The sequence below is a fragment of the Dromaius novaehollandiae genome, chromosome 4 (genome assembly GCF_036370855.1).
Source record: "Dromaius novaehollandiae isolate bDroNov1 chromosome 4, bDroNov1.hap1, whole genome shotgun sequence".
In the NCBI taxonomy this organism is placed as follows: Eukaryota; Metazoa; Chordata; class Aves; order Casuariiformes; family Dromaiidae; genus Dromaius; species Dromaius novaehollandiae.
Window position 1 is genome coordinate 41,319,183 of NC_088101.1, and position 142,052 is coordinate 41,461,234.

At 38.6% G+C, this 142,052-nt stretch overlaps 3 protein-coding genes and 1 long non-coding RNA gene across 8 annotated transcripts; 3 read left to right on the top strand and 1 right to left on the bottom strand.

The window, feature by feature from the left end:
• The first annotated feature begins 7,280 nt into the window (after nucleotides 1-7,280).
• GUCY1A1 (guanylate cyclase 1 soluble subunit alpha 1) lies at nucleotides 7,281-41,721 on the top strand. The gene is made up of 9 exons (XM_064510879.1): nucleotides 7,281-7,400; nucleotides 25,852-26,261; nucleotides 29,541-29,602; nucleotides 31,065-31,123; nucleotides 32,207-32,916; nucleotides 34,489-34,974; nucleotides 35,483-35,626; nucleotides 37,730-37,884; nucleotides 40,117-41,721. Exons 2-9 carry the CDS (start codon nucleotides 26,013-26,015, stop codon nucleotides 40,316-40,318), a joined length of 2,067 nt encoding a protein of 688 aa, XP_064366949.1. The 5' UTR covers nucleotides 7,281-7,400; nucleotides 25,852-26,012; the 3' UTR covers nucleotides 40,319-41,721.
• Nucleotides 41,722-49,735: 8,014 nt separating this feature from the next.
• On the top strand, nucleotides 49,736-95,284 carry GUCY1B1 (guanylate cyclase 1 soluble subunit beta 1). 5 transcript variants are annotated; one of them, XM_064510880.1, is made up of 14 exons: nucleotides 49,768-49,858; nucleotides 50,111-50,184; nucleotides 67,794-67,894; nucleotides 68,949-69,067; nucleotides 73,875-74,072; nucleotides 82,965-83,195; nucleotides 84,594-84,710; nucleotides 85,548-85,681; nucleotides 86,527-86,724; nucleotides 88,688-88,925; nucleotides 90,016-90,156; nucleotides 91,296-91,450; nucleotides 91,696-91,822; nucleotides 93,926-95,284. In XM_064510880.1, the coding sequence occupies exons 1-14, from the start codon at nucleotides 49,856-49,858 to the stop codon at nucleotides 93,947-93,949; spliced, it is 1,860 nt and encodes a 619-aa protein (XP_064366950.1). In that variant the 5' UTR covers nucleotides 49,768-49,855; the 3' UTR covers nucleotides 93,950-95,284. The 5 variants fall into 5 exon arrangements, with proteins under 5 accessions (XP_064366954.1, XP_064366950.1, XP_064366952.1 ...); XM_064510884.1 differs by lacking the exon at nucleotides 50,111-50,184 and having other exon boundaries at nucleotides 49,736-49,858; XM_064510881.1 differs by lacking the exon at nucleotides 68,949-69,067 and having other exon boundaries at nucleotides 49,794-49,858.
• A 20,571-nt stretch (nucleotides 95,285-115,855) lies between these two features.
• ASIC5 (acid sensing ion channel subunit family member 5) lies at nucleotides 115,856-133,148 on the bottom strand. Its single transcript, XM_026120189.2, has 10 exons — nucleotides 133,109-133,148; nucleotides 128,826-129,132; nucleotides 126,599-126,830; nucleotides 125,320-125,442; nucleotides 124,229-124,378; nucleotides 122,938-123,085; nucleotides 120,672-120,728; nucleotides 118,361-118,529; nucleotides 116,662-116,753; nucleotides 115,856-116,055 (listed from the first exon to the last, which is right to left on the bottom strand). Exons 1-10 carry the CDS (start codon nucleotides 133,146-133,148, stop codon nucleotides 115,856-115,858), a joined length of 1,518 nt encoding a protein of 505 aa, XP_025975974.1.
• Nucleotides 128,032-134,191, top strand: LOC135328387 (uncharacterized). Its single transcript, XR_010389218.1, has 3 exons — nucleotides 128,032-128,110; nucleotides 128,667-129,061; nucleotides 133,495-134,191. It is a non-coding gene; the product is annotated as an uncharacterized LOC135328387 (long non-coding RNA).
• Nucleotides 134,192-142,052: the final 7,861 nt, after the last annotated feature.

The following is a 142,052-nucleotide window of genomic DNA, read 5'->3' on the forward strand; positions in this document are numbered from 1 at the left end:
TCATCTGTAGTCAGTCTTGAACTAATGAGTATGTGTCTGTCTGAGGCATATCATTGTATTTACACTATCAGTGCTCAGCTGACATGATGCACTGAGCTTCAGAAAGAAGATTGGAATAACTTTTTCCTGGAGTCACTCTATAGGAAGTGCTCTGCTGCTGCAGCGGACAAGGCAGTTCCTTTATCAGCTCTCTGTTAGCCACTCTATTTCTATCATCTCCCCATAATAAATGTATTATACCTTACCTACCTCACCAGAAAACAAAAGTGAGAATAAAGAGCTATGAAACAGAAGGAAAGTCGCCTGACAATAGCCTGCACTACTGCTGGGAAGCAAAATGAAAAAGAAAGGGATGAGTAAATCTGTATAAAGGGGGAAAAAAGTGAATGAGAAAAAAAGGGAAAGATCTGACAGGAGGAAAACTAGAGGAAGCTCTTTGAGACTGCAGTTCTCATTTGCTTGAGTGCTCCCACAGAAGAAAATGGGACTGCCTGCATGTGTCTAGTCCACCTAAGAAGTCCTTTGAAAAACAGGTTCCTTCTTTGGGATTTTTCTATTTTTCTCAAAAAGAAAAAAGATGAAAAACCTGAAAAAAGACTGAATTATGATTTTCTTTTTCTCCATATAAATTTTGAGCTAGATCTCCATTATTGGTCTATGAGTTCTCTGACTAGATGTATTGAGGTTCATGAGGTCACTTTAGCTCAGCAAGTATTCACATTTACTAAAATTAAACCATACAATTTAACTTGGAGCTTTGCAGAATTTTTCTGATGAATTAGAAAGTGAAGACCAATCAGTTCTTTGCAGTATGAACACACCAAGACTATTCAAACATTTCCAGCACTGAGTAACAACTGCTGAAAGCTAGATTATGCTGGTGATAATTTGCTCTGCAAGTAGGCCATTCACTTTAACTTCATGTGAACCAAGCCATGAGAAATCAAATTTAAATGATCAGGGAATCTAAGAGCAAATACTGACAATTAGAAACCCTATCTTGTTTACAGTACAGTCAGTCATGGTTGATAACCAGAATAAGGGAGAACCCTTTATCTATACAAACCAGTGTTTGCAGATCTGTGGTCAACCTAATTTTATTGCAACCAATGTTCTTGTTTTCTGAATGAAAATGATTTAGTACTGTCTTCCATTTTCTTTTGCCACAGAAGAGTTTCTGGAATAAAGTGCCTTTATCTACTCATGCTAATTTCCCACAAAATCAAGAGTGGATCCAGATGTTTGCAAAACAGTATCCAAAAGAGAAGCTTCATGACATTGCTCAGGAATGTTTTCATGAGTGATTGTATCTGTGGGAAATTGAGAGATTATGTATCTAGGAAGTTGGATCTTCTTAGCATACATTTGTACTCTCATAGCATCCAAACATAAAAATGACTGGAACCCACCAGACTTGACACAATGCAAACAGACTCTCCTCAACGAAGAGTGAATGAGTAATTTTTGTAATGGTGTAATTATGAGACTATTTAATTTAGATGATCAGAGATTGAAATATTGAATGAGAACTACCGCTGTGCACAAGACTAATACTTGATCTGATTTTCAATAATGCTAAGACAGCAGATAAAATGAGCACCTCATATGTGAGTGCCAATCTGTGCACAAATTTTCCATCATATACTTTACATCAATATACTTAAGATCTGGATTCTTTAGGCTGATATTCAGAGACTGTAGGAAGAGTGGCATTACAGCAGTGGACTACACATTACATACGCTTCTCAAAACCGAGCATGAAGAAATAACTTTCTTTTTCCCTGTATAATAACTGACTTACAATATCGGTGAAAGGCTGTTAAAAGATAGAAAAACCAATCTGGAATAGCTGCATTGTCTCAGCACATTTTTCACCAGTGTCTAATGTTCTTCTTTTCCACCAGTGTTTTTCCTTGGCTATAAGAAATGCATTGAGTAGATGCATTGACTCTTTTATATATCAAGTTTCATCTAAAGAGATAAAAAACCTTTTTCTAGGCTTGAATAATTAACTGTACCTGCAGGGATCAATCTGTGAACCTGAAGACAAGATGTGAAGAAGGCTATAACTTATTGTAGCGTAAATGCACCTATGGTGTTGTTCTCTACAGTCCTAATTCCCTGAGCTCTGTGGTCCCTGTGGGAGCACCGTGCAGCTCCCTGCCTGCCGACGCTTCCTGTGAATGGAAATCCAGGCATGATGGAAGAGAGCGCATTTGCAGAGCTCATCCAAAACGAAATCAGGGTCATCAGGACATGCACCTGGACTTGGGAGCTGGAAATAACTGTGGATTGCACAGCAGAGACATAGCCAATGTTTAGTAGAACGCATGACAAAGATTTCATAACAACTCACTCAGGACAGGAAGGATGCTATAACAATTTAAGTTAGAGGAGGATGCAAGGAGTTTGCAATCACCCAAGCTGGAACTTGTATTTTAAGCAGAGAGCTTCCTAAATATGACTCCAAAAGTGAATGAAACTTGTCCTCTGGCCAACTGTTACTGTTTCCTGGTCTAAAAAGCAGTATTAATAATTGATAGGTATAAGTATTACACCCATTTTCTGAATGAAAACAAGAATGTTGAGAAAGAAAGCAAATCTGACCGGCAGCAAGATGTTTCCATGGGAAGTGAGTAATAGCGACTATCTGTAATTTCCAATGAAGAAAAAGGTTAGGAAACCTATTTATCTGTCACTGCGATTAGAGCCATTGCAATATTTCTGTGATTCTCCATGGTAAGTTATCATAAGAACTGTATTTTTATACAGGATACAGACATATTGTCAAAGGGCAGATGGCAAATCTAGACAATCTTTCAGGAAACAGCAATTCACCGAGGAAACTTGTAACAGCAACAAAAATCCACTATATCCTGGGAAATCTTGTGTCTCAGGACAGTTTGCTTGCTTGTGTACCAAGTCCGTGAAAGAATGGGAAACATGCTCTTTTTCGGTCATTGAAACAAAACCTCTCTTTAAGGCAGCTTTGAAACTTTCTTTGCAAACAAACTTTCTTTGGTGAAAATGTAGACATTACTCCTGAAAAAAATACTCTCATATGACTGACCAAAGCTGAATAACACTAAGACTATTATATGTATTATTTTTGAAAGGAACAAAAGAAGTCAGAGTCTTTCAGTGGAAAAGCGAGAAGGAAACACATTTTAATATTGTTTCCCTTTTGAAATGCAGTGTTTATCTCCAGACAACAAAAATCATGTTCCTGAGAAAGCTATTCATGAGCCTTAAAACTAAGTTATTTCTGACAAAACAAGATATTCTGACTTAACATTGTCCAGAAAGGGACATTTTGAGCTAGAGACCTGCTCTGAATTTGTCAAAAATTTAATAAGAGGTCTGGCTGGCCCCTTTGGGCCTATTGGTAGTAGTATGCTTTCCACAGTGTTTGCAATTCCCTATTGCAAGAACTTGTGAAGAATACTAATGCAGCACAGGGGGAGGGATCCAAAAACCAAGGTTAATCTGAGATCGGATCCATTTTAGATAGTGCAAAATTAAATTAGGTCTTCAGTTGGTAGCACACCTTTTGGCACTCAACATTGATTTTAGAAGGCTTTTCAAAAGATACAATGTATGATACTTTTTTGGTTTTTTTTAGGTATGACACAATATTCTCAACCACCTTCAGAAATAATTGTCATTTCTTCCATTGTAAAGACTAATTTGATTACAAATGCAATGGATCAGGTGACTGTCACCTTTCTGGTGGTGTCAGGTACTCCGCCTCTGCACCAGAATGAAAAGCTAATGTGTTCCTCATGTGAGTCTCCAATATACTTGGTTGAATGGCAATATTGAAAATGTATAATTGTGGGGTGGATAAACTAGAAACATGTGGCAAAAAAAAAAAAAAGAAAAGAAAAAGAAAGTTAGAAAGACAAGCATTATCGTTAATGGAAGAATTAAATTTGCCCACGCCTTGAAAAAAGAAACAGGGTACAACGACATCATGCCTGGGTTCAACTATCCACAAAATAGAGGTGAACTGAGCCAGGGAGTGCATGAAGGCTTTGGCTGACAAGCTCAGATTTAAAAGCTAGATATCCAAATGTGCATAGCATCAAATCCAGATGAATAATCTTTTTGAACTATTAATGGATTATTAACTAAGGTGGAGCACTGCACTGTTGCAACAATGTTATGTCCAGTATCAGTGGTAAATACAAAATAGCTTAAATATAATTTGGGCTGCAATAAATATCATATGGACTGCATTAGGAAGAGCATCACCTGTAGGTCAAGGGAGGTGATCCTTCCCCTCAACTCAGCACTGCTGAGGCACATCTGGAGTGCTGGGTCCAGTGCTGGGCTCTCCAGCACAAGACAGTTACGGATATACTGAAGTGAGTCCAGCAAAGGGACACAAAGGTAATGAAGGGACTGGAGCACTTGTCATATGAGGAAAGCCTGAAGCAGCTGGGACTGTTTAGGCTGGAAAAGATAAGGTTTGAGGGGAATCTTATCAACGTGCACAAATACCTGAGGGAGGGTGTCAAGAAGATGGAGACAGACTCTTCTCAGTGGTGCCCAGTGACAGGATGAGAGGCAATGGGCAGAAACTGAAATATAGACATTCCATTTAAACATAAGAAAGCACTCTTCTACTGTGAGGCTGATCAAACACTGCAGTAGGTTTTACAGAGAGGTTGTGGAGTCTCCATCTTTGGAGATATTCAAAAGCCATATGGACACAGTCCTGGGCAACTTGCTCTAACTGACCCTGCTTGAGCAGGGGGGTTGGACCAGGTGATCTCCAGAGGTCCTTTCCAACCTCAGCAATTCTGCAACCTGCGATCTGCCAGCATTGCTGTCCGGCAGTGCTGGTGCCTGGAGCCGTCAAGGCCTGGAGCAGGTGCTCAGGTCTACAACTCTGGTCTGCAGCTTCCTGTGGCTTCACTCAGTGAGTGTCAGAACTTTCAGCTGCCATAGGGGAGGTGACAAGTTTCAGAGGTGCTTCTTTGAAGACATCTGTTTCTGAGAACTTCATTTGAATACAGGAGATGCTGGTGAATGGCAGCTTGGGATTCCTAATAATGCTCTGAATGATCATGTTCTTATATTTGATGATAAATATATTTTAAAATCATTACACCTAATCTTTGCATCTCTACAAGTCAAAAAAAGACCTTTAATTTAAAGAAGAAACTGAAGAAAATACAGCCATTTTTAAGTGTACCATAAGTGTTTCATGATGGAAACATGGCATTTTTCAGTATTTGTAAGATCCTATGAAAGAAATGCATCCTACCTAATTTTGTTTAGAGAACTAACTTTTCAATAACTACAGTGAAGTAAAATGAATACTGACTTAGATTAATATTTCCAAAAATATAATTTGAAATATTATTTTCTTCTTTCAAATCCTCACTGCAAATATCTTGCCCATAAGGCTCTTCTTTGTCTTTTATTTGGTACAAGTTCACGAGCCATTACTAGTGCATACATAACCATTGATGTGATAGGGACAAACAGTGTCATTTCATGGACCTTTAGATGCTGGTGATCCAGCTACTCACCAAATGTCTGAATTCACCTCTGTATCAGCTGTCTAGCATTAATTTGTTGGACTGGGCACAGTTGGTTTACGTTGCAGTGATCATCATCTCTAAATTCACACAGTGCATGCTGGAATAGGCACTCTCTGAGCAGCAGAAGCTCTCACTCCTTTTTGGTACGGAAAGTTGATACTGGAATTTGTTTGTATCAGTTGCCTGGAGGCATACAGGGGGCAAAGACAGTCCTGCAACTCCTGGAAAAGAGCTGGTTCCCTGCAGTCAGAAAATGGAGACTGAACAGCAAGCATTAGAGTAGTCTGCAGATGAGGACAAATATTAGCAAGACTGCACCTTGTCTTGAGACTAATCTTAGTTTCTGCAAGTGAAGGACTGTATCAATAAATTGTCTATCAACACAGCCATTGTATCAGGTATACTATGCCCCAGACTATATAGCATTCAATTAAGCTTCACATTGCCCATCAAGAATTTCAAGAATGGCAAAAAGTGGGCTTTGGCAGATTACTTTCATCATACTAACTACCTGGTGGTGGAAGGAATTCATAAATTGCTTTATTCTGGTTTATGACTTTATGTCTTGCAGGGAAGGAAGCATGGTGTGAAGCGGATGTACTTATTAAATCGTTTTTCTGCTCTGACAGACAAGGAGGCAACAAATCATTCACACCTTGAGCTTTGATATCCTTTCTTGTGTAAAGCTGCTCCTTTCAAAATCACATGGAAATCTGTTGCTCTTGTTTTGGCCACTCTCACCTCTGTCTTCAGCACCAGAGTGGTGAGCTACAGTGGTGAGCTCCAGGATATGATACCTTTTCTGTTCTTACCATGGAGGTAGGGTCCTCCTCCAAACTCACTATCCAGCTCACCACCCTGCTGTACTTCTTGGTGGAATCTTCCTGGCTTCCATGTGACTTCCAACTAATCTTTCTGCAAGGTCAGTCAGTGTCAGTCATCCCCGTCCAACAAAAGAACTATTTCTGACTCCAGGTATCCCAAAACCTTTTCATTGTGAATATGCTATGGTACTTGTGATGATTTAAAACTGCTGGGGTTCTCCTCATTCGATTTTGTTGGTGGCATTCAAGTTAAGAGCCCTATTTCAGACCTGGGCAGCTCTGTAAGACACATTTTATGAATCTGTGCTCTGAATTGATCTTAACTTGATGCTTTCATCTCCTGAAGTCATTTGAAGTATTCTTGTTTTCCGTGCGTATATGGAAAGGTATTCCCTTGTTTCCCTTCTGTCTGTGCTTAGCTACATAGTCACAGTAATCGCACAGGGAAGCTAGGGTAAACACGTCTGTGTTGTAGGTTGCACAGAATATAGAGCAACAAGTAAATCAAAGCTGTAGTAGGAAAAGTACAAAGACAGCAAATACGGCAGCATCCAGTTCTCACTTCGAAGAGTATTTCGGAAAGATACGCGTGCGACAAAGGTACCATCTTGCCACCCCAGGCGACACTGCCTCCTGCTCGGGCGGCGTCTGCCAGCAGGCGCCCCTGACCCCAGGCAGCAGCCGGCGCTGCCCGAGACCCGGCGCTGCCGCCGCCCCTCCCCGCGGCCGCCAGGGCCCCCCCGAGGCCGGGCAGCGCCGGGCGCGGCCCGCTCACAGCCCGCGGAAGCGCCGCCGCCCGCGGCCGACGGCGCGGGGCGGCCGAGGGGGGCAGCGCGCCTCCCCCGCGCCCGGGGCCGCCCGCCCCGGCCCTGATTGGGCCCGCGGGGAGGCCCCTCCCGCCGGGCCGCCGCCGCCCGGCCCCGCCGCGCCCGCTCCCCAAATACACCTTGGCGGCAGCGGCGGCGGCGGCGCCCGGCGCAGAGCCCCGCGCAGAGCCCCGCGGCGGCGGCGCCCCCGCGCCATGGTGAGTGAGCGGCGGCCGCAGCCCCGGCGCGCAGCGCGGAGCGCGGCGGGGACCCTGGACAGCGCTGGGGCGGCCGCGGGGCGCGGGGCGGCCGCGGGACTCCGCGCGAGGCGGGCGGCGGGGCGCGGCGATCCGCCGGGGCGGCGATCCGCTGCGCTCCGCCGGGGCGCGGGGATCCGCCGCGCTGCGCCGGGGCGCGGGCGGGCGGGCTGCCCGGAGCGGGCTGCGTGCGGGGTGCGCGCCGTTTCGGGGGCCGGCAGCCTCCCGGTGTGGTTTTCAGCAGAGTTCGCGTCGTTGCGCCGCGCGAATTAGACAAAAGCCTGGTATTTACTGGTACGCTGGATGCTCTAGCAGCAACTTCACTTCTGCATTGCCAGTTCAGGCCGTTTTTTCTAGGGAGAATGCATGAATCCCCAAACTGCACTGTAGTCGTGACGACTGGCAGTTTACTTTTTCAGTCGATTTTATTAGCTTCACGATTTTCTCTAATTTCTCAAGACCTATGCTTGTAATTCCTTTTCTGAGTGGACAGAGTTGTTCCTGCTTCTGCGGCTCAAGTTCAGGAAACGTTACTCGTGTAGGCCTAGCAGTCCCTTCTAAAAATCATCTCTCTGTATAAGCATTTGAGACACTTGAAAAGCTTTTCTCCCTGATATAAAGGGGCACTTTTACACATCTTCTGTACCCTACCAAGCGGATCTATTTCTCGTTCTAAAATGGCTGTGTTTTCAGAGGTGGCTGCTTATTCTGTGCATGTAGTGGGATGGCTTTCTAAGCACAAAGGATAAACTAGCAGAAGAAAAAATCTTCAGCAAAGATGCATTATTAACAGAAATGACTATTACAGTGGAATGAGCTGGTCTGTGATGCTGTATTGCCGCCGTAGCCTTTCACTGGGCTGCAGGTTATGCTGTACTGTATCTGGGGTGGTCTAAGGAGAAATAGTAAGACTTTCGATAGTTGAAAAAATCTTTATTTACTCGGACTTTCCATTCTGAAGTCTCAGGGTATAGAGTTACAGAAGCATTTAATGGAGGAATTTTTTGTAAGAATGCATAAATTGTGACAAAACAAGTGTGGGTGTTAATTACCTTTCCATTAATAGAACAGAGTGTTTTAGTTATTTGGAAATGGTCTAATCTTATAGTTTCTCCTAAGGCGAAACTCCCAGTGGAGCCACCCCCTTTTCTTGTAGTTAGGATAGGGCAATTTGTTTCCAAATCACAGAAAGCAGAAGCAAAGCGACATGCACTTTAAATCACATAAATGGGTCTACCGCATTTGTAGGGTTAGGGACAAAAGGTGGTGACAGCCCACGCTAGAAATGGATTCCAGTAAAAAGAATAGTTTAAATAATTAGCCATGAGAGGATTTAAACCATTTGAGCAACCAGAGAATATGTGCAAACAGGCTATAAAGGCAATCATGGGATGCTCTCCTTACAGTAAAGAAGTTTCTCCCTTGGAGTGTGCAGCTCTGGGGCCCTGCAGAAGGCTGTAGATTCTGCATCTCTGATGACTATTCTCTTTGTTTTGACAAAGAGTAAGAACTTTAAATGAAGTAAATGACTGTAAGGAAGCCTGAGGAATAGTGTAATGGCAATATAAAGGATGTTAGGCTCCACATTCTCAGAAGAGAAGAGCAGTTTCTGAAATCTTGCTGAGCCAGGAAAAGTAAGAAAGGAGAAAAGAAGGAAATCACATCTTGAGATCTCTTGTTTGTATTTGTTTTGTGGTATTATGTAGCCTGCAGCTATAATGAGTCATGACAGTGCGAGATCATGAAGCAAACATCACTGGAGGAAGTGAGGAAGTTTGTCATATAGTGCTTTTTATCCTTTCCTGACATTGTCAATAAAATGGCTCACCATCCTTTCTACCACTGGTTTCAGTTGCTGTCTGAGTATTCACTGAAATTATGCAATTAAGTTTCTGATGAAAAAGACCTTTAAAAATGAGAACTCAAGGTTAGTATTTGTATCATGTCCACAGAAAGTAAATATGTAAGGGGAAAAAGTCTTGAATATTTGTCTAATTCTGATTAATGTTTTTTAAATAATCTGTCTTTAACCATTCTATGTCAGCCTGTTTCAAAACAGATCCCACAGTGAAATCAAAACATAAGAAAGAGTTTATAATAAATATAATACTCAAAGCATCAGTAACACAATCCAAACCTCATTATGTCATGCAATAAAAGGTAAAATATCATAGCCATTATGAAGACATATGCCATCTATTCGAAATACAAAAATAATGTGAGGAAGCAAAACAAGCAGTCCAAAAACTCATGATAGGATTGTCTATAGCAAACATGATTATTTTTCCTTTAACTAAAAGTGGTTGTTAAAACCAAAAGATTTTGTAAATTATGTCTTAATTTAAAAGGAAACACATATTAAAAAGTATTTGGCACTATTTTGTATCTACTTTGTAGATATACAGCAATTTGCGTTTTGTATACAAATTTATTTATTTAAGAATACTTCAGTAGAGGTAAAACTAATTAGAAACTATAAGATATAATTTAAGGAATTTTACTGTAATGACACCAAGAAATCATTAAGTGGCACATTATATATTTGATTTTATTAGTAAATGCAAACTGAACAGTTCACAGCTGCCATTAGAGTTTCTTTGCTGGAATTCCTTGAGCATTTTGTACTATCTCCTCTTTTAAGATCTTTACTTTCTACAGGTTTATTAAAATTTACTGCATTCATTCAGAATCTTAGCATTGCAATTAAGATTTTTAGCACTTAAAATTTAAAGTAAGCTAAATCTCAGATACTTTGACATTACTTTGATGATTACTTCCAGCATGTTTTGAGTATTTGAGATGTGGCTGTGTGACATATATTAAGTCTTCAATGACTAGATCTACCAGTTGTAGAGAATCGAATTTATCACTGGATAGGTACAATATCTTTGAGTCAATGTTTGGAGCTTATGCCTTTATCCAAGAAAGCAACAATGCTCAGGACAGAACTTAATCTTAAAATTCCAATAGGTTTTACGTGCATGTGTATGTACTTCTTGGGCTAGGGCCTAGACCTGTAATTTTGTTGTAATAAAACAGCAAATTTGCTAGACAGACAGCAGTTTCTTTATTAGGTTTTTGTTTATTGTTCTTCCAGTGTTTTGGTCTTCCCTTTCAGGTGATGCCACTCTTAGATCACTACTAGTCATGTTTCCTAGTCATTTTGGCTCCACATTTATTTCTGATAGCTTGTATGGGATGCTCATTTACTTTTGGATATGGAGCTTTGAGAAAGCTGACATCTACTCCCTTCGTGGTGTTTTGCTAAGGAGTGCAGATGCCACTGCTGTCAGTTGACCTAAGTCAGAGCAATGATGTTCTCTAGGAATTAATTTTACTTCACTGTAGAGAGACCTCACCAAGTCCTCTTCATTGCTTCAGACTTCAAGTAAATTTGAGCTTTAGCGCTTCCACAGGCTTTCAGCCTTTGGAAGAATCTCATCCTGTCAGAGCAATTTTTTTGTGATATTCACTTGCATTTATTTTTTATTCACATTTCTTATGATGTGGTCATTTTGTTAAGTGGAATCAATGCCCCTGCTAAGAATATTACTGCTTTCACATTTAACTGTAGAGTCTCTTGACTAATGTTCTCCTGCCCCCTTCTACGGTTCAGAGTCTCCATGCTACTTCTAGGCACATAGCTGTAATGTGGTAACCATTATTCTTGACTTGGCTGCTCTCATTCCCTATATTAGCTCCTTCGTGTTACTTAAAGCTAAGTTGTGAACTGATTTTTTTATTGTGTACTCATCCTAGAAGTAAGTAGCTGTTCCAAAGTGAATGGTGGCCTGCTAACAGAAGTATTCAAAGAAGCCAGCCCCCCACGCAAGTCAGCACCAGTAGGCTAATTTCTTGTAGGGCTCACACGGAGCCTTGAGGATATATGTGAGAAGCAAGCTGTGACCTCAGGTACTATTTCTGAGAGAGCACTTCTTTTGTGAGACCCTTGGAGGTACTTCCCATGCACATGTATTTGCCTGCATGTGCTGGGAAAGTGATGCAGTCCCTGCTTGTGCACCGTAGCCACTTTTTCCCTGTCCTAGGGTAAGAGGAGAAATACCTGAGTAAATACCTGAGGAACAGCACCCCAGCAAGGGGCTATGGGGCACGGAGCTGTCTGAACCCTATCTTGGGACTGTCTGCCTATGCCTTGTGCTGTATGCATGGCTATGCCCATTGATTGTTTCAGCTCAGTCCATATAGCAAACAGGTCAGCCATGCAGTGGCTCAGGAAGAGAGCTTTAATTGTGTGGGTTGTAATCTAGAAAGCAGGGTGTGTGCATCATCATGGAGGGGGATGGAGCCAGGTCCAGAGATTTTATCAAGCACTGTGGAATCTAGCCCTTAGACAGCTATTTGTATTACTGAGATACAGGGAATATTGCATGCAAGCTGTCCAGCTGTTTCGGTGTGGGTAAAAATTACTTGCTATAAGACAACATGCTAAAATCCTTCAATTATTTTCCCCTCAAATGGAAATTGAAATAAATGCACACTTACAGTGTGAATCTCTTCATTAATCACATTCTAATGATATTAAGAACAAAAACATCTGACTCTTTCAGGGAAATATATTTTGTGGGAATCCTCCTGGTGGTTCTAGTGCAGTGTAAATCTATAGTGTCATAGATTCCAGGGGGTGCAGTAAAACTTAGGTTTCTGTGATATCACACACAGTGGTTGCTGCTAAACTCCCCAATTATAATAGCATGATTGATTGTTTTTGAGATCTCAGGTACAGGTTTCTCTATGGTATGTTAGACAGCAATGTGTCGTACAGTGACAACTGCCTTTCTAAATGCTGACCAAGGTAAACGTGTGGTTAATTTCATGTTAACCTTGCATTTCACTTGGCACTTGATACAGATGGAAACTGACAAAAGCTGTTCAGGGAGAGCCGATTTCCCTCTTCAGCAAATCCAGAAACCCTTCACACACGAAAGAGCATTAGCAAAAGGCTGACTACAGTCACAGAACACCTCAGCAAGACTTCCAGTTTGCTGCTTGGAAAAACTGGGTTTTTTCATTTGCCCATAGTTACTTTTATGATTGGAAAATACAAGACTAGATTGCCAGTTGCTGCCTTCTTATTCATAGGGAGGGGTGCCTGCTTACACTAATAGCTATGTGGCTCCCTAGTCCTGACTGCAGGCACTCTGGAGCCTAAAATACTCATTGCTGTTCCAGTTTTAAATAGCACCACTAAAAATGGCCAAATTTCCATGTCTTTGGAGAAAGCACATATCAATCTAACTTTTAATTTCCTGTATTTTTTTTCCCTTGCCTAAATTGTCTTCATAGTTGTCTATTCGCACTGGAGAGCTGAAAGTGTAAAACCATTTGCCTCAGGTTGGGAAAAAAAATTGGTGGAATGAAACACTGCTCAAATTTTGCTGAAAACAGCCTAAGTCCATAGAACTCACAAAGCATATTTGGGAGTAGAATTTTAACGTTTCCAAAGAAGAATGGTCTGAAGAGAAGGATAGTTTTGTGGCTTAAGAAACTTAGTAAGGCTTTTGGTTAATGTGAAACCAATTTTCTCCTTGTAGTTTTCAGCAAATCACAACAGGAATAATTACAATTAATTTTTGATTGAGTTAAAGGCTTTAATTGATGCTGTTAAAGACAAAGCTTCTCAAACAGGTTATATGAGATTAATAAAACCAGCCAAGAGGAAATGCTTTCCTCTTACATGAAAATACAGGGCCTTCATGCAATGAAGAGAGAATGAGAGAATTAAGTTAATGCTGGTGTGAGTTAGGCATGAAGCCACAGAGTGAGGATACCTTCCCTGTTCTGTTTTTATGAATAGCACCTACATCTTTTTGTGAATCCTACCTGCAAAATCTATTTGAATTTCACTTGTAGATATGTGCAAGTGATTTGTTCCAATACTTATTTTTAAACTCTGGCTGCAAAGATTAGTAAGATTTGACTGATTTTGTAAATCACTCAGATCTAATAAATTCCTGGCCAAAAAACTTGTGCAGCTCTATTCAAGAGATCTGGATTGACTCTTAGCTCTGCTGTAGTCTTCCTTCTGTGATCTCCAGCGTGCCTCATTTCCCCACTTCTAAAAGAGACCTAGTGACATTTCCCTTCATATCCCATTTTTCTGTCTTAGCTATTCAGATGGTAAATCCTTCAGGTCAAATACTGTACTTTAGTATATATTTGTGTACGGCCCTGACGACAACTTGGGCCTTCTGAGAGGTTAAAACCAACAAATAATACACCTAGCAATGGCGATAGAGAAAAAACACTAACTCCAGCAAAATTCAAGATAATATTAGCACAATTTCTCAGTTTCAGCAACCTGTCCAAGAAGCATACACTACACCAGACAGAAGGTTAAACAGGAATATTTCAGTTTAAGGAAAGGCTCCAAAAGAATTTTCATATGTTGATGGAGTAGCAATCTCACTGATTGAATGGTGGCCTACATGAATGCTAAGAAGTAATTCAGTAGTTCCTTTCCCAGCCAAAAGCATTCAGTTGTGTGGAGGAAATGAAATAACATAGAGCAGATCAATCTTTCACTCATGAGTTAGGCATGGCTTGCAAAATATTTTCATAGGACTCATGAGGCAGAAACTCTATTTGTAGTTCGACACTGAAAAGCTTCAGCTGATCTGAAAATGAGCATCAGTTTAGATCAGCCCTGCACTTACTCTGCATGTCATATGCTCCAGGTCTGTGAGAGATGCAGCATGTTAGCTGTGTATTTGTAGAATAAGTAATTGACCATAACAATGGTAAACTTTAGAAACAAGGGAGACATGGCTCAGTCAAAGTTGGAAATGTGCAAGTGTCTTGTGCTTGAGATAATGGTGGGCATCTTGACAGAGTAAATATTATTCTCTTAGAAGAGCAGACACTGGCACTAGAAAATAGGTACATGCTTTTTACTGTTGATTAATATAGTATATGAAATATGGTTTCATTATTATCTTCCCTCCAGATTCTCTCTGAAAATGATTTGCAGTTCTAAGCAGTACAGAAATAGATTTAAACAATAGATAAGAGAAGAATTATAAAGTAGAAGAATCTTTTAAAATAGGAGTTGAATCAGTAAAGAGCAAGAAGGAGTAGAGGGAGAGATACAGGATTATTATTTCTGTGTAGCAAAAGCTGTAAAAGAGCACCCATCGTTGCTCAAGTTGTGCGCAGATTTTGGTTAGCAATAAATTGGAATAGGGGAAAAAATGAGATAAGAAGTTGAGAGCAGCAGTGACAGAAAAGCACCTAGCGGTGTTGATATCATTTAAAAAAATATACAGCTGGGGTTTTATTACAGTACCTGTAATGTATTATATTGCAAATGGTTAGTCTATCTAATGCTGGCAGAAATATGTGAGAAATAGAGTTCTTATACAGGTATTTATATAACATTCCCTCACTTTTTTTTTCCACAACTGTTACTCTACAACCATGGAAAACACTCATAATTTTAACTCAAATATTAATAATTGCATTCAGATCTTTAATGCTAAACTTTGGTTTGGTAATTTGGCTTCCAGAAAAGGAGCTGCATTACTTAGGAATGCAATCCTCTTGTCAGTCTGATATATTATGGGCAGTGTGCGATTTAGTTGTCTGTTATAAACAGAGCTGAAAACTCAGAACAAAGGTTTACAATATGAATATCCTGTAAAGATACTTCTAATACTGTGAGAACTTCATTTCTCTCTTGTCACAGGTTACTTAGAAAATTAGAGCTTTTGTCTCATTAGAAATTGCCATGTACAAACATTTGAAACAAATGTTTTGAATTTTCAGCATCACCTGAGCTGCAAGCAGAAATGTCAAAGGTTTCTGACCCCATGTAAAGGAAGACTAGACATGGTGTAGCAAACTTCCTTTCCTCCCCGTTTTATAAACCTGCTGACAATGCATACTTCACAAGATTCGTGGTGCGTCCAGATGCCCCAGTATACCAAAAGGCTTAAAAAAGACGTTGTGTTCATCTTGGCATCTGGAATTTAGTTAGGAAGTGTTCATGAAAGAAGTACTGCTTCTCATTATCCTGAAAGTTAGGTCTCTATTTTATCCTCTAGGAACTCAAGCTTAGGCCATGCCTTTAATCCCTTCCCTCCGCCCCAGCTATACACATCAGCTGTCAGCCTTTCCGTTGTGACATTTCATGTCTCTCTCAAAAAAGAGAGAACTTTCTACGTAGCATCTTCTTTCTGCGCACATATACAAACAAAGAGGTGAATCCTAATGACTTGCTGTGGGATTTCTCTTATCAAGAACTCAGATAACAATAAAATTAACTTTCAACTTTCAAACAAAGGAGTGTTTCTTTTCCAGATAATACTCAAATGACATTTGAAACCTATGTGAAGTGTTCTTCTGAGTACATATGGACTTGCTAGTGCCAAAATTTGATTTTGGTTCATTTTTAGAGTTTTCTCCCACAGTTCAGTCTCCCTGCCCTTTAACCTCAGAAACAACTGAACTGTTTTTCCTGCTGGCTTGGAGCTACTATTCAGAACACCAGTATGAGTCAATAAAGCAACACTGCAAGTCTGTGACATCTTAGTACGGGCCACCCTCATGAAAGGTTATTTAAAAATTGTTTCTGCCTTGGACTGGTGCTTACAAGTGACCTGGTATAAGTACCTAGGAAAGTCAGTGACAGCTCCCTGAACCACTTAGGTCTTTAATAACAAAGCTTCAAATAGACCTGGGGTTATTATTTCTTTCTCCAGTGTGGTAAGATTTTTTAAATTAACATGGTTCCTCAGTATAACGAAAAAAACAGGTGTTCAGTGGTGGTATGTCCAGATCTAGATCTGTTAACAGATCTAGAAAACAGCAAATACAGAGTGGGTATTCTTCAACATTTTGGTTGCAGAAAGTCCTTGAAGGGCCTTTGGTGTGGGACAGACAGCTCCTGCACTATAGGTGAGTCTTATGATATCTGGGTAGCACATCAATCACTGCACAAGCTGAAGTTATTTACCAATTACAATTGATACTACTTTTGGTTCACAAAGTAGAAGTTAAAAAAAAAAAAAGTACATAGGAGATGAACCCATTACCTTAGTAAGGGCAGTGCAGCCCAGATCCTCTAGAGTCCTTGCCTGACACTTTAGGGGTCAGATTTCAGCCTGCAGAGCCATGGATCAGCTGTGATTTCCACCTGCCTATGTGCTACTGTTTCTCTTTAGCTAACACTCTTATTTGGAGCCCAAGCCTTTACAGCAAGACTCTCAAGCTTTGTTCCTTGCTTGTTTTGCCTTGGAACTGAAACCCAAAGACTTCCAGCACTAAAGCATAAATTACCACACCTTGACAGAACCAAGTGCTCTTACAGCTTCCTACCTTCTGTGGTGGCAAGGAGGTGATTGCTGATGGTACAGCAGGTTCATGCTGCCTTGCTGGGGTGGAGATCAGAACTTTAAGGAAACCATGTGCTTCCATCCTGGGATCTCAGAGGCATGTGCAGTACTAAATGTTATCTCAGAAAGCCTGATACAGAGAGGAAAGAGGTTTCTTATGGACATATTATAAAAGCAAAGTGAAATACCATTAAAAAATAAAATACAAATCTAAGAAATCTTAAATCAGTAACAATGTATACCTTGCCTTTAGCTTACAAATCAATGCAGTTTAAAACAAAATACTAGAAAATAACATATGAAATGTCCAGCTCCAGAGAATTCTTACTTTTTTTTTTAAACGGGGTTACCTCATTAAGCAATGCGACAAAAAGTACTTTACTCCCTGCCTCCCATTAGATGCTAGTGAGGCAAAACACTGAACCTAGAATTAGGATGTTAGCAGCCAAATCAGGGATATAAACTACTGTCTTCCCATAATCACACAACAGAGAGTAACATGCAGCCAGTAGCATTAGTTTAAACACAAGCTGTAATTACCACAAAAAAAAAACCCCTAAAATCTAAACATTGCCGAAAAGTTCCTTGAAATGATCATTTCAGTGCTTTTTATCAGCTCTACTGACAGGTTATAGAAAAATGATTTGCATATACCCATAGCATGTCTGTGGATCATAGCGGAGAAAAAGCAATATATCAATAAGGAAACTGTCTGTGCTTTTGCAAATTATTTTGTTCTGTTGCCCATGTTTTCCTATATCCTTATGCATTTTTTTAATCTTCATGTCCTCTAGGTTTCATTTTCTACTTTGTTCTGCTTTTCCTTCTTGGTCCTTTATTCTGTCTCTATCTCCTTCCTCTCCTTTTTTCTCTCTCACCATCAGAAACAGCAGATATTGTGCAAAATAATGCAATGATAAATGAGAAAAGCTATGCTATCTGAGAAATGGAGCAGAGCTTTGACCTTTCAGACTTTGGTAAGTTTATAGTGATGTCAACATCATTGCAGTCAAGGCAATTACACATGTGACATCAAGAACTGTGGACAGTTCTAGGTAGTTCTATAAGGAATAGCTCTAGGAAACTTACCCTGTGGTTTATGCCATACACAGAGTTCAGGTTCTATATCACAGAAACACATTGGTTTTGATCACAAACATATCTCTTGCTAAGAGCTAGTCATATGATTCTAGTCTTTTGGAAAATCCAAGTCATCTAGTAATATCACCTTTCTGAGTTATGGAAGAATTATCTGCATTTTACCAATGGGAGAAAAACCTCAGAGCCTTGCCCAGAAAGTCACAAAAGCTTGTGGGAAAAGTAGCAGGAGAATCCTTATGCTTAAATTACATTTCATTTACCTCCATAATTAAACCCTGAACTGGTACCTGAACTTAGAAGCCAGCATTTGGTATATCCCTATCAGAGATTCTCCACTGTATTCTTGTTAACCCCTTCTTGGATTTCCATCCCTCCAAATCTTAATCTGTTTTGTTGCCCTTGGTAGAGCACCCTTTTCTCTGCATTTCTCCAGCTCCAGTTCACGGAAGCATACTTGCTCAGGACAGCACTGAAATGCATGCCACAAAGGAACCTTGGAAAGCTTTTCAAGCTAAGCCAAGCTATGTTTCTTTGCCAGTCTGTACCTGGCAATCTGTCACTAAAATATCCAGAACTGAAGCGGAAACTAGAGTTTCAGAAAGGCTGGGTGATATTACCATTCCAAATTATTTCTGTGGATTAAATATTCAAATTTGATATTGCTACAACAAGCTGCAGTTCAACAAATAACACACTTGAATTGGTATAATACGTGTTTGGAACCTGCTAAATGTTTGTTAATATGTCTGTTTTTATACCTGGGAGGGCAGCACTGATTGGAGCTCCCAGCATTTGATATCTTTTAGATTTAAAATAAGGATGGGTTTTTTGTCTGTTGTTCAGGACGTCTGAAAGTTTGAAAAAGTAGCATATGTCATGTATCTTCATTTGCCTCATTCTTCAGTGATCTTCTGATTTTCACTGAAAATATTTTTAAAACATGAAGCCATTTTTTAGTAATGACTTGAGAAATTTGCTGTAAAGAATCTCATGTTTCTAGGCCTGAATAAGCTAGGTTTCTGTTATAGTCTCGCCCACAGGTTCCTTTTGTTTTTAAATACAAGTGTCAGAGTTGATTTGCCACCTGCATATTTTCAGCATATTTTTTCCTCAGAGCCACATTTTCACCTCAGTCTGTACACCAAACTCCTATCAATGCCAAGGGGAAGCTCCACATGTGGAAGAAGGGGTGAATACAGCAATTAGCACTGGCTTAGTTTTGTGTGCCTTCTGCCTGCTGCTGTCATTTGCATATGCTGACTTTTCCTGTGCAAAAGTCATCTGAGAAATGCACTGTGCCGTTTGATTTCTTTCACATGGTTAAGAGAAAAGCAGAATATATGGAATGGAAAGATTTGAAAGATCAGCAGCTGTGATAACTGCAGCAATTGCACTGGAGACAATAACAAACATCAGAGAAATTCAGCATTCTACAGGATGCCAATATTTGCCTCTTGATTTATTTAATTTTCAGTTTTCACAGAAGTGGTATACATTAACTGAAGGTTAATGTTAGTCGTTAAGTGCATATTTACTGTGACTAATTAACCATACTCATTTCTCTTAATACAACATGTGCAAGACATTAAGCATCCCAGTATTTCATGAAACATCTCAACTCTACTTTGCTTCATTATTATAGTGAAAAAAGAAACCTGTTTTCTTTCAATACAATATAAATTCACAGACATCCATCTTTCTGTGCTTTAATTGCATATTTCCTCCATTTTCCAGAAGAGTATTAGAAAGCAACTACATAATACAGTTCAACAATGAAATTGGTATTGTAATGTATTCTTAGAGGATTCTGTCTCACAAGGTGTGTTCATAGCCTTTAGATCTGTGCTTTACAAATGTAAGATGTGTAGTCAAATCTTTTCTAAAATCAGCAGATTTTGAAAAGGATGGACTCTGAAGCACTATAGCTGCCCAGTGTGTTGTATGAAAAGTGACAGGCCAATCAGTGAAATAAAAAATGAAGGTACCAATTTACAGTGCAAATGACCAAACCAGCAATTTAAATTATTTTAACCATGTCATGTAGCAGAAACCATCTATCACCATTTAATCAAAAGGAAGGATTGCTAATCTGGTGCCTGCTGGTCTGGCACTGAAGATACCACGGAAGACAACAATTGGGAAAGTCTCTCCTTCCTTCTTCAGAGCTGCTTTCTTTTCCTTTGGCTCTGCATAAAGCAGTATCAGTAACTGCATGATGGCTGTGAAGACACATCTTCGACCATCTATTCTGGCTGAATAAACCCCTTCAATCAATTTTTCTTTTTTTTCCTCATCAGAAAAATTACAAGGCTGATGCAGGATAAACCATCTTCTCTAATTAGAAATTCCTCTTATTACTTTCCTGTACAGCCTAGCATATAACTTTTCTAGAATCTCAAATGAGGTCAATTCTTCATTTACCATAGCATCTACACACCTACATGCAAAAACCCAGAATGTTAGAAGTCAAGGTGCATTTCACTTCAAAAATAAGAAAACATGTAAATTACTATTTCTATGACAACAGTGGCAGAACTAGTAGGGTCTAGTCCAATCCCTACTATATCCAGAAAACTACTATTGACTTCAACGGGAGTTGGCATGAGTGCTTAACTATGAATAAATATGAAAGGCAGTTGTCAGTGATTTCCAGTGTGAAAATTATACTGTAGACATTATAAACAGAAGTGGCAGGTGGCAAATATCAAGTCAGAAAATTCTGCAGTTGAAATCTAATGAAACACTCTGGTTTCTGTGAACCAAGTTTTCAAATAATTCTCTGAGATCTGTAGAGTTCAGGGAAACTTTTTAGTTTAGAAACTCCATTATTTCCAAAACTTGCTGTTCATTATAATTTAAAGCTATGAACACAATACTAATGACAAAGGAAATATTTAACCATATGCACTGTCATCAGACACTACAGTCAATGTTTTATATCGCTCTACAATGCTCTGGTATCTTTGGGAAAACAATAACAACAATACTACTTGTGCAAACCTGTGTGTCAGTTGTGTAAACAACTATACACATTCAACTTCAGTTAAACAAATATATGCATGTACAAGTCTCAATAGGATAAGCATCTTTGAAGAAGCTGTAGAATTATTTTTGTAGCTAGCAGATGCTTCACAGTTAACTCAGAATATGTCTAAAGGAAAGGTTACTTTATACTTTAGGAATTTGGAATTTTTAAACAGTTTATTGTTTCATTTATTATAGAAGATGTCATGAATACTAGATTTCAGTGAAAAATACTATGAGAAGTTAGTAGCTTTCAATTTTATTATAGCAGAATAATTGCAATTAATTTTTACTTTCTTTGTTCTTAGAAAAATGTTTTCAATCTAGGACATAATCAAAAATCAGTTTTGCAAACACTCACAATTATAGGTCTACTCCAATGAGTAAAGTTACTTGTGTTGGTCAGTTTGAGAGACCTAGCTGTAAGTAGGTATTTGGAAAGAATCAGTAAGCATAAGTGTTGACAATTACTTTGTATTTTAGAACCACAGCATTTTGCCTTTTGTGGATTCTAATTTACATTTCATTGACTATGGGCAAAACGTTGATCTTTTCATTTAAATCCTGCTAACTGCCATGAACGCTCTGCGTCCCCAGGACAATTTTTAAATCTTGAAAAGCCAGAAACAGTTCTGAACACTTTTATAGTTCTTTCTTTCCTTTCCTCTTACAATGTTCATTAACCTATTGTACTTCTGCAGATTGCAAATACAGGAAAAAGGAAATACTGTATTTAAAATATATTTCTTTAGAAGTGTGAGAATAGTTTCCAGACGTTTTGGATTGCTTTTATTTTTGCTTGTCTTTACTCCAGCACCCGCTCTGTTTTGATTGCTTCCTCATCTGTGTAGCTGGATCACTTGCGGTGTTGCCAGTTATGTCAGTTCGGTATCAGGAGCAGGAATTCTCAAACAAAAAAGCAACTGAAACAATGTGTTGTGCACACACACAAGGGGTTGTCTGTAGTGTTTATGAGGTATCTTTAGCTCTGCCTCAGTAATAGCAAAAATGTCCATGAACAGGCAACTCAAAGAGCTCCCATGGTGTAAAAAGACTGGGGTTTCCAGAGGCCTTTTCCACTATAAGCCGCTTAGCTGTGTGGAGCTAGCCAGGCTCTGCAAGGGTGAGGGGGAGAGGATGTGCCACAGCCAAAGGCTGCTCTTTTCCCCCGAGAGCATGAGGGGGGAAGTGGAGAATCAGGTGCTATGAGACTGCCTGCTGGGCTTGCTATGGACTGTTTTCACAGTTAGGCTTTGACTCACAGGAAGAGACTATTTTTCCCACGCTATCCTCTCAGCATGCCTCCTTGTTATTTGGTCCTAGCACAGGAAAAAATATTTACCCTATGAAAGTACATGTGATACTTAAAATGACAAATATATATTTTATAAGTAAGATTTGAGAATCAGTCCTTCCTTTAGCCACATGCCAAGACATGGGTGCAGCAACTAGAGTTCCCCTGTGCCTTTAATCAAATCCAGAGATGTGGCTGCAATATAACTCACATCTGGAGTCCGGGCCTCTCTCAGCTATATTTGGATCCAGGGCTTTACTTCAGCCAATTGGAGGGAAATGAGTCAGTCACAAAATCAGTATCAGAAATACAGTGATACTTTAAAACTGGGGTTTTTGTCTGTCTCCAGGAATGGTTCTGGAATCAAAGTATAGAGCTTGGTGTTCTTATACAAATGTTAACATAAATATCCAAGCAGCAGAAATGTATGTTTTGAGTATACTTCACTTAAGAAATAGCCCAAACAGTAAGGACACTGGAACTGGGTTTGCAAAGCATACAGTGGCAATTAGTGCTTTGGAGTAAAAAATAGTAATGCTGCTCTAAAAGGGTCTGGGATAGAGACAGATCAGAACTAGGGACAACTTCTCAGAAGGAAGGGTTCAAGTGTCGGGGGGACAAGCAGAAGAGTTGATGCCTGACAAAATATATACTTTTCCGGAGCTAGAGTCGAACCTGAGATTGCTGAATCTATAGCCATTTCTTGGGTATCAGTAAATAGTTGGGAAATCCACTGTCAAACAGCATGTTTCCTCTCACCTAATCTATAGAGAGGATAAAAACTTTGTCTCTATTTTATCTTTATTTTAGATGCCTCCTTAAGATCCTTGGGAATGGACAAAATACTTTCATGTATTTTCAGATCACTGAGGCTTTGATTCTGGTGCTGCACTTGAAGCAGAAAAAGGAAAGTGTAGACACTGCACTTCAGCTTAATGACACAAAATGATATGATTTAGTTATTTTCTCTGAGTTTGTTTGCTGACAGGCACAAGTGCTGAATCTGCAATGAGATAGGATGATGCATATCCTGATGGTTAGAAGGAGTTGGCTGATTGTGTTTTTGCCTGTGCATAAAGTAACAGTTCCTGTCTAGCTCTGTGCAGGGGCCTGTTGGCTTATTGGCAAGGGACAATAGTTTCTGAACGCCACAGAGGCTAGAGCTCAGTGGGAATCTGAAGCCTCCGTCTTGTATAAAGGCAGGACGGAAGTCAGCAGTTACTCCTACTGAAGCAACAGCTCCCAGACCATGCTCAGCTCCTGCAGGCACTGCAATCTCTCTGGTGCTGCGGAAAGGTAGATTTGATCAGTGATATTTTCCCAGTGCTGCAAAACAAACTCAAAAACTTTCTTTTTTAATTGTTGCTCAACATGCAGCAGTTTACCTAACAAAGTGGTATTTGGGTACAGTTCAAAATAAAAAAGCAACAATACAGCATAATATGATACTCTGTCCCATTTTGAGCAAAGGACTCATCTTGTAATAAGAAAAAAAGATTTAATACTGCTTCTAATTTTTGCCCCATTTCTATGAATTAAGATTATAAAACAACTTTAGCTACTGTTAGCAAGCAGTTTTGCTTAGATCTTATAAATGGATGTTTTAATATTATGCAGTTTTACTGTATGATTGATTCACTGTGTTGTATTTCATGCTATTATCAAGGAAATATTTTAGCAGAGAAAAATATTCAGAAGCAACTAATACAAATAAGCATACAGGAAAGCATTTTGGCTGGGAGGCAAGTATAGATGTAAGTATATGGTGAAATGTTTGCACAAAGCATTTTGAGCACTGTTAAGTAATTTACTGTAGTGCCATGACTATACCACATAGGTCATCCATCTTAGTTTTTCTGTGTGGCACAGTGCCATGCTGGATTCAGCCAGACAGTGGTTGCTTGTAGCTTGATTTTAGAGCAGATTATTTAATTGTAATTTTCAATTTGCTTCCAAATATAAATATGACAGCAATTAATATGGCAGAGACAGAGAATTCACATCAAACCTTGCCGCTCTCCTGGCATCAACTCCCTCACAGAACCACAGAAATAGGTGTGATTGGAAAGGACCTCTGGAAATCACCTGGTCCAAACCCCTGCTTCAGCAGGGTCAGCTAGAGCAGGCTGCCCAAAACCTCACTGGGTAGCCTGTTCCAGTGTTTGATCACCCTTCAAGTTACGAAGTGTTTTCTTGTGTTCAGATGGAATTTCCTATGTTTCAGTTGCCATTGTCTCTCATCCTGTCACTGAGCACCACAGAGAAGAGTCTAGCTCTGTCCTCTTGACACCCTTCCATCAGATATTTATAGACAATGATGAGATCCCCCCCTCAGTCTTCTCTCCTCCAGGCTAAACAGTCCCAGTTCTCTTGGCCTCTCTTTATATGACAGATGCTCCACTCCCTTCATTATCTTTGTGGCCTTTTGCTGGACTTACTCCAGTCTGTCCATGTCTGTCTTGTACTGGGGAGCCCAACACTGGACCCAGCACTCCAGATATGTCTCAGCAGTGCTGAGTCAAGGGGAAGGATCACCTCCCTTGACCTGCTGGCAATGCTCTGCCTAATGCAGCCCAGGAGGCTGTTGGCCTTCTTAGCCACAAGTGCATGTTGCTGGCTTATGGTCAACTTGTTGGCCACCAGGACCTCCAGGTCCTTCTCTGCAAAGCTGCTCTCCAGTCAGTTGGTCCCCAGTCTGTACTGGTGCAGGGGGCTATTCTTCCGCAGGTTAAAGCCACAGTGCCTCTGAAAGAAATACTTGTACTGTATCTCCAGAGAGACAAATGTAACATTTCAGCTGTGGACTCTGCAAGGGCTCTCAAGGATTACCTCGTTAGAGTATTATATAAGGATGAGGGGATCTTATTCAATGAGATAGTCAGTAGAAAATAAAATCTTCAAGCAAAGAGCCTTTTCAGATTAAGTCTTACTGAAATAAATGTAACAAACAGGGAGCAATTATTAAAATGCAAAGTTCAACTGTGTTTCCAATGTGCTGTCTGAAAGATATTATCTGTAAAGCATAAAATCCCTTGGTATTTCCAAGCAACTGCACCAGTTATGTGGTCAAATTCCCATGTTATTAGCTGTCACCAGTCAGTGGCTTTTATGAGGGGTGCTAACCCCTGGTCTTGGATGGTCTGCTGTTCCAGAAGTGCAAGTACTAATTAAATCATACATTTCTCTAAAATAGAAAGTATACCTTGGGTATCAAGTAATTGGAGATGTAAGTGTCCATAACAAACCAATTTCATTGTGCCATATCAAGTGGTTTTAATAGGTGCTTATGAAGAATTAAAATGTTTTCTGGCTAGAATTACCAGTCTGCTCTCTACTCTTTCAGAAACCTTATCCATCAATGTGATCAAAGATATAAGCAGATAAAACAACTCCTCTGCCTTAAATTACTAGAGCCCCAATTCAGCCAAGCACTTAACCATGCACACAACTTTAATTACTGAAGTCAATAGGGATTATTACATGCTTAAAATGCTACATGAGCATAAGTGCTTTCCAGAGTAAGGTCCTAGAACAGCCATTATTTTAATGCAAGCATGGTAAAACTGGCACATCACAGGAATTTAAAAGAGTAAACAAATTTTTTTCCCATTCTTTAATTTTTTTCTTTCCTCTTGTTTTGCAGGGGCATGCATTTGTTTCTGTGGTGATTTATAACTACGAATAATCTTGAACAGTGGTTGCCTTATCTACTATTCTGGTTTCTTCTGCTCTTGCTAGTAAACAGAAGAGAAATATTTAACACAAAACCAAGTACTCAATCTCAAAAGAGAGACTTCATACAGTATGTTCTGTACAAAACTGAAAGACTTGAAGATCACAGGGGAATGTCCTTTCTCCTTACTGACTCAAAGTCACATTACTGATGAACATGAGAAAGACTGCACAGAAAACAGCTCCAAAGCAGCTCAGCCCATCTGCAAAGAAGTCCATGAACAAGATGCTCATGGAAACCTTCCACAGAGGAAAACAAGCAGAAGTAGAGTGTATCTGCATACATTAACGGAAAGCATCTGCAAGCTAATCTTTCCTGAGGTAAATACTCATACTGATAATGATGTTTTACTAGCATTTCAGTATAAATATTTAAAATATATTTTATACAAGCCTTTAGATGTCAGCCTTTTCAAAGTTGTTTCACTTTCAAAGTTTGTGTTCTTATACAGCTCTCCACAGATGAAGCCCTCGTTTCATTCTTTTCCATTCTTTCTGGATACAATTTTACCACAATCAATTTTGTCCGCTCTCATACCATCTCAACCATTATGTTTCCCTATATTTTTACACTGTATTTGCAACCTTCCTTGATCATCTTAACTGCTTCTTTAAAAACATGTATTTCTGTAGTATTTTTTTAATGTATAGATACAGTGAGAGAAACACCACCTCGTTACCTAATTACTTAACTTACATTCACCTAACTGAATCCACACTGCTAAGAAAATTAGCCCTTATCACAAAAAAATTAAAATAGCTGTTTTCATCTGCCGTGATACAGATTTCTGATATATTATTTTTAAAACCTTCATTGTCTGTTTAATGCAAGAGAAAATACAAAGCATTTATTCAGGCAAATAGTTCAACTAAAACTAACAGAACTTCCCTCTTGAGTTAGATTTAGTGAAGCTAATAGACTTAAATGAGTAAGGATTACAGAACTTGACACCTAGGTTCCAGTTTCCCCACAGCAGGAGCTATTTCTTACTCTCTATCCTGTACAGACTGAACAGAATAGCTGTGCAAATAGGAAATGCAACAGTATACTGAAACACTGAAAAATTAAATATCTTTTAAGTAAAATGAAAAAGGCCTACAGCAGTTTCACAAAGGGATTCTTGTGTCTCTGTTCAACTCCACTAAAAGCAGGCACAGTGCATGCACAGTGTTTGCCTCTGTCAAAAGAACTTGGGGAAGCAGTATTTAAAAAGCACCTGCATAATATTCAATACTTGAGGCTTGCCTCAGGTTCTGTGGGAAGTGTGAAGGAAGCCTCTGGTACATATTGGGACTGCACAGTGAATGGTCCTCATTGTATAATCACACAATTAGTTGTAATTCTGTTGCTTGTACTAAGGATATTCAGCGTATCTTACTAAAAGTGCTGGAATGTTGTTAAATCCATTTGCAGATCTGTTTTTGCAATTCTTTCACCTCTTGTCCTTTTGCTATAACTCTACATTATCAGTTTCTGATAGACTACATTTTACCTTTTGTCTGCTGCATTTACATAGAAGACATTTATCTCTTTAAACTGATCTTTACTTTAAACTTGTAAATGTAAAGGAAAAGACTCTTGATTCACGAATGAACTGGCAAAGCACCCTTTTCTACAGGGTAATGATTTCCATTTTAAGTAAGATCTTTTCTGTAACCTTCTATTTCATCTAGTTTTATTTTTAATATATAGTTTTTGGTGGAATTTTTTTACTAAGTAATTGATATCTTTTCTTTAAAGAGTAATATAAATGCATGCAACTGCTTATTATAGAAAAACGGTAGGCTAGTTTATCAGCTGAGACAAAAGATGGGTAAAGTCAAAGATATTAGGGTGATGTAAACAAGGAGCTGCTGTAGTTCAAGGCTATTTTCACAGCTATTTGCTTTACTCAAGTATAGCAGTCTGTTCTCCTGCTGTCTGTCTTGGGATCAAGACCTAAGCATCTTGACTGAATCAACCTCCTTCATAGAAGGTTTAATTTGTTCAAAAGCATATTTCTCATTGCCTAGATACTTTGTGGTGCCCTATTTACCAAGAGAAACTAGCATCACCTTCTTTCCAATTGGAAACTCCCGAACGTGGAACCATATCATGACCCCAACTGATTCATGAACTCCTCATGACGTCAATGAGATGTGCATGGAAGTCCAGGGCATAGTGTAACCCAGAATAACTTCTGACTAAATTTAAGATTTTTTTTTTTTTGCTTGTATTTGCTTGTTTTATTTGCTTGTTTTGGGTTTTTCCAGAGGTACAGAGAACAGTGCTTGCAGATAGGTAATGATTTGGATGACATTGCACTTATGCACCTGTTTATACACAGATGTGCTTTACATTGTGTTTACATATGTGGTAGAACAGTTGCTCAATTCAGATTTTGTTTGGAAAAAGACCCCAGAATATATCACCTTTCTTTCATATGATACTTTCTTCTGGTGTAGGAACTCTCCTTCTGGAAACATAACAAGCAGAAGATGTAGTAAAGAAGTAGAGAGTTAATTTCCTCTGGGAATGAGAACCAGAGAAAAGCCAGACCAAAGAAACCCCCACAGACAAATCCTAACATGGCAGTATGACTGTGTCTGTGTGGGAAGTTTGGGTCTCGAATGGTCAGAGAATACATATGTAAGACAGCTACACTGGCCCCAAACTATTTGAAATATGTGTGTTCGGAAAGCGTAACATCTGTATCAATTAGGAATTGCAGAAAGGATATGGAAGCATGGAATTGAGGTAAACTGTACTGTATCTTCATGATACTCTAAAAGGTCTTTTATTACTGAATCCTTTTACAAAGTTTATGTACTATGACTAGGTTTTCATCTGGAGGCTATTTGGGTTTGCAGAGTATACAACCAAAATTCTTCTTTTTATACAAATGTAAAATAAATGGTTCAAACATTGCCTTGAAATGTTATAGTCTTGAAAGTAGGAAAGGAGGTGATCTGAAGCACAGAATGCTGTCTTGATCTTTTATAGCTACTTTGGAAACTCTATTTGTTAACTTTTCCAGTGTCTATCTTGACACTGTCTAAAATTGCCCTGAAAAATATTTTCACTCAGAATATTCCAAGAAAAGTTAGTAGTTAGGAGGGCCACTTTTTATTATGTGTTGCTGTGGGTATAATTCAGAATATGACTAGGCTTTTTAGGTGAATATATTTTAAACTGAAAACATATTCTTTTTACACTGGACATTTGTATTTCTTATGGTAGCTTTTTGTGGAGTAATTTTTTTTTGATTTGTGCTTTGTGATAATATAAAGTTGTGGTGATTATACTTGTTTTTTAGCAGCATTGTCTTTATTGTCATCTGACAACTTGGAGGTAAAGCACATCACTATATTTAAAATGCACAACCAGAATGGCACATCAGCTGAGAGGGGTTAATTATAGTGGTACTGGAGTTGAAGACTTCAGCATAAATCAAACCACAAATGTAGAAACGGTATGCCTTTTTAACACCTATACCATCTTCAAAAAATATGTTAGTCCTGAATAAAGCAAATTAATTCTTCTCTGCATAAAAATGTTACTCCTGTGATTAGATTTTCAGCAATGACATTTTAATCAACATAGCTTTCTTTCTTCCCCAGTTTGAAAGGCTAAATCTTGCACTTCAGAGAACATTAGCAAAACACAGAATAAAAGAAAGCAGGTAAGTATGTGTAATAGGTTTGCAACTAAACCTCACAGCAAAAATGTTTCGCAGAGTTTGTTAAGGACTGGGGTGGTGACTGGGAAGCAGGACTTCTGGAATCTGTTTTAAATTACCTTGTTAATCTGGTGTGTGACATTTCATGTCATGTAAATTAATTATGATTTAGTTCATTTAAAAATATTTACAAATATTTAAATTATTGACAAAGTTGATTTAATGGGCAAATTTAGCCACATTTGTGCAGGGACAAAGGCAAGGACTTTCCTTGTCTAGAATGGGAAGTGTTTTGGAGGGACTAGGAGACTATTCAGACATGGGAGGGAAAGGTGGATATAGTTGTCTTATTTCACAACAGTCTAGTGGCCCTCTAATAGTAAATAAATGAACATATGAGTATAGCCCAGTATTTTAAGATACATGGAAAAGACATTTAAATGCAGATGATTAATATTTATATATATAGTACAAAAGAAAAGTGTTGGCTCTGATACAATGAACAATCATACACTTACAGACACTGAGGTAGTCCTTGTTTTCACTGGGCTCACTTGGCTTCTGTTCTCTGTTTCTGAAGAACTCTGGGCTTGATTTTCAGCAGTCCTCAGTACTAACCCAAAATTAATCATTTCAGCCTCATATGGAGTGAGAAATTCTTAGCATCTCATTATATATTGAGGACTCTCTTTACTTAATGCATCTTAGTTTAAACCTTCTTTCAAAGGAGAACAATAATCAAGTTGGAAACTACACACCACAGTAAGAATAGATAATTACAGTGTAGCATGTACATCATATTTGATATTTTCAAAGTATTTTACATACGTTGACTAAATCAAATATAGCCAGTCAGATAGTATATTACAATTGCTGAAGGGGTTATTGATTGATTGATCCCATTATTGATAGGAATATTTCCTGTATCTTTAATTCTGTATTGCTTCTTGGAGTATTAGTTTGAAAATCAGTATGCTATGAGGTAATAACGCAAATATCTAAATACATGTATTGCTTTTGCATATAAATATATATAAGATATTTTGAGTGAAGACATTCAGAAAACATGTATCAAAGGTTTATCACTTATATGCAGGTTGATCTAAGCTACATCTCCTTCTCATCATTTTGGATCTGACATTCAGGTTGATGTTCATTGACCTCAGAGAATTCAAAGTGCTACAGTCCTGTGTCACAGGAATCTGGATTACTATCAATGAATGGGTAATTCTGAAGTAGAGTTGTTATAGTTTTATTGGTGAAATTTACCACAAATGCCCACAGGGTAATCCAATATCTTATCATGACCCTATTTTGTATTAATAAAAAAATGCCTATTTCGTCAGCAAAACTTGGTCTTGACACAGTAAGGACAGGATAGGTAACTTCTCTTACATACTAGTTTCACTATAATATTTGTCTTAATTTTCAGGGGGTTTTATTTATATTTTTCTGATCTTTACAGAAACACGGGGGACAGAGAAGATTTTGAAAAAATAATCAGTGACCATGCCAATGCAGCAGGTAATGTAAACTTGTTTAGTAATATAAAAAATCCCTAGTCTTGTTTCTAACAAATAATTTCCTTCATGTGATGGCTGCAGTGATGGCTGACATCATGGAGGCTAATCTGTGATCTCTGCGATTAACAGCCCAGAGTGTCAAAATTTGAGCTAAAGAGTCAAGTTTCTCAAGCCTGGGCCATCATAGATTCATACACTTCTAAGAGCCAACAGCTAGAGGGGGTTGTAATATACATTCAGTAATAAGTTACAGATTTATACTGACAAAAAATTGTTTGATCCATTACATCTTCTGAAGGAATGCCAACTTATTCTAATCTGTGGGAAGAGAACTGCTTTAATTTACAATATGGAACCCCTTAACTTCATCTATACTACTAAATTAATATTTGCTGGAACTGAAATATGGTCTTCTGTATTCTTCAACTGTTAAAGTGGTCCTGGCACACATTTGGCCCATGCCAGATAGCACTTTCCCAAATGATTCCTAGGAAGTGTTTGGGGAATTGGGACATTCCCAATAGTCAGACTGCATGCAGCTATCCTGTTTAAAAGAGTTTACTAGCAAAGATGCGAAATTTTTTGTGCCCATTGGCCTCAGTGCCCAGAAAACATTTCTAGGGTCATTTAATTTACTGCATCAGGCTTAGTACTTCTGGCTGCATGTGTGCACAAACGCTGAACTGAATGACTTATTTTACTCCTACTTCTAACCTTATTTTATTATTTTCTATTTTTATTCTTATTTTATTTCTTTATATCAACCTTAGTGTCCTGGGTTAAATGTTATGCCAAAATATGCTTTCAATTTTAGCTGAAATTGGCGGAGTTTACATCTTGACAAAGGACATTGAGTCTTGGATCTTTCCAAACTACAACCTCTAGTCTCCCCGTTTTCCAGGCACCAGGTAGTACACCTTTATTGGTCACAGCCGGCCTCCTAAATAAGAGGGCCCTCAGGGCCCTGGTGCTGGACCAGGGAAGGATATTGCTAATTTGATTTGGTCTGGGATGGAAAAAGTGGGGAAAAGTCTGAGATTCAGCACCATGAGCAGAGTTATGACTGAAATGTGCTTCCATGCAGGTATTCCTGTGGACAGTCTAAGGGAATCTCTTGGTGAAGAGCTATTCAAAATATGCTATGAAGAGGATGAACATATATTAGGAGTTATTGGAGGAACTCTTAAGGACTTCTTGAACAGTTTTACTACTCTGCTGAAGCAGAGTGGCCATAGCCAAGAAGCAGGAAAAAAGGACAGACTTGAAGAAGCCTCTATATTATGCCTGGAGAAAGACCAAGACTACTTAAATGTGTATTATTTCTTTCCTAAGAAAATCACGAGTCTTATCCTCTCTGGCATTATAAAAGCAGCAGCTCATATTTTGTATGAAACTGAAGTAGAAGTGATGCTCATGCCTCCTTGTTTCCATAATGACTGCACTGAGTTTGTTAATCAGCCTTATTTGCTGTACTCTATTCAAGTTAAAGATGCAAAACCTTCCTTATCTCCATGTAAACCAGAGTCCTCCCTTGTGATTCCTGCCTCTGTGTTCTGTAAGACTTTCCCATTTCACTTTATGTTTGACAAGGATATGTCTGTTCTACAAATTGGAAATGGGATAAGAAGACTTTTGACTAGGAGAGAATTTCAAGTGAAGCCTAATTTTGAAGAGTATTTTGAAATTCTTACCCCCAAAATAAGCTGCACTTTTAGTGGGATTATGACAATGCTGAATATGCAATTTACTGTACGAGTGAGAAGATGGGATAATACTGATATGAAATCATCTATGGTAAGCAACTTTTCATAACCATTACTTCTGTGAGTAATTTGTTCTCTTGTTTTGGGGCATGCAAGATACAGTTAAAATAAACAGCCACAAAAATAACATAATAGTGAATTTCGCATTGTCTACCTTTCAACAGCTAATACGATTAAATGATAATGATTTGTTACAAAGACATTCTAAGACTAGGGTCTCTGCTAATCAAAGTTCTTCAATTAAATCTAACAAAATGTAATTCAGATTCTGAAGCTAATATTCAGTCAAAATTATTCTTTGCTCAAATAAAATTTGACCATTAACTTGATTTTATTAAAAAAGAATAGCTTAAATATTGAGATAAAGTCAGCAAACTGAGATAAAGCCAATGATGTGTCATGCTCTTGATAACAAAGATGTCTCCAACACTGAGCCAGTGGCAGGGAAAGCTTTACCAAAGTGCCTTTAACTTATCTAGAAACAACAGCTGTAGGATTTGCGGGAAGGAGTAGATATTTCCTGTGCTCATTCGGCCTTTGATATCTTGATACCTTCACTCACACTATCACCAAAAATCCCACATAGTTTCAGCTGATGGGATTATTCATTATTTGTGTAGACAATGAGTCTGCAGCAAATGACCTGGGACAACATAGGGCATTGAATATTCAACAACTGCTTTTATTCATCACTGACCTCTGCTGAATTCCAAATCAAATATATGTGAGGCACTCCAGGATGAACTACCAGTTCAGACATAACACTGCAAGAGCTTTAATGAAGAAAAGTAATAAAGGTTTCACCAGGTTATTAATGAAAGGGGAAAAAAATGTATCACTGATGAGCTACTTTCTCTAAGATCCACTTCTGTGTTAGGCAACAGCTTAATGGTTACAAGGATAGTAGAGCCTTCTTTGCTTTTGCAAGAGATTGTCTTCAAAAAAATGGTCTTTCACAGCAATGTGAAGCAGTACTCTACAGCACCTTGCACATTACACATGACTGAATATAGAAGAGAGCTAACAGCAGCACATAATACAAGTAGTTTTTGCTTTTTTAGATAATTAAAATGGTATATTTATTTCTGGTATTTATGCCTTTTAATTTTAAATTGCAGTGATTCTTAAAGATTCTCTAATAAAATGGAAGCAGATTTTTTCACTCTATCTTACAAAGAAAGATTGGTACATGAACCAAACACTACAGCTGTTAGTACTAATCAATAGGCTACTAATCAATAAATACAGATAAAATGCACAAAATTCTTCTTTTGAGTTTTCTTTTCTTCCTAAGTTTAAACTCATACTTACTGATACCCAAACATAACTGGATGTTTATCATTAAGCTGTGGTTTAACTTTTGCACAGAAGGCTCAAGTAAAATCTAAAGTGAAACAAATTTAACTTATTTGATAGCTTTAACAGTGCTATGACTTAACACCACGTATTTTCTTTCTAAGTGACTAAATGAAAATGTAGTGACTGAGGACCTGTCTGATTATCCTATGCTTCAACAAAACTTATTTCCACTAAATTTTGTTTCTAAACCATTGCCAGAATTGTGAACGTTGTGCATGAATTCTTGTTTCTTTAACTGTTTCAGGTCATGGATCTTAAAGGCCAAATGATCTATATTTTTGAATCCAGTGCCATCTTGTTCTTGGGATCTCCTTGTGTGGATAGACTAGAAGATTTTACAGGACGTGGATTGTACCTCTCAGATATTCCAATTCACAATGCACTGAGAGATGTTGTTCTGATAGGAGAGCAAGCCAGAGCTCAAGATGGACTGAAGAAGAGATTAGGAAAGCTAAAAGCAACCCTTGAGCAGGCCCATCAAGCACTTGAAGAGGAAAAGAAGAAGACCGTAGATCTTCTGTTCTCTATTTTTCCTGGCGAGGTTGCTCAGCAGCTGTGGCAGGGACAAGTTGTGCAAGCCAAGAAATTTAATAATGTCACAATGCTTTTCTCTGACATTGTTGGATTCACTGCCATCTGTTCCCAGTGTTCACCTATGCAGGTTATCACCATGCTTAATGAGCTTTATACCCGCTTTGATTACCAGTGTGGAGAGCTGGACGTCTACAAGGTACAGAATTTATTGCATTTCTCTGGGGTTCTGGGACTGGAAGAGAAATAGAGACTAAATGGCACAGAGGATAACATAAGCCTCAAAATTATTTTGCCATAGATGTTCATTATAATAAAATTGCTGAAGATCAGTTACGAAACAAAAAAAAATTATCAGCAGAAACAGCTAGCCATGCAGCCAAGTGAGAAAACTATCAAAAGTCAGAGTTCATAGGTCAAAACTCTTGTTTCAATTACAGTGCTGTGATACTGCAGTAAATAGGTGATTAAAGTAGCTACTAGTGCCTGACAGCAGGTGAGCAAGGAAAAGAATTTTAGCGTCATGCCCAGCACTGTGCAATTTTTCTTTTTGAATGATACTGCAGGATTTGCCTAGGACTTGTATAATTTAGTATGACAAGTCTATACCACTCAGTCTATATGAAGATACAATTCCTACTGAAGCCACAGACTATTCTACTATATATCAAACAATGTAACACTAAGGAACAAATATGCCTGTTTAGGTGGAGACTATTGGAGATGCCTACTGTGTGGCAGGAGGTTTGCACAAAGAAAGTGAAACCCATGCTGTTCAAATAGCACTGATGGCCCTGAAGATGATGGAGCTGTCAGATGAGGTGATGTCTCCCCATGGAGAGCCTATCAAGGTTATATATTTTATTGTATTTTTATATGACTTGGTGGTAAAAGTGGGCTTTTTTTTGTTTGTTATCTTTGGGGATTTTTGTTGTCAAGGAAATTTCTCATTAATGCCCTGAAGCAAGTTGGGGAGGCAAGCGTGTATGGCTAGAGAGGCTGACTTTGTTACTTCTATGAATGAGAGTTTTTTGGAGATGTAAAGATGAAACAGAGATCTGAAAATCAATTCAAAAGACTTAAATGCAGTGAAATCAATAGCTGCACACTGACATGCTGCTTCTGTTGTCTCAGTAGCAATAAATTTGCCAGTGGCATGGAATATTCTGTTATTGTGTTCTAATCAGAAGACTAATCCTCTCTCAAAATTAGAACCAATGAAAACATCAAAGTGTTCAGTGGGAAAACAGGTATAAATATGAATCACCAAAGACACGGTCTGATTGCAGTAACGCATAAATCATGAAAGTATTCTGCTGCTGTTCTTGTTTTACAGGCAGATACTTAAACCATTGGCATAAAATGATAGCCTGGCAAGGTTACAGTTAGATTCAGTGGTAGTTATGTTATGACCTGCTTTCAGTGAAGACAGAAGCATATACTGAATTTTACCCATAGGTTTACGTCTCATTGGAAAAAAAAAAAAAAAAAAAAAAAGAGACCTGTGTACATGACAAATGATGTGGGCCTCGTACTAAGTTCAGAGGTCTTGGAATGGGATCCTAGTTACATTTAGTATACAGATGTCTCAGTTCATCATGTCTTTCATTTGCTCGCTTTTAACATTTTCCTGTTTCTTCCTTTAAAAAACTTCAGTCTTCTTTGATTTTAGATTAAAGAATATTCATGTGTCTAATATCAATGACCAAGAAAATGGTTATTTAGAGGATTACATGCACTACATCTATCACAGAGAACAGCACTACTGTATTATAAATAAATGACATTCTGTATTTCACAAAATCTGGAAACATCTTGACCATGTTATAACATGTTTATAATTTCCACACAAATTCTGTTTCTGTAATTTTGAATGAGGAATGCTACTGCATTTAAAAAGTAATTTAAAAATGATGGGAAATAATTTCTATTGTGTAAGCACCTAGTAGAAGCTTCTTAGAAGAAAACTGAATCTTTCTCTATTTTTAATCTCTTCATGAAAGCATTGGCAGTTTTGCAAAATAACAAATGTGTCACACAGCCTACTGTCATTTTATATATGAATTTTCTAAGAAAGATGCCTGTCTGCAAACTGCTTAATTTAAATCAGATTTCTATATCAATGTACATATTTCAGCCATCTGTTGTCTTTGCTGTGTGGGTGGATTTTGCCTTTGTTGCAGGCTTTTCTGCTTTTCTATTCAAAATTAGAAATTATGAATTCTTCATAAAGATATGGAATTCTCTGGATATGTAAAGAATAGCACAGAGAATAGCAAACTTCATGCCATTGTTTTGTTAGAATGCTGTTCTGAAGAAACTGTGTCTATGTATGTATAATACACATACGAAAAGAATACATTTTAAAAAGAAGGAACATAGAAAGCAGCACTAGCTAGGCAAAACTCACACATCTGAGTACTAGTTGCAAAAACAGGTATCAATATGCTGCATAAATTTGATTAATTATCTGAATTCTGTACCCTGGGATTGGGATTTACTCTAGGTGGGACACTGTCAATAGAGTTCAACTGGAACTGCAGCATACGCGTATTTTCTTTGCTGTTCCCTAAGGCTTAATCTTCTGATCTTAAGAATAAAGCAAGTATTACTCATTAACCCTGTCACCAGTCTAACATTGTACTATGTAATTTCTTTCAGAAAAGCATCCAAGTGTTGTAGTGACTCCTGCTGATGTTTCTAGATCAATTTACTGCCACAGAGACCAACTTTATCATAACTATGTCAGATGAAGGATGATTCACTATGAGTACAAAGTAAGGCTAGAGCAGCAATGACCAGAAAACACAGATATTTTAAGGAGATTACTAACTGAATTTATATTAGCACCTCAGGATTTCTTTTTTTAATAGAGGAAAAATTTATAAACCAACTGACTTTAACAGTTTTATTTATTTTACCTAATAATGCTGCCTTCTGTCTTTTATCTAAAGATGCGTATTGGCCTTCATTCTGGATCTGTCTTTGCTGGAGTTGTTGGGGTTAAAATGCCACGTTATTGCCTCTTTGGAAATAATGTAACCCTCGCCAATAAGTTTGAATCTTGCAGTATACCGAGAAAAATAAATGTCAGCCCAACTACTTACAGGTACAGTGCTTTACAATATACATCTGTAAAATATCCACCAGAAATAGTTAATGTAATAGTTCTCCATTATCTTCCTGTTCTTTTTTTATTCCTCCTCTACAGTACTGCTGTTTATTTTCCCTTTTCTCTTTTTATCTGACTGCTCATGATCACACCGTGGTTACTTATAGTCAAAAGCCAGCCAGCAGCAGTAAGAAAAAGGCTGAAGCAGAACAGCTGATATGTATTTTTCAGATGTTACATTTAAAATAAATTGAAGATCCCGGACAATTTTGCTTCTTACCCTGAAGCTGTATACCTTCTCTTGCTTTTTCTTCTTTCTTATGATTGGCTCCTCTTTGTACTATGTGGCTTTCTGTGTGAACTGAGTGCCAGACTTACACAGGTGCCCTTGAAAATAACAACCTAAATGAACAATTATTAAACTTCTCCTTATGCATCTTCATTCTTCCTTGCTTAGGGAAGATGAATGAATGGGTTGCAATATATCAACTGTGCTAGTGTTTAGCTTATACTGATTCCAATTCAGTTTAATCCTGTAACAGGGAACCTAGGTTGTACTGTTTATCCACTCAGATCAGAGATTTTTTGGTGATGGGTATTAGGTGATTATGCAGACAGCTAGCAGGCTCTCCGATGGGGAATATAGCATGGAGAACCATGCTCTCCTTTCCTTCATCCTCCCAACCTAATACTCTCTTTGCATTACCTGTTTAATTGTACTTACAAATTATCTTATAATATGTTCATGGCTAAGTACTAGGGTCTTATGGCTGCCAGTGGAAATAGTAAGAAACTGTTTTGTAACAGTCGTCTGCCTGAGCTCTAGGTCTAGGTCTGAATTTTATGCCACTGAGCTGTTTTAGACTATTGTTTCTTCCAGAGTGGCCAAAGGTTTTACCAGAATGAATGGTAGAGAGTGAATCCACTGGTGGGAAGAGATAATGCTGGCTAGGTAAAATAACTGGAAATAATGACAAAAATTGTTCCTTTTAAGGAAGCTCTGCTACCTGTCACTGTAGCGTGGACAGTCAGCTGCTCCTACTCAGCTTATATCCACACCCATATTGCCTTGTGGCAAGGGCCAGTGTCAGACAGACCATTGGCACAGGATCATCCAACACGACATGCAGCACATGCTATGCGACTTGCGAGGCGCCAAGCCACAGACTCAATAGGTGATTCAGATACATGTAGCACAGGCACTAGACCACATAGTAACCTGCTTTTGGATCAGGCACTCCAAAGAAATACAGACATAGCCTTAGCATCTCCATGGCTTTTGTATGTCAGAATAACAGTGATGGCCAACAGTGATTTTTTTTTTTCCATATCCATATGGCAAAGCATTTTTGAATGATATTGGCTATAGACTTTTCTTAAAACCATGAGACAATTTATCGACACAAGACTTGCTTATATTCTAAGGCATAAGCAGGTCTCTGTATAGCTGTGTATTTCATCTGAAGAGAATTCTTGCTATGAGCACACTGTTCAAAAAAAAGACAGGGAATTAGTTCTTTGAGTATCTAGAAAATATGCAATTTGTTTACAGGGTAAAGTGTTATTTTTGCTGACACTGTAGGTATTTTTCCTGAGTGAATGATGTGTTAACATCCTTTGTGCTTAGTGTTTTTTCTTTTTGATTTACACATTAATTCTAATCACATATAACATTCCTGCACCTTGCACAACTTCTATATACTGCAGTAATTGTTTGCAAGCTTAAGTACCAACTATCAACATTTATCCTTAAAGAGTGGCAATGTATGTTTCAGATGTAGAAGATCACTGTGTTTATTGGACCTATATGTGAAATAGCAAAATGATTAGACTTAGCAAGAGGAACTGAATAGTTTAGTTGATAAGCCTTTCAATATTTCACTAACTGAAACATTAATTCTGGTGCCAAGTTCATGTGCTAATCTGAGCTAGCTTTCAATACTAAATCATATTTGAAAATATTTGCAACCAGCATAGCACCTACATTCAAAGCATTGAGAAAACAAAAAGAGGCAATATTCTTGTCTGCACTGGTGCATGTGTTTATGGGTTACCAAGGTTACCAAATAAATAGCTTTTTTTAACCTTTTCAGTAAATAGTATATAAACATTACATTAGATTCTGTCCTGTTTTATAAAGAATATCAGAAGAATTACTGAAAGTCTGCACTTGTAGTACCAATTAGTGATTGATTCACATTTCATCAAGATGTTTCATTTTTCTTACAGGTTGTTAAAGGACTATCCAGGTTTTGTGTTCACACCTCGCTCAAGAGAAGAACTTCCACCAAATTTTCCCAGCGATATCCCTGGAATTTGTTATTTTCTGGATGCTTATATTCAAGGAACAAACTCACAGACTTGGTTTCAAAAGAGAGATTTTGGAGATGGCAATGCCAATTTCTTGGGCGAGGAAACAGGAATAGACTAAAGTGTACATTCACAGGTGTATAGAGGAATTTTATAAATATTCTAATTTTTTGTATAAATTGAAAATTTTACAAAATGTATGAAACATGAAAGCACTTTAGATTGTTAACACCTGAAAGCCAGTATTAAAATTTCAGGAAGTATGTCACTGACTACTTTTTCTTTTTCATAAGAAATATTGTCACTGAAATAATATTGCAACTTCACTGTTTAAAATGCTACTTAAAAGTATATTACTTTCCCTGTGGTAATGTGTAAGTGTGTGCTGTGTAACAGCTGTCTCAGTTCTAGCTGTGCTGAGAATTCTAGACGTATTGTACATGCACCGTGTCAGGAAATGTAATGTGCAAGTGATGCAGTCACATGCAGTGTTGTGAGCTGGTGCTTACCAATGACTATTAAAATATATTTTCTTAGTGACTCCATAAGAAAAATATCATAGAGATATTGTCATTGCTATCACATACTCCTTCCAGTGCATCATTTGGGTCCCATCCTAGAAGCTGCTGACCATCTCCTAACAGTTACTGGAGTCAATTTGTTGAGTGTGCTCAGCATCTTCTGGATAAGGCTTTTAATTGTAACTAATACACATATACACAGCAGAGTTTGCTGCCTACTGTTTCCTGAACTTTATTTTCTTTGTGCATAAAATGAATATTTATAGATTAAAACACTGTATAATCACAGCTAAAGTCTCTGTAATCACCAAACAATATTTTAGTTCTTGGCATTTTTAAACCATACTTTACAAAAAATAATAATAACAACTTGCTATTATGTATTATAGCAATAAATGTTTTCTTTTTGTTGCCATTTAAAATGGAAATGTTTTAAAAGGAGGGTAATAAAACATGCTTTGGAGTGTTTACCTAGAAAAGAAATTCCAGTCAGACTGTGTAATATGGAACAGAAACACATTGGTTTAAAGCTATCATCCTTATTCCTTATTCAGGAGAGCAATGTGGACATAACACTCACTTTGAAGTCACCAGGGCAACTACAGGTGAAGGGAAATGCTTTAAAATATATGAACACATACATGAAGTATTAGTATTACTACAGTAGAAGCCTTTCCATAGCGGATGGTGAAATATGTATGGAGATCCCTGGGGGGTCTGCCTCTGGTGCGAGCAGAACAGCATTAGCTACTGAGACCTGAGTTTAGGATTTTGCCTCTGTAACAAGCAGATTCACCTGCACTGGTATTTGTCTGCACGGCACAGTTTCGCCCCAACTGCAAGCTGGAAAACTACACTGCTTACACATGTACAAGTATTTCCAGTAGTATCAACTACTATTAGTTATTACTCTAACCTCTTAAACTCTTACTTTTTAGCATACCAAGCCATATAAGTCTTCACACTACTTGCCACTGAATGACATTTCCTCTGTGAATATTTACAGGGAGCAATTATATTAGATTAAGCTGCCATCCTGTAAATTTTCTGACCTCGATTGCTTCGTTTCTGAAGCTATATTGTTTTTATCCTTTAGTTTTGCAGTAGTAACTTTTACAGAATATGTACCATCAGAGCCTGAGAAAAGTCCTTCTTACAAGGGACCTAAAATTAATAACATTTTAAAAGCATATTATAATTCATATTTTCCTGTAAGGATCATATGAAAGAGACTTGAAACCTGCTATTGCTTGAGATGTCCTATATCCATCCAAGATGCTTACAACTGTGTGACACAAAAAGCTGAAAGAGAATATATATACATATGCATACATACAGACACATATATATAGTGTTTTAACAGCAGTGTTGCAAGAAAACAAGAACTTTGCAAATCTTGGTGAGTGATCTTTGCAGTACTATTTTGGTGGGAAGTTTTTGTTCTCCTGGCTTAAAATAATACCCGTAGACTAGTAGTAGTCCCATGTGGGTGCTCCTAGACTTAATAATGTGAGGAAATTATATTACTGACTCTTTAGTAGGCTCATGATATTAAGACATGATCCAGTACCTATTGAAGTCAGTAGGAATCTATCCCTCCCTAAGTCATCTATTGAACATTAAAAAAAAAAATAGGCTTTTAAATAAGGACTAGTTTCCCTATATCTACAGAATGTGAAGGACTCTTAGGAAAGAATTCCATTTTATCCGTGGGTGAGAACTATTTCTGGACTGGAGGATGGCAATGGAGGTTCCTGACCCCTTCGTACGTGTATCCCTGTAAAATATAATGTGCCCTAGGACAAAGTTCTTATTGCAGACCAAATTCATCTTTCTATGTTTCTTTTTATAGCTCTTTATTAATGTACCCTAGGCTACATTATCAGCTAGGATAAATTGCTGTAGAATTCCTTTTTATTTAAGTGACCTTTTTTCTGAAAATGTCAAAACATTCCCATGCCTTCTTCAGTTTTTGTTCAGAGCAGCATCCTGATAAAGGGCTTAAGCATACACATAAATTTATGCAATATGCCTGATTCTCAGTGAAGTAGACAGGATTTAGGCACATATTTAAGACACTGATTCAGGAAATGGTATAAAGCATTCTTTTGTCCAGATCTCTTCCGCAAAACAAAACAAGTCTATGTTTAGCTTTAAGTACAACTTTTAAGAATTTAAGTCTCAGTGAAGTTGTTCTTCTGTTTAAGTTCTTTGCTGAATGCATATGTATTTCATACATGGCAATTATTTTAACTGATCTTTACACTTAGATCTTAACTAAATTTTTCACTTTGTAACTAATCTTTTCACTTGAATTAAAGCCAATGGAAAGAAAGGAATCAGAAAGCCAATAAGCAAATTTTTGAGATTAACAATAGCAAGACAATTTAACTGATACAGTATCAGGAGATTTTGTAAGCAAATAAAACAGCGGTTTTTAAGCTGATGTCTTGTATACTGTTGTGTTGGCTCATCTAATGAAAGTCTTCAGAGATTATGCATTGCCATTGATATAAATGTAAAAATAGCTTAATATTATGCCCAGAAACATTTTTGTTATTATGGGAATTTCTATTTTATTATCTCATGAAGATTCTGTGGGGCTGATTTTTGTTCGCATTTACACTTTGTGATGGAAGATATGCTCTTAGCCTAGTGTAAGTTCTCTGCTGAAAAGGTGTAAATGGCCCTTGGAATGAATCAGAATTGGGTCCTCTGAATCTGACAGTGATATAGCTAAAGTAAATGATATAGCAAAAGAATTCCTTTAACTGTACTTCATTCAGGCAAGACCTAATAGGATTTCAGGGAGATGTTGGAAGAATTTTTCTCATTGCTGGTGCCAGAGGAAGTGCAATTAGTCTGGCATTGGTGTTTTCTTTTTCCCTGAACTACTGTGCAAAAAACAAACAAACAAACAAACAAGAACTCACAGCAACCGACAAAACAACAAAGTGCACAGACAGTCCAGCCCCAGGGCCAGACCTTCTACTTCTTCCTGTGAAATCACATAGAGGAGGAATTCAGACCTCCCTAAACCCAGTTTATTTCTCCCATCACTTTCCTTTGTATTCTCTGCAGAAACAGCAGCAACAGAGCAGAGCAGGCAAAATCAGTATTTACAGCTGAAAGCAGAAAGCCATCTGAATGAAGGGGAATTTCTTTTAAATCTTGGCAAGGGAACCCTTTTCCAAACCCCACCCATCCTATAATCTATTGGGCTATGCTAGCCGCTACCATTTTTTATGCCTGCTCATTGTTCTGTAAAAGCAGTGGAAGTGGAATATTTGTTTCCTGGAATAGCAATAATTCTTGTGGCTATTTGCCATACAGCATACAAGGGACTAAGGTAATTTCAAAGCCCTGCTCCGCTTTACCAGAAGTCAGCTTGCCAGGAACCAAATGAACTTTGAGGTTGTCTGTGATATGAAAACTTTGACTTTGTTTTCTGCCTCTTAAACCTGCAAGATGTGTGCCACCAACAGGCTTTACACATCCCTAAAACCATCTCTGATGGTATGGCTGCTCACAGTTGCATAGGGAGGAGAAAAATTAGATAAAAGCCTTTTTTGTTCAATTCCCCAGTCTTATTTGTATGAATTCACTGGCAGTTCTTTTCTGCAGAGCACAGGGAGAGAGTAAAACTCACGGTCTTACATTACTCAGCAATGCTCAGATACTGAAGCACAAATAAAAGATGGAAGATAATCAACTCTTCTGGAACCTCTGCTACATGCAGACACAACAGTTTAAGATATGTACTCTCCTGAGCACAAACGGTAGGATCTGAATGTTAACTATGCAGTTAGGCTGGAACATGAAGCTGGAGAGCCAGTGAAAGAAATAATAAACTGTGAAAGAATCTAAAACAAAGTAAACAACTTTATGAAGTTGTGAGTCTCATGTGCTTCAGCAGATTTTTGATGCTGACAGTAGTCAAGTGGAGCCAGCAGTTTCCTAATCTAAATGGAAATAAGCACATTGCTTTGTAACCCCCAGTGTAGGGCATCCTTTGAAGATTTATGCTGAAACTGTTTCTCATCTTCTGAATAGTACAAGGGTATAGATTTCTCAAACTGAGATAATGCTGCTCCTACACGAACAAATGCCACATTTACAAGTGTATCCTGCACACACAAGGCATATAATGGGAAATAACCTAGTAGAATACATGCAGTAACATCTCAGGGATGTGAAAAGATTAGCTCATTGATACATTTCCACTCTTCTAGATCTGTTCAGCCCCAACAAAACCTGCGAAGAAATACCAAGGATGATAATGCTCTCAGGAGCACTGGACTACAAGTCTACAAAAATCAACAGAAGTCTTCCTACTGATTGTGTATGGTGTTATGGAAGATTTCGTGATACGATGCAGCTCCAGATTGCTAACTTTACTATTTACCGTTACTAACTATTACCCTTACAGGAGGATTTAAGAGAGCCCATAGTGTTTTCCAAATCTACATGGGTTACTGCATCACAAAACAGCATGAAATGATGACAGCTGTTTCAGTTATAGCTTGTCAATACCAGTTTTCAAAACAGAACTTAACAGCATGTTGCTTCAGTAGAAATGATCACTGAAGTGATCTTAAAAAAAATAAATGCATGTCTGTGCACCTTAGAAATACATTATGACAATCCCAAATGTCAAGTCTCAGACCATTATGATTCAAAATAGATGAACAGAAAACACCTACAATTCAGTTTCATGTTGGTAAAGTAACTCAATCTTCAGTAAGTGAAATCCAACAATACCATATAAGGCTGCATTTTTATTCAGGCTTTTAGTAACAATATAAACTGTAAGACCAAAGTCTAAAGTAAAAAATGCAAGTTATTAAAACACTTATTTTGTTTTACAGTGCTTGCGTATTAATACAAACCACATTGAATCAAATGTAGAGGTTACTGGCCAGCGAGTGGCTTTCTCAGAATTACTGTTTCAGCAAGTGTCCTTTCATACAGCACAAAAGGATCCTATGCTACTTTTTGCTTTCATGGAGCTCAACAGCAATTCTCAAATGGAATTAGCATCTCACATCAGGAAAAAAACATGTACACTGCTACCTAAAAAGTACAGCAGTTGTTTTCCTCCTCCAACCACAGACACCAACCCTCTTGGCATTTTGCTGGCCAAGGCAGGAAACTCCCGCTGACAAGTAAGGGTTCAGGGGACACAATAGAGAGAAGTTGCCTTGTGAGATTTCAATTATGGAAAACACTTTTCACCAGGCTTTCACTCCAGCATCCCATCCCATTCATGTCCCTGTGGTGGCTCAGTATCACGGCCACTTTCCTGCTCCTGAATACCAAAGAACTGCTGGGCAGGAGGTCAAGAGCTGTATCTACTGCATGAAGGGTCCCAAAATGGGAATGAGACCATATGCTATCGCGAATGAGCTACAGACTTAATGGAAGTGTATCAGATACAGCCCAACAGTTGAATGATCTGCACAATGCATGTGACTTGACAGTCCTGATACTGGTAGAGTTGGGCCCTGAAAGCACAGTCCAGTATTAATTGCTTAGAAGTCTCACATGTACTTTATTTTGTTGATTTAGAACCTGCCCTTTAGCTGAAACGAAATCATGCCAAAGACCTACCAGACAATCTTCTAGATTCAGCAGGCACCTGGAATGGAGGCTGGCCCCTCTCAGCAAATTGGTTGGTTGAATTTGTTAATTCAGCATTTTCCAAACTTTTAAAAGGAGAACCCTCTTTTAGAAAATGAAATCAATCACTGTCTGCTTCAACTCTGCCTATGCTGTTAATAGTCTACCAATTTTCAGATTACATTTTACAAATCTCACCCCAGATGCCAGACCTTCCACTTGTATTACAATGGCTTACCATGAAGAATAGGCTGCAAACACAACCTAGCAAGCCCAAACCAAAGCAAAAGAAGAAAGGCAATTTCACAATTGCATGAAGCAATTTTGACCTTTGCAGATATTAGCACTTTGAAAAAAGTGCAACTCAGGTATACCAAACCACCAGGATAATCTACTTCCTGAAAAGTGTATCAGAAAAGAATTTTATGTAATTTCTCTAGTATCATTTTATGAGCATGAGGGTTTACCTCACATACAGAATGAGCAAGTAGGTTCCCTTGACATCTGAGCAGAATAAGGATGTTGTTAACACTGATACTCAATCCAGCCTTGTCCTTTCCTGGCCTGAGATGCGCTGGCAGGACATCCTTGCCATTTCGTATCCACAGAATCATTTTACAGGTATGTGAAGAGGAAGGCTACACAACACCAGAGGGGAAAACTCCTAGGTGTTGTCTTAGATTCTTCCTGTAGTGTAGACTCACTACCACCAGGAAGCACAGGAAGATTATAAAGGGCTGTAACATTAGTACTGCAAGATATGTTTTCCCATTGCAAAGACCAGAGGTACTCAAATCCTAGTTAACAGGTGACAAGCGGATCTTTCCTAAGCTACAGGCAAACATAGCCTTTTGTCTGACTACAACGGCATGATTTATTACTTGACCTCTAATGATCTGTGGAGATTGAAGAGATTCCTGGACATCTGTATCTCTTTCTTTTGTTTGGTTCTCTATAAAGGTCTCAATTTTTCTTCAAAATTTATTTCTTACCTTCAAAATTAGAATATTAATTGTACGGTTTTAACTGCCTCAACTGAAACTTGTGCTCTTGGTCATGCTTCAAAACAAGTCTAAAATTGTCTTTCCCAGTAGATTTGGAATTTGTTAAACTAAGCAGAATTGATTATTATGCCTACTTGGCTTAAAAATAGGGTTTATCTCTGCTGTCCTTTGAATGCCCACTGAGATGAGGTTTGCCAACTTTCTGGTGCTTATCCACCAATAATTTCTCTTCTCACTTATGATTTTAATAGATCTTGTCTTAACACAGATTCAAAAGTTCACTTAGTAGCAGAAAAAGATATTAAATGCTGTCATTTGTTAATTACACTGAAGTTCCAACACATATAGTCTATCTTTATTTTTTCATAAAGTATGTGAATAGTTTAAGTAATCAAACTTCAGACTCATTTTGCAGAAAGCTCTTTCCAGTTTGTTCATAGCAAAAATAAATTCAAATGGTAATATGAGTATTGAAAGGCATATAAATAGGAGAAACAATTTTGAGTTCTTCAATCTTCACATTTTAGCTCATAATGTATATTCAAATATGTGGTATTCCAAAAGAAATTTGCCTTAGGGGTGAGTTAATACATCACTATTAGCTGCACTGTCTCCTGAATTGTTTTTTGAAGAATCTATCCTTCTACAAGCCAAATAAAATGGTTTTTCAGTTTGCGAATTTTAGCAGACATTGGAAAATCTATTTTCAGCATTAGTTAGATATCTTCTTACTTTTGCTGAACTGGAACCAAAAAATTTTGTGTTCTAACCTGATCATTTAAATGTCTATATATTTTTTGAGCATGAACTTCAAAAACAGTAGTCCTTCCTTGATGGTAGAACAAGAAACTATCTAATTTTGTGTTACTTGCTGGTATTTTTCAGTACCATGAATCAGCGATTGGTCCTGTTGTTTATACAATGTATGTGATGATAACAGTATTGAAAGTGCACGTATCTTGTCTCTGGGTGTAAGTGTTGCTATATCTTACTAAGATCTGACCTGTTATAAGTTTTCTTAAACCTAGAAAAAGATAGGAAGTGAAAATCTGGATCCATTAGCATCTACAGCTCTAGTGACTTCTGTGTAACGAAATCTTTGCTCAAGAATCACTACTGTAGTAGGCCAGCAAATATTGGTCCTATAAATCCCTAGATAATTTCATTATCTCTAGAATGTATTTTAATTATTCTTGAGTGAGCAAAAAAAGTACTACATTCCTTATGATTTTAATTTCATACTGAGGCGAGGTCTTTAAGCAGTGCAAAGGGGTTTAAACTAAATGGGTTTTTGGTGTGCCACATTATCTTTTTTATTTCATGTACATTATCACAAATGATGACAGAGTGTTATTTCTGAACTGTCCTTGGCATGTTGTCCCCAGCCCTCTTATTCAAAACTCCTGTTGCAAAGGTTGTGCCTTACTTGGAGAAATCCTTGACAATCCTTTCTCAGTAGGTTACTGCTATGATGCAGTGTTTCTTTTACATTGGCTACTGAAAATGACCTGCCAATGCAAAAAAAAATATATATATATATAGAGATAAAACATTTATTATTATGCCAGCTTTCATTCCATTTCTCTTTTAAAAATCGATGCACAGAGGCAGATACCTCTGTTATCAGTGTGGCCTTCAGATTCTTCACTTTCTAGGGGGACATTTCTCTTCCTAAGAGCTAACTGGTCGCACATGGGTATGCATCAGCATTTCTGTCCCTGCCAAGGCACCAGGGCGCCGACAGCAGCGCGCCGCTGCCCGGGCCGACCTACCTAGCCACGGGCACCCAGCTCGGCCGCGGCGGCGTCGGTGTCGGGCGGATGCCAGTGTCTGCAGCTGGCCCCGCAGCACCGGGGGAAGAAGCCCTGCTGCTGCGCAGGGCACGCCGAGGCGGAGGCGCGGGCGGCTCCCTGCTGACGACGACATCGGGGAAGCGTCAGAGCGAGGCAGGTGCTCCCGAGACCCGCAGTTAACGCCGCTTTCTGTAACACGGGGCCAAGCTCAGCTGGGGGGGGGGGAGGGGGGTTTAGAGCCCCCGCTTCCCCTCCCCCACCCTGGACCGGGCCCAGCCCCGGCCCGTCCCTCTCGCCCTCTCCCACCCCCCCCCCGGCTGCTGCGGCGGCGGCGGCGGCAAGCGTTGCCTCCCGCACCGGCCCCACCGCACACCAGGCAGGGCGCCCAGGTAACCCACCTGGCTGCCAGGGCGGCGGCGCCAACCGCCGGCGGCCCCCGCCGCCAGCCGCCAACCGCCGGGCTGCCCAACGCGCGTGGGCCCGCGGCCGTTACGCGGAGCCTCGCGCACCCCGCCTCGCGCCCAGCCCCCGCCGCGCCGCCGCAGCCCCACCGGCCCCCGCAGTCCCGCCTCCGGCCCTGATTGGCTGCCGGCGCGGCGGCCGCGCCCGCCATTGGCTGCCGGCGGACGCCACTCGCGGCGGCGGCGGTGGGGGGAGGTGGCGCGGCGGCAGCGGCCGCTTTTCTGCTCCGCGGCGGCGGTGGGCGCGGGGCGGCGGCACCATGGTGAGCGCCACGGGCTGCCTCCCGGGCCGCGGCCCGCCGGCGCGCCTCTGTGCGGGGAGGGAGCAGGGAGGCTGGAGCCGCTTGGCGGGGATGGGCCGGGTCCGGAGGGAGGCAGCCGGGAGGGGGGAGCCGGGCCCCGGCCGTTTTTTTCCGGTCGGTGTTGCGGGGCGGCCGGTCGGGCCGGGGTAGGGGGCGGTGGAAGGCGCTGCCGGCCGGGTGCCTGACCGTGCCGCCGCCTCTCCCCGCCCGCAGTACGGCTTCGTCAATCACGCCCTGGAGCTGCTCGTCATCCGCAACTACGGCCCTGCCGTCTGGGAGGACATCAAGTAAGTGTCGTCGTCGTCGCGGCTCCCCCCCCCCACACACTTCCGCCCCCGGGGGCGCCGGGCCGGACAGCTGCGGCCCTGTGGGGCCCGGTTTCCTGCCCGCCCCGGCTTTTTGATAACGGCAGGTCCCTAAACGTGCTTTCTGCCAGCGGCTGGCAGAGGTCTTTCAGCTGCACGTATGGCTCTTTGCCTTTTGGTGCTTGGGGCCCGTCTTAACGTGGCAGCCGGCTTGCCTTGTTCAGTCTTTACTCATCTTTTGGAGTCGCAACAGAGATAAATAGGTCCCTGCCGTTCCCTCGAATATGCAAAGTATATGGCAGAAGTGATGAGCAGGCAGAGCGTCCCAGAAACCACAGAAGTCCTCCTAGAGTCACGCCCCTAGTTGATGGATGCAACAGCTACGTCTCTGTACTTTCCTGAAGGAATGGAAGTATAGTTTTTGCCTAATAAACTCTATGTAAAACTAACATAAGTTTTTTTTTCTATGTATGTATATCTGTACACTTAGCTTGAAATTAAAAAAGGCACTGCATATAGAAATATTTTTTAAAAGGCATAAATGCTTATGGAGTTGTAAGCTTACTTTATAAGGCTTCAAGTAACTATATAGTTAGAAGAAACCTTTGAAAAACAGGTGACTGAATGTGATCTGTAGGTACAGTATGTTTTAAGTGAGAAGTTATCCAATCTGGAGAAAGTAATCTTTCAACTGGACACCTTCCCCCATATTCCTCTCTCTCACTTACTTTGGTCCAATTTTAATAATATATCAATGTAGCTGTGTTGCTGTAGTCCTAACACAATTTTGGAGCCAAAGGACTGCTTTTCACTGTGAGATTTCTGTGACCATGACATATTCTTTCATGAATCCATTCCTTAAAAAGGTGATAATCTTGTACAGTACCGTGAAATCAGAAAATCATAGAAATGCTGGTTGGAAGGGACCTCTGGAGGTCATCTAGTCAATCTTTGCTCCAGCCAGGACTGTTATGAACACTATATCAGGTCTCAGCTTTGGCTTCGTCTAGCTGAGCCTTTAAAACCTCCAAGGATGGAGAGTCCACGGTTCTGGTTCTGTGGATAGTCACTATCCCAGCAATCTGTAACAGTTAGTCTGTGGATTATACTTTGTTAATGCTGTTTTACAGATTCCATAGATGAGTCTTTAGTGAATGTCATACAATTTTGGACTGTAAGTTAAGTGAGAGTTGTATACATTTATTTTTCTTGCATACTTTGCCTAAATGCACCAATCTATTTTAAATTCTTATGACCTGATACTGATTTTATTTGACACGTGTAAGTTAGACTTGGTCAAAAAAAAAATTGGTGAGACATTAATCATTTCTCATGAAAATCATAATAAAACATGTAAATATATTAAAGACTGTTCACCATTCCTTAGCATGTCATCCCTTACCAAAATGCTTTTGATTGTTATGGGCCCTTTTGCCCAAATTACCCACTGAACAGAGCTTGAACCTGAGACAAATCCATCTGAGAAGATACAAGGTCTGCTGCTCTAATACAAGAGCATGCTGAAGACTGTCAGAACCTAGTCGTAATTCCTGATGCATCCTATTTTTAAAATATTACACACATGATAGAATAATGAAGATCTTCTGAAGCATATGAGGAGTTTTACTCATTTAACATTTTGGGGAAATTAATAGAAAGATAGAAAGATATGAATCTGAATGTCAGTTGTGCTTAGAAAATGCAGGAAGCTGCTACATCCAGATTCTGTCTTTCGTCTGAGAAACATTGCTCTCTGTCTTGTAGCAGTCGGACAGTTAGATTGTACTTATCAGCTCAGAGAGAAGATGGCTGACTGGAAGGAAACTATATCATAACACCACCTGAACAGAAGAATGGAACATGATCTGTGAGAAAGCCAATGTATATGCAACAGCAGCCATAGCTCCTTATGCAAAAGGTGTTTGCAACCCAGTATTTATTCAACAGGATTCATCTTAAAAGCTAATATACCCCAGAGTTTAGAAACCAGCAAATGAACACCTATATATCTCATTGGAGCAGATTAGAGTGAATGTGCTGGTTTAGGAGATGTTAGAAGGTCCCCTGGTAGCCACTAACTGCTTCTTGTTTTAGGTTCAGTAAGTTCCTGTGGTATACTTACCGTAAAGAGGTCATGGAAGACGTTAAATGTTTTACTCGATATAAGCAAATACAGACTTCTTGCAAAGTTTTTGTTAAAACTGTTAATCATTTAGGAAACATTAGGAAGATATAGACTAATTTTGAGGCATGCTGGATTGAATCACTGATGACTGAAGACATGGGTAATTATTGGAGTCAACAATCTGTTTTAAAAAAAAAGACATGAAAGGAACTTTGCACAGTTAGTATGACTGAATTTGCAAGAATTTAAGCATTTCTGTGAAGCAGAAAGGCCTCTGGTAGCAGGAATCAGTACAAAATTAGATGTCTTAAGTTTATCTTTGAATCCTTTCTTTTTTCCATGTTGAGCTGATCTGCTATTTTGTTCTTCCCAAAGTCACTGCAGTAGCTATGAATCAGTATTGCAGAGTGGTGGGTTGTACTTGCTGAGTGATTCTTAAATGCCAGTGGGTGAATTTATGCTTAACGTTGGTAGCGGTGATAGGAAAACATGCAACTGGAAAAACTGAAGTTTTGAAGACAGGCCACTCTTTGAAATAGATCGGAAAAGTTAAATACTGGATTGAAAGCATTTGTTCCTTCTGAAGTACAAAAACTTGTCTTCTGTGGCTTCTTCAATCAAAAGTGACATTGAATGAAATTCTTAACTGTGGAGTTTGGAGGCTAAATAGCTGAATTTGATACACTTGGGAGAGTGCTGTTTTCATTGGCATCATTTATTATTAATTTATAGTCAGAATAAAAATTTCAAGTCTCTGTGTCTGGTATTTCATTAACTTTTTAACACTTTTGTGAAACCATCATCAGTCTGAAAAAGATGTGTATTGATTTTGTTTCTAAATGTCACAGACAGAATTCTTGGGAAAGTTAGTCTCCATGTTTTCATCCATTTATAAAACAGTGCATAACTAAACAAAGCACATTTCTTTATAAAGGAGATGATTTTACAGGGAGGCACTAAGCTCATGGAAAAATTACAGTATATGCTGTGAGATTTGAGTGAATATCAATTTTGATGACTCAGTGGAAGTATGGTTTGGTTTTGCTAAAGAACTAGAACTGAAGAGCATAAAAAACAAGAACAGTTTGGAGCCTGAACTCATCCAAAGAGGTTGACTTCAAAATAAGATGAAGACAGCTGGCATATGACTGATGAAAAGTAATCTTGATTTTATCATCAGTTTTTATTCAATTTTCTCAGCATCAAAGCCCTGAAAGTTTTTCTGCTTAGTTTTTCTCTGGTGACCGCTCATAGAATTGAGAACTTGGGCTGATGGACAATTTCTTCATTCTGAAGCCCTACTACTTTATTATAGCATTAGAATGATACAGCTAGGATAGTTGAGGGAGGGAAGTGAGAGCTACCTGGGAGAATCCCTCTGCAATTGCTGAATACTACAGTAGCAGATTTGCCTTAGTGGAAAGTAAGGATGATTGAACATAATAATTTCTTTTGCTTACTGACAGTTGTAAGCTGTATGTTGCACTTCTCAGTTTACTCTCTCAGCCCTGGGAAGGAGAGATGTAGGACCTGGAATACGTGGAGACAGGCTGCTTTGATCAACTCTCTGCTAACCTTGCAAGCAGACATTTTCTTGCTAAATGAACTGTTATTTAGAACTGTTACCACATTTTTGCAGGAGAAGGTGCTTTTGATTTGTTGCTTCGCTTCTTTAAGAAAGAACCTCTCTCAAATCCCTTATTTTGTCATTGTTACATGTAGACGGTTACTCTGGCTTGAAAAGATGGTTCTCAGGATTCCTGTGGTGTTACATATCTTTAATTCTCCTGCAGTCAACATAAACACTAGCTAATATAAACAAAAAATTCTGGGCCCTGACCACTTTCACATACATGCAGTTGTGTGCTCATGTCTGATCAAGATCAAATTTGTACTGCTGGGTGATGCAGTAATGTGTGAACCTGATAGTAAGTGGTGTTCATGAAACTACTGTGTAGGTACCTAGCCAAGACAAAACAGTCACCCACATACCAAACAAAAAAGAAAACCGACAAGGAAGGCTTGTAAAGTTCTGTCTCGTATGTTCAAGAGATGTTCTTGTGGTAAATATATTTAAATAGGTGTGTGGCTACATTTTTAAGAGGTGCCTCTATGACGGTAAAATGTGAGCTGTTCTGCAATGGTTATCACATCTAGCTGAGCTGCACAGCCAGTACATGTGAAATCCTGAGCACTCCATTCAGCAGCTCTAAAGGTATAATTGCTTAATGAGCTGAAGTATTACCAGGAATGTCTTCCTGAAACAGTAAGCACAGCTTCAGGACCATACATGGGAGCTAGGGCAAAGTTACGAGCAGCGGATATGTGCATAATTTATCCTGTGTTTCCCAGCAGTTTGTCTCTGAGTTTGATTATGGTTAAATGAATACAGGGTTTTCCCTTTGGCTCCTAAATCTGAATTTAGACCAGGTTAGATGCTCAAACTTTGTCCCTTTGAAATATGTTGCCAAGAAAAGGACTGAGAACTTGAATGTCTTATTTAAAAAACACATGAAAATGCTTCATCACCAGATTGTGGAATAAATTAGTATTTTCCCCATATAAAGGTGTGTGAAAGATCTGGTTTGGGGAGATGAAATGACACAGTTATTCAGCTGCAATCTCCCTCTTCCTTCTGTTTCTATGACAGAGATCCCCCTCAAAATATATGTGGTCTGATGAGCATAAACCAGGAGCTGAAAACTCTGTGCCTACAAAAAACAAACACCTAAAGAAGTCAAACCATTTCTTAATGGTTGGCAGAAGAAAGAAAATTTCATTCTCCAGGTTATCCCCGAATGGCCTTACCCATGCAGCCCAGAGCCTCAACTTCATCCCCTCTGTCCTTAGGACAAATCTTGGGTCTTGCAGGCAGCTCTGAGTAGACAAATGCATTCACTGAATGAAGGCCACATGAATGAATGGAAAGAAGGGAAGGAAAAAGGGGTTGTGTTATTGAAGTCCCTTAGAGAGTAGGGTGAAGGAAGGCAGGATAAACAGGAAGAAGAGGATGAGAAGAATGAAATTATTTTGCATAACTAATCATAATGCTGGTCTTTCCTGACTGTTGAGCACTCAATCTTTTAATTATAGTATGATTCTGGCATGTAATTTTCTAATTAAAATAATCTTACTACAAAAGGAAGTTTTTAGCCTGTGACAACCATATTAGCACGTTCATTGTTATCGTTAGGATGGGATCCTCCGGATCCATTGGATAGTCCTCTGTCACTTGGATTCAAGGAGTATTTCCTTCATCTACTGAAAGGGTGGATGGTGGCAGTAGTAGGTTGCCACAACCTTGTGTAGGTGAATGTTGACATAAATGATGCCATTTTCCTAGTGCATTTTTCAGGAAATCAAGTAGTTGCTTCCCCAATCCCACTGTCATTCTGCCGTATCCACTGACTCTTGAGCTCTTTGCATAGCAAATCCTACCTTGATGTTCCTTGCAAACTGCTTCCAAGTTACCCCCATGTCCAGGCTGTCCCATTGCTTAACAGGCACAGTTGTCGCTGGTCATCTCCTTACTGAAACTAAACAGCAGGACCAGTAAGCTCTTCTCAGCCCTAGGGTTGTCGTGCCCACTCTGGTCATGTTCTTGTGTGTCAGCATGAGACTTCATTGTGCACAGTCACACTCTTACTGTTCTGGTTTCCACTGGAAAGAAGTGAGAAGAGGATGATGCGCAGATCCTGGATCAAAGATTTCTCCCTTTCGATTCCTGGGCTTTACAGTAGGATGTGCTGGGTAGCATGAGAAAAATATACATGGACCCAGTGATTGGAAGTGTGCACAACAGGAGAGCAAAACTCAACTGCTTGCCCTTTGAAGGAAAATTTTGAAGGAAATTTTAGTTGTCCTCCCTCAGACTTTGCACAGTGTCACCTACCAAGCCTCTAGGTTAGTTCACTCATCAGAGTTTGGCTTCTGTAACTGCCTTGTTATGGTTAGAATGATGAAACACTGAGGGCTGGATAATTATGCTGATACAATGTAAGTGGAATGCTTCTTTCCTCCGCTTAAGATTGGTTTCAGCTGAAGTGGTAGAAAAGCCTGTACGGTTTGGGGAAGTGAACTGTAGGGCTATTATTTCCGTTAGAAAACTATACAGACACACAGCAACTTCTACTTCATATCGGTAAAGATTAGCATAGGTTAGACTTCAGTTACTCAGTGTAGGCTTTTTCAGTAAAATGTAGGTGATTTAAGAATATACATTCTGGGGGATAAGTTTCCAAAGGCATTCCTAGCACTTAGGTACATCAGTGTTGTTGCAGATTAGCTGATTAAGTCAAAGATAATTCATTTATGTTGTTAAAATGTCCTCCATTGACATTCAGTGGAATTTAGATATTTCCAAACTCTCTGGAAGGATGTAACATTCTGATTAATTTCCTGCATTTGCAGTTATATTCCAAAATAGTAAATAATACAGAATTAAATAAAACAGTAGAAACTCTAATCAACTATGCCTTTAAGAATATGTATTAGTTTTTTACAGGGAAAAGAGTCAAGTTTGTTTTGAACTCACATTGTTTCCTGGGAATTTCTACCATAGCAAAAACTGTCTGCTTTTATGCTTCTTAAATAATAAAAAGTCTTTTTTCTGTCTACAAAATACATGCATTAGTCTTGTGTCTGTATACTCAGTTCAGAATGTTACCCTGTCAAAGATAGTTTTCTCCGCTTCTATGGAAAAGCACAATTTGTTATTGTTGACAAATCCTGTGAAAAATCAAAGTTTTGACCTATTACTGCTGCCCAGCAAAATGATTCAAGGTAGTGGTAATTTAAACTGTGCTACAGTTTGCTGTTTTGTAGGAAATTATGCAGAGAAGTTGTATTGAAAGACTTGTTACAGGTTACAGCAGTAAATTCTTAAGGCTTTAGAGATGCTGGAATTAAGGTGGCTTGTAGGTCTGATTGTCTGGTAGCAAGTCAAGTCCATGGGATCTGTGTTTTGAGCATAAAAAGTGCTAAATACCTTGAAAAAATAGGTCCACATGTCTCAAATTGCACCCAAAGTCAATGAAGCCTTTTGGCCCTGTATTGTTACATATGATACATTATATTATCATTACATGCGCACTCAGATTATTTCTTGAGCTTGGCTGTGTTGTCAGTTTAAAATGGAAAAGGTATAGTTAGCCTGACTAGCTAATTAAGAGAGAACTAATTAATGCTTGTCCATGCAAGTATATTATAGGGAGCAGTTCCACAGAAAGGCTTATTAGAGAGGGGTAATTCTGTCTTCAGAGCTGGGTTTGAAAACTACATGAGGCCTGAGGTTATATATTGAGCAATGGGATAAAATAAAATATTGAATAGTTGCACATTAACTGAGTAGACTCTATCCTCAGTACTGAAGGAAGCAGTAACCTTGGGGAAAAGAATTGGGCTCTGTGGGCACATAGATGTGATTGGTAGGTTCATGCAGGCCCAGGGATGGGCAGGGAAATGTGATTTGGAGCAAATTTCACTGCTATGGGTAGTATGCATGTCTGTGTGTGCCGCTTGCACAGGAAAAAAAAGGTTCATCAAACGCTTGTTGCTCTTTATAAGACACTGTTTTTATTTCTTCATACACATTGTGGAAGATTTCACATTCTCTAAGTTAGATTTCCCCTGACTGTAGTTTCCACATATCAGGAAACCTTTTAGAAAGCATGTAAAACAGTTCCATAGTCTGTACCAATCTGTCTACAGTTGTAGCAGTGTCACTTTTGATATGAGAGAAGATGGATAATCATCAGCTTAAAATATAAAGTATTTGGAGGAAATATATCTGCGTGTGTGTGTGTATATATTCATACGCATATGAATATGTATTTGTGTGTATATATTGTGTGTTCGTGTGTGTGTGTGTCTATCACGTCTACTTAACCACAGTGTGGCTTGGGCAATAAAAATATGAAGTAAATAGGTGATAAGAATCAAAGATCTGTGCAAAATCTTAGGCGTGGCATTTCAGTTAGGCATCATGAGTAGCTGAAGCGCTGGAGAGTCCTTCTGGTTATTTGTGGTATTTTTCAACAAGGCCTGATTTGCAAAGAAGCTTGGTGTCAAACTCCTTTTAGACACCTGAGTCTAGGTTTGGATATGCCTAGGACTTTGAATTTCCTTTGAATGTCTTAATGCCTTCAGTATTTCTCCTGTCAGATTGCTGGCTTGCTTATTCCTTCTTATAGGCTTCTCTTCCTATGGTCTGTAGAAAAGGCCCAGGTGCCTGGGTGGGTTATGGATTGTACTACAAAAACAGGTATAATTACATGTTGTTTGATGATCAGTCCCATGTGAATCATCTCTTGTGCTTTACTGAACTGTTGGGAGCTTGCTCTGTATTTCCCTTTCCCAGCCCAGAACTAATTTATTATAAAGAACAAGAATTTATTATAAGAACTTTATTATTAAAGAAAGAATTTATTATAAGAGCTTTACAGTTTATCTAAAGTTACTGGTTCCATCTTGCTCAAAGATGTTACAAGCATGCTGTGTTAATTATCTTAATCATCTTCTCAACATGAACACTGAGGAAAAAATAGACTGTTGACTACAGTTTTAGGTTGAAGGTCATTATTTATTTTGGTTTGTGTGGGACCTGATTAAAAAACAAAATATGTTCAGGCGTAATATAATTGCATTGGTCTGTGAAAAGCCATGAAAACTGGGTGTTTTTTTGTTGTTTTTTTTATTGCTGCCTCTTGAGTACTTTGTGGATTTACTCAGTGCTGAAGATGGAGAATTAATCTGTTCAATCAATCTCATAAGAAAAAAATATGAGTTAAAAGTACATAGATGTCAGAAAGGGATTTTGAAAAAGCCATTAGTGGTGAAAGGACGATAGATATTTTTTAACCCATCATTCCTCTTAACATTAGTAAGTGTTTATTCAGAAAGTGGCTTTTAGTAACATTTATTGTTGTTTATATTTCTAAATGTTTATGTTTCTAAGTCTTTATTTCATATTATCCCAAAGTTTTAAATATTTTTTAAAAAAGCTTTCTTAAAACAAATAGTCAGTGTTGAATAGATAATTTTCCATGGGTCTGGATGTTACTAGTCACAGGATTTGTAGGGTCAGGACACTGTGCTTTCTGCTCAATCAGTTCCTCACAGCGGAAGGACTGGTTTGAAGGAGGTCAGGAGATTAAACTCTGTGGATGTCAAATTCTTTAATCCATCTGGGAAAGACTTGGCTAAAAAGAAAATAGTGGCATGATGTGAAACAGAGGTGTGTATGTGCTCTCTCTCAGGTACTTTGCAGTTTTCCCAGAATTGGGAAGTACTTTGAGATCTTTCAGGATACCAGCTGTTATATCACTTACTCATATAAATGAAATGCTTAAAAGACTATTTTGTAAATAGCATTCTTTTTAGTCCACTTATGTAAAAGGAAGCAAAAGATTACTAGCTTTGTATTTTTTGTAATATTTTTAGTATTTGGAGCAGTAACAAAGAACTTGTACATTTGTTGCAGTTGACTGTATCTCTAAGATTATCTTGTTTTGAAAGCCTACGTTAAACACTCATCTCCAGCCTGTAAAACTGGGAAACAGCTCTGAGCTCTGAAGTCTATATATATACCTATTTACTTTACCCAGAACATCATTTTCCTGGACAGATTCCCATTTGTATTTAATCTTGTAACTCCATGTAATTTATGTTTTTTCCCAGCTGGTTGTTCAAAGTATCTTTAGACAATCTGCAACCTTTTTTCTTTCTTTTTTTTCTTTCTGGGGGGAGTGCAAAGAGTGGATCAGTATTTTTAATAATTTTTAGCAAAGCAGCTTTTTGAAATATGTGAAAAAAGATGAGTAGCATTTTAAATTACATTCCTTTACAGATGGTATGTGGTATGAGCAGTGAATTTGCCATTTTGATGTAAAAGAGATGCAGAGAGACTGATTTTGGTTTCACTGATACCAAGTTTACATCTGACACTGTAGTTCTATTTAACAGTGTTACTCTTGGAACTGAATGAAACTTGACGTGCTCTCGTCAGTGAGATCAGAATCATGATGGATGTCTAAGTGCGGTAGTGTTATTTTGTCATTAATATTGTTTTGACTGGTCTCTTCAATTTAATGAGCACTTTTTCCATCCCTGGCACCAAGTGTAATTAAGCACAATAGTGGCAAGAGTCCCAGCAGAAACAATGCCTGTCATGGAAGAAGTCCTAGAGGTGGTGTTGGAAGTAGCTGTTGTGAGGTTTTCAAGTGACACACCCAAGGCATGTGCTTAGGACTGTAGTTTTGATAGGAAGAAGTCCAGCTGTATTTTTGATGCACTAGATGATCTGTAAAAGTGATCTCAGCAGCTTCTAAATAATAATGCAGCTGTATCACAGAGGAGTCTCTGTATCTTCAGAATACAAAGTAAATTGTTCCATAGAGTTTTGTGTCTTTTTTTTTCCTGCTTGCGTGCATTACATTTTCTCAATATTTACTGCAAGCACAGTTCCTTGATAAGGGTATTTTTCTGGAAGAACTGTTTTTTTTAAATTCTGGCTTTATGGTTGACTACAGAGTTAGACTAGCAAGTGCTCCTACAAAAGAATAAAAGTTCTGACAGCAGCAAACTTTGACTTGATTATGATTTATTCCAACTGCCTTTACATGCTGCACTCTGACAGCAAAACTACATTAAAATCCACTTTGTGTAGGGTGTACTATATAAGCAAAAGAAGAGTATACAGGACCATCTTGACCTGGCGTCTTGTCCAAATAAGTTGCATTTGAGATCTCTCAAGATGGCAAAAAATCCTTACCACATCAACAAATATTTCCTCTGTGTTTTCAGAATCTTAAAGACCCACATAAATAGCAAGTCTCTTTCCACGCATATGAATTAGGAATCTCTGTACTAAGCAAAAATGAGCCATTTCTAGATCACATCTTGTTGAGCTTTACAGTGTAAAGTATGAGAGTGAAACAAAAATGTGCATGGTCTGCAGTTTAAAAATCTGTAGTGCAAGATCTGATCTGATTTTAAGGATGATTTTTGTCTGAGTGTTTGCTAGCACTTAACATTTCTTCACTCTCTGTGAATTATTAACATTGCCTTTGAGCATTAGTAGTGTGTTTTCACATACTAAACTGCCTTTAGAATGGGAACGATTTTCAAAGAGCCCATTGTACACAGGTAGTATCACCTGTAATGCTATTCTGTGCTGCTAGACTAATAGCAATTATAGGGGTGTTAGCAGGACCAATGGCAGCCTCCCTTCCTCCAGATAATGGGAGGAAAGGCTCCTTTAGGACTTGATTCTGCTTTGATCTGCTCAGTAGGACTTTTTCCATTGATTGGAATGATGTCAAGGTCAAACGTGTACGTGAGAAATCTGTCCTCCGTGTAGCTGTGTTATTTTCCGTGGTGCAATAGGTAAGGTTCTTTTTTCCATGGTGAACTTCCTCAGGTTAACCTGGCTAATACATACGTTTTGGAGGCCAACAAATGCATTTTAGAAAAGACTTGGCTGAAATCTTTGTTTCCCTCAATTTGGATAGCTCTGTGTAGTCATTTAAAAGTAGTCTACAATGAATAGACAGACTAGCAGTTAGGACAGGCGTAACTTGGGAGGTACATTCTGAACCATGAAATACCATGGCCCATATGCTGATAACAGTAGTCAGTTTAGGCAAGAGCATCACTCTCCTGGAATTTTTTAAAGTTTTGTACATAAACTTATTGGGAACAAAGCACACCCTTCTTTTGTTTTTAGAAATGTAAATGTGACATGAATTGTAAATCATGCTCTGTTTGACTTGGAAGTGGTTTCAAAAGAAAGGCCATATAAAAGTTAAAAGTTTGCTACTGTAGTGCTGCTACTTCACTAAGGAATTAACCAAGGCTAGACTTGGGAATTTGCCAGAAGTTGTTGCTGTTGGCTCATTTCCAGTCAAGCTGTTAAGAAACTCACCGCATGTTATTGCTGTGTCAGTACCTTTGTGATCAGACACCAGGGTCTGCAAAACACGTTATAGCTATGCTAACATGTTTTATCTGGTCTAAAACTGGGAATAAAGATTTCAGCAAAACATTTCAAGGGAAATTTCTTAGTTTTTCATTAAGCTGTGAAATACGAAGTTTTCTGTAATATGTAGTCAACCAAATGTAAATTCTATGCATCTAGGGGTGTCGTGTTATATCCCAATTCTACTCCCAGCTCATGAACCATCTGTCAGCCAGGAGAGAGGAGCTGTTCAGATGAGAACAGTTGCAGCCTTCTGGTCTTTTAAAGTTCACATCCTCAAATTTATAGCTACACCTTGTTCTACACTGATCTGTTTTCACACATGATACTCAGATGGTGGAGTAAAAACAGCTATATCACACTGGAGGAGTTGCCATCGAAGGCCAGCCAACCACAATAGTTCTCTGCAAAGCTGACAAAGCAGCCTCACTTTTAGTATTAGGTATACTAGTTTTTGAAACACTCTCTCATATTTCTTTTGTAGTTCCTTAGTGTAAATGCAGGTAGGCTGATAGATCAGGGGTCAGGTAATTAGGTGAGACAACTGCAGGCAGGAGGAAACCACCTGGGGATTGTCTGTTCACCTAAATGAATGTTTCAGTGGTTTTGTCGTGTGTTCTAGACTACTGGTGTTCACATCACAGTCAGCCTCTCTGGTACTGATAGCTGTTGTGTTGTTCTCTAGCCACTTCCAGACTGTTGTATTATTCAGACTTTAGCTGCAGTTTATAGGAGGTCTAATGCAATTTGTATTGTATTGAAGCATGCAGGAAGAGGCATTATTGACCTGCAATTCAGTAGACTTGCTGAGGGACAAATGCCTTTGTGGAAAAAAAATGTTTTCACATTACTTTGGCCATTTTGGGTAAGCTTGCAGCAGCATTTCCCCATCGCTTGTAGTCTTCAGGCTAATCAGGTATTTTGGAGAGAAAGATTTTTGTAAGTTCTCACTGCCATCAGGTTAGCAAGGGTGCTGGAAAGGCTTCAGAAGCTGCAGTCTCTACTCACTGAAGACAGGGGAAAGCCTTCTACTGACTTCGCTGAACCTCCTGTCAAGTTCTCAGCCGTCTAGCTGATAGCTGCATGTTCTGCATGCACAGCAGCTTCAGTGACCAGGTGACAAACCTGACTGGGAAATCCATGCAGCAGAAAAATAACTACTTCTCTGAATAATTTTTTCAGCTCAGGATGTGGTCAAATGATTCGGGTGTACCTGCACAAAATGGGTGAGAAGTATAGAGAAGGAATGGTTCAGGGAAGAAAAAAAAGTTTTGGCATCTAATAATTTTCAAGCATTGCCTTATAAAAGCTTTTTAGCTTTTGCTGCAGGTTTAGATCAGACATTGTGGTAAGGATCTGCCATAATTGTAGGATGAACAGAATGTTTTTACCCACGTGGCTTTTGAGTGAAGAGTTTCATCGCTTGCAGGAGCAAATCTTTATTTGGTGAATTTTGCAAAAAGAAATTTCTCAAAATGAGGTTGGTTTCTTTTGGATTACAATTTTTAAAAAATATTATTTTCTGTCTCTTTTAAGTAAAAGTAACTAAAAAATCTCTCTTGCGTGATTAACCTCCAGTACAAATGCTTGGTCCTTTTCCTGTACTGCTAGAACGCACAGCAAGACTGCTGATGCTTAGTGAGAGTGAAGCCTAGGAGTAGGTGAGCTTCACCCCAGAAAATTATATGCAAGGAATGCAGACTTGATTGCTCATTGAACTATTTTTTGTTCAATTTTATTTTGTAAATAAAGTTATTTTAATGGAAAATGCATCATTAAGGCTACAGAGAAGTGTAGATGGCTGCTGAGTGATCAAAGCATAAATAAAGCATCTAGAGAAAACTGGAGAAAAAATAAAATGGCTGAAATAATCTAAATGGAGCAGACATAGAAATAACCAATGGTGATTTTAAAAAGTGGTGGCTTAGAGAAGCTGCAGACATTGAAGGAAAGCTTTGACAAAGTACACTAAAGACAGCTGAAAAAAAGAAAAAAGCTTGGCTTGGCACAGAGAGGGAAAGAAGAAAAGTTTCAGTCAATGTAGTTGGAGGAAATGTAAGAAGTTTTGAAGGCAATACCAAAGTGATCAAACTGGTTCAACTTCTAATAGAGGAAATTCTCACACACAAAAAAATGTCTACTGGACTGTGCAAGTATCCAGTATTTTGAGGATGTTCATTGCATTTCCAGATGTGTGTGTTATCCTTTGTGGTTTGGCTGAGAAGATTGAGAGACTAAGAGAAAGCACAGTGTGTGTCAGCGATGTGGGAAAGTTTGTTCACCCTTTGCAAGCTTTCCTCTAAAATAAATCTGACTTAGTTACATACCATGTTCTAAGAATCAAAGAATCAAGATAGTTTTCTTTTCTCATATTAATTTCAGTCCAGTTCTTAGGAACTGTAAATGCCAGCATCCCTGACTGACCTCATATGCTCCAAGACAACATATTTCACTAACAAATCCAGCTCTTCTCCTACTTAGGAGAAGGAGGAATATGTGACATGGGAGCTGTTTTCAGAAATCAGTGGGGTTTGGTATGCTGCAGGCTGATCTGAAGTTTTCAGAGAACAGCTGAGGAGAGAGGACCAGAAGTACTATTCTTGAATATGAAAAGAAGAGTATGTTAAGGGACTGTGTGTACACGTATCCTTTCCACTTGCTTTTTCATAAATACACTGTTTCTTCAAGTAATCACTAAAATTACTGTAACTGATCATTTACAAAAAAGATGTACCATGGTTACTTTTCTGTCTCTTTGAGAACAGTCATGCAGCCAGTTTGCCCTGCTTACCAGTGTCTGTTCTTTCATCGCTTTTGGGAAGCTCCCTGAGAGTTCAAGAAAAACATGTGATTTTCTTCATGCCATTTAATAGAGAACATTACTTTTATATAGAATTCTGTAGGATGTCTAGTCTCACCTCTTCTGTGGCCTTGTATTGCTTTGGGAAGACTGCTTAATTTGTTTTTAGCTCATTATGTCTATTTGTAGAGTAGGTATATAAATATGCATGTCATGTAGCAGTTAGGAGGCTTCATTAATTAATTTTAAAAATACAATATATAGAAATACAGTGTAGCATATTTGTTGGTAAGTGATAAGAATGTGATGAACAGACATCATCAAGAGGAAGAGGAAGAAGAAAAGAATGGGTTCAAGACTTCCATTGATAAGTGGCCAGATTGACAAAGACTGATTTACTAATTGTAGGGTAAAATGAGGAGCAATTTCATTTAGTCAATAGAATAATACCATATAAGATTGGAGTCAGGCCTGATCAGCAGTGCCATGTGTCATTTAGCAGTTTTAAGATGAACAAAAGTACTTAATTCTCAGAGCTCTCTCCCCTTTGAGTAAAATAAGAAATGTCTGTGTTTGTATGACTGGATAATTCCAGTGTAAAGGTAATTGCCTGAATTGCTACTTGTTGTGTAGGCATTATTAGTTTGTATTATTTCATTTTAAAGCAGGTTATGCGAGTTCTAGAAAATTATAATCCAAATTTCAGTCAATGAGTTTTGTTTTGATTGACGGTTGATCACGTTATGATGTTAGAGACAAATATACTGATGAAAAGGGAATGGAGGATTTCAAATAGTAGTTTTAGAATCTACCTTTTAAAGCTTTATAATTCCTCTGATCATTTTAGAAATTTAGAGCACTTAGAAATACTAACTCTTAAATAGTATGTTTCGACTCTGTCTCATGTAGCACTTCTGTCCTACTCTGGTAAAAGCCCTTCATTACCATGGTACTAGTAAATAATTTTTTTACTTGTGGTTCACTTTCATTTGTACACCAGAAAGATGATGATTCCAGTCCTGAGCTGCTATGTGTCTTAATTCATATGACATAAGTTGAGTTCTTATAAAAATCTACATCGTCATCTGCCTTTCTGATACTTTTTCTAATTCTAAGGCTTTTTTAAAGAACAACTCTCTGTGTTAGGGTTTTTTTTTCTTTTTTTGGTAACATAAGATGGTGTGATTCAGTCATTCCCTTGTAGGCTTTGCAACTTCTTTGTCTTCTGTCTCTCTGAAGTGATCCATAGCACGGAGCTGTGTTTAGATGAGAGGTTATCTTTTCTTCTAATGAGGTAGCTGTGACCCTCACCCGCAGAGATACTATTGATGCCATGATAATGCTAGTTTTATTGAGCTAAAATACATTCTAGGTGCATGAATTGGAGAATGAGTATGTATAAATATTTCCTGTTTCTCACTCGTTCTGCAAAGGACACTGTCTCTATTGAGAGTCATCATAGGCAAGACCACGGAAGGTGAACAGCTACTATAAAAATAAATATACTGAGAAAGGAAATAGGGCTATGCACAGGACGTTAGAAGGGCAAACCCAAGTTGCTGCTGCTGCACGTGGCAGAGGAGATGCTGCTATTTTGCCTGGGGAGACCTATGGAGCCTTCAGCAAACGGCACAACTGCATCAGAGACTGGGCCATCCCCCTGGAGCATCCACATCTTCCCGCTGGAAGAGGATGTGCCCCAGAATGCTGAGTGAATTCAGCATGTGACTGGCCCTTACCGAAGGGCAGAGTGGGGAGTGTGTCACTTGGCACGCTCTGCATGCAGTGGGCCAGCAGTGGGGAGCAGCTAGCACTTGGGGGTCCAGGGGAATGCCCCCCACAAAGGCAGTCATTGTCCTTGTTCAGAGAGCAGGCGCTCTGCCGCTGCTGTGCAGCAGCAGTGGCCTGGCACCTGCATTTACTGCTTGGGCAGAACAGGGAGGAAGACAGTTGTGAAACCTTCCTAGTTATTCACTTGTGTCAAATACAAGGCTTGTACATATGTGGTCTTGTTTTAAACCTGGGGTTGAGAACTGTTTTCTTTAGTGAAAAAATGTGTATTCTTATCACGCTTTAAATAACTGGTAACGCTTTACTTAAGAAAAACTGACATGTGAACAAGGCATTACAAAATCCTTGCAGGTTTTTTTTAATCCACCAGGAGTGTGCAGAATTCTGAAAAAGGGGTATTTGATTAGGCCATTTGATTAGGTACCTACGTCTTGGTTTTAGATTCTCTTTGAAGATATGAGCAAATGGTTGTTGAAAACATCTCATGCCTCTATAAATAAAATGTAATCAAAATTGGAAAGAATGAAAACACTTACTTAAAAAAAAAAAAGCCCATCTTGGGCTGGGTTATCGGATATTTGCATATTGTAAAATACAAATCCTATCTTTATTAGTTCAGCAACTTCTTTGTGAGGCTCTGTACTGAAAAATCGTATTTATTTTCCCCCAATTAATTATTTTTTTCAGAACACAAGTAGTAATAATGGTTTCGTATTGTACCTTGATTGCTATGAGATATGAAACATATCTAGTTCTAATTTTCAATAGTAAGTGACTTCTCGGAGGTGGAACCTACAAACTTATTTTATTTAAAGGACAAATTCCAAATCATATGTAGTTGATTTATAGATTTGGTGCTTCTCCTATAATCAAAAGATTTTTTCATATTTTCTTTTTAGGAAGGAAGCACAGCTGGATGAAGAAGGACAATTTCTTGTCAGAATAATTTATGATGATTCTAAAACCTATGATCTGGTTGCAGCTGCTAGCAAAGTCCTTAGTAAGTAATACAAATATCTTCTAGGAGTTCTTTCTGCTCTTAGTGGCCAGCTCCTGCCCAATTTCTTCAGAGTTTTAAATGCACCGGTTTGCCCTCTCATCACATAAAAGATAATAATCACACATCCATGTAGCACAGTGAAACAGGATTTAGTGCAGTTCTCTGAAACATGAAACATGGTCCTCAGAAGAAAGGATTTTTTTTTCATTTAGCTGAAATAGTTTTATTCTTTTTATTTCTTGAAATGATTTTCATTACTTGTAAAGTATTCCAGATCACCAGGTACACCTTAAATTGCAGTAATATTTCATCCACAGGGTATGGAAGTGTTACCAGCAGTACAAGTAACAATGTAACACCAAAACTACCCTCCTGCTACACCCATGTTCCACCCCCAGCTGCAAGAGCAGTCCATTGCTGCTTAATCCTTGATCTCTCTGCCAAAACTGCAAACAAGCATGTGCCATTACAAAGGTGTTTGTGGCATGGATACATTTCATTTCATATCTGTCATTGATTTGGGTAGCATTGATTTTTTTCAGTCATTGCAGCTTGGACTGGAATTTAAAAAGTAGAATTATGCCTATCAGCATTATTTTATTTACATTCCCCAAATGCAGTACAAATCAGTAATCAGCCAAGAACCCATAAGGCCATGATGGCTGTAGTAGTCACGTTGGATTGGAGCAACTGATGTGGTTTCACACTATTGTAAACCAGAAATAACTCCTCTGAAGTCTGCATTATTAACTATGTAGTTCTTTTATTCATGAGTAGTGTTTTTTTTATCTGTACCAACATTTAAAATGCTATACATTTTCAAAATGTAGCACAATCAGAATGGTAATTGGTAAATCCCCATGAAATTCTTGTATTTAACACTCATTATTTGGTACACTGACCCTGAATCTTGTTTTCCTCATATTCTTGATTTGCTGGATCTGGGTAGAGTTTAGGCACCGTCTTTCTTATTTATGCAAAAGAGACTAAAGTGGTAAGCGAAGTACATGAACTGCAGTATTTGTACTGAATCCCATTTTCCCGTTTTAACTAGATCTAAATGCTGGGGAAATCCTTCAGATGTTTGGGAAGATGTTTTTTGTGTTTTGTCAAGAATCTGGTTATGATACAATTCTACGTGTTTTGGGCTCAAATGTCAGAGAGTTTTTGCAGGTAAGATATTTTTTTTCGCTGAAGTATTCCAGATACAGAGGACAAGACAGAAATATGGTCTAGTCAACAGGTTAGACTGGGAGTAGAAACTGGGAGATAAGAGTTGTACTGTAATCTCAGACTTATTTGTGGAGGGACCATGGAAAAAATTCTTTCTTGCTATTTGCAGTCCAATAACATCTTTGGCTGTTGAATTACATGAAAAAGAAATCAGAAGGCAAGTAAGCTGAGATTGCAGAGGTATTTGTAAGTCTGAAGTTTCTCAAGTTTAACGTTTGATATAACTGCAAAGAAAAGTTTTGAACAGAAGTTTTTGTATGTGACAGAAATGGAGCCCAAAGAGACATTAAACAACCCACCAATTCAAATTATCTGTGGGTGTTAATTAACAGTACTTACCTTATTTATAGTAGCAGAAAATGTGGTGTTCAGATTCGTAGGACATTTCTTATCCTAAGTTCTCTTTGACAATTATAGATACTGGTTATTTCGAATTATAGAGTATGTACAATTTTAGGGCTCACCACAGCTTACCCATGTGACAGGAGACTGTGACAGAGGATGGGATAGAGCAGCAGTAATTTCAGTCAACTTTCATGCTTTCCTAACTTTACAACAGTGTGATATTGTGCTGTCAAATAAAACAAAATTATTTTTTCATTAGCATGGAAGAAATGTAGCAACTTCTCTGAGGACTGATTTCTAAGTGGAAGGGACAAAAAAGAGGGTTTCCTTTTTTGTCACCTGAAAATTGCTCACTGCAGAAGACAGTTTAGATTTAAAATTCATAACATATATCACTATTGGAGAGAAGTGTGTGCTGGAATGAGTTTAAAAACAATGAACTGGTTAAGACTTCAGGGGCGATTGCCCAATAGCTGAGTATCAAATGCCTGTTGATTTTCACTGGGAACTTACCGCTTTTGTCATCTGTTCCTTTGAAAATCTCTCCAATAATAACTGAAAAGAGCGGAGTGCGTAGTTTGCTTATACTCCTTTGTGATGCAAATACTGGATTCTTAGTGTAGCTGTCTCACTATGTGCCACAAAACCTGTATTATTCCAGAATGTTCTAGGTTTAGTCAATCCAGACTTTTACAAAACCCATGGACTGTAACTGCTGGTCAGGCTAACAGGATATGTGTATTCTCCAGGTGCTGCATGCCACCTGTGGTCCATGGTCTGTCTGTGGGATGTGACATCCTTACATTTCATAGCTCCATTCACAAGCTGCCCTTAAAGCAACTCTTTAGGTAAATGCAATTTTTAAAGGAGACTCAGGTAATGAAGTTGCAGTTAGGGGTTGTATAGGAGTAGAGGAAGAAGAAAAAAACATTTAAAAGATAGCTGACCCATTGCTCCATCACTTTTATAAGGTGAGGGGCCAGTTGTTTCCTCTTCTTTTCCCTCTTCCCATTTTCCATACAATGTATTTCTCTTTCTGTTCATTACCAAGAATGATGATGAGAAAATTGGACACATATTGTAGTGTGCACCCAATCTCTGTAAAAGTGTGAACAGTTTACATTTATATTCTTGTAATGATAACATTTTAGGCTGCTTTGTTTGAATTTCAGTGTTAACAGAGGACATTCACTAGTATGTACTCCTGTAAATTCTGACTGGACTAATGTATTAGTAGCTGTGCCAACAGTATACTTTTTAACTTGTTATTATAATGGAAAATCAACATTATCTGTGATTTATTGTTGTTGCAGCTTCCAGCAGTCAGACTAGGTCAGGAAACTAATTTATATGCCTATTAAAAAAATAAACCTTTTTACAGATTGAGTTTATTTTGCTGAGCTTTTTTCAGATTCTTAAAATACATAATAAAGTTCGTTCCAAAAGGTGCAAGGTGCATCTTGAAATCTGTACTGAGCTCAGGATTTATGAAATAATTGAGAGCTTCAGTTTTTTAAAGCCTGTGAAAATAGCCCTGACATTTATGTTCTACTTCCCTTGGTATCTCGAAGAGAATTTAGTTTATCCGTAGATGAAACACAGGTGCTTCAAGAAGGAGGAAAAGACAGCACAACCAAAACTAATATTTATACTCTCTGTGAAAAACACAGGCCCGGAAAAAGTACAAATCATATTGAAAGACACTATGTTAAAGAGATGCGGTGTGAAAAGAGATACCTCCTAAGAAGTCCCAAGTGTACTTTTATGTTATGTTCAGTAGCTCTCTATTGAAAGAAAATCAATCAAACACTGGAGTAGTGGTTAATATGGTCCCATTTAGGGAATCATTTACTTGGCTATGTAATTGATCGTAATTGCAGTGCGAGAAATGTAAGCAAGTTAATCCCTCTTTTTGAAGAGTTTCCAGAAATGCTGTACAGCACAGGCCTGAATGGCATATCTGTGTATGTCAGGTGCCAGTCACAACTTGGTTACTTTCTGACAGGCCAAGAGCTGCCTGTTTTAGTGTCACTGGTCCTTGCTCATTCCTGCTCAGAGATCCCTTTGTGTTTCACCTGGGAGCTGGTAACTGCTCTCAGCAGCTCTAGAAGTAGCATCTCTGGTCCCAGCACAAGCTCTGGCATATATCTGAGCGGTCTAGGAGTCAAGAATTCAGGGAGAGAGCTTAAGATTACCTGTACCTGATCACTTTTCTGGCCCATAAAAGGTGAACAAACCACAAAAAGACACATTTTTCTTCCAGAAGCTGCAATAACAATTTAGAAAGGAGCAAATACAACAAGGAATAAGAATGGGTGTTAGAGGAGACAATGACAATACCTGAATGGCAACACTTGGGAGTGCTTTTAGCTCCTGGATGTGCATGAACATCTCCACTGCTTCTGGACTCTGTGTTGGAGCAAGGACCTGGATACAGTTAAGCTCCTTCCTCACCCTGTGATCTGTATGCATGGGAAGACACACTGGGGACTGGAAGCAGCTGCAGTACATCCTGGCCCAGTCCCTCACTCTGGATGTTTAGGGAGTCAGGACAGAAGGGCATATCACAAGGCTTACCTGTCCCACTGTTAAGACATAACAGCCTTCGGTAATAGGCTAGTAGGGTGGCAAAGTGGTCTTGCACAGTGGGGCTACTGCCTTAGCAACACTCGTACTGGAGTTTCATACTTAGACACCCATTTTACAAAAATTTTGTACTTGACGTTGGCCATCTGCCATAGCAAATTCCTTCTGAAACTCTTCAGGTGTTGATGACTGTGTAGCTGGAAGATTACCTGCCTTTTCTGTGTATCTCTTTAAGAGTTTTTTTTCCCAAAGGCCAACATATCCCAGATGTTTCTGAGGAGTACACACTGATTAAGAAGATTTTGGGGCACTCTCTTGGAGCTAGTCAGCTCTCTTGTTTTTTTTCCTCATCCACAGTCATTCAGAGCAGTCTTTTTCAACTTCGTTGTCTTGAGTCCTGCAAAGATTTCCAGAATTTGGCTGCAAGCATTATACTTTTTTCTCTTGAATGCCCACTAACAGCTGGGATGAATTGAGTCCCAGACTCTTCTTTCTTCAGGTTTTAATTTAGAGGTGTTGATATAGCAACAAAAACATGAATTTGAAACAAACTGAAAAATGAAGGAGGATGTTCCAGGCTGAGTGCATCCTACGGAATTCATTTATAAGAGCCTCATTTCCTCTGGAGGCCTCCCAAGAGAAAAGGCAGCTGTTGAAACACTTCACAACTCACATGAAATCAAGTTCAGCATGGTTCCACAACTTTGATGATCGACAGATGCTCGTGAAAGGTGGAGGATAACCAGCCAGCATATTGAAAATGTTTTCATTTCACTTCTCCTTGGGCTAGCACAAAACAGTACACAAAACCTGATGCTAACAATGACTTTGGGGATGCGAGACAATGTTTAAAATGTGTAGTAAAGTTTTGGACTTAAAGATAAGATATGAAGGAGTTGCATACATTTTACATTTTTATTTGGGCTGCAGCACTATTCAGCAAACCAGATTGTGCTTTCTGTCTTAAAACATTATACAGTAAATAGCAACACAGAGCCGCGATAATTACTTCATAATCAAAGTTGGAGCTAGAGTTATGTGATTTTGATCTCACCATTTTCTTTAATCTCTTCATAAATTCTGCCTGTCAATTTCTCGTTTAGCTTTCCTCTCCAGGTAGTAGTTTGTTTTGTCAAAACTTAAAAAAATGTCTAGGATGTCGGTTGGAAAAATGAAAGACTTTTTTCCCTTTCTTGAGCAACCTTTTCTGAAACATTTTTACAGCAGCTGTGATGTGTTCTATATGTTCTGTGGGATTTTTTCTCTTACTCTCAAAGAAAGTATGCGTTTGAGCCTGGCGTTTTAATTATTTAAATCTTTACTTTAGAATTTTTAACTTTGTTAGGCCTTACACACTTGCATTGACTGTTACGATGTCAGAACTAGCCTGTTGTTTCAGAATAAGGGGAAAGATTTGTGGTTATTCGGACATGGTTATTTGTAAATCGTTAAGGACTAGAATTAGGAGGGGAGGAAAATGAATGATGAGCAGGATTGAGAAACATATGAGGTTTTCAGTCATCTGAGTGTTTTGAAATACAGCATAGTCAAGCCTGAGTTTTTACTGTCTAGAGTAATTTTTATTGGTGCTACTTTTGACGCCATTCATTGTTCAGTCATTTGTACAGTAGGCAGAAAGAACATTGCAAGCTACCTGAGAGGGCTGCAGTGAAGATAGTTCTAGAAATAACACAGCTAATGCACAGTGTGTCCGGTGTGAGAAAGGGGATGGCCAGATTAGACATGACATGCACTTATTTTCTTTAAAACTAATATGTGAATGTCTTATAATCTTGTTTTTAATTTCTTGTTCCAGAACTTGGATGCTCTGCATGACCACCTTGCTACTATTTACCCAGGTATGCGAGCCCCTTCCTTTAGGTGCACTGATGCAGAGAAGGGGAAGGGACTCATTCTGCACTACTACTCAGAAAGAGAAGGTCTTCAGGATATTGTCATTGGAATCATCAAAACAGTAGCTCAACAGATCCACGGTACAGAAATAGATATGAAGGTATGAAGGCATGTACACATTGGAAGTTTATGCCATTAGGACAAAACCAAGAAAAACAAATGATAGCAGACAATCATTATCATTGTTGCTGTATCCTTTGTTCTTTCTACAGGCTCTAGCTGTCAGGGTTTTGAGCAAGTCTATGTATCAACTGCAGACCATGACATCTCACTTTCCTTAACAGCCCTGTTCTGTAATGACCAGCCTTCATCTGAGTCATAGTCAATGCTGGTTGTGGAAAAAATAGGATGATGTAAAAGCCACCATGCCAACTATATCCCTTTGCACTTGTAGAAGCTCCCTTAGTTGTATATGACAGGTTGAAGTCTGCTTTCTGTCACCAGAATAACACAAATTCTCAGAAGTCCCAAGCCAGGTAGTATGTATTCAAGCTTTCAAGTATTCAAGCTACTAAGAGAATTGCAGGATGTTAGACTGTAAGTTAACTACAGTTCAGTCAGAAAAATGGTAAGGAAAAGCTCATTCTTCAACAAAGCACCATAGGATCTAGAATGACAGGACTGCTTCTTTATTTTATTGCTTCTCTGAATTACTTTTGTACCAACACAGTGCCCCCTGTGAAGCACTGCTTTAGTATTGATGCAGGAAGAGCCACCATCGTTTGGGTTGTTTTAGAGGCAGGTCAACTATGTACTGAGAAGGCCAGCACTAATTTGCAAACAGGCCCAATCAGTAACAGTTCAGGATACTACCCTATTATTCAAAGAAGAAGACATGTACGGAAATTATGTACTGAGCTATTGGGGCACATTTTGTCTAGTTTCTTTCAAAATTGGCGTATATTTCGTACTGTCTACTGTGTGTTCTGTGAGAACACGGATATTTTGTTTCTGTGTCCTAGATTCTTCATCTGTGTGTAAACCGTGAGGCTGACGTGCACTGATGGGGCCTGGCTGAGGCACAGTGGTTTCCTTCCAGTCTGCATGCAGGGTTTTACTTCCCAGAACCAAGATGTGTTTGTGGGTCTCATACTATCAGGGAGTGGAAATGCAGCTGGATATATCTTCTATCCCAAGAATAGAGAAATGTCCGTAAGTCTTGCAGTTTACATAGAGCCATGTGTGCTAAGTCACTTGAGAAACTGGAATGAGGCCCTTGCTTTGTTTCTATATAGAGCAACAAAGATTTAATTGATCACTGGAACAGGCCCTGCATATCTAAAATCAGAGCATGGTCCAAGGCACAGTTAGTCCCTGGATCTGGAGGAAAAACAGCAGTATAAAAGCTGTTTGGTGTTAGAAATTTTGCAACTAATATCAAATACTTTTCATCAAGTAGACTAGAGTCTAAGCAGCTTCAGCAAGCTTTCTTTTCTGAAGTATCCGCTAGTCATCTTACATTTCTAGTGCAGTCTCACCGTATACTTCACCTGAAGTAATAATACTTTGCTTTAGCTTTAATCTGGCTAAAGCCTAAAACAAAAGAACACTTCACTGTAATGTTCATGCAGTCATTGCCATAAAATATGTTTGTTTGCTCAAAAAGCTCCAATTCGGTGAGCGTATCACAAAAACAAGGGATTCAATAACAAAGGTATTTGTGATGCTGTATTGCAGTGTTGCCTTGTAAGTATCTTGTTTTACAAGCTAACTCAGGTTTATAGTGAATTCATGTTTTTATATTGCAGTGGTGACATATTTGATGTTATTTGTTTAGATCCTGGTTTGTAAATATTTCAGACTTTCTACAGCAGGTGTTAGTAGGCAAGGATGCAACAGAATCAAAACAACCTTCTTCTTAGGCTCCTGTTTATTCAGCATTGAGACAGACCAGGAGGGCCATGCTGGAAAGTTTGCTGTAAGAGTGCTCAAGCTGTTGCCTGACACGCATTTCTCTTGGTAGCACAGCCAGCTTACACAGCCCCCCAGCTCTTACTGCTCAAGCTGTCCTAGTATAGCTTCTTCAACTGTGTCTCTGCAGCTGCCATGAAGCTATAAAATAAACTAGATGGAGGAAGTAAACCGGGTTCAAATTAACAGGTTTTTTCCCTGGGTTATTTTTACCCATATCTGTTCCCTCATGTAGTTTGCTCTGCTGACTATCGGTGAGTTCTGTGAGTGCAGCCAAAGAGTCATGCAGAGACAAGTGATCAGTGGGGCAGACAAGAAATAGGGGCTGCTCAAAGCAGCTATCAAAACATGCTTTTGTCAAATTGTCTCCATAGTCTGTTATTTTGTTGAGAAGACTGTATTGGGCAGTACTGATATCCATCTAGTACTTCTCACAAATAACTCCAAAGAGGTTTAGATCTTGATTATAAATACACTTTTAATTTTCATTTAACTTTGTTAGGATTTTCTGGAGATTTTACTGTTATACTGTAATTAAATAGAAATTTAACAGTATCAGTCTAACCTATTGTAAGAAGGCACAAAGTTTAATTTAATCAAAGCTGTTCTTGCAGACTGACTGAGCCAAAACCATATAGGCCCATAAAAATTGATACTACTTCTAAGCTGTAGAAAGTGTGTGTTGTCTGTATTTTTTTGTGCCAGTTACCCTGTGAATGTGTTAGTAAGGGAACAATATTTCATTAACAGCTATCAGAAAGTCATGCGCCTTCAACCATGAACTTTTTCTCATCTCTGCTGGTTAATAAAGCCTAACTTTTAACACCTGTAATGACATTAAATAGTACTTTGCTGCATAGTTCCTAAATAACTTTAGTGGTACATATGCCGGGAATAAAAAGCTACTCTGTTTCTGTAAGGTGAGAGTGCCAAAATTTGCAGCTTATCCACATAGACAATGAAAGTCTCCCTTCATTACACTGAAGGTCAGCTATTAATCATTAATGTCTGCAGAGTGAACATTTTAAAACCTCAGCAAAATGATCAAGTCTGCTGTTGTGGTACCTGGCTAGTTTTACACTATTAAGAAAAATGAGAACAGGAAAAAAAAAAAAATCAGACAGCTTTCTTTCATCTCAATCCCTTGGTCCATAATTTAGCAAATTAGTGCTTGCATGTTTCACACTTAATAATGCATTGTTTGAAATGGCAAAGCATAAAAAAAATGATTTTGCTTTTCATCCCCTAAGTTTTTGCAGACCAACCATTGCCTTTTCTTCTATGAGGTTTTGTTTTAGATTTTAGTTAGAATTTAGCTTAAGGAAGGATTGTTTTAGGAACTGATAAGAGCCTCAGTGCTTAGCCTGTGTTTCTGTTGCTATTATGGGAGTTGCCTTCCTACTTGCAAGAAGAATGCAGAGATTCCTAGTTGTTCTCCCAGATCTATTTATTCAAGCATTTACCTTCAATTTTACCATTACGTTACAATCCAGCATGGGACTGTTTTACTGAAATCTCTCTGTGGTTCTCTTTATATTAGTGTAAAGTTAATATCTGCAATTTGATGTTTAATTACTTTATTACCCACTCTTCTTTTCCAGCTGTTTAGAACAAATGCTTTCATAAGTCTGCTTGAGAGCAGATTGCTTCTAAGTCTTTTCATCTTTCTAAGTGTTTTCATCAAATTTTGCTTGAAGGTGTCTAACATATTACCATTTTCTGTGAAGGTGGTAACAGAGTTGAGCTGATCTTTTACAATAATAAAGCTTTTATTTCATTAAGTGATTAGATTTTGTTTTCACGGGTTACTTGCACCACAGTCCTGGTTAGTTTGTTTCTGAGAGCTCCTAAAGTAGAATTTGCAGACATTTCCAATGCTTGCCCTATCAGATGAAAAGAAAACCTGGGGAATCTCATGATCATATGACAAAAAGAAATACTGAGAAAACTATATTGTTCTTGCTTTGTGTCAGATTGCTTCTTTGGGTGGAGAAATAGCTAAATAGAAAAAATGTAGTTTAATCAATTTGCTGTATTTTCACCCAGAAACCATTATGTATATGTTCTTCTAAATTACAGCAGGACTTTCCTGTTCCAGAATGGTGACCTTCGGGAAATGTGCCTTTTCTTTTTAGACCTAGAGTTAGTGTATGCTGAAGGGACGAAAAAGTTCTGAGTTTGTCTCTGAACTGTGTTAGCAGTTTGTTATGAACTTGGGTTCCCAGTTTCGGTTAAATAGTTCAGGAAAGCCTAGATTAAAGTTAATCAGCTAATTAGTCCAAATGCAATTTGTCTTATCTTGCCTGCTATTTTAATCCATTTTAGCTAAATAGAGGTAGAGAGGTAGGAAGGTACTGTTTTGCAGACTGTCCTAAGAATTGTTCCTGACTTTGAAAACACACTAAGAATACTTAACTTCTGCCAGTCTCAGTATGAGAACTAAAAATGTTCACGCAGCTGGTGACCAGCTTTGGCATGAGATCTCTGTTAGTAGCCTTCTGGCTGTGCCTTCTCTTGCTTCACTTGTCACAGGGGTTTGTGTATAAATATGGGTGTGCTGTGAAGGTGAAGTCAACACCGAGATTCTCTCAGGGCTACAATGGTAAAGGGCAGTGAAGAATGTTGTAAAATCCTACAAAGCCCAAAAATCTGTTGGGAAGACAGACTTCTGCAGTCCTGTTATTATCGAATAGCAAGCCATAAAAATCTGTCTTTTAGACAAGCAGGCAAGATGGTTTACAATGTCAAAAGAGAAAGGGCAAGAGGAAATCTTTGACAAGGTGATAATTTCTGATTGTCTAATTGCTAATGGCAGTCAGAAAACAAAGCCAGAATGTGACCAGCTGAAGAGATGACCTAAGAACTGTTTAGGCAGTCATCATGGAGGCCAAGTGGTACTGAGCCAGACATTGAAGGGTAGCTGTGCATTCAGATAAGGCAATCACAGAGCATAATCAGCATGTAATTCTGCCTCAGGAGCAGTCAGAAATTCACCAGCTCCAGGCTCAGAGTTGCAGTACAATGAGACGGTCTTTGCCTTGAAACCGACCGCCAGGTGGGAACATCCCTGCTGTTTTCACCTTTAGTGTGCAAATCTAAAGACCATATCATTTCTATGGCGAACTGCTTTGGCTCAGGACCACCCTGAGACAGCTGCAAACTTGTCAAGTGCCATTGAACAGTCAGTTTTGATCAAAGAGGTCAAAGATTTCATCCTGTATTGAGCTTTAAATGGCTTAAACCTAACGTTGTATTAATCTTCACAAAGTGAAGGAAAAAGATCCCTGTCCAAAGATATTTTGTCCCCCTCTTGGCATGACAATGTGAGTATATCTCAGGGACACATCTGTAGCATTGTCTCATGTTGCAGGTACAACAGGGAAAGTTTAACAGATGTTCGTTATGCTTGCTGTATGTAGACAAATGATGATACTACTTGATTTAATTCTTCTGTGAGGTTCATCAAATATATTAAACCAGTAAGTCATTTTAAAATAAATGTTCTCTGAATTGGACATTGTCTGAATTGTCCCTTGCTGAAATATTGACATGGCTCTTCACTTGGCTAACCAAGGTAAAATTCTGAAGATGCATCTTCTGGAAAGCACAGGCGGGTAACCAGTTAGATATTATATATTCTTTTTGAAACCCGGAGAGTGATTCGTCTTCAGTTTTTAACTGCAGTTACTATGGTGATTGAGCTCTTTGACATGGTAAGCTGATATCAGTCATGAGCTAAGACCACAGGGGGAGGCAGAAGAACTAGATGTGATTCCTGCTTTTGTCACTGCTGTTGCTGCACTTTCATTTGTCAACTTCTGTGCTAGTTATATTTACTCCAGAGTAGTTAGGCTAAAATCTTGAAAGTGTCTTTATTCCAACTCAATGTCTGGCCAATTAGGTTGAATGTGTATTTACAAGGGTGAAAGTGTAGAATTTAATCTGTTATGTTAATGGCCGGAAGTATTGGTTTTAAATTGGCTCAAAGTTAAAAGCTCAAGGAACTCAAGGAAAAATGACCAGAATTTAGGTACTGTGAATATGGATATAATTGAACAACACTATCTGAGAATGTGGTATTTTCAGAAAGCCCATGTTATTCTGTGGAGGAGAAATACCTCATTACATTTTTAGGTTGGCTTTTATTTTTTAGGATAGCAAAACCAAGTTATCGCTCTCAAATTTTTCAAGATAGAGTTTTATCTATATCTCAGATGCCTCAGAAAAGAGGAGATTGCAAGCTGTTTGAGATAGATAAAATCATGAGGCAGGTAGATTAGCTAGTGCATAAAAAATATGAACAGGAAAGACATCATGAAATTACATATCCAGTAGGGAGTTACTTAAGGATGAATCAGTAGCTCTTTTAGCCTGGAGAGGAATATGATTATAGCTGCTGTTAATAAGGGTCTCTGCATGGCTGACCTGAACCAAATTTAGTAAATCTGCCGTATCCACAGCACATCATGTTTAGTGGGAGCATGCAGCTGGCACAGTGGCCATCCTGTAAGTCTGACACATTTCCATGTGTTTGGCCTGTTGTACATTTGCTGCACTAATGTGATGCACAAATATAACAAGCATTTCTGGATGCCCTGGAGTCTAGTCAAAAATAGTGTTGCAAATGAACTTGAAGATGGCTGGGAATTTTGCAGCTTTGTACTGTTACTGGCATATTCTAATCTAGGGAAACAGCATCATATAACAGACTGACTTCAACATCGTGAAAGCTTGCAGGGTCTGTAGAAGGTCATACCTCAACATTAGCTAGACATTTCTTGAAGCATGTAGCAGTTCTAGTTTTATAGATTCTTTTAAACTAACACTTGAGTTTTGTTTGTTGGAGCATCCGTAATTTCTAATAAAAATGGGAAGTGATGAAGGAAGCAGCATGGTAGCAGGAAAACCTGTAAGTACAGGTGCAGCATGGTAGCAGAGTACTAGCATTGTGTTTAGGTGATACCAGTAATACTGCTGGAAAGTGAGGTGCTCTTAATGTGGACATTTCCTTAAAAATATTAGATTTTTTAAAATGAATTTTAGGACTACTTTGCCAAATGAAGAAGCTTTTCATCTAAAGTATGTATTTTTTTTCCAGCTGTGGCAAAAGTGACTCTTCGAAGTGAGATCTAAGACTCTGGAAATAATCTGGAAGCATAGCTCAATTCTAGTGATGACTGTATAGACTTTGGAAAAAGTTACTATGTATAATCTCAGCTATCCCTGGCTACAATTATAGTAACAATAAAATAAAACCTGTGGGCGTGTGTATGAATGAGAGAAGCTAAGATTCTAACTACATTCTGTCAGTCCTCACTATGGCCACAGTCTCTCATACTTGCAAGGATAATGATCTAAATGAAGAGGGAGATGTGGAGGACTTTTAAGCCTTGAATTCACAACAAAACTAGGTATGCATTTATTACATTCCATTTTCCTAGACAAACCCACATAGTTTGTTTTCATCAAATGATTGCCACATATTTATTCCTCCTCCGGGTTACCTCTTATTACTCAAAATTTTCCACTTCTCTTTGCCACTGCCACATAGGCTACCACTATATTTTTAAGGAAAACAGTCTTTATCATCATTAATATTTGAGCTTGTTTGCATGTCCAGCTTTACGTACCTACATTAGCTGGAAGCTTTAGTATGCCAGTCTTTCTCCACATTATTTACATAATCAAATAGAGAATCAAGCACATGGTGTAGAGCCCCTGAATTGGGCTTTTGCCGCTCCAAATTGCTTTCCAGAAAAGCCTCTGTCTTTCCCTAAAAGGAATAGTCAAATAGGAGATCAAGAAGCACTACCTCCCTAAATTAAGCATCTTTTAGCAATAAAATATTGTTTTGCTGTTCTACACTGCTACATTTAAATGGGAACAAATACAGGTATCAACTTTCCCCAAACCATCAGCTAGCATGACTGACAGTCATAGCGGGGAAATGTTTAATAAGCTAAACATTTTAGTGATTGCATTACGGTGTTTGCATGCATCTACATTCTTCTGTTTTCATGTTGCAGCTGTTAATCTGTGTGGTTACACTATGTGTAAAGGGCAGAATCAGAATGCATTAGAGACTTTTAAAAGTTGGGGGGTTGGGGGTTTGGGGTTTTTGGGGGGTTTTGTTTTCTGTTTTTTTGCTTCAGTGACTTTAGTATCAGTCTCTATGTGAAAGTAGAATCAGGCGCAACATGTTCCAGAAAATTGCCCCTAAACAATACTGTGTAAATAGAATTGTTCTGTTCCAGTCATTAAATCTAATTAGGCTTGAGAAGAGGTGAATTTGGCCTCTCAAGGTAAATTATGTTATTCTATTAGGTATTTGCTTTACTTACACTGCAATACATGACTGTCCTTGCAAACAAAATGATCCCTATTATTTTTTTTTAATTTTGACTAACTTTGAGTGAAATTACTGAAGTGAAATGCTATATTCAAAGCATTTATTTGAGATTTGACTGATGCAGATGACTCTGTTTTGGCTGTGATTTCATTTAATTGCTTTTAATTTTAACTACTGGACCTGATCTTTGGTAAGGATTGTAGATTCAAACTTCTGCTCCATCTGCCTCTCCTCTGGCTGGTTATGACATTCCCACCCCTTCATCAGTACTGCTTGCTGTTGTGCTACTGACTTTGCACACAGCTTTCATCAAAATAAGGATTCAAGTGTTTTGCATAATTCCAGACTTGCTGCAGGTTTGTTCAAAGGTGGGGGGTGAGGGAGGGAGTCCTGTTGTCTGGCGCAGTACCAGTAAAAGCAAGCATAACCTGAGCCTGAACACCTAGTTCTAGGATATACATCTCAGGTGTTATAGATCATATCTGAGTGATCTTCAATATGCTTTTCATGAGAAGAGCGATTGTGGCTAATCAAAGGAGTAATTATTCCCCTGGAATTATAAATATGTTTTAAAATAAGAAATACTTGTAAGAGTACAGATTTTTATAAGATGCAAATGTCATTTTTTAATTTGTCTTTGTGCTCTAACGTATTCCTGTCTTCGTAATAACATTCCAATTATTACTGAGAAAGAGGGATTGCAGTCTTTGATCTTTTCCCTTGTTTTTCTAGGTTATTCAACAGAGAAATGAGGAATGTGACCACATTCAATTTTTAATTGAAGAGAAAGAGTCGAAAGAGGAGGACTACTATGAAGACCTTGACAGATTTGAAGAAAATGGTACACAAGAATCTCGCATCAGTCCCTATACTTTCTGCAAGGCTTTTCCTTTCCACATAATATTTGACAGAGATCTGGTGGTCACGCAGTGTGGTAATGCTATATACAGAGTCCTTCCACAGGTTAGATGATTCTCATACATGAATAGTCCTAAAGGGTACTTATGCTGGGTGGTGAACAGATTTATTTTAAAGATTAATACAATAGTTTTAGAATTCTCTATCTAAACAACATTCCTATGTGAATGTATAATATTTGCTATATAGTGCTGCTCTTGTTTGAAAAAGAACTATGAAAAGTAGCCCTTTTCTATGTCTGCTCTTTTGCCTATGAGTATGTCCATAATGTGATGTAAAAGAGACCAAGGAGTAAGCTTGAGCAGAGAACACCTGATCGCCCACATGGCTGTGGTGTTAGCTTGATACTTGAGTCTTTTTGGACTGCTAGCCCACTCCAAGATGTATGTGCTATAAAAGCAGCAGATGACTCTCCAGTGTGGACAAGAGACATTCTGCAACTTGGCCCTGGGGTCAGGAAATGGTCTTGGGCATACTACCTGTATACTGTAGCAGCAAGTACTTAGTCTATATGTATTACTTGACAATAACAAATATTTGAAGGCTTTTTAGCATCACAGAACTGTCAGATGCAGCATAACAGAAGAAGCTGTGCACTCTTTTGGCTTGTGCATCAAAAGTATCAGTATTAGCTAAGATGAGCCAAACTCTGATTGTGATACATGTCCATGTTTCTGACTGAGTGCAGTTAGTGCAATTTCCTCTGTTTTTTTACAGTAGAAGGTCCACTCAAAGGTCCACTTAGTGTCATAATTCTGTATTTTAATAAGATACCTCAGTCCTTGTCTGAAGGAACTGACAGTGTTTCTGAAAATAAGGAACAGGTAAAAACAATAATATAAGAGAAAAGTAGGATGGTGAAAGCATGAAATTATTTTTACGATTGTGTAGGCTAATACTGAACATACCCATCTGAATCACTGACATATTTTAAAATGTAATTTTATTTTATTTACATTTTTTGCTACACATTTTCTCTCCATGTTTTGCAGAAGGATTTGAAAGAAGAGCTTTGTAAGTAGCTCTTCAAGACTTTTTCCAATGGTATTCACTGAACAGCTATAACTATTAGCTTTCAATAATGGCCATAGAATCCATATTATCAGAGATAATATGCTTGTTATTGAAAGGGGAGTTTGAGAAGGACATTTAAGAAGAAAACACTAAAAAGCATTTTTATTCTTTTTACTGTAAGGTGGGAACAGTTTGACAGATAACCAGTGTGAAACAGTCCAATTAGATTAGAATTGCACTTCAAAGTCAATATACTTCTGATGTGAAAACCTTAATTAAAAAACCTTGTGTTTTAATGGATAAATGTATTAAGTATATGTTTTATTCGGTATTGTCATCTAAGCAAATTGAATATAAGTACTCCATGTATATTTTATTATATATGAAAAAAATCCTTTGTTTTCTGTTTTACTGTTGTTTATGTTTTAGCTGCAGCCGGGAAATTGCAGTCTGTTGTCAGTTTTCTCCTTGGTTCGGCCTCATATTGATATTAGTTTCCATGGGATCCTCTCGCATATCAATACTGTCTTTGTACTGAGGACCAAGGTAACTAGAGAATATTCACTTGGCTTTTCTATAAGTAATTATGCTTTGGAGAGATAAGAATAAGTGCTGAAAACTCAGAACTCTTCAGAGAAAATACTTTGCATAGTAGGAAGCTCAGTCCCTTTTGAGTCTGGAGCCCAAAAAAGTAAGGGATGTGAATTCATGTATAGCAGTGAGGTGGTATGCTTTATAGGAACGGAGAAGGGCATATACTTCACATATCGTCCCTGTTGTAAAGGGCCACTGTCTTTTATGGATGGCATTGTACCGAAGTAAGCGTAGAAGGGTAATTGCACTTTCTTATCCTTTATAATGATATGGGAGACAAATATGAAATGTATCATTGTTTGGGCCTGTACATTCATACACATTTCTGTGTCCTTTTTTCTAGAGAGGGCAAGAGAGGAGGCAGGCAGTATAAACGAGTGCAGCATGTAGAATAGTACCTACTATGTAAAGGCACCTGTTTATTTATAGAAAACTGTACATGAGAGACACCAACAAGATTTCTTAGAGATAGTCCCCAGCACAGTTAGAACGTGACAGAATAGGCAATCCTATTGTCAAACTATTGTGATGAGACCACACAAAAGAAAACAGGAAATAGTGAACATGAAGGTAAAGAAGGATATGATACTGCCTGAGGTAGCAAGTCACAATAAAATAAGGATAAAGTGGTCAAATGATAAATTAATTGTTTTTTAATGTAGACTGTGCTTTGTAACTCTATTCCAGCATTCTGACTGCCTTCATAATGAAGGCATTTGCATACATGGCCTGGTGAGTAATACACATACCATTAGCCTTATATAGTGATTGTGACTTTTTCATTACCAGGAAGGGCTGTTGGATGTAGAAAAGCTAGAGTGTGAAGATGAACTGACTGGCACAGAAATCAGCTGCTTACGCCTCAAAGGTCAAATGATATACTTGCCAGAAGCAGACAGCATTCTTTTTCTTTGTTCACCAAGGTACTTTAAGCTATAAGAGTTCTATAATACCGCCTTCAATTTTGCAGCTGCCAGTGTGATTCCACATTAGTGCAGTTAAGAACACTTACGAGGGCAGGACTGCAGAGATTAATGGGCTCAAACATTGATCCCAGTGACTGTGATGGATTTATACTAAAAGCAGGAGGGATATTTAGACATTAGAACTTGACTAATTATTAAATAATTCAATATAAACGTTGAGATGCTCTCGCTCAGTTTTTAAGAATGAGAATTCCTCATGACTCAGTGACTTTAAACAAGTTTTGTCTTTTGTTTGTTAACCTGATGATGCTAAGAGTTATCACTTCAATTCAGTTTCCTATTATATATTTTTGCAGTAGTTTCAATGTAATAGTGTAGAGATGTTTATAAAGAAGGGGTTGGAATGAGGGTTTGAATGGAGGGCTTCTTTAACCAGCAGCTTGTTGAACTAACACACCAGATTTCACAGTTAAAATGTATTAATCTCCTATGTAAAAAAGGGATAGAGAGTGGAGGAAGAGAGAAATGGGGGAGAGAGTACCTTAACATCATCTTGCTTTCATTTGGGCACTGAGGAATGAGTGTTTCATGTGTTCATAAAACTCATCAGTGAGAATTCTATATTCAAATGCAAAAATCAAGAGCCATGTATTGGCATAGGTAAACACAAATAAGATATTTCTTATTTTGATTTGTTGTACAGCATATCTGATGATTAGAAGCATAATCTTTTTACAGTTAGGCCCAGCCTCTGCTGTTGATCTGAGTTTTAAATGTTCCTTAGGTAAGTTCAGTTGCATCCAGGCTATGTGCATATTGTAATAGATTGCTCCATATTACAGCGTGATGAACTTAGATGATTTAACCAGAAGAGGTTTATATCTGAGTGATATTCCATTGCATGATGCTACCCGTGATCTGGTTCTTTTGGGAGAGCAGTTCAGAGAGGAATATAAGCTGACTCAAGAACTTGAGATCCTCACTGACAGACTGCAGCACACACTACGGGCACTGGAAGATGAGAAGAAAAAGACAGACACGTAAGAACCAGTAATTTGAATTATTTATAGATAAGTTGCTTAAAAAAATGAAAAAATTCTGGAAAAACTATAAGAGATATTCAGGGCCAATAAATTTTGGAGTCAAGAAAGGACACTTTTTTTCAGTCCTTATAGTGTTGTTTTTAAGCTAGATTGTCAAACGTCATCTGCAGTCTGTTACATGCACAGGTGTTTTGATGACTCCTTCCTTGATAAGGACAACTGTGAAGGGAAGTGAAATGGCAATCCTTTTTTGTTTTGCAAATGACCTAAAACAGTAGTCTTTCAAACTTTATGCTTACATGCCATCTCTGTACCCAGATGAATTTGATGATTGTGCACATGTTACTATTTGACAGAATTCTGTAAACTGCCTACAGACCGCTTACTCTGTCTTTCTTGGCCATCATGATCACAGGTTAACAAAGCAGAAAAACACTGTTTTGAAGGCCAATAGCCAGGACCACATACAAGTGGTGATGCTTCAGAAATTCTTTCATAATTTGGAGTGGGCCCTTCAGCTCCCAAAAACAGACTGAATGGAGCAGGCCAATAGGAAGTAAACTGATGAAAAACAGCATGTAATTTTATGAAAAATAATTATTAAAAAATGTGAAAATGGCAGAAAGAATAATCAGAGTTTACTGTCTTATAATCCTCAAAAACAGTGTAAGTTTTGCCATAGACCAATGCTGTGAAACTGATTTTATGGCTCTCTGTAAAAATGGATGTTATAGTTCTCTGTAAGAACAGATTTGGGGCATAATGCATACACATTAATATTGTTAAATAGTTATCTATATAGAGAGCTCAGAACAGGGACTACTGGCAGGCACGTTAAATGTTTGTTATAAGCAGCATGGATTTTAATGGTCAACTTTCATGCATAAAAGATGGTTCATACAGCAAGATTTCTTGTGGCTTATGTTTGTTTAGTAGTAAAATTAACATTTGTTTGCTATGAAATCCATTTACAGGGTTTTTTTTAATCTTTAGTGGAGTAATGAAAACTATTGTAATAAGACTTCAAAGGAATGGATGAGGGAGCTGGAGAGCAAAGAAGCCTAAAAATGTTTTTTTCTCTTCCTGTTGACTTGCTCTATAAAGCCATTCTATCTTCAGAAATTCTAACCTGTTTGGCAGCCACTGGAAAAGACAATGTCAGTTACTATACCATGTGCCAAAAGTATTCAGTAATTATAACTCATGCCGTAGTGAACTTGCCAAAAAAAAAAATGCAACTAATGAGAGCTTGTGCAGGAGGCAACCCACGTGATGCTCAGGACTTGTGAAGCATTCAGAGATCTTCAGCTTGCCTACTCAGTTGTGTAAGAAGGGAAAATGTACTATGTGATTGCAGATAAAGAGTTGACAGAATCCACATGAGAGTAGGATGCAGCTCTGTGTGTGTGAATTTGGATTTTATTTGCAAATGTTAATGTGTCACATGGACTATTAATTGAATTGGAAAAATTGTGTTAAACCCTAAGAGCAACATTCTCAGCAGAAGAGGAAACGTTTAGTTTTAGAGTGGGTCACAGATGGAGAACTGTGTGGTCTGTTCAGGTTCTTTTTTGCAGCTTTTATGGTTCTGTGAGCAAAACCAGATTATATTAGTTGAGGATGCAGCAGAAATGCTTCAGCAAAAATAAGCCAAGGCACTATTAACAGATTGTGTCAGAAGAATTAACGTTTATGTAATGTGTTTATTTAGTTGGTAAGTTAGACATATTAATGTCTTTGAAATGTCATAGCTTTAGGCATACTGATGTAGTTCAGCTCTTTTTTCCCAAATACCAAATACTTTAGTAGAAACTCTTTTATATCACTAGCTCTTGAATGATACTAGTATGCTATAAGTCCTATGGGAGTTGCTAACTTAATATTTGAAGAGTGTTTATGTAAAGACCTTTCTCCACATGCTTTCTGTTTTGCTTATTCCTTTCTTTTCTTAAATATCTAGATTACTGTACTCTGTTCTACCACCATCAGTGGCAAATGAGCTGAGGCACAAGCGCCCTGTTCCAGCTAAACGATATGACAATGTGACCATTCTCTTTAGCGGCATTGTTGGATTCAATACCTTCTGTAGTAAACATGCCTCTGGAGAGGGAGCGATGAAGATTGTTAATCTTTTAAATGATCTTTACACAAGATTTGATATTCTGACTGATTCACGAAGGAATCCATTTGTTTATAAGGTAAACAGAAAATTTTTCAAATAACTTAATCTGCGGCTTTTCAGTAATTTACTATCATGTCACTCTATTCCATCCTTTGAGCATTGTGCTTTTTAAAAAACAAACTTGTTATATTCTCAATCTTTGATAACAAAACCCCACATTAATTACTTGTTTTACCAAAACGTCAATCAGCAGCTTTCTTTTGAAGAATGTAGATATTCTAAATTTGTAAAATCCTTGCTATCAAATGTGGTGTGTAGCTTGGGCACATTTTCAGAGCCAGGAATTATAAACTCTTTTTAACCACAAATCCTACAATTATTGACACCTTGAAAGCTCTGTTCTTAACTTTTTTTATGCTGTACTGTGCTATGAGAAAGGAAATGTCTGAACTATGTTACCTGATACTAAATATCTAAAGAAAACTGTGTTGTTTATCTCTAAATGTGTGAGGGAACATAAAGGGTTTAGTTCTCAGCCAGGACTCTGCACAGGCGCCCATTAGATGGATACATAAATCTACATCCACATTTAGCAGATTTTGAACACTTTTGGAAGCTTTTTGTAGTTCTGCTCACCTTGTGCTTTAGGTTTTTCAGCCATATACCTGGCTCTCTTGGTTGTAAATTATAAGTTATTAGTCACTTATTCCAGTGTGAATTTCATTTCTTCACTAGGCATGAAGTGTAGTCGCAGATATGTCTGATAGCAAAGCTGAAACTGTATCCCATATATATGTACATGTATATGCATGTGTGTTTATGTGTGTAAAATTCATTCCTAGCTTTTACTAGGAATCAATTTTATGTCCTGAACTAAGTGAATTAAGGATGTGAGTCAACAAGACAAAAATAGAGCTCGGTATCCACAGAAATTGAAAGACCCCAAAAGAGTTCAGGTGATCTTAGTGTCATTTTAATTTGTTACATTCTTGGCATACAATAAATTCCTTTCAGTAATGAGCAGAGATGGGGGAATTGGGGTGATCTGAATGAAAGTGAAGGGAAATTATTTGAAAGGACAAGCAGTCTTGAAGGTAGCAGTACATCCATTCTAGCACTCTTAAGCACAAGATAATAAAGTACTTGATAAATGTATGTCTTGATAGGTGGAAACAGTTGGGGACAAGTATATGACAGTGAGCGGTCTACCAGAGCCTTGCATTCATCATGCACGATCTATCTGCCACCTGGCATTGGATATGATGGAAATAGCAGGCCAAGTTCAAGTAGATGGTGAACCTGTACAGGTTAGTAAATGTGCGAGCTCCAATCAAGAACTCATTCTTTGATATAATGATAGTGCTTTGAAATACGATAATGCTAAAGTCCCAGTCTGTGCAAGCTTTGTTATTGCTAGATTTGGACAGATCTGTACAAATAATATGAAGAGTTGCATGCAGTTTCCCAGACTTTAAAAGCTAATTATTGTGCCTAACCTTTTAAAGGACTAAACCTGGTCCACATCACGTATGTTTGTTTTCTAATCATTTCTGTAAAAACCCCTTCTGCACATCGAATACAATTAGTTGGGTCTCCTTCATCTCAGTGAACAGAACAAAGTCCCTCCTTGACATTTTGATCATGCTTCAGATCCTCAAGTCAGCATGTGAAAATTCTTCTTTAAAAAGAAAAGTACCGTTCCATAGGAGTTTATGGCAATGATTAGTGGCAACTGTACATTAGTGGAAGTTCACTCATTGTGATATTTTATGGAGATGTTGTGGCATTAATACAGAATCAGAGAGGCTGCATTGACCTGTCCTCCTCAGAAGACACTGAGGGCAAAATAAGTAATGTGTATGATGCATTCTCTATTTACATGAAGGACATTGTTCCTCCTAACACCTAGTCTGTGTGTATCACTTTGTCAGTGGGCAAAGAAGTGAGGTATGATTTGGGGCTTAGCAGTAACTGTGATGTGCTGTAAGAATGAGCTTCTCAAAACCCCTATCCTACATCTTAGACACATACAGACTGGATGCTTGAGCTTGCACAGGGAAAATACTGTGATGTTTTTCCTCTGAAAAACAGCCTTTTTTTGGCCTATACCATCCATTTCTGCACCTTTTGAGCACTCATTAAACACAGACCTACAGAGCATGCCGTTCCTTTAACTTTTTTCTTTCTGGGTATGCAATAACAGCATAGCATGATGCATGTTGGGGAAAAAAATATGAGGTTTGTTGTCTCATGTGAGAGTCAGGGCTGTGACACTGCATAACAAGCCATGACACGAAAATACAAAATGAAGGTTTTGAAGAAGCAGGACTGGTGCACTTTAATTAAACTAGTGGATAGAAACTACGTAATACCTGTATTTAGTCAGAAAGATAAAATTAGTTATGTTGATTTTTGTGTATTTAAACTTTATTTTTTCTCTCTAAAGATAACAATAGGAATCCATACTGGTGAGGTAGTCACAGGTGTCATAGGTCAAAGGATGCCACGTTATTGTCTCTTTGGAAATACTGTCAATCTAACAAGCAGAACAGAAACTACTGGAGAAAAGGGGAAGATCAATGTCTCTGAGTATACTTATAGGTGAGTGATTCAGTATCTTTTATTGACATTGACATTTTAAAAGAAACCACTTTGTCAGTGTAATGTCAAAGTGTCTTTAGAGGTGATAGTGACAGGACCCCATCAGCGCATTATTTAAATAAGTGAGTTCTTATGAAATAGGATGGCAGACTGCATTATGATACGCATCTGTAGTGTGTTTAATATTTTATACAGTGCATGCATGCGTAGTAAATACGTTTACATGTTTTGTCTTTCAATTTCAGATGTCTTATGACGCAAGAAAATTCAGATCCTCAATTCCACCTGGAGTACAGAGGTCCAGTTTCTATGAAGGGTAAAAAAGAACCAATGCAGGTTTGGTTTTTGTCCAGAAAGAGTACAGAGACAGAGGTATGACTAATCAAAGTGTAATTTTTTTTAAACAAGGCATAAATACCACAAGTTTAATCTAAACCACTGAGATCCATTTGCCTTTGCAAAACTAAATCTTCACTAGAAGAAATGAACCATTTTGTACAACATTGTTTCATTAATGCATTTACTATCTTTACAGCAGATTAAAGTCCTTGATTATTTGTTTCTGAAGTTAGTACAGTCCCTGAAAGAATACTTTTCGTACTTTAAAAAGTCCTTGAGAGAATGCCAAGTTTTTAAATATTTATGTCTCTCTTCTTACAGATTTCTCCACTGTACTAGATTTTGCAATATAATGTCCATTTCTGTTTAGCTGACATGTCTGGTTATTACCACTTCAAAAGTTACCATTTGCTTTCTTGCGGTGAGAATAAATGTACCTTCCAATATTTAGGCAACACTCCTGCAACTACTTGCAGCCAGGTTCCCTCCTGATGTGTGTGATTTGTTATCTCCAAATGGATATGCTTGCTCAGAAATTGTTGCATGATAGAGGTCCTAGTTTAGAAATACACCAGGTGAAAAATGTCTTCTAAATGACATACGAACCTAAATCCTCTTCTCAAAAAGACATAGGGTAAGGTATTTTCAAGGGCTAAGGAGCTTTATCTCATATAATATTTAATATTAAAATAAACCACCTAGGCTCTTTAGAAAATGTAGACGGCATTTATTACCACTGGTACCCAAGTGTACGAATACTGACTTTTTAATGGTAACTTGCAATATTAACCCCAGTATTAAACTTCAGGGGAGAGTCTGTACTTTAACTCAGCTGAATTCTGTATTTTAGTATATGTTATTTGTAATAATATTCTGGGTGCCATTCTTGATACTCCTTTCTAATTTTTTTTTGTATCAACTGCAAGATTAACTATGATTTCACATGGCTGCCATTCTTTCAAGCATACAGTTGTATTTAAACCATATTTCAATGAGATACCTTTGACTTTTTTCTGCATTATAAATTATGTTCTATGATTTACAGCAGGGCACACTGTAATTTTAAATGTAAAACTTCAGAGGCTTACTCAGTCAGGGGGGTATTTTCCTTTTTCCAGCCTCACATCTGCTTAATATGAAGTTAGGTTTCAGATAGTTTAGTATTTTAAGTATAGCAATTTTGTTTTAGAGATCTTGTAGAATTGTTGGTTTTGTTAATCCTCACAATGGTTTTGTTAATCCTCACAGCAGCCCTGAGAGGTACTTGGTGGTATTACTGCCTAATAATCCAGGCTTCATATAGGGGGACATAGAGGCAGAAAGAAACATGGAAGAAAGTAATGTCAGCCCAATTTTCAGGAGCATTTAAAAATCATAGTTCAGTCACACTCAAAGTCTCAAACCAGACTCTCAATAATTTGTTTCATGTCATTTATTTTTGTTAGTTTTTGTTAATTCCTAAATTCAGATATACATATAAATCTCATGGAGGGACTTCTCTCCTCTCCCAGCTACCTACTTTATATTGTAGTATGTTTGGGAGAAGAGCAAACTAGGACATATTCATTTGGTAATGAGACGGATGATCGTTTTGTCCGAGGTGATTTTGAAAGCTGAAAGAAGATAATCCTTTACAGAACTCATCATTCTTTTTCACTACCTGCACAATTTCATCTGTCCATGCACAAGAAGTTGCACTGAGCTTTACTCTAAGATTTTCTAGATTGTTTGCAGTTTCTCTTAGTCTTATGAAGGTACTCTTCACATTATTTCTGGCACTGCATAGGCTGTACATAACAGTTGTAATCCACAAGCAAAAATCAGGTAACCGAATTTTTACATTTGATTACCTTACAGTAATTACTTTGCTGTACGCAGAAGTTTAGCCTTGGTTATTCTTTTAGATGCTTATTCTTCTCTTCAAGGAATGTGTGGGAGTTGTTACATTTCTACATAAAACATACAAAAGAAATGTGTGTGCTAACAATGATCTATTTTATTATTATTATTTACTGATAATAGATGCATATTGTTAAATGTATTTTGTCACTGCATTGACCCACCATTTTGTTGCTTCAGAGAAGCTGCTTCAAAGAAATTCCCTCACTTTTCAAATTTTACTTGCATGCACTCAAGGAAACAAAGCAAGATGCTTTCTGAGCAGAGGGAAGAGGAAGAAGACGCTGAATAGGGTGCATTACTGTCTCCAAATAGCGGGTCAGGCACTAAGGTTGTTATGGATATTACTTGTTACTTCACTGCATATCTCCCATTGCCACGTGCAATATCACTGTCTTTTGCCCCAATCCTGAAATCATATTCACCATTTTCCTCCAGGGTCTCTTGCTGGTTTTGTCTTTTTTTTTTTTTTTTTTTTTGCCTTAGTGTTTTGTGTTGTTATATCTCTGCAGTGAGCATGTATTTGGGTGTTTTTTATACATGTCTGCGTGTGTGTCAGTCGTGTGGCCCTAATCACCACTAGATAATACCAAATACCATTTTGTAATATGCTTGCCAAACCACTTCAATCTGGTGCTTCACATATGTGCTCTTCATCTTCATTTCTGAGGTATAATGGTTGTGTGAATCAGGGACATTTCTGGAAAGACAGGTATTTCAATTGTTGGGCAGAATGATGAACCTAAAAACTAATATTTTTATTAATTATACATAAACCATCATTATGAAAACTATTGTATAAATGTTGTCTATCGGATTTAGTTCTGCTATCATCATGCTTTCCATTCATCCTGTGAATAGCACTTGAAGCACTGTGTTAATTCCTGGTCAGAACAAGGTGCCTCTTTTGAGGTCAATCTGCATTTTCCCTTTGTAGACGCTATGTATACATTTTCTGTATTAAAAGGAGGCAGTTTTTTGTCTGATGTTGCCATTTGAAGCATGTGCCAATGTATTTTTACTGAAACGCTGTTCACTTGCAATGTATATCTCATTGATTTATATTAACTAAGTTAAGTAGCCTTGTTAATAATGGATTGCTGGACAATTTTAGACCACCTGTAATGCTTTGATTCTTTTCTGATAGAGCCCCCAGAGTTGAAAGACATACTGCTGGGACATGGTTGTCATGGTTACCTTTTGTTTTGGTCTCTCTAATTTTCAGAAATGATCTTACTTCATTCCTTGGAAGGGTCTGGTAATATTCTAGACATCACATCATAATTAAGGGTTGTAGGGCTTGCAAGGAGACCTAGTATCTTTTATTTGATGAGCTGATACAGTTGGTGAAAGCGGTCAAGGTTTCAGACATATAGACCTTCCATGGCTTCAATGTACAGTGCATTTTTGTGCAAATAATATCCATTCTTATCTGACTGATATTTTCTGAATATTTGCATTATAAAATAGGACAGTGCAATTACTTTTGTGTAAAAACATTGTCTATATCTAGTATATCTTATCAGCACAAAATATATATGTATAAATGTTTCATGTTAATGTGCAAAAGTTGCAATAAATTATTTTTTCCACTGACTTTCAGAAATTTGGGGATTTTCTTCTCAGTAAAAGTTACATTTAAGTGTTGCATTTTATACAAAACAAGTACGTTCTCCTTCATTGTAAAATTCTGCAATTCCTAGTCCCAACTTAAGTAATTTCCTGAGTCATTGCTCCAATGCGTGTGTATGTCCAAGAGCCTCCTGTGTTCAGGTTAGCGGATCACCTCCTCAGATTGAAGTAGTGCTCGAAATGTAGGTAAACACCCCAAAAATAGTAGAAAATGCACATATGGTATTACCTTTGAAATATTTGAATCATATTTAACAAACATAATTATTAGCCATCCACTTTGAACAGGTTGTACATCATCCACCAAAACTTTAGGAATGGAAAATGAAGAGAGAAGGGCACATACATTCCTTTCTGCTTGCTCACTGTGCAACAGCAACACGTCAGCACTCTGTGAGAGATTGCCCTGACTCTAACAGATACACAACAGCAATTTGCACTTGAAGTTGATCAAACTTATAATTTTAATGGTGGTCCATCAAAGTGTGGGATTTGTGGTAGCTAGCTACACTTGTGCATTGACATAATTGATCTAAAAGGACATGAAGTAACTGAAGTTCCTGTATTACACTCCAAGCTGATGGAAGGTGGCATTCCAGAAAGAACTCAAATAGTGCTCAAGGTTTGTATTTTACCCTCTTAACCATTTCAAAGATCTAAAGCTCCTGTTAAGCTACTCTGTAACATAACCAATTTCTTGAAACACTAGAATAATAGTCCATACATTGTATTCATATAAGTGCTTTTTTATATACGTAAGGAAACTTCTACAATTTAAGTACATAATCACTTTGCGTACTAAAACTGGTTGTCTTGTAACTGCTTCGCTCAGCGACTAGAACTGTTCTTTGATTAAATACTACCCTTAGAGAACAGCTAAAAACTTTTGCAGGTAATTGATTCTTTTGAATATGCTCTATTGCCTCTTTTATTTAACTATAGTAATTTACTTTTTCAATAGAGGTTCTCTAGTTAAAACATGAGGCAAAGCAATTACCAAAATCTGTTTCAAAGGCATTTACAAATAGATCTCTTTTATCTTGGTGGGTTGGGGGGGTAAGTTTAAAACAAGGGAAGAAAAGGGAAAGCAGGAATGAAATTGCAAATCGTAGAATATTTAGCTGTTTATAATCTTCTGGATCAAATGCTTCCCTTTGCATTCAGATATGTAAATGAATTTGGGTTTGTGTGGTGGTATTTGCTAAGGCTGACCGTGAAGGGGAATCTATTACTCTACTGCTGTCTTGCAGTTGGCACTGCAATTGGCTTCCATAATGCACATCTGACTAGGCTGTTTTTATATTTTATTATCAACGAACAGCTTTCCTCTTCTGGAACATTGTCACAGAGCAGGTGGCATGTTGCAGGACTAGGGGTGCCAGCATTCACTTAATGTTTCCAAAGCCCTTTCTTTACTGTCCCTGGGAGAATTTTGATATCAAAAAGATAATTCAGTAGACAGAGATTATAATGGGAGTAACTGAATCTCAGAACCTCTGAAAATTAGATATGTTAGAGATATCTCAAATTATCCTTACAGAAACAGACTTCCTACAATCAATATGTTGTTTGGAAAAAGTTAGCTTAAGTACTGCGTTCATCCAACACAAAGTTTCTGTGAAACATATCCTGGTGCTTCCTGGCTAACATACAAATTTTGTTTCTATTACAGGCTTTGAAAAACAGCAGTAGGACTTCCATTGGCTTTAGTAAATTTTGAAGCAGGCTTATTGAGCACATACTGTCAATGCTTAGAAGTTACATTACAAAGACTTTCACAACCGATAAGACTATCTGATAACATGGCCTGTTTTTGCAGATGAAGTTGATCTTTTCATTGACCCATCCCATGTGGGATCCCATCAAAACCTGATTTTTTTTATTTATATGGTAAGGCAAATACATTTTTGTACAGTACCTTTTAGCAAAAATATTACCAATTTAGCATACTGAGAAGGAAGTATTACTACTATATTCACTTTTTAATCATCAATCCACTTCTCATAGGCTCTGTTGGGATGTTACAGGTCATGAGCTTTCTGCAGCTTATTTTTATTTATGTTTATGTGCAATAAGGTACAAACTGTACAGTGAATCCTCAGTGGGAACAAACTCTGGGATTGTAACTTCATGTTTAATAACTGGGGGGAAAAGCAGACAGAATAATAAGCAGTGGATGAGACAATCATTTGGGTATGTTCACAGTATTATCACAATAGTTACTCTTGTATTTTTTTATTTACAAAAAGAAGTAAAAGCACTGCACTACTGTGGTTGGGGAAATCAAAAGGCATTATAAATAAGGAAAAAAAGGATACCAGCTTGAAACTTCAATAAATAGGAGAGGGTAGGATCCTGCTTTTTTTTTTTTTTTTTTTTTTTTTTTTTTTTTTAAACAACTTTCTATATCTTTCTGAAAAGTTACATGGGGGAACAGACCAAAAAAGCCACATAGGAGAAAAACTCCATCTTCTTTTAGGAGAGTGTGGGTTTGCAAACACAGACATCTGGATATGTTATAATTGGGGTGTAGCTGGAAAGTGCTGACAAGTCAGCAGCTAGAGCGGAAGACTAAATGTCAGGAGTCCAGCTCTGATCTCTGACCAATTGATATCACAAGCTATTGACAACTCATCGTTCAATTCTTTTCCCTCACATCTCCAGCACCAACCTAGCTGTGACAATCTCAGAGGTATAAAGTGTCTCCCCACCCCCAAATTTGCTTATGTAAAAGTGGGATGCATTATTCATGAAAGTAGTAGCCTTCATCTTTATTACCATGATTTCTGTTGGGAATATCCACTAAGTTCAGTTGAATGCACACTTAAATTCTCAGGATCTGGGATTTTTTGTTTACCTTGAATGTAGGTTTGTAGAAGCAGTGGACTGCAGTAGGTGCTTAGACTTGAGTACAGTAATAAAAACTATTGTCCAGAAGATTTTTATTGCACCTTTCCTCATCTGCTGCTATTTGGCTGCTATTTTTTTGCTTTTAGAGGAACTGCCTGTTTTTATTCTTGCCTCACAAAGGCATCATTGGCAGCAATGGTTTATTAGCACCCAGAAAAGTCAATTTAGCTCTAATTTATTTGCATGTATTTATTATATATAAATATATATTTATACACATAAGGAGGAAATCCTCTAATCTGAACAATAAGCCAGGAAGACAAAAGTGTGAAAACCAATTAGATTATGTGAGACTTTTTCAGTGACTTGTATGTGGTTTTTTATGTAAATTGTAATACAAAAACATATCTGCCTAGTTATAAATTGACATTCAAAAGACAATCATATGCATAAGAAGGAAACAGGAAGGGATATGCTAGCATCTGATATGAATAAGGGCTGGGTGGAGCTCTAAGCCCCAGAGCCTTTTCTTTGAAAGAAACTCTTGTAAAATCCAAAACTAATAAACACTGACTGTGCTGCAGCCAAATTGTGCATTGCAATATACATACCCTCTTGCACTCTGAAACCTTGATAGCCTTGTCAATACACCCATCCCCATGGAGTCAGAGTATGGCCTGAGGCATCCATGTGCTAATGTGTTTTTTATTGACAGTGCAGATATGTCAATGCTGTCCATATATTGAGACAGGTTGTAAAATTGTTACTCAATGTTTCCGGAGCCATCCCATTAAAGAAAGAAAAAAAGAAAACTTCTGAATGATTATATACTAGCAATACAAAGAACCTGAAGAGAATTGGTCGCTCATGTTCTCCAGTGATCAGGCAGTCAGCTTACTGGTACAAATGGGAGCTTATGGGCTATAGTGAATGAATTGTATCACTGTCCTAGCTTATTCTGTGCAAGTAAAAGGATGTTACTGGCCTTGTAGTCCTGTTTCATTGGAGTGCCAGAGACACAGAGGGTCCATGTTAGTTTATTTTTTTATGTATATTCATCTTCATTGCCTGCTAACAAGATCCTCTCTTTCCTTGGGGAGAGACTGAAATTCTTTGATGCACCTACCTGACAATGGGAGTAATAGCAAATAAGAAGCCAGATTCTTAGGAGGTTTCATTCACAAACACTTTCCCATCTCTTTTGTTTTCTTGCTCTGTCATGATTTAAATAGAGCAATGCTAATCTAAGTTAAAAAAAAAGGCTCCATTCCCCAATCTGTAACTGCGCATACAAGACGCTATTTTTTTCCTTCATTGTTCTTCAGACCTCTGGCTGGCTTTGGGTGACAGTTACGGAAAAACTGCAACAATATGTGCTGTCTCCACGAATTCATTCTTTGTTTTTTACTAGCAGGAAAAGGCTAATGTTCATTTTCTTCATAATAGCTGATGGATCTTTCTGCCAGTGTGACTGTTTTGGAGATAAAGATCAGGGAATGTAAGAACAATTTTGTGATTATTATTCTGGGATGAAGATGTTTATTATCTGTTACAAAGGTTTTGTTCCACACACAGACTACACCTCCTGCAGTGACTACTGTATCCAGCAGTCATATTGACATTGCCTTTGTTATTGCCTTTGGCAGAGATGATTATGGGGTTTTCAATATCTATAATGCAACTAGTATAAATTTTAGGCTACAGTATAATTGTAGTCTCTCTAGGGAAGTAATTTGTGTGATGAGGGTATATGAACTCACAGCAGTCAGCCAATGCTAGCATACATTTATTTTTATCTGTTCATGAGCTGGACACCTCTGGCATGAAGCCTGTTCATTTTTTATATTGCATGGTTATTCTAGCCTTCCAAAATTGATTTTGCACTTTGATAAATGTGGTATCCTGTCTAGTGCTCAGACACTGAGCTGTGACAGAATGACAGAACTTAGCTGAAAAAAACTGAAAGAATTTATACTTCCTAGCTGTAGTTAAACATAATCCCAAACTGGAGACCAATTAAGTCGATATTCCTTGGGCCTTCATTAAAAAAACTACTACATGACCATATTTTTCAGCCTGGAAGTAAAACTCTTTTTGAGTTCAGTATTACTGGCTTCAGCTTTTATGTCAATAGGAGCATGGTGTTGCAATGATGTATTTGAATAAAATCAAACCAGCTTCATAAATCTTACTAAAATATGCAATGTACTGAGTGCGAAGAAACCCACATCCATTTCTCACAAGCCCGTACATAATGTTCCTGGAAGGAAAAAAAGCAGGCTACATCCTGTTATTTTCAGGCATTTTGTGCAAGTCAGCTTAATAAACAGCAGTTTTCATATGCAAAGTGTTCAGAAACAATCTGATTTTCAAAAATCTATGCCAAGAGGTTGAGTGAGTCTTAGATTTAGCAGCTCGTCCAAGAAACCAAAGCCCTGCCTTCCGTCACTTATATAGGTGTATTTGTGGGCACATTTATGTAATGACCTAGAGGATAAATCACTTGCCCAGAAAGTGAGATACATGTATTTCCACAAAACCTTCCTTTCCCACAATATCCTATCCCTCACGTTAGACATAGCTCACCTTAACTTTTGTGGCGGCCACCTCGTTTGTTTGCGCTCTGCTTGGGCCTGTGTCTGGGGGAGAAGATGATGATCATGAGGCCAGACAACTGTAAAGCAAATATAAGGACATTGCAGAATATAAGAACTTGCAGAAGGCACTGCAGTAGGGTCTGGGTAATGGTAGCTTTTAGTGTCTGCCCTTGCAGTTCCACTTCTCTGTTTCCATAATATGTATTCACAGTCTTAGGAGCTAGGGAAGAAGGGGATCACCTCAACTCCAACTAGAATGATCCCAAGCGTCTTGGATAACAAGTGAACACTGTAATCTCATCTACAGCTCACACTGTGTCAATTTAAGGTTTGCTGTTCATACATTGTTAAACTGGAGATGTCAGTATTTTCTCAAGCTATACTTAATTGCTGTTTTATCATAGAGACACCAAGGAAAAGTCAGCATTTATTTATGAAATACGTGTTCTAGGATAATTTTTTTGCTTGCTGTATTTGTTTGGTATGGTTCATTTTCCCACTCTGGTATTTCTGGACAAATGTTGACTTGTATTTTCAGTTGGAAAAGACAGCACTACAGCATGTCTGTTGTCTCTTGCATTGCCAGGCATGTCCTATCTTAACTATGATACTTGCTTATCTTTGGACTATTTTTTTTCCTGATGCTACAGCACTGCATCAGCAAGAAACATTATTCTCCAACTTTGTGCAGCTGCCTTTTGAAAAGACAGAACCGAAGTGAGTCCAGCATTTCAAAAAGCCACTGATTTCTTTTCGGATTACACTTTCTTCATTTCTGGCCTCAGCATGCTAAAAAGTCTCCAGTAAATTGTTTGAAAAAAACCTGCACAATGAAGAGCTGCTGCCACATGGGCAATCATGCAGTAGTCAACCAAAAAATCGGATGGGGTAGCTCCTCACTGGCACAGCTGCCAGTCCCCCACTTTTTATGTTCCTTCTTCTCTAATGGAAGAGCCTGTTCTGTGTAATGTACAGAAGATGTAATGTTTTCTAATTAAACGCTGCAGGGTGCCAATATTTTCTCCCCCTGTTGCTACAATAATACTGGGCAATCTGGGTAAAATATCATGACAATCTTGAAGAAAACAAAAAGCATATCATACTAGACTGCTGCGTTAGGTTTTGAAGGCTCTGAAAGGCTGACAGGCCAAAACCATAGCTGTTGCTTTGTGTATGATCCTGCATGTGTCTCTCAGGCTCACACCTGACTTTGATCTCACATAACCCAGCTGCCCTGAGGAAAGGCCAGGGAAGTCAGCAGAGATAGGTGGTTGGAGCATCTGCGTGAGCTCAGGCTTGCTCTGTTTGTGTCTTCAAGCATGAGAGCAAGTACTTATTTCTCCACTTTCTGTATTTATTATAATATACATTCTCTGGATGTAACTAGATGGTGCCCTGGGGAAAAAAAGAAACAGAGGACCCTCTGCATGTCCTACTGTAATACTAGCTAGGTAAAATACTCCATTGGAAAGAAAATACTCTTCATTTGGAAAGAATCTCAATTTGCTTTGCAAAGTGGTAACAAAACACAATGGAGAAACACTTTTAGAAGAGGAAATCCTACACCTTTTCTCAGCCGAAACTTCAAAGGGGAAATGAGGGGGGTTGTTAAACAGCAGTTCGTGTTAGCCTTAGGAAAGGCATGAGGCTGTTGTGCCCAAAGCCAGGAGCTGCGGCTGCACAGGGCTGGTGTGCAGCTCTGCTGAGCCTGGCAGTGGATGCCATCTACTGAAGCACCACAACATCGTCAGAAACATTTTGGTAAGAAGTTTGTTCAACTAATTCAGTTTTTTAATGCATGAATGCATTTATGATGGCAGTAGAGAATTAACAACAGTAAAAGGAATGATTTGGAGTACTTTAGTTTATACCATGAATTGTAGTAGTAATATTGATTTAATAGTACCGATGATCTAATGCTACAGAGGTAAACTTTAATGATAATAGAGTGTGTCTGGGGGGGAAGTTGGTCTAATAAGAGAGAGAAAAAAATGGGCAAGTTATGAGATCCCTTTCATCAGGTATGACAAAAAAAAATAAGACTAACCGACTTCTAACTACATTGGGACCGACGGCCCTGGGCGGGACCAAAACGGGGCCTGGATGGGGTGGAGGAGTGTCTCTGGCGTTGTTTGTTAGGAAGAATCATTTTTCTTAGGCAGCAACTCAAGCTGGTTTGAGCGAAAGTATCATGTGCTACAAGGCAGCAGTAGGGTCTTACCTTGCCCTGGCCCCAGCACACAGGGCCTTAGCGGGCTCCAGCAGGGGGTCCTGACGCAGCAGCTGCTCCTCCAGGGCTGGAAAGGCAGCTCTCCGAAGGAGAAATGCTTTCTTTTAGTTTTTATTTTTACTTCAAGTCTGTAGGAGAAGGTCCTGTGGGCTGGATAATTTATTGTTTTAACATTTATCATCCCTTCATGCGTGATTAGCAGATAATGCTTTCCCCGGATAAGGGGAGCTGCGCCTGGGGCTGGCCAAGTGGCAAGTGCGGCAGACACGAGCCCCTCTCGCCGCGCTCCCGTGCCGATGGGAGGGCGCTCGTCCATCAGGCCCTGCCGGCCGGCAGCGGGCATCTGAGGCCATCACCTCTGAGCAGGCAGGGGACTACAGCCCCGTTAGCTGTTTTGCAGGACATGTGAGCTCGTGGCCAACACCTTACCGGTTATCAAGCAAACAAGCAGACTCCAGGGCTAACTCAGTGCCGAAGGCGAGCGGCAGTATTTTGGTGTGAAAGTTCATTCTTGGCTGTTTTTGACGTCAACAGAGGCAGCGTAACTCTGGCTGTGAGAGCTCAACCACCGTTCCTTCCCTCGCCCTCTCTCCAGATGGCCTAACCTCAGTAAAAGCTCCCTGGGAAAAGGAGACAGGAGCAGTAGGAAGAACATACCTACTGCCCAAGTGAGGCACCCACCTCTGTGGGACCAGCAGCATCCATCAGAAGCACACCACCACTCCTCTCTTTCCCCGAGTGGGGACCATGTCTCTGGATGTCTGGACTCCTGAGCCAGTGGTGAGAGGGCTTTGGGAGGCGGCCGGGTACTCGTGAGCAACACTGCTTTGCCCCAGCACTGCAGAGGCACCTGCAAGCCTCAGGTGAAGCTGGTAAACTGCTTGGAGGCGTTACGAGGAGGCAGGCAGCTCTCTGCTGCATGCAGTGCTCCTGTTTCTAAGGTGAGTTAATCGCTGACCAAGCAGGCGCTTTTGACCATGCACCCGTTTGTGTGCTATACGCTCTTGCACATGGTCTAAGCGCCTGACAGGGGAAGCCCTAGCTATAACAGTAGTGGTGGAAGTACTGCTTAGAAGTGACCTCCCAATTATTTTTCAATAGCTTGTGGTGGGGTCGTTATGATACTCCAGTGCAGACCGGTGAACGGCAGTGCTCGTTTTGGCAGTAAAGCACGTTAACAAAAGGAACCATGAGAGGTGTTTAAAAAAAGAAAAACCTAAGGCACTCTAGGAAATTGTTATGTTCCTTCTCAAGAAGAATAGCCTCTCCCTGTGCTATGTTTCTAAAACAGAAGCTGTAAGGCTGGTGCAGGCTTGGTGTAACCAAGGCTGTAATTACCAGCAGCAAGGGCTGAGTTTTGATTTGAGGAGATCGCTGCAGACATTATCTTGGGCCTTTGTCCAGAAATGTTCTGGTATTTAAAGAGCTAATCTTTTTCACTTGCAAATATGAATCAAATGGCTAACCTTATCTTTACTAAAAGAAGAAAAGAGATCTCCAACAGGGTGAAATAGGATAACAAAAATAACTCCTAAGCTACAATTAAAGTGGCAATTCATCTGTTTCCTCCAGGGAAGCAAGAGGGAGGCCAGCTTTTCCCTCATCTCATGGTAATCTCTAGTCACAGTTTAAGACTTATGTGTAGCAAGTGAGACTTGTTAAATAAAACTGGTAATATGGCACAATCTCTTTCCTTTAGCTGTGCCACGCTCCTTGTGCTGTTAGCTCTGCTTTGTTCTGCTCCCTACCTTGCTTAGTTGCTCTGGCTACTTCTGGCAGCTTGGCTGAACACCTTTTGTGCCTGCCTGTCAATCCTTTTTGTTTATTCCTCTTTTTTCCAGCTGAAATGCCCTCACTCCCTTTCAGCATTCTCTTTCCCTTAGGAATTTTGGGCAGGGAACATGGGGGTTTGCTGTACAAAAAGAACTTAATGACTGGGTGTTTTCCAGAAATGCTTCTAAGATGTTCATCCTGATATAAAGCTAAAATCTGTTGCTTATTGGAAATTATGGTGATGAGAAGGCTACTCAAAAGCTAGCAGTCAGAATTAATTACATTCATGAGAGTAACTATTGAACGGGTTACAAAATGATTGTCCTGAGGAATATAGACCATGAAATGTAGTAGCCGTTCGAAGAACTTGCTTGCATGAGAAAGGAAATTTTGCTTCTAAGCAGGACCATGGAAATAACTACTACTTTGCTTGGTCACTGGAAGAAGAGAAAGATCAGTGTTGTTCTACAGGAAAATATTTATTTATTTATGGAAACAATTGCTTCCTTCAACACATAATCATTTGTTAAAGTATAATTAGTCACGTTCATTTCCAGTGCTCATTTTATAAGGCTGAAAAAAAAGGCTGCCTGGACAAACGTGCTAGTGTGATGACCAGATCTCTAGCTCCATGAGAGGTTTGAACCCAATTTTCACTTGAACCATATTTCCCAGGAGAATGGTCCCTAAACCATGCTGCTAACCTGTCAAGAGACACTCTCCATTCTTTTGGTTACAGCTGTTCTGCTTCCTGAGAAGCGCTGATTAGAAAGGGGACCAAAGAATAGACTGGCTGACTGGTCTTCTGCTTTGGGCACTGACCACTTCCGAGGCAGCTTGGTCCCTGTGAGTGCTCACTCCTGGGCCTCTCTTCCGACTACTGAGCCAAGGAGAGACTTCCAGAGCTGCTCTCTGCGAATTCAGGCCTTAAATGTACTTTTCAGCTGAAGTTAACAGGTAGTTTGGGGACGATCAATTCCTTGGGTTTGCTTTTTGTAAGTTGTGGATTCTCATCTTTCCCTTGCCCCCTCTTTCTCCCCTGCCCCCAAAAATCACAAAACTTTTCATTCTTGTCTTCTACTTTGGATTTTCCATTATCAAACAGTTTAATGTTTAGAGTTGGCATTCGGGTCATCTCATACTGCCAATATTCATGTTGTTTGAAAAATATTTATTATATGGTTCATTACATTTTGGTTTAGGAATACACAAAACAGCTGTTTTATTTCTGATGAAAGTGTTCATACTTTGTGTTACAACAGCTGTCTTATGTCAAAGGATGTAATATAACATGGTGTTTTAACATGAACATAAGATTCTAGCTTCCATAAAAATGGTTAAAATTTCCTTGATCTTTAGTAACTTTTTTGGTATGGATTATATAACAACTCTATGTCTACTTCCAATTCAAGATAAATGAGTTAAACTTCTCCCAAGCTAGACCAAGTATGCCCATAACTAGCTCCACAGGAAGCTTAACTTAAAGTTCTTGAGAGAAAAGTCTCCTAGAAACAAGTAAAACTTATTGCAAAGCAGATCCTGTTTTAAGAGGTAATGGCTTGTTTTAATTGTTTAAAGAGAAGACTTATAAGCTAAGGACAATATACTACCACATCTTTCTAAATATTTCACTTTGTGGATAATTTATTTCAGAAGACTTTTGTACCATTTCTACTTGCATAGCAGCCAATTTTATTGCCCCTATGAACCTGGAGATTGTGTGGCAACTACAGCGTTGCTGCAAGACTAAGTTATAACAGGAAATTACTACGATCTGTTTTTCTTGGTCTGTTATACAATTAATGGCTAGAAGAGCTAGTCAGCACTTCAAGAGTAGCTTCTGTTGTGGACTGTTCAGTTTTCTGGGAGGGGCTTAAAACTTCCACAGACTGTATTCATCCATGGCATTTCTCCCAAAGCAGGGTAATCCATTTTACAGATCTATTTTTGTGCCTTATGTTGCCTATTTTGTCCACAGCCCTCTATGGTGAAAATACAGTAAAAGTTGTATTAAGACAAGCTATATTGAAGATGTCTCTGAATTGGAGACAGGATTGAAAATCCTTGAAAAAAAAAGAAAAATTAGTATCATATTAGATCCAGTCTATTGCTCATACCTGAAATATGCCCAGAGACCCTAAAACTGATGTTCTTATTGTATTCTGCAGTTCTACCATCTTCAAACTACTGCACAATCTTTAATTATGAGGATGTGGATAAACTGAATGGACTGATAAAGAGAGTCTTTACTTCTTGCCCTCATCTGTTTCTATCACAATTCTCTTTCCCTTCTATTTATCATAATAGCACAGCTATAAACTTTGGGTAACATTTATCAGAATTGTTTTATTTGCTCAGTGGACTTGAAAACATCCATAAGTCATAGGAGTTACTAATCTCAGTAGCTGTGTCCATTTGGAACATCTCCTGCTTCTAAACAACAAACACATGTTGGGAAAATGCCTTGCATCGGAAAAACAAAAAGCAGCTTTTTTTTTTTTTTGATGACGTGCAAATGTTTTAGTTCTATCAGTGTATGACTTGGTGCAGAAAAATTTAGTAGTAATAAGGGAATAGGGACATGAGCTAAAGAACAGTTGATCGGAGGAGCAGCCCCCCCAACAAGCAGCTTAAGGAATAGTTTTAAGCACTGCTGTGACTTTTTCATTGATGCTTTTCACTGATGCAGAGCGAGTGTGGCTCTGTGGGTGCTGGGCATCTGGGCAAGGAAGATGCTGGAGGGTCTGAGTCCCTGCTGAGAGCTTTCTCCCATCAATGCCCAAGGAAACAGCACAGAGGTTAACAGAGGTTAAAAAAGAAGGCAAAGTGATGTTGGGCACTTCTGCCTTTAACAAGGAAAAAGAGGTGCACAAAGTGGGTGCTAACTCTTTTTGAGGATGGCCAAAGGAATCACTGTTTTGTTTCATGAGTCTAAGAGACACCTTACATCTGTTGTGTCTTTCTGCTCTCTTTCCTGCTCCTAAGGCCAAACATTCCTCCATTGATGCAAGTGAACTAGATGTTAATTTCAAATAACGTCATGTATGTGCTTTATTTCATTAATCTGTTGTTAATAATACCTACCTAAGTTCGTCAAACACACACAGTTAGAATATGCAATATAAAATTCCTTCCTCTTCTAGCTTTCTTGGCAGGACAGTCACATGTGGTTGATTGCTGAAAATCTCTGAAAACTAATGTTTGACATTCGCAGCTGATTATTTGAAGGCAGAGACCCTTTGAACAACCTGGCACTTATAAATCCATCCAGGAAGACTAAAAAAGGTAGTCAAGCTTTATCCTTGATGTAACTCTGCAGGACTTGTCCTGCTTTAATCAACATTGTGTAGCATTTTGTTGTTAATGGAATCTGTGTTGATAGGCGACTGCCTCTTGTTTTCTTTACAGGGGGCCTTAGAGCTTGTCTTGCAATCATGTAAATGACTGCCCAATTTGTGGAGGATTTTATCCTCGTTGTTCTATCCAGGGAATGATGTCAGAATTATGCCATTGAATTCTGAAACACATTTGCCTGCTTTAAACTGTGGGGAGTGTGACAAAAACTTACATGAGGATCGATTCACCGAGCCTAACTCCAGTGTTGAATGCAGGCTCAGTAGTAGGTTCTACGTTTAGCTGGTATCTTTCCAGTTTGGTACTGTGAAGGACATAGAGGTTAAAAAAGAAGGCAAATAGCTAAGGGTGTCCTTAGCACAGGAGTTGCTTGGATACTCAGCCCTTCTGATTTCCTTGTGAACCATTAGAAATGTCACAAGAAACATTCTTGTAGCTCTGTTCTTCTGTTGAAAACTGCAGTTTTCTTTTCTCTGCCTTTTCACCAAATTTTTTCCCCATTTGACATTTGATCTTTGGGGTTGAATAAAGTGTTTAACTTGCTTACAATGTTCCAGATTTCCAGATATAATCTTATGCCTTAAGTTTCTTATCAGCTCATTGCACTGAAAAGTTGTTGTGGTATCTCCAGAAACTGGGCACACTCAACTGGAGAGAATTGGGTCATGTAGCAGCAATAAAGAAGGACTAAATTGTCTCAGAATTTAGCTCTGAACCTCATAATCTAATATCTGCTAGTGTCCCCAGGCTTCAGCAGAGCATTGCTTATCTGGATGAATATTTGCTGGACTGGACTCAAAGATGTTGTCAGAACAGGTGGGTGGCAGGAAGCTGGACTTTTCAGCCTGGTGTAAAACATTGCTGCCCAGGTGTGTGACTTGCTGCCCTTTGCCAAGGGAGGGCAGGGAGGCTCCGTGAGAGTCGTGCCCGTCACTGCGGGAGTGCTCTGCCCACTGGTGACTATTTTGGCGATTCGTTTTATGTTAAGGCAATTAAGCTTTCCCTTGTGAGCAGTATGAATGAGGGAGCAGGAGGAAATAGGTGAAGTAAGGGGGGTAGCTAGGTGATGGCTTTCTGACTGTTTGATGTCCCAAAATACTTTGGCACTCTGCAGGACCTGCTTTGAATTGAGAGCAGTTTTCTAAGGCTGCAGGAGCTGGGGTCCAGTCTTGTGAAGCACTGCACACAGTGGAGTCCTAGTCTTAAATGGGATACTGCAAAACAAAAGGATGACTAGCAACTTGCTTCTCAGGGAAAATGAATTTAATTCTCTGAAATATGGTGATACACTGCATGACATGACTTTGTTTCCCTCAGTTTTTTTTTTCTTTCTTTTTTTTTTTTAAGAGTTATGTAGTTCTCTAACTGACTGTTTTGCCTTTTTTAGCTACTTGTTAGTGTTTGCTGGACTTTGTTGTTTAAACAGTAAACAATGCTTCTTACAACTTAGTCTTAAAACAGACATTTTATGAAGTTTCTCTAGTTAGGTAGTTTCTCCTTCTGTCTGGTTTGTTTCACAGGGGACATTGTTTGCCATTTTTATTCACGCGGTTCTCAGAAATTTGAACTAAAATAACCCAACAAAATTCCGTTTATTCAGCCTACAGGAAAGGATCAAGGTGTGATGTAACCCTTCCAGATTAAAGCATTCCCAATCTATAAGTGAACTGTAGGTTTACATGGGTGTGGCTTGAAGTGACTGGGTGTTTTTAGGTTGGAAAATTTCCACCGAGTTCACTGAACTCTGGATCAGCTCTCTAATGAATTACAACTGGCCCTGTGGGGCTGTGGCCAGAAATGGTAAGGTTTATTTCAGGGCCATATGGTTGCCAATGTAGCAGGCTGCATGACCAATAGGAAAATCTTCCTGGGCTCAGAGCTAGTCCTATTAGCCTGGAGTAGTAGCAGGCTTTTCAAAGCTGTTTCCTTTGGCAGCTACACCACACAAAGACTTCCACAGTGGTTATGTTGATTATCCCAGGGAAAGAAATTAAATTACTTAACTGGTACTCCCAATAACCTTAGCTATGGAAACTGCACTAAGAAATAAGTTACTTTATTGGGAGGCATATGGGTTGAGTTGAACAGCAGCAGAAGCAAGTTTTGTTTTTTAATTAATATTTTTTTACAAGTCCTATGGCTTATGGGCAGCACTGAGAAGCCTGCACTTTTCTTAGCTTGTGTACAAAAATCTTTCTTTTTGTAACTGTTCCTTTTCATTATCTACAGTTGATTCACAGCTTAAAACGAAGCCTTTAAGTATCCGATGGATACATCAGCAATGGTCAAATATATAATCAACAACCTTGCCTTAAATGCCTGTTTGCAAGTCTTCACTAGATGGAAGTAGATAAGGGAACCTAATGACGTGCTTACACTGAGACCTGTAATGGACACAACATATGTTAATCTAGCAGATCATGACTTTAACCTCAAACAATCATCTAGGTTGAAAGTGGATTTGTAAGTATAGTGGTAATTCTCAGGATTCCTGCTTACTTTGTGACAATGTAGGCTTCACACCTCTTTTTACCAAAGACCCTGAACTGTACTGGAAGTACATAGCTCAGGGTCAGGGTCAGGCAAACCCCAGCATTAGCTCAGCAAAACTAATGTATGCAGTTAACCAGGCTCAATGTAGCTGAATGACATGCTTTTCTAGAGGCAGAAGGTCTGTAGTCTGGAAAAGAGCAGGTGGACTTGTAGACCTCTCTCCACCCTCTACAGTTTGTAAAACCAATCCTGATCTCAGACATGGTTTTAAAAGACCCTGTGAGTGCCCCTCTTCTTGGGCATGAAATGGGTAGGGTGCCCCTGTCCGTGCACTGGTTGTGTGTGTAGTGGAAAGGGACAGACAGGAGTTTTTCTCTTCAGAAGACGTTACCCTTCATCTTGTGATGACTTTGGTTCTCGTGAAGAGTCACCTGAGCTGAACTTCACTTGGCAGATAAAGGAACTTACAGAGCAAGAGGGGTAGCAGGACCAAGACCGCCATAAGCAGCAACAACAAGATGTGATGCTAGCCTGGGATCTACAGCAATATCCTGTTCGTACATAGCTTATCATTTATAACCAGTCATGTTTCAGCACTGCAGTAATTAATTACTGCAATATGAACTTGAAAATACTTCCCGTATCCTGAATTTAATAAGCACATCAACTGTCAACCTGAGAATGTGTTTAACTCAGGATACAGTTACAGTAACTGGATAGACTAATGTTTATAATGTAAGAAGGGATATATTTCTAAAACACTGAGTGCTCTGACAGGCGGTATGAATGCACCATTAGAGTTTATCTTGGTCTGAGATTTTAGAAGCACACAATGATCCCTGGACTGCCAAAATGGACTTGGTTGCTCTGAGCAACCCCAGAGCAGTGCTAAAGTGCTCCAAGTCACCGTAAGAGACCACGAGGTTGTAGGATCCCACCACTGGGCATTGCTCAGGTGAGAAGGACTGCTTTCCTGAAGTTTTAGCAGCACCAGAGCTGCATACAGTGCAAAATGTTGTGTTAGGGCTAGAGGGTAGATACAGCAAACTACCTTCAGACCTGAGTGCTTGTATAGGGAACTTATTTTCCTCCTGTATAGTTTTGGCTCAAGGAGTGGGTAAGGATTAGGAAGATTCTTATTTTACCTTCATCAACACAGCAGAACTGTTGCTTGTATAAGCTGGCTTGTATAAGCTCTTCAGTAGATCCCTCGATAGGCTTATTTTGATGGAAAATGGGGATAGATATATGTTTTTAGTTTACCTCACCAATTCATCTAAACATTGTGCTGCAAAGACAGTGTTTCTCAGTTCAGACTAAGTAACATTCGGTCTGTGAGTAATTCCTCTGAAATATTTCCAAAGCATTATTAATGAGAGGAAAATAACCCAGCCTGGGTTGTGTTCAGCAATTCTGTAACAGGGTGCTGAGAAATTAACTCCGTGCATGAGAAGCCTCCTGTACCGGGAGAAGCCTGTGGTAAGTGGGACATCTGCTGGTGAGACACTGCAATGAATTAATCTACTACACCAAAGTCTGATCCAAATCCTTCTCCTGTACAGGCTGTTCTGCATTCGTTTTGCTTTGCCAGATAAGCAAGTGCCAGCCCTGTTCGCTGATCTCTTTGGCCAAAAGTGTGTAGCTTCTCCTGCATAAATCCTTATTTTCTGGCACTTTTTTTAGAGCTGTCAGCTACTTACATTGCAACACTAGTCTTTGAAATACAGCTAGAAGAAAGGAGGAAATGAGCTAGTGAAACTTCTCAAATGATGTGATGCAAGCCGTTTTATTATTTACAACCTCCCCCCCACACACACACATATTCTGTTATGGCAGAGTCTCTCTATCTGTTAGATCAGGAACCTGTCTTGCTTGTACCAGGAGTTACTTTCCCAAAGATGTGAAAATGAATTGGGATTAATGTTTTAAATTCAAATTATTAGCACAGGGAAAACTTGCTGAACTCTGTACTTTGACCATGGAGCTGCATTTGCAAAAAGAAAAAGCAGACAAATAAGCAGCAAAGTAGTGCTAAATTAAGAGACAATCTGTCAAACAGTTAAACTACCTTGCTGCTGCTGTCTGTATAGGTATGTCATTTTTACCCATCCAGTAAAGCCAAATATTTTCTTAAACCTTCCTTAACATTCTGTCGCCTTAATAGAACCACAATCGTACATCAAAAAGTACAAAAGCATCCTTACTTCTGCTCTGCTGTGCAGCACATTTGCCATATTTAGCTGTGCTGAAGAATCAGTTGCTTTATGTAATCTCATCACAAGCCTTTACTGAGGAAAACCAAGACCCAGTCTGTCGCTTGACCTTGGGCAAAACCACTGGCCTTTGTACTTTCTTCAGAGTGCCTTCTGTGTTAGAGGGATCCATAAGCAAGCAGTTATTTCAGCTGTCCCCCTCCCAAGTCCGTGGAGTTCAGCAAATGTAATTTCAGTCCTGTACTTGCATCGTTGCTTAGTTTAGCCTTGCCTTTTTGAGAACTGGCCTTTTGTGCTGATTTTTTGGTGTGTTCTGTGCTTCATTTGCTCTGCACTTTCTGCCTAGCAGAAACAATACCAGTTTTCCCTTGTTTAGTCCTTACAATACTATCTTCGTTTTATTTAGTCCTTATTAGCAGAAGCAAACAAACAACGCCCGCGAAAACATTGTGACAGCTATATAACGCTTTGATCTCTGCAATGCAAAGTGTATTAGATCACTGTGTTTAATCTTTCCCCTACTTTTCTTTTTATCCAGAAACCCGACATTAACCCAATTTCTACTTCCAAAACCAGACATTCTTCTGGTTCAGGAATCCTACAGCTACAAACTGTCTGAGGCTGGGAGAGCAGGAGCTCTCAGAGCAATAGCCCAGTATGCCTCCTCGCTTCTTTGCCTTCTTCCTTGCGACTCTGTGCCGGCCAATATACGATCTCAGAAAGCAGGCTTAGATAGACCTTTTGTATGGTCACTGTTATAATTGTGCATGGGCTTGATAACAGTGAGGGGAAAAAATCCCAGCAGGAATAACCAACAAGAAAAACACAGAAAAGTCTCTATGCTAACCTTAAAGTCTCTCTGACTTGCAGTTACTGAGGAGTAAGACGAAGGCATCTCTTTCTAGGAAGCAGAAACCTTCCCTGGGTTTCCTGAATTGCTTCTCCTAGCGCGTACATTGAAGGGAAGCTGTTGCCAAATGATGGCATTTTCATTACTTTGTAAATAACCTTAGGGACTCAGCTGCTTATGTAAGTACACTTACTACCTTCTTTATGGAAAGCAATTTATTATTAGAGGCCAAGGCTGAGTGGACAGTATGGAAGAGTAGTGTGAATTACAGCGCACGGCTGTAGCTGGCTGCGCGCCGAGAGTTTGGGGCACTGCACCGGTATTTTTGAAGAGTGCGGAGGCCTGCTGCCAGGCAGTCCGAGGGTCGCAGAGCCCAGGCACTGACTGGGGAGCAGTGATGCAGAAGGTAAAATGATATAGCCTTTGTCAGCACATCTGTAACTCCCTAATGTTGTGATTATCATAGTTAGTTACGTCTATAGGGTCCTATTCTGAAGTCTAGAGAATAGTCTGTAAGTTTTCAAATAAAGTTATCTATTACTATTACTTATGGCTATTTTTGAATAATAATCAGTGCTTCCAATCAGGATGATCCTTTAGCACATAGTCTTAAATTTAATCTTGGGTGCATGCTGTATAAGAATGTCTTGTCTGCCTCTCCTAAAGGGTTTCCATAAGAGCTCTGTTTGGCACCTCCAAATGCACCGAAACCTGGATAGATAGACTCTGGCAAAAGACTCTGAAAAGTATGGATTTATTCAGAACTGTTTTCAGAAGTTTATGCTAGACAATGATGTGTGTTAAAGATACTGTATAAAGTGAAATTATCCTATCCTATTAACTTTCACAATTTTTAATGGTTGTGATGCTTACTAAGATGTTTTACTTATTAGAAAATCTCTAATACACAATACACATAAAACTTCTTGTTTTATGGGCTTTAGTGTGTGCAGGGTGAGGGGGTATCTATTTACGCTACATTATTACACATCTTTGGAAGCTTATTTAGTCACCAAAGTCTTCTCTAAAATCGTAAGGATCTGAACCACTACTGCTCTATAAGCTTACACAGATGTGAGCTCTGTAAGCTCACACAGCAGCTTTTCTGAACAGTTTTAAAAGAATAACCTTTCAGGAAGCCTGATTTAGCACTAAAGCAAGGAAACTCTTATTCTTCCTGATTATTAGTAAGACTTGGATAAAGCCTTTAATCTTTATCATCCTCTTTTACAACCTTAAACTTTGAAATTATGTTGCTCAATCCCACTGAGCCATCTTGAAGTTTTACTGCTTCCAGCAATGAAAAACTTAGTCAACAGAATCTTTATAAAATGTGAGGTCGGTAGCTTCATTGCCTTAATGAAATAACCTTTTCAGCAATCCGGCTATAACTCTGCAACAGATTTATACAATTTTTGATGCTTTTGAAAAATAGTAGAAGGGAAGCAGGTCTGTTTGCTCTTGCTGGAGTCCAACAGTATGAATTTGGGCTATGTTTGCCCTCTTGCCATCCACCCAGATATGCTAGGTTTTGTATTTATAGTAGTAGACAGACTCATGAAGAGTTTTTTCTTTTCTTTTCTTTTCTTTCTTTTTTTTGTTGGATGTATTTCAGACAAACAGACAATATACTCTAGAAGTTATTGTTTCTAGGCACACTTCTAACTCTGATAGGCAAAGCCACAATATCCTTCACTGGAACATTTTCAAATGGTACACCAGTAGCAAAAACTTTGTGGTTCATATAGTATCTGCTTTTTTCAATGTAGCTATTCTGCACCTTTACTGGAGGTTAAGGAACTTGTCATGTATGTTAATCTGGCAGGAGAAGTATTTCTCCTCACTCAAAATACAGAAGTTTTAAACTGGGTCAGAGATGCAACATTGCATTGTCTGTCAGTATCACTTGCTATGCTATTTAAAAAACATCAGTAATTCTTTTAAAACAAAATTTTAGGTAAAGATTACTTTTTTTTACAAGAGAGAGAAGGTGAGACTTCCCCAAGTTCGTTCTTTAAGCTTATTTAACAGAGATAAATAGTGCAAGGCAATAAGAGAAGCAGGAAGGGTAAGGGGTGCAGGGAAGGGGACTGTGGAAGGTGTTACTGTCTCTTTTGTATCTAAAAAAAGGAAAGGCGGTTGCAGAAACAATCAGTTTTGTGCTTCTACAAGCCACTAACATTCTTGTATTCCCTTCTTTTCTTCCTTTTGTGTTGGCTGGTTCTGGGATGGAATATTCCACTGAGGCATTTCAGGCGCTTTCAGTAGAAGAAAGATGCACATCCAGCAGAAGTTAGTAAAAATGTACTCAAGGAGTTCTATGATTGTAATCATACTGGCACCACAAAACAATCCAAGCTGGCCACCTACATCAGCTTTAACAGAAGGAAATAAACAAACGTCATCCTAAGCATTTGGTTTAGTCTAGCAAGCAAACAAAACTCTGCTGGGTTCAAGAGCTAAATAAATTCAATATACATAATTCATCACTTTAAGAAAAAGAAAACAGAATTAATATTCTTAAGAATGTTTATGGGAGAAGATTAACATATTTATTAAAATTCTAAAAAAAGCAAGTACAACACAACAAATCTTACTGTGGAGCGTGTACATAAAATATTTCCTACTTCTGTCTTTTTAACCTTTCTCTTGCTTCTCTTCCCCTCTTTCTCCCTTTCCGCTCCAAATCCCTGAAACTGTTATAGTTCTATAGGTTGTATAGCCACAAATGAGTGCAAAACTTAATCCTTAGTCTTGGCTATTGTTCATATTGCAAGTCATTTAATGGAATAGCAGGAGGCTGTTTCAAAAATGAGCATGAGGCAAGTATGTGATTATTGCCCTCATAATATAAAAGGCATTGCCTTTTGCTTAGAAACCCAGATAGGCCATGACTTGGGGAGGGAGCGAATAAAAAACCAAGTTTTTTTTAGTGTAATTATTAATCAACAATAAATAAATATTAAATAACACTCACTTACCAAGCAAATCGGCTACAGTCAAGGCCTTCTGCTGTTGTGTCATTTTGTAGTTCAGATCATGATATTTAATGTCAATATGCACAAGGTTCTGCCTAATGACAAATACACACAGGATCACTTGAGACAGTCAGGTTCGCTGTCCATATTTATCATCTTTTATTAGCATGAAGTGTGATGGTGTCTTTTAAAGAACAATGAGATTAAAGTTACAAAAATCAGTTAGATGACTGAAGGAAACGTCCTAATAACTTATAAAAGGAGCTTATTGGAGGAGAAGAACTTCAGCTTGTGTTAAAGAGCATCTCAGTCTAGTTTACCTTGTGAGGCAAACTCCAGCTTTTTCAGGGTCCTAGAGATAAGCTAGAGTGAAAGTGTCAGGTGTCCTGAACTACAGCAGTTACAGTGCTGGGAAGTATCTTTGGTCCAGAGTCTGCCACTTTTGTTTATGTGCAACTGCATATTTAATCCTGCTGACTTCAATGGGAGTTTTTATGCAGAAGAGCATTTGTCTTGTGCTGAGGCGTTTAGCTTTACCTCCTGCCAATAGCCTTTCTTACCTAATTTTATTCTTGCATGCTGCAAAGTGGAAGAGAATGCAAATCTCTGTTGGAGCAAGACCTGTGGAATTATTCAGATGAATAGAGAGTTCATCTTTATGAACCTGCATAACCACTGAATAGAAAATAAACATAACTGTTGTGGAATAAAACAGCCACAGAAACTGCTTTCACAAAAGTGAAGGGTAAAAGAAGTGATTATTTTCCAGTAGTGCTAATAGATACAGATTTTGGTTGGAAAAAGATAATGAGCTTTTTAACAATATTTGCTGAAAATGAAGTTTTTGCCATACAAATTGATCCTTTCCTCTCTGTAGGTGAAAACCCTAAAATTCATGTAAAATGTGATAATAAAAATAATTGTATTTTAATAGATTCTATTAATAAAGCTTCCTACTATTATAATGAGTTGCTAATGGTGTGATCCAATAAGGTGGTAAATAGTTAACTTTTCCCTTTTTACATTTTCAGAAATCAGTAGGTCTCCATGTTTTATGGTTCAGAATATGTACTCATTAATATGTTGGCATGATTCCTATTGGGTAAAACTCAGTAACAGAAGAATGTTCTGTATTTTTGCTTGCTTAATTAGATAACTGCTGGGTTGCACACAATGTTTACAGACAGTAAACTAATCAATAAAGGTAAAATGTTCTCAAAGGCTTAATATTTTTTCATATAATAATGGGTTTAATTTTGATAATCTTGATATATTCCCTTATTTGGGTTGTTCATTGACTTCAGTTGCGAAAGGGTTAAGATCTCAGTCTTGTCTATTGAATGGACTGCGAATATCTGATAACCCTACTCTTTCTTTATTCTTAATTGCAGAAGTGTTCCAAAAGTTGATGTTTTAAGAGATCAGTGACAAGAAAGCTAATGGAGAACATTATTTTTTTAACTGGGGTATGTATTTTATGGCATTGACAAGTCTTAAATTTATCTAACTATATTTTAGATATATAATAATATATAAAAATCCTAACCAGTTTTGTCTAAGAGATTATTTCATCTCACAGACATCATATCAATACTATACAAGTGCCTCTTTTTGTAGGTCACATTTACATCATATATTCCATTGGCACATTTAAAAGTAATGGATCATATTCTTTAATAGGCATAGCATTAAGTGAGATTACCTGATGTATTCTGGGCTTCTCTTCAGCTTTGCAGAAATAAATTTTATAGCTTTTTCTCCTGCAAAACTTGAATAGGTGACAGTGGTAGGATAATCTGTTTCTTCGCATGGGACAGGACAAGTGGAATTGTGGGTTCCTGCTGTGCATAATCCTTCTAGCTCTATTTCATCTGAAATTTCAGGAGAAAGAATTTATGTAATATTTCTGAAAGCACAGTTTTAAGACATTTTTTGAAACTTATAAAATGATTTTTAAGGGACTTTAATAAATACATGGGGCAAGTTGTCCTTGGAAATGTGAATAAATAAGTATTTGTAACTGGCATTTGGGAAACGGATACAGAATAATGAGGCTTAGGATCTTTGGTCGTTTTTTCCAAAGAAATTCGGCACCTGCAGCTCTCCTTGGCTTCATTAGAGTTTTACATGTGTATTATTTCTCACCTACAGTTAAACAGTAGGGTAAGAGAAGACTTGCCATGTTTTGTGCCAGTCTTTCAATTACATATATAACTCCCTTAGTCTTCATGACTTGACATTTACCCAGTTCCTTTCTGTGCACAGCAATGGCTTCCAGAACAAGGGTAATGCTTTACATGTTGTATTTTACCATTGTCTGATAACTACATAAAGATCTTGGTAAGCTAAGCGCACTTTATCCATTCAGTGTGGACCCCCCACCCTTTAATAATTGGGCTTGAGATATCTCAGAAGGATCGTTTTCTTTTTTCTGAACAGCAAGCAGGAGCCACAAAGCTCTGCAGGTCTGGCTCTTCAAGAAACGGAGGAGCAACTCCTCTGTCCAGTCAGATGCTCTAACAGAAGAAGCATTATAGAAATCTGCAAAAGCTGGACGAAATTCAAATAGAAAAAAATGGTCTAGCTTCAACACTTCTCTTTTTGCTTATTTTACCTGTTTCATGTCAAAGGCATAAATACTCCCTGAAGCAGAAACTGGAACCCAAAGCCGAGGTAAGTACCATAACCTCCTGGCTGCAATATTTCATTTGCTCTGGTGAGATGGCTGCAGTTGTGCTTGTTCCCTCTGAGTGCGGGTTTCCCTTTTTGCAAATCAGAAGAGCTGTCTGGCGGGGAAGAGGTAGCTCAGCCTGTTATTTGGTGATCTGAGGCACTCTCCAGGGATGTCGGGGTTGTTGGTTGTCTAGCCTGCATAACAGGCCCTTTAGCCTAAAATAAGTGCTCTAACCACCTGTAGACCTCATTGGCTTGCCTCAGGGTGGATAGGTGTCTAAGCTCTCCTGCTCTGTAAAAGGAGACTTAGCACCTGGCTCGGGGCTCTGGGGACCGGACGCCTGAGCTCGGGCGTTGCGGGAGGTACAGCAGGTGCAGCACCGTAACGCACCACTTCCCTGGGGCCCAGCTCTGAGCGTGCGCCCTAGTCACCCGCAGCAGCTTTGGGGGGGGCTTTTTGGTTTGCTACTCAGTGGTTTCTGTGAAACTTGATCCCAGAATATAGGTTAAGGAATGTACCTATTTCCACAATGACAGACAATCAAAGACGATGATTATAGAAGGATGCGAACTTAATGGAATTTGTTATTCCAACAGAGCCACAAGAAGAAATAGTTATTGTTCATAGTAACATATCTTGCTTGGATATTGCATACACATAATCCAAAAAAGCAAAAAACCCCAAAATGTTAATCTGCTTGTTTTCTTTAGGCATTCATTCTTTTGGGAAGGGAGAGTCACGTTACATAACAGGATCCAAAGCAGTTAAAAAGAAGGCTTTCTAAAGTTCATAAGAAGTTACTCCTCAGATCATCATTTTCAGTATTTTCCAGAAAGCCTATGGTAGTGACTTAAAATTTCGTATCTACTGTGTGTAGATTATTTACCTGTGGAAATGAATTACATTTATAGCATTTTGAAAACATATAATCCATTTTAATTTTAAAAAGGAAAAACCTTAAAGTCCGGTGGTTTTGAGTTAGATTTTCCACCAGTTAGCAAACCTCTTACTACTGTGCTATTCATATTTCTCTCATGAACAAAAAGAATAGAACATTGGAGCTAGAAAGATGACACCAGGAAGATGCAAAAATGCAAGCATTTTGATTAGTGAAAATTAATTTTACATCCTTCAGTTTTGAACTATTTTACTAACACGAATTATTGTCTATTTTTAACTGGCACTTATTTAATGCCCTGTGAAGTCTCTATTTTCAGAATCTTAAAATGATTGTGATGTGCCTCATTTCAGCACTACTTTCAGTGTTTGGTTTTAATTGATAATAATTTCTACTATTTCGAATTGGCTTAGCAAATATGAATATGAAATTATTACTTACAGATTGCAGGATAAACACAACTGTAAAACTTCTGTATATCACATTCTCTTGCATTTCCTTAAAAATAAACAAATAACTTTAGGAGCATAAATTAACAATCTAGCTCTTAGCTCTACTTGTGCTAAACTGAAGAGTAAATTCATCAAAGTCTACATACCACTTCATACTTCTCATTTTGCAACTGAGAAAACGGTTCAATCTGGCACAATAGTTACCAACACCAAAAGGGGTACATAGCGGGGAAAAAAGATAGTAGAACAAACCATGAGGCTCGCTGCTGGAGCAAATATCTTTATTATGTGTGCCAGCCAGGACTGCCTGCAAGCTGGCGGCTCACTCTTTACATTAGCTTGCTAAGGCCAGGGATCTCTGTCTTTCCTTATGGAAATAAAAAACAAAGTAGGGAGATGGTATACAGGATTATACCCCACACGTTTCAATGGCAGTTCAAAACTTCATGCAAGAGTTGTTTACCTTAGGGGTAAGAAATCACCCTGGGCCAATGGCAAAACTTTTGGATTTTGGGTGGCCTAACTTTTTACCCCAGATTATCTCCTTACATGGAAATTTTGCTTAGCCCTTTAGCCCTTTAGAAGTGCCCAGATATCTGATACAGGTGTTTAAAAGATAGGCGCTCTGTTTTTCCTCACAAACACATCATCATCACAATTTTGAAACTAGTCACTATCCTTAAAACTTTTGCAAAAGAATTAGGGTTGCCTGTGTACCAGGAAAGCTTGTTTTTGGAATAAATCACCTAGAATGATGTAATAACAATCACTCATTGCCCTGAAAAAATCTCTGTAAGCAAATGTACAAACCTACAGAAAAAAATTCCTAAAGTTGTCAGGCCACTTATTAGAGTGACTAATGGAAATAATAGTGAACTGTAACGCAATTTAAGGAATACTCCTTCAGTGTCAGGCAGGTTAATGTCTCCAAAAATGTTAGGATTTGTGAGCAGCAGGTTTTGGCAAAGATTATGTATAATCACTCCTATGCTATCCTATACTCGGCATTTAGATTCTCTTGTATGTTGAGCTCACAGAGGTGCGTGAGATATTAAAAAGAATATGTCCGATAAAATGTTTGAGCTATTTTCTATTTTGTTTCCTTCTAACTGCAGCATTAAGCAGGAGCAGTTAATCCACTTTCTGTACAATTTCTTTTAATATTTTCTCTATGGTGGGAGATTGCTCTGAAAATAGCTTCAAGTGAAAGCTCAGAGCAGACTTGTTCGAAAGTCTTCCTCTTTTACACCACTCTGAGAGCACTGAATGCAGTCTTTTACCTAGAATATTGATTTTAAATGACATTATGTTGTCAGTTACCACATGCTTTCAAGTTCTGACAGCTGGTTTCTGTGGTGTAGGGGTTAAAGCTGACGGGCAGGCCTGCTTTCTTCTCTGGTGGCTTTTGGTTCTGCTGAGCTGCCTCCTGCCTACGGTCCAGCCACAGCTACTTCTGGAAGCCTGGCAGTGGCTTTCTTGTCCACTAATTATATGCAAAAAATATATATGTCTGTAAGAGCATAGATTTGGGTTCCAGTCCTTGCTTCAAAGAGAGCTCACAGTATTATCATTACTTTTACTGCTGAAAAGGTTGGAGTGAGAGCACTTGTCAGGGCTCAAATAGAGTTATTCCTTACATTTCTAGAGTGATGAAGGTGCCTTGGGGGGATTCTTGAGAGGAGCGTAATGGCACACATCTGTCCTCGGTGTTTCCTGCAGCCCCATTCAAGTCTGTTGGCTTTTGCAGAGCGCCCTTATAGGTGCCAGACTTTTTCCCCTGTTCATGTCGGGAACTGAGATTTCTAACTTTGGGCAGTCAATCCTGCTGTGGCTGCTAACCACCTGAAAGATGGGTGTTGTCCTGCAGAACCTAAGAAAATTTATGTCTTTTTATGGACTTAGTCCCAACTTTCTAGGAGGTCAAGTTCAAGACTAGAGGTTTGTCTCACAGCCCTGAGGCATAACCTTTTCTTTCAAGATTTTTGGGCTATATCAGCTAATGACCAGGCACTAGGTTTAGAGCTGACCAAATATCTTACTTATTTTCTTGGATTAAAAGAAAATGACAAGCTAATGTAAGTTAAAATACATTTAAACAAATAAATGTTGTATCCTGGTACAACTAAATTAATCTCAGCTATAGATACCTCTCAAGCATCTGCCCCTTCTCCCTTGCTGTTCAAATATGGGTGAGGTCTGCTAGCAAGATAACCTTCAAATACAGTGTATGATAATATGATATTTCTGAGAAATACCTGGAAGAATGAATGGTAAACAGCCACACCAGTCTTGTATATACCGGGCCTTGCATTCCTGCAAACATCCATACGTACTATAAATCTCGTGGTGTCGAAGTTTAATATCAGGCTTGCACTCTCCCCATGGGTATTCTTGAATAATTGTCTGTAGGGTAGTAGTAACAGAAGATATAATTTTTGTATCTATTTTAAATATTATTTTCTCGTATTTTAAAGTGCTGAAGGAAGCCTGTTTGAGGCATAAGCATAAATATTGTGATTTAACTGGAAGCAATTACAGTTTGTGCTTTTGGAGTTATTTTAAAAATCGTTTCCTCTCTTACATGGCAAAAATAAGACCTATGAGTTAGCCTAGTTCACTAGGGTAGTCCACCTCTATAGGATTCCAGGAGGAAGCAGAGCTCACTTTAACTTGCATGTCAGAACTTCAAAGTCCTGATATCAAGAATGAGCAATATATCACCCTTAAAAACAGTTCAGCAAGCTGAGCCGCACCAGCTTGATTCTGAAATTGAGAAGAGAATTAAATACAGAGAAAAAAGAAATTATGCCTTCTGTAAGTAGTTGTCTGTTCCTCACATTTGAAAATACATATATGTGTTGATTTCAAATTTAACAGGACAAGATAAAATGGGAAGCTATGTCCTTGTCTTAAGTGAGTGTGGTTAGGCTTGTGGAAAAACAGAAGAATTAGAGTCACATGTCTTAAACAGTGTCTGAAGAGTGCATTTTTTTGAGATATACCAGGATTTGTCATAAACAGAATAAGAACATGGAAAATTTGCATTATTTTGAGGTTGATTGTCTTAATGTAAAAACAGCAGCCTGGTAACATTTTATCATTTCTAGAGAAAATGTCCTTTGTCTAAAACAAAAGCAACAACCTGCTCTTCTAGATGCTCTTCTAGATATCATATAGCAACATCAGTCTAGGCTCTAATATAGTAAGTAATTTGTCTTTCTTTGGTATGACATTAAAGTAATAGAATGTGTTGTTGGACAACTGTTTCAATATCCTTGTAACAATATCCTTGTAGCATTAGATGGCAGCGAGTTTGTAAGATGTTAGAAAAGAAAGGCTGACTTTAGTAAAACAGATTATGAAGACCAATGATATCTGGAAAAAAGAGAGCAGTAATTTTGTTTGTGGCTGGAGGAAACATTATTCTCAGGAGTGACTGTGGTGTAAATATTTTAATTTCCAAAATCTTTCAGTCATTGTCACACTTCAGAATAGAATAAGAGAAAGTAAAGACTGCTGTTTCTACTTGATGGAGAAAATCCTTACCTTCAGCTGGCGGATTGCAACCTGAGCGTGCATGCCGACTGGTGTTGATAAACCTAAACCATCAAAGCGTGGAAGTTCTTTGGGTGAATGGACAACATAAATTATACCAGCGTCAATATAACCGAGGGAAGGGTCATCAGTGAATTGCGCCTGATACAGAAAGAATTATTTAAAATTGCAGTGTCTTTGTTTATCATCTGAGGCTTTACCTTTATTTAAAATGGTGCAGTGTTGTTTTATTTTGTTTAAAATCTCTAGTTACATCTTTGAATGTAACTTAGAGAAAAGTGTAAAAGCAAACTGACTTGAATGTCCTTTGCATGTCTATTTGGGTTTCCTTCCAGTTATTCTAAACTGTTGGCTTTTTTCCTCCTTCTGTTATCTTCCACCTTCAAAAGCAAGAAGGCGTAGACCAGCGATGACTCGCAACTTGGAGATCTATTCCTTTTACTTGCAGCTACCTCTCATGTTTCAGCAGACTTTCCATTACCATCTCCAGAACCTGTCACTGCTGTCTCCTATGATTCCTCGAGAGCCAAACTGAATGTCTAACTCATTTTACCACTCTAAATCTTAGTTTTCTTCCCTAATCTCATAGGTGATATTCCCTGAGTTTTCTGTTTTCTGTTGGCCAAAAGCAATCCTAGTAAGATGAGAAGCTATTTACAGTGCCAAGATCAGATCTTAGCTGGCACCAAGCACTTACAGCTGCTACTGAAACCAACATTTGGTAGGTAGAAATTGGCTCCATGTGATCTTCCCCACTCGGCCTTTATTTAAAATTAAATGATGTTCTCCTGAAGTGCTTGCATTGAATTATTTTACTGCTCTGATGATGTGTTTCAGTTGTGAGTGAGTTGTACTACTGATTTTTACACTTATTCACAACTTTCAGAGGAATTTAGCTGAGGACAGAATCAATATTCATCTCAAATTTTTAAACCAGAATTGTATATCTCCTCTAAAATCTCCTCTCAGTCAGAAAGAGATAGTCTTGAAACAGAAGTCTGCACGTGAAATTCTGTAGGAGTATGTAAAAATCTACTAATCTATAAATTACCACATGCATAGAATTATTAGGATGACTGTACCTGATTGACATCAAAAAGTAAACTTAAACCTCGTCCAGACACACTAACTCTTCTCTTTACTGGAAGATCATTGTGATTAAAAGTAAAGCAGTTTCCGTATTCAGTGAAAACATGTTCAAAATCCTTCAAAAAAGGAATATAGGGAAGAATAAAATAAAAGCAAGATCACTTAAAATTACATTAGTGAGTCACAGTGCAAGAGATTGGCTATTTTTAGCCAAATTGAAAAGGAAGTGTTAAATATTACACTTAGAAAAGTTGTAACTGATGGAAATTATCAAAAGGATTTCATGCCTTCCTATAAGAAAGGAATTATAGAAATCTAAAGGAGAATTTCACATTGTTTTTTAGTACCTATGGGCTGTTCAGAATCATTTAATGAGGCCCTGTTTTGTTTTTTTACACTTGTTATATTCTATAGAAATTATATAGTGGAAAACAACTTGTTTAATTTTTTCAGTAGATGTTTAGTGAAGGCTTCATTTCAAAAGAAACTGTCATACTATAGATGAAAGTATAAGACATAAAATACCTGCACCAAAAAAACCCTGGTCATTTAACTGAAAACATTTGCTAATATAATTGCATCTGACTGCTTTAAAGTTTTAGCCATTAGGTACTAGTGTATCTTTTCAATTAAGGAAACTCATCAAAGCCTAATTTTAGAAAGGACAGGATGTTTAAAGTTTGGATTAACCCAAAAGAATATAAGTCTGATTTTTCTGTTTCCTTGTTCTATTTAAGTTGGAAAATACTCTATGTAAGAACTGACATGAAAATGGGAAGATCATGTTTTTTGGTTATTGTCCAAAATTCCCAAATATGGGCTCTATTCATCTCCATATTTAAAACTTATGTGGGTTCTGCATAGAGTCACCCTAGCTATTCTGGACTTAAAGAGCAAAACTAATTCCATCAACTGAGTGCAAATATGCAATTGCGTTTTGCAAAAACTCCATTCAAACTAATCTTAGTTATAGGCCATTTATTGAAAATGCTGCTCGATAAAGCCCGGAGGCCTTGCAGTTTTTTAAAGGGTGATGTTTATGCAGAAGGGGCATTAGGTAGAAAGCAATTTAGATTGAGATCCCAATTTAGAGCTCGGGGAGCCTCACTAGGCAGTCTCTGCAGGGTGATTTAGAGCAGGAGCTCGTCTTTCCATCTCTCCAAAGGAAAGCAGGGAGCGTAGCTGGCCAAATTAGCTGTCTAAAGTTTGCTGGTGAGAATATATCCCCTTTGCCCTCCGTGCTACTGTTCTAGTAAAAGGAAAAATATTTACCTCTGGGTAACATGGCTTTCCAAAAAATTCACATTCTAGCAATGTGCTGCTGTTGAGATAAAACCCGTTTTCCCTTGTGAACTCTTTAATGCTGAAGTTCTGGTTTCCAAGAAGGAAATCATTTAGCTCTTGAGAAAAGTTATCTTTCATAGAAATTTCTTGGAGAACTCCAGACACGATGCTCCAAAGAAAAAAAATGATTTGGAGGTTGGTTACTGCATGAGCTTGAAACCTGTCAGCAGGAAGAAGAAAGAGTTCTGCAGAGTTATAGGGCTGATCACAGTGCTCTTTTTGCCAAATTGTGACATGATTTGTTTGTTGTCTGTGCATAGGCTATATCTGATTCTTGTCCACCATATTTGCACTTTGATCTCCACAACATGAATAAGGAATACGGCCTCCATTTCTAGGAACAGGGAATTTTCTATACCTGAAAACATAGGAAGGACCCCTTCCTGCGTCAGTTCTGGTCAATTATATTAGCAACATTTCTATTGTGTGTGGTTGTTACAAAAACTGTAGACTGGCCACCTGCAGAAGCCAAAACCTGGATTTGTAGAACTGAGGACCAGCTGAGCAATTGCATTGACACGTAGGAAACTAGCTGAGAGGGCTATTCCTTGAAAAAGACTGTGTTGCATTAATCAGAAAGCTGATTTCTTGGTGGATTTGCAGTATTTGCTTGTACCTAGTTACTAAGGCACTACAATCTATAGTGGAGAGCTCTCGTGAGCTCTGTGGTTGTGACACAGTGGCATAAAGCAAGGGTGACCCTTATTCCTAGAATCCACTTCAAAATCTCAAAACCATGATGGGGTATTAGAGGTGCTTTCCTGACATAGAGCATTGAAGTCACTCACTGAAGTAAATTAAGGGTTTGCTGTGCAGTTATGATAGGTTTGATCTCAAAATGCTGAAAAGTGAATAAAACAATATATGTATACGCACATGGCAATAGCATGTTCTTTATTTAGAATTGCCTTTTTGTGTTAATCCTATTTTTTTAAACATATCAGTCTACCTGTATGATAGATCTTAATGCTCAGACTCAAGGAAGACTGGCAGGAACAGATCTTTGCAACTGAATTTGAGGCAAAAGATAAAGATAGCTCTATGCCTCTTTGATGTTGTTCTGCCAACAAATAACGTTACTAAAAACAGGAAGAAAGAATAAGCACAGCATGAACAGATGGATGTGGAAGAAAATTGTCACTTAATTGTCACTTAAGCTGACAGCTGCCATGCTCAGTAGGTGACTGTTTACTTACAATATGCTGCAGCTATAGTTACAAGAACTGAGAGGTTTCTATAACACACAGCCCGCTGTACTCAGGAGAGACTTCCATCTGCAGTGTATGTTCTGCAACATAACCCATGACAGCTTTATGCAGGGCAATTGTGAGGAACAAAAATAAAGCAGAGAGGCTCCGAATGTTTGAAAGCTGGACTTTCGGCTGATTCTGCCAGCAGAAGGTGGATGATAACAAAACTTATCATTCTGGATGAAACAATGTGAGTAAAATGTCTATATTTCTAAAACTGTTGCTAGATTATATATTTGCTCTAAAAAGCAGGTAGCACATTTGTTACATTACTTTTAAAGTGTCTGAAGCATCTAAATCATGGCCAGTATCTTCAAATGTGGAAACCCGTAGCAAAGATACTGGTTGGATACATGACATTCAGACATGCCAAATGCTTCTCTCCTGCAAATCCCACTGACGTCAGCTGGAAGTGTAAAGGCTGAGCACCTCTGAAAGAGCAAGCTGCTCTGCATAAGATTTCTGTATTTGTATGAAGTTTCTATTTGAGCTTCTCTATTTGCAAATCTTGGCTTTTATTTTTAACTTTGATGTGATGGTACCATAGTCACATTGTAGAAGGAGCACTCGTGGTTAATATGGTTTACATAGAAGAATAACAGCAGAGAGGTTTTTCTACTCCAACTTACTTTTCGAAAAGTAGAGACTTAGTCTCACTTACAGATCTGTGGTGCAATTGTTTATTTGAAGGAGGGGGAAAATGAGAATCAACCTCTCTCCCCTGATTCTCTTATTTTCTTTTTCAGTTAAAATCTCTTCACAGCTGGGTGGAATATGCACTCCTTAGAGCCATGTTTTCCTCTTTTGTGTGATTTGCCTAAAGAAGCTGGGGAGTTTGACTACTTTATATTTGTCAGGTAAAGACTTGTTGCCTCTCAAAAGTGGACAACAAAAGTAGCTGTTACCTGTTCAAGTTGCAAAAAGTCACAGCAGGAAATTCAACATTTTCCACATACTGAACATAAACCGATGTTGTGGTTGGCCAGCTGAAGTAATAGATGAAGCGATTGCAGATTTGCCAAATGACGATGGCAAGGGAGCCCATGACTACTAACAGCCACAGCACTCTGCGTGTCTTGCTCTGCGTTTGGACGATGTTATGCACTCCATGAAATGAAGTGGATGAGGCAAACTCCTGATGGTACTTCTTTCTCTCTTCCACACGTGGCAGCAGTTTCTTTATTAAGTACAACCGTGTCTTTTCCAATAATCCTTAATATTGAACAAAATGAAAACACGTCTTTTAAATTAGCATTTAAATGGCACCTAGGAAAGGAACCTATGTAATTCTGACACTGGAGAGCAGTTTATAACAGCTGTAAATTGTCTCTTAAAGTGATAAACTTGCTTCTAAGGATGCTCTAGAGTTCTGGAAATGCTGTGTGCTAGGATTAGCTCAGTGCTGCCTATGGAGTAAACCTTTCAGTATTTTAAGTATAACCTATTAATTTAAATGAACAGTTTCACTTTTATGGAAGGGATTAGAATTTGACATGCCTCTGTGATCTAAAACTGCAGGATGGGGTGAACCTGTTATAAAAAGCTAAGGATCTGCTACTTTCAGTAATATCCCATTAGGTGCCTGGTCCTTTTTACTTGTTTTGAGAAATAAGATAAAAAGGGAATGTTATCTTTTTCAGAATTTCATTCTTTCATTATTGAAAGTTTCTAGATATAACTTTAAATGGTACAGGTTCGAAGGGAGACCTACTGCCTTTTCTTTAGGTTTGTATTAGTCTAATTGCATACCTTTGCAGTAGGAATGTTTTTAATTTTCATTTATCCCTTGCTTTCTTCAAACTGATGTTAAAAAAAAAATCTAAGGTTAAGGGCTACAACAACAATGAATATAATCAATACTTGTAAATGTAGTCAAATACAGTTTGTTGGTGAATGATCTTGTGAGATCTGGGACCACAAAACATTGAAACAAGGGATGTTTGATAAGGCCTTCCCCATATCTAGTCATAATTGGACCAGGCTTTTTGCAAAGTGCTTCACTTATAGATTGTTATCTGCTACTCTATCCTGTCACTAAGAAAGTCTACAGAAATCGTAAGTTAACAAAACTTTGCCAGACGTCAGTATTTGGGGTCTGAAAATAAATGATTGAGAGAAGCCTTTAACAGCAATTGAATGCCTCCCAGATTTTATGGGTTTTAACCCCAAAATAGATTGAATAGTGTGGCATGTGTTGTAGGAAGAGAATATACCCTTTGTTAGACCAAATAACTTACTTGAGGCTTTTGTAGTTGGACAAAGGAACAAAGGGATATAAAAGCCACCTGCCGAAGCTGTAGTGAACACATCAACGCTCTGGGACGTTGCTTTGGCCTCTCTGCAGACTGTAAGAATTAAACCCCAGATATTTCTGGTTTTCAAAATGTTTCTGAAAGGGAAGAATTTCCTTTGTGTTGTTTCTTTATTAAAAATTTATGTGAGAGCTTTTGTCAATACTGGTACAATTTACTGTGCCACCTTTTTACTGTCAAATGTCTTTCTGCTGGAAATCTCTTGAAAAGTTTCTCTTCTGGTTCTAGTGACTTCTGAATCCCTCTGGGAAGCTGTTAAGCCATGTGTGCTTTTGTCCATGACACAGGAATTAAGGGGAAATGATCAAGCACAGACTAAGATGTTGGCCTAGGAAGAATAGGTAGAATTTTATATTCTGCTGTTGCCAGACATACATGCTGGCAACTGTTTTCAGGACCTGAAGGTGCAATTTTTTTAATCGTTCATCTTTGGCCTCAGTCTGGTTCTTTTAAAATGCACGATGACTTCAATGAATTAGAATGGCTTCACAGTGTCGTTGAATGATGACTTCAGCAATGACTTCTCAGGCTATTTCTAAATGCAAGTTAGGTTTTTATTTATGGCAATTGTTCTTATTTCCAGGAATTACAAAATACATTGCAGATTGGAACTTAACCAAAATAAATAAATAAATAAATAAAATAAAGTTCAGAGGGAATGGGAGCCTACATAACCTACTGGTACAATCTCTTCATAGTGTTCAAGAGGGTTATCTAGACGGACATCTGGCTAATGCACTGGATTTCTGCGTCTGCTGCACTTGATATAAGTGGCATTTCTAGGCTTCTCTCACGTCAGAGCATGTGCTGTAAGAGGAGCACTTTGCATGTTCCCTGAATAACAGCGAAGCAAAGTACATTCCTAGCATGTGTCTGCATCTGCTGCCCATAGACTTCAACATGAGACTAGCCAGATTAAACCTTTTTTCCCCAGGTAAGGTGCGGTTTGTATATATTCCTCCTGTACAGGTTGTGCTAGGTAAGAGAACAATAGCATATCCCTACATAAAGATCCACTACCATCAAAAATCACTAGCTAGTTTATTCAGCAAAACTGTGACTTAGAACCTATGTCACATGTAACTAAACTGTATTTCAGCTATTGTGCATAGGTGCTACAATAACTGTATATAATGACTTATGTAATTGTGTAGGTTTTGCCATTAATGCATAAGACTAACATTATACTGCCACTGTCTTTGCTGTCTTTCACCAGAGAAGTTAACAGTACTTTAAGAATCTTAAAGACTTAAGAAAGTCTTTAAGAATCCTTATTCTACTTTGAGATTTCCATAGAAAATTCTCTAATTTTTTTAAATAGTAGTTAACTACTCTATGTAGTCACTAGTAATATATTTTTAATATGAGATTTCCTATATATAATAGTTTGGGAAATAATATCAAATGTGTAAGCCCACATTAGCCATTCAGTTGGGGATAATTAATGGTAGAGTATTTATTCCAGGATTTACTTAATGAAAGTAAAATAATATACCAAAACAATGCCAATGGGTATGAGATTATAAATGATTAGCCCTTCTTCCCATGCTGTGTAAAACTTAGACTGTGCACATCAGGGCTAGGGCAGTGTGGCCAATGCAATTGCAACAGCCTTCAGTAAGTGAGTTAGAGTCTCCAAGCTGCTGCTAGGTAGACAGTTAGGTCTCGGGAGACCTTAGGCAGACAGTAAAGTTTGGGAAAACGATCTCGTTCTTTTAGTAGCGGTAAAAAGGACGTCTAATGTAGGCACTAAAATAATAAAATATTTCTATCAAAGAGGTGGATGAAAAAATTTCTGTAGAGGATCCAAAGGTTAAAGGATTAAGTAAGTAAGTAAGGTTAAAGGATTAAGTAAATAAGATTAAGAAAGTAAGGGAGAAAATAAGGAGGTGACTAATGAGAGGACTGCAGGTCCAGGAGCAAACCACGTATCTCAGTATAGCCAAATAAAGAAAAAAGATGCATCTAAGAACATATAAGGTAGACCATAGGTTCAGGACAGGCAGCACATACTTTGTCTCAGGAAGCATTGATTCCTGGAGAAGCCCTGAGAACTATGATGGTTAATCAGATGGACTTGATTTCTCAGTCCAATGTAGTTACAGGGGAAAGAAATTTCCTTGATATATAACCAGGGATATGTGGCTGGGAATATTACGAGTTTATGTAACAACTTCAAAACTTCACAGAGCTTAGCTTGATCAAAATCTGTAACTACTTGTATAGGAACAGATAGGTGATAATAAGGCTTTTTTATCTAGTGACAAAACAAACAAACAAACAAACAAAAAAAACAGTAAGAAGACCCAGTGAGAAGAACTGGAAGCTAAGCTCTTTCATATTAGAAATAAGGTACACATTTTATTTTCACATTTCCAGTGTTTAATTGTCATCAGATCTTCATTAATGGAAATATTAGAGAATGGCTTTTTGAAAAGTATGGTCAAGCTCAGCCAGAGCTCTTACCTGTAAGGAGGAGTTAATTCAAGGAGGTCCTGTGTGACTTGTCTGTGTAAGGGTTAGTTAGTCTAGATAGATTCAAGGTTTTCTTCTTGTCTTAATATAAAAATCATTGAAGTATGGTATCATTCAGGAAAGGCATTGCCTAGTTAAAGCTGTGTTAGTTTTATTCTAAATGTGTAAAGGAGCAATAGCTGCAGATATTCTCTCACTCCTTAAGTGTAACATTTTCTCTACAAGCTTCCTTTCTTATTTTTCTTCTTTATATCCTAAAAATGTACACTACTGCTATTTTTGGACAAGGTTACAAAAGAAAGGAGACATCTTTTCTCATTTTGCTTGTCAATTCTGAAAAAGAAATGCCTACATGTAAGTAAAACTTCTGCTAACGCGCTCTAGTATGTCTGCTTACATACCTTTAGCATCCAGTCGAATGAATCTCCCAAGTTGCTCCATGAGGCTGTTCTTGTTTCAGTAAGGAAGGAATGAATATACTAAGCTGCCTTATCACTGCAATCACTGCTAGGTAATGGCTTTTATAGAAAACTAAATGGGAGGTGATACTCAATGACACAGAACGCTGGGCAATTTACCTGCCAGGGTTGCTACGTTTTGCCTTTAAATAACACGGTCTGCAAAGTAAAAGAGAAGATTAGCTTTATGGTGGGATCAGACATATGTATTTATATATATTTCAAGTGTATATAAAATTATACCAATAATGGTAGAAATCCAGCCTTCTATCTTGTACATTGCCTTACCTTGCCAATGACTTTCTTTCATATTATTTCTTTTCTTTCAGAAGGACTAGTTGTCTTCACTAAAATATTGTGCTGTTTGGAACTGAACAAATTTGCTCTAACAGATAAGGAGCCCATCTTGCCCTGAAGGGCATGAATGTCTGCCAGCGGGTTGCCTCCATCAGCAGAACGCAGCTGTTCCCCATGCTTCGAATAGCTGCCTTCATAGCCAGCTCCATATTTAATGTTTTTGTGGGGTTTAGCCCCCCAAAATGAACTGTTATTACTGAGAACTAACCAAGTGGGTGAGGATGAAAACACAGGCAGAGTCTCTCGTTCCGGTAACTGCTTATGAATAAGTATGGGAGCTGATTTTGTTTTACCCGTGTGGTATGACAGTGTTTGAAATATGTTTCAAGGAAAGAACTGAGCATCTAATAAAAGGCAACAGGGAAATACTAAAAAAATTCAGGCCTGGGATGTGCTTGGTTAACCTTTCAGGAAGATCCAGAAAACTCCACATCCTCTCTCTGTTCTGCAGGTGGTGGGAATTTGGGGGCTGCTTAGTAATGGTCCAGTTTAATGCCCATACCTTCTAGGTAAATTAGGTTGGCCCTTCATCACCTCACTGTCCAATTGTTCAGTGACTGTTTTCTGGCTACGTTCAAGCTACAGTAGTCTGGTTAAAGCACTGAACTCTATCTAGTCATTCCAGTGTGACATGCAGTGGATTTCTATACCAAACTTCTTGGAAATCTCTTACTTTTGTAAAATGTGCCAGGAACAGCTCACAGATGAGCCAAGCTCCAAGCGGCACTTGTGTTCGCTCAAGCAGTAAAGTACTTAAAAGTAAACTGTTTTTCAGTATCTATACGTTGTTCAACCATATCTAATGTGCTGCTGAGCATTTATTTGCAGATCTGTTGATTCCTATTAAAATAAAACATTCTAATTCACAGTACCAGGCAACAGCCACAATGTCACTTAAAACTTACCTGTGTTCTTAATATCGTATTGGTCTTTTATACTGTAATGTGCATATGATTAAAGAAGTACAAACTCTAAGTAGCTCTCTACAGGCCAAATATGATTCATCTTAGTGTCTTTTTTCACATGTTCAGCTGATAAGCACTCTTCACTTCTATTTTTATGCTTATTTAAAACATTAGACTAACTTGCCGTATTTTCTGTGATTGTTTTTTACGGAAGGAAATAAGGGGTTTTTAAATTTTCTTTTCTGGTTGTTTTACATTAATTTATTCTTAAGCAAACACTAGGGGGCAAAAAGTAACCGTCTTGTGTGGTCAACCTGCCTCAGAGTCTGCAAAATGGCCCTGGAAATGACAGCTCCCCCTTTCCTCCTCCCGCTAGTCCAGATACAAAATCTGTTAACTAAGTAACTTGCAGAATGAATTCTTAGTAGTATTTTTTCATCTTTCCCAAGTTGTTTGCAGAAACAGCTTACAGCTTATGGATCTCTTCCATATTTCCTCCCCCTCCACTCAGCCCTGGTGAGGCCACAGCCGGAGTGCTGTGTCCAGTGCTGGGCTCCCCAGCACAAGGGAAACGCAGAGCCACTGCAGCGAGTCCAGACGGTGAAGGGACTGGAGCATCTCTCCTGTGAGGAAAGGCTGCGAGGGATGGGACTGTTCAGCCTGGAGAAGGGAAGACTGAGGGGGGATCTTATCAATGTGTATAAGTAAAGGTGAGGAAAACCAACCGGTGGCAGAGGTAGCCACGAATTTTTGGACAAAAGTATATAAATTGTATACTCAAAATGTTTTTTTGAAGCTGGTCCTCAGTGCTTTTCTTTTCTATTCTTTTCCTATGGTGCTGACTTCAAAAAAAATTCTGTAGCCAACACAACTGTATAGCTATCTGCTGAGACAGGTGTTTCTGATAAACTTGTGTATTTATAACTCAGTTGCAACAAAATGTCTGGTTCTTGTATTTGGTACATATTTAGCTTTTCCTGGATTTTTTCTTCAGAAAGCGTCAAAGTGTTTCCAGCTTCTGTTGCACCATGTGAGACTCTGTAAGTGTTTTATAGGCATTGATGCTTCTTACGATGCTTTGCCTCGTTCCCTTTTTTAATAGAGCCTGCTCAAATATCTCCTTTTAAGACAGAGAAAGTAGTGCAAAGAAGAGCATTTACTAATATACAGAACTGCAGTTATTTAATTCACACATAAAATACGAGTAAAAAAGGAAAAATGGTGAAGAAAAAAAGTTAGTAGCCACCACCTGGACTGTGGCAATGCATTGTCTTTGCCATTTCATGGGAGATGCTGAGATATGTGGAAAATTGTAACTAATAGTGAAAGGAAGCCTCTGTCCTGGTCTTTCCTTCAAAGCAGGTATGCTGCTCAAGTCCACCATAGAGGGGAGCCGCAAAAAAATGGGCTCAGAGTGGGTCCGAAGACTCTTTGGGTCTGTGTCTCTGTTTTGAGATTTTTTATTATGAGCAACTTATGTTGCTTATTTTTGATTAACTGAAATATCCAGATCACCTGTGAAATTTTTTTTATTTGCTAGCCTGATTATCCCTGCTGAAGTTCCAAGTACTACTCCGCTGAAACGGCACAGTATTTATTTCAGTGCCTTTCTTCAATGCATTAAGATCATTTTGAATTCTAGTCTCTCCTGCCAACACGCTATAGTACCTTCCAGGCTCTTTTAATTTGTCGGTTTAAGACGCATATAGTCTATTTCATCATCTGAGCCATAATACCAAGTAGCATCAGATTAGCAAATCGTTATCAGCGTTTGTCCTGAGCCAGCCCCCGGCTCCTGCCAGCCAACCGTGCCGTGGAGGGAGCAGCAGCATGCGGGCGGCCACGTGAGGGCATGGGAGTAGCTTATGGCTCCAGCTCGGGATTTTGCTGCACCGTATTCATAAGCAGTATTAGTGTGTTTAGGAGGGGAAAAACAACAGCCTTCCTGTGCTAAAGAGTTGAACCTTGCCAGATGCGGCTGCTGAGTGTCGAAAGAGGAACGGTTTGCCTTGGGAGAACTCTGTGGCAGCCGGCGTATTCTTACCTGTATTCAAGATTTGTTGTTTTTCTTATCTTTATTAGTTTTGTTGATACTGGTTCATTTCCTTGACGAAAGGAGGAAGTTTTGCTAATAACAGTGAAAGAACATTTTCTCCATACCCTGGAAATAACTATCAGTCAGAATATGAAGAAGAGAAATTGTTCCCCTGGGAGAATGCGGAGGGCAGGCTCAGATCCCCGAGCGTCTGAGTGCAGCCAGCAGACAAGTGAAAGCGCAGTTATCATGAGTGCTGTATATTAAGAAAATACTGTATATGTAATGCTGTATATTAAAAAAGAAGTAGGAGGAATTGGTGGTAATATGAGTTCCTTTTTAAGTAAAGTTTGGGGTGGGAGACTTGATCCCAGCATTTCTGACTAACAGGGCCAGATATTGAGTTACGTGAAAGATTTGTGCTCCATTCTGCAGAGCCACAAATGATAGACAGCAGAGGAAGACTGTGCTGGGACATGTGAAATGTTAGTGGAAGTTAAACGTGCATTGAGAAGTGATGACACAGTTCTTTGTGTTTAAGAAGTAGAACAAATACAATATTAAAAAAAAATCCTTGCAGCACTATCTCTTCTCTTTGTTTGTAGTTTGCAAGACCTTGAGCTCTGTTCCTCCCCCTAAATACAAATGTCTGATTGGATTTTTAATATTGCATCAACTTTAAGCTTGTTTATTTAAGGTTGCTAAATTTTATTTTTTCTTGAAAGAGACTATTAACTCCAAATTCTGGTTAAAGACCAATGCCAGTTTTGAAAAATCGTGAAATACTCACTGAGCCGAGGTTTTGGTGTCAAATCCCCTTTCCCTTTATGTGTCTTTATTCACCTGTCTATCTCTTGTGTTATAATTATATCATTAGGTTGGTTGGGGAAGTGACTTTGTTCTGTGCTTGCATAGCAACTAGTGCAGTGAGGGTCTGGCTCGGGCTGCTAGGTGCTTCAGCTATGCACTAAGTACCACAAGAAAGCCAAACAAGGATATCTAGAAGTAGTGTGCTGGATTGAGCGCATGGTAAATACAAATTAATGGTCAAATGCAGGTCCACCAATATAATTACCAACTTATAAAAAAGAAAAAAATTAACACTTTAAGTTCTGGAAACTTCTTTTGGAAAATTGTTTCAGTTCAGGACATTACATAATGTGTAGGTTTGAAATTAAGTTGTCTGTCTTTGAATTCTTGTCAAAAACCAGGATAATGACAATGTTCCGGAAACATTTTGAGATGCACTTTGTCAACAGACCCCTACCCTGCCGTACTGCTTGCTTTTGCATTTCACTGTTATATTTGCAGTTTAGTGGTCCAAGAGACGTATTCTTTCATCACTGTAATTTTATGGAGATAACAGCGCTCACATCGACCCATCAGTTGGAGTTTTGCCTTTTGAATGCTTCACCTCAGACAGGACACAGCAGAGTTAAGAAAAGGTGCGGAAAAAGGTGTCTGGAACTATAAAAGCTATAGTACAGTTATTTCTCACAAGCTATGATTTAGTACCAAATGGAAACTAAAATTGCTTGGTTGCTTGGAAGGCGGTTTGAAACCAGCACAGGGCGATGCTCTTTCAGACGGTGTGTGTTCCAGCTGCGAAGTCGCTGCTGCAGGCTGCAGATTCCCAGAGGAAGGGTTGTTCAGTACAGGGCCGCGAGGATCTTAGGAAGTCCTGAACTTTATCCTTCCCAGTGCAGCCATTCTTACGGAGGTAGAAACTCTCTGTAGTGGCTAACTCCTAGATTGTAATTCTGGGATAACAGCTATGGGAAGCTTCAAGTGTCGCTTGTAGTCAGGTCTCCAAGCTCTTTGTTCAAATTAATGAACCTTGGAAAAACACATCAAAACTGCTCTGGGGTGATTTTGTAATCAAAGTGAGAGCTTGAGCAGAACAAGGATGGTAGTGTCCAAACTATTTGTATGTGCTTTTTTTTCCTCCATAACAGATTTCATTTAGGGTAACTTGAGATGTGGCTTAGGTGAACAGGTCACTTCTAAATTAATGGGAGAGATGGATTCTTGCTGGATTCATGGCAGTAGGTGGTCATTCTCACTCATCTCTCCTCCTCGAGCTAATGGTTCAGATTTAGCGCAACACACACACAACGGATTTTGTGGACTCTTGGCTCCAGCTGTATCTATGAAATACACTATAGGACACCTCTGCCTTATGTCACACCCCAGCTGGCCAGGCTAGAGAGAAGCTCTCTTTTGCCTTTACCACTCAGTTCTTTCAGTCCAAGTAAGTTCAGCTTATTTCTCCTTGAACCCTGTTGCAGCTGAGATGTGCACAGCTAGCCCAGCCACCTTGTGTCCGTGACTGGGAAAGGGGAAGGGGGGGTAGAAAGGGGAGGACAGTGGAGTAAGGGGGTGTTTAGCTATTCCCATGCTCTGCCATGCCAGTCAATCAGTCCCTGGAATCGGTGGGGGGGTGTTTGTTCTTTTTTTTTGCCGTATTTAACTGTTTGTCCTGTATTCAGCCCAGTCGTGAAACAGAATGTTCTTGCTGTATGCTAAAGGTTAGAGTACCCTGGTACGTTTCTGGATTAACGGAGGTCTGACTTTCATGCTAAAAAAAAAAAAAAAAGTCTCAAGGTCATGCGCACACTTTTGGTTTTCATAGCCTTGCCCAGTCATCCCCAGCATGAACAGCAAGTGGTGTGTGTAGTTACATCTGTTTCTACACAGTTCTGAGTGCTCAGCGTGAAAATGGGAAATGCACTGATGGTGCATTTTGAGAAAAAGGTAATACCATCAATTAAAATTAGGGCTACATTTTGCTTTCAGATGTTCTCACATGGAAGAATTTTTTCACTGAGGCTCCTTTATAGTTCTGATATAAAGACAGCAAAGTAGCTGTAAAATCCCTATCGGCATAGAGGCCACTCAAGGGAGACTCAGATCCCTGCAGTAAGCCACTACTTCAAGCAGTATGACAGAAACACAGAAACACATTTATTTTTCTGTCACTTATAACGGTCTCTGCAGCCAAGCCAGAGCTGAGGGCTCTGAGTTGAGCCAAACCTAAGGACTATTTTCATTTGTACTATTGGCTACATTGCTAACAGACAATTTCATAATCAGCCTCTCCGGCTCTGTCTGTCAGTACCAAATTCATCACACATTTGTGAGGCCTTCCTGAGATCACAGTGCAAAGAATATAGTCTAGTATTCACTATATATAGTGTACATAGTACCCTATGGAGTACACAAGCATATATAGTACACTCCCTTAGATGCTAAAGAATAATTTTTAAACAAGAGTTATTAGGTAGGTTTTTTTTGCTAAACATGTATTTATTTGTTTTCTGCTTCTTCTAAAAATACAAAACTTGAGCTCAACATCTGTATCTACAGTGCATACAAACATAACAGCTTACTTATCTCTAACTTTCTCTGCCATGGAAAAGAATTGTTAAATTATTGGGGCTTTTCTGTGATCTAATCAAATGCTTTGATAATGGTGTTTCGGGTGTGGACAGCACTGGCAAAAGATTGTTGTTTCTTGTTTTAAATCAACATCAGTGTTGTACAAACATGGTTAGAGGAGTGTATTTGTGGCCTAGGTAGGGCTTGAACCAAACTGCTTGCATATCTTTTTTACCAGTGCCTCTGCAGCTTTGCAGAAGATTTGGAGAATTGTATTTTTGCATGCTCTCAGGTATGTCATACTTCTGTGAAGTTCTTAGTTGCAAGTGAAATACAAGAGGAACTAATGGTAAGGCAGAAATTGAAGATAAAGGACCCAGGGACACCGGGGAATGTCATCTCAGCAGGACGGTCCTGGGGTTAGCTACGCTCTCAAAACACGCCGGCACAAGAGGGTTTAACAGGAAGGAGTGCGCGTGGTGATGGATCAACAGTGGTGCGTAATGGGCCGGTTTCGTTTGAACTGCCAAGTTTCACCTTAGGCTGTCATTTATCACTGTGGTGCTTCAGGACCAATCAGCTACGAGGTCCTTAAGGAGAGAATTTGAGCATTTTGGAAATTTTGGAAAAAGCTTTCTAAGTTGTTGCATTCTGGCTGATTTTGTGTCATTTGATTAATTGAAGCTTGGCTATTGCTGAATCGGAACGAGGGCTAGTATAGGGGCTTGGCACAGATAGTTCCCACAGCCAGGTTTTGGGAGAGTGTGGTAATCCCGAACCAATTAAGGGTAGTATTACTTCCCAAAGAGGGAGTTAATGTTTTGTTAAGCACAGGGTTTAAAAGGGCTCTAAGACTTCAAAGTCCTTCCCCGTCCAGGTAGGCAATATAAAGTCTGCAAGGCCAGACCACTGCTCTGGAAGTTTATGTTTCACAGCAGGAAGTAAAACTGCGCACGAAACTAGACAGTAAATTTTTTGGTGAGGTTATGTGTTTGTTATTTTTCAACTATCTATATTTGGACTAAATTCATACTCTTTCTTTGCTTGCGCCACGAGGAAAGGTAACAGTTTGATTTCACTGTGGAGGCTCAGGCTGCGTATTTCAGCTAAAGGTGTATGCAGATGACAACGTAAGGCTTCCTTTTCTGTGTCTTTGAGATCTATACATGCTAAAGATTATATTATTCTGTTTGTAATAATGCTCTTTAAGTGTGAATGGGATAGTGTAAAGCACAGTTCACAGCGCTCAAGTTCTGCTGTGTGTGCCAGTGCACAGTCTTTACCTTCATCTCGCCTTCTACATCTGCATCCGCAGTGGATGTACAGATGTGAGCACTGAGCAATATTCTACTCTCTCAGTTTTGCATCACGAGGCCAGAACACCTTGACCTTGCCGGTGGGTGACTCCTCAGTGGAGTCCTACCGCTCCTGTGGCTCAGCTGTACAAGAACATGATTTTAGCCTAGTATTTGTATAGCCTGACCCAGCCATTTGGCTCAGGAGGGTATAGCAGTAATAGTCCTATTCCTCCATTCTAAGTATGACTCTCTTTTTGTGAACCCACTATGCTTGAGCGACTAAAACAGCTGAAACCACCACCCACCACCAAGCACTGCAAGTCTGGCAGAGGGTAAATGACCTGGGTTCACAGGGGCCCTGTAGTTGTGTTTGCAGTAAAACTGAGCATTAACTTTTCTTTTTTTAAAGAAGCTTGGCAGGCACAATGACGAAAGAAATGCACACGGGTTACCTGTTACTTCATTGTGTGTTAAGCTGATGATTAAACAGAATTGGGTAACACTTGTCAACAAATGAGAGTGAAACTTTTGCACAAAGAAATAGAACTAAGAAATTTCCATGAATTAAACCACGGGAAAAGTAACGTATGAGATGTACATGGTTATTTTTAATTCTTTTACTTCAGAAAATCCATGTGCATTTTTGAAAAGAAGAGTATTATTTGGAATCTCTTGCGAGCGTAGTTGTCTGCCATACAAACATATTCTCTTTCCTTTAGCCTCCCCTTTCCTTTTCCGTATGTTTCACTTTTTAACGTTAAAAAGATCTTGATACTCTTTTTCTATCATCTTGATTCAAAGGGTTGCAAATTACTAACCTGCTTTAAAACGTCCTGTATTAAACATTGCCTTTTACTCACACACAGCCCCCTCGTTGACTTGCTCCTTAGAGTGGCTTCGGTCCCCAAAGCGGC

Coding starts and splice junctions, on each gene's coding strand:
- GUCY1A1 (XM_064510879.1), top strand. CDS start 26,013: ATGTTCTGTACAAAACTGAAAGACTTGAAGATCACAGGGGAATGTCCT. Junction 29,603..31,064: donor CACAGAATAAAAGAAAGCAG/GTAAGTATGTGT, acceptor TGATCTTTACAG/AAACACGGGGGACAGAGAAG. Junction 32,917..34,488: donor CTGATATGAAATCATCTATG/GTAAGCAACTTT, acceptor TAACTGTTTCAG/GTCATGGATCTTAAAGGCCA.
- GUCY1B1 (XM_064510880.1), top strand. Junction 50,185..67,793: donor GCCGTCTGGGAGGACATCAA/GTAAGTGTCGTC, acceptor TTTTCTTTTTAG/GAAGGAAGCACAGCTGGATG. Junction 74,073..82,964: donor GTACAGAAATAGATATGAAG/GTATGAAGGCAT, acceptor TTGTTTTTCTAG/GTTATTCAACAGAGAAATGA.
- ASIC5 (XM_026120189.2), bottom strand. CDS start 133,148: ATGGAGCAACTTGGGAGATTCATTCGACTGGATGCTAAAG. Junction 126,831..128,825: donor ACTTTTTGCAACTTGAACAG/GTAACAGCTACT, acceptor TCCTGCTGACAG/GTTTCAAGCTCATGCAGTAA. Junction 118,530..120,671: donor TTGTGTTTATCCTGCAATCT/GTAAGTAATAAT, acceptor CTGAAATTTCAG/ATGAAATAGAGCTAGAAGGA.